Here is a 144,179-nt window from a genome sequence, read left to right as displayed (position 1 = left end):
TCCTCCAACCAGAGGGCGGAGACTTACGGCCAACATCTTTGGTTTGACTTCCGACCACCGTATTATGAATACAGCAGTGGGAAGTTAAATTGCCCGGTCATTCCGGCTGGCTTCCGACGGGCTCAAGAAGCCCGTCGGCCAGCCGGAAACCGCAACATAATCCCTTATGGACGCCGTTTCTGCCATGGGGGATTATGATGTTGTTTTCCGTCAGGCTTTTGATGTCGGGCTTTCCGACATGAAAAGCCTGTCTGAAAGTGACTTTGGGGTCCCCATGCCTCTGTAGTCTCTGGTTGGGGGCCTAGAGGGGCACATATGGAGCCTCCTGTAAATCCCTGCACCCTGTGGCAGGCACCATGAGGTGCCTGCCACAGGGTGCAGGGATTTACAGGATCTCCTTTTCTCTATAGGAGCTTGTGCTGCGGACGGTTTCTGACTGCTCCATAAGCTCCCGTAGGGAAATGGGAGTTTGCAACCCCAACATGTGCTGTCTCCTTTTAATAGTGTGTTCGAAACCTTTGACCTATGGTTGGTTGGTTCCTACACTGAAACACTTTCAGGCATACTCAAGTCCACCTGACATCGTAATTAGATCCAATGTGTCCTCTAGCAACTCCATTTTCCAATACAAGTGTTTATCTGCCATGTAGGTGTACCATTCAGGCACTGTCCCTTTAAAACAGGCTGCAGAACAGTGCACGGGCACTGGTCCTAATGTCAATTTTAATGAATGGATGCCCAGCTCAATTTCAATGTCAGGGCTGTAGTCAAGCATGTCATTATAGAATCTCCCTGTAACGGAGTCCATTGTTATTTTGTTGGAGAGAGAGAGCAAAGACAGGGTGTGAACATAACACAGAATCCTCAAGTAATTAGCAAGCCATTAGCAATCTTTTAGCCAAATCTAACTTGCACTCAGGTACTTGTAACTAAATCCCATTTTGTGAAAATGATAACGTTTCATGCAATGTGCAGAAGAGGTCTCTCCCCAGCCAATTGATGTACGCATCTGGTGACACGAGAAACTGATAGGTCATTTTATAATAATCAACAGATACGGGTAGGGGTTCTGTTATCTCATTTTCCGGCCACTGTTGGGACCTAATTTATAACAATACCGCCCATCACCTTCAGTGAGCCTTCACCACACCTATGTGTCTTTAAGTTTAATCCCAGGTGTCTAGTGGGTTTTATGCCACCCCTCAGGTGGCATAAAGACTGTAATTCCATGGGTTCATAAGAGAACTTGCTCATGCCCAGCTGGGCGGCTCCACCCTTGAATGGTATCCTTGATGACTAGTGGGTAGAACCCTGCTTGCGGACTGTGGTCCCAATGTGATTACTAAACAAGGATCCACTTGGGGAAACTATACTTTTCAGCGAGAAGCCTCTCACTCAGCTCGGTGTCAGGGGGGCAGAGTAATGCCCATTCAGCAATAAAAATGAAAGCAGATGGCGCATAATGGTATCATATGCTTTTTGCATGCAAATGTAGGTTTTGGTGGGGAAATATATCTTCCTCAGAGTTATGACTTTTGGAAAGTGCCTGTTCTCAGAATTTCTGAAAAACATCCTAAAAGCTACAATTGTCCTTGTTACTCCGTCATTATGGTCACTTTGTGTGACAAAGATCAACCTAAATTAGAGTTCCCATGCCTAGTTTAGTTATTTAATAAAAAATTCTAAAATCCTTTGTGTCCCATGGGTGTCAGGATGTTAGACAATACAGATACAATGGGGTCCCAATACACAAAACTATCAAGCAAACATACAAAGAAATAAACACAAAGATACTCAGAAATCTCATCCCACTCATTTTTACTCACAGTGTGAGAATGAAGCAAAATATGCAAAACGACAGAGGCATTTTTTCATCATCATAGAAAGGTGTGCCCCAGGTGATGAAAGGAAAGGAAGGATCGTGCAATGTGAGGATAAGTAGTAGCAAATCTTTGTACAATCTTTAGTGCAGTAAAAAAGTACATAATTCGCCCTGGCTTCAACTGTGAGCCAGCTACACAGGAAGACACGAAATGTGCATAGCATTATTGTGCAACAACATGCTCAAGGCGCTTATACAAATATCTGGTTCATTAGCGCAAGCCGTTGATTAGGTAGAAACAAAGTCGACGTTTCGACCCCAATAAGATGGTAGGCGACAGTTTCAGCCTTAAAGCGGGGTCTTCATCAGGACGTGGGGGGTGTGCGGAGGGGCAAATAAGTCTAAAGGAAATAAACAATAATAAATAAACTACTCAAACAAAGTTCCTTAATCACACAAAAAATAATAAACGGATGGCCCGAAGGCATTTACCATGGGAAGGACATCAGGAAGTTTGGGCCGGGAGGCTCCAAATCCGACGAAGCGCGGAAAAATCTAAAAAAAAAAACAGGACACTGCTGGCATCTCAAGGTATCCCTATTGTGCACAAATGCCAAAAAATAATAACAGGGTCAATCAAGCGTCTACTCACTGTAGTATATCAAATTAGATCACCAAAGAACATTAATTACTGAGGTGATGTCACCATATCGATGAGCATTGAATTCTATAGGAAAAGGAGAAATAAAATGAACCCAGATACACTGTAAGTGATCAAAATACAAGGGTTTAGACTCGTGTGTTGGTAGTCAAAAAGCCTCTTGTTAATCACATAGCTGTATGCAACATTTTTCAGGTTGGTAAACACGGGCCGCTCCCAAAGTCGGCATGAACTGAAAAATAAAATTGAAATAGCTCCAGCCACCACTCGGCCAAAAAAAAGGGTCTGAAACATAATATTTACACACGGGGACAGCGCCCCTAACAAGTACAGTCGAGAATGCTCTCTCATACCTTACAAGTCGGCCGCGATGCGGCCTGTCCGTAGCCGCGTGCACCTTCAAAATGCGGTTTGACCGGCAAGGCGGTTTGGACCGGTATTAAAATCCACCGCCGGAAAAGCGTGCACGTAATCACGCGAGATGCGTGTGAGGCACCAGTGAGGAAAGACTACATGCTGGGATAATGGCACAATTCCAACAACGACTAAATCGCCTGATAACATAGGACCACAGGTGTGTTGATACATGTGGCAGAAAAGGAATATCTTCCTCAAATACTGTCTGCGCATTGGAAAAAATATTATCAAATACGCCCTGATCATGTGATATGAACAAATAACAACAGAGTCTGTTGAACGTGCACCTCTTCAATTGTAAGAGTGAGGCGTTGGTTGAAGGGTGAAGCCCATTGATAGCAGCACCATGGTGTACATATACATAAAAATACATAACAGAGCGCGGCCAAAAAAAACGTCTTGCCCTTAACTTGAGACAACGGACTACTTTGCATTGCCGTTTTAGTGATCGAGTCGAGTATTCAAAACAGTCCGACATGACATTACATGATGTATAATCCACATTGCTCAAGTTGAGAAACTCATCCCACAATACCCATTGTTTACCATATTATAAACATGCACAGAAATAAAGACGCTTACCTCCACAGCACGGGGGTACAGGTGCCAACGTTTATTTAGGTCACAATGTTATCTATATTCCCACATCTACAAGAAACAACGCGTACCTCTCCAGCATGAGGGTAAAGGCGTTTGTGAAAAAAGTGGATAGCTTCTGTGTGTGGTGATGTGGAAAGGACTGTTAATGGTGGCCTGTGAGTGTGTATTTAAAAATTATCGTGGCCATCTCAATTGCACATTTGTATGAAGATTAGTTGGAACCAAGACAAGGACTTAGTCAATCTAGACAACTGGATACCCAGACCAGTTCAAGATTCATCGCATCAAAGTAGCTAACTGGGCATGGCTCCTTTCCACTTCATTGAGACCAATATTAATGGAGTCAAAAAAGGCCATCCATTTGGACTCACTGACATTTAGAATCATGGTTATTTCACCGCCCCTTGGGCCAAGTGTTACTCTCTCAAGTGCGATCCATTTTATGCTCTCAGGTGTATGTCCACACCTCTTGAAATGTTCTACTAGAGGCTCCCCTGCTACCTCACAGCGAATCCTGCTACAGTGCTGGAGAATCCTGGACTTTACTTTTTGTTGTGTCTGGCCCACATATATCAGTCCACATGGGCATCTTATCACATAAATCACATTTGAAGTATTGCAGTTCGTATATGATTTAAGGACAGCTGTCCGTTCGTTATGTATGAATTCCATTGTTTGCATCGTAGTGTTACATGCTTTACAAAATCCACATCGATGGTGCCCCAAAATCGGTGGAAGATTCCATAGAGACAGTACTGTAGGTGGTTGTTCGACATCTAGAAATGAATGGACTACCATATCCCTGATGTTTTTTGCTCTCCTGAATAAATGAAGGGGGGGATTGTTTTGCTGAATGTCATCAGATATCAGTCCCCAGTATCTGTTTATGATTTTTTTGATGGCATTACTCTGTGTGGAAAAGGTTGTCACACATATCATCCGTTTGGTCAGAGGATCAACACGTTCTTTGGGCTGTAGGAGACTCTCACGTGGATTGTACCATGCACGCTTGCGTGCTCTTTTTATCAACCTCCCTGGGTAGCCACGTTCCAGCAGGCGATCTTTAAGCTCTTGTTATTCACGCATGTAATCCATCTTCAGAGAACAATTTCTGCGAATACGCAAAAAATGTTAGACAAGCTTACGATTTAAATGGATTTCTTGTATCATCAGGTAGAAAACTAGCTGCAGAGCGGCAGACCTTTTGTAAGTGTGAGGCTTCTTGCTGAAATAATTGTTTTGGGCTGCATTACTTTATTGGCAGATGAGTCACCTAAATTGTTTATCTATGATATGGATAGGCTCCACAATGACCCCAGGAACTCTCAAGAAATGCACCAACGACAAGCCACATATGCTCTTATTTCAATCATATTAATTTATTTACATGCAAGTTTTGTAGTATGCTGTCTGCAATCTTTAGGTTACTTCAGGTTAACTAGGTGACGTCAGAGAACGAGCACACTCTAAAATAATTGTTCAGTCTGAAGAAAAAAGTGATCTGGGAGAGGGGAACAGATCCAATTATGTAGGGGGGGAGCCTCTAGCTAATATTCTACTGACCATCTCCTGGTTGAAGGTGAGATCAGCTTTCAAGAGTTTCCTGAAATGGCTGTGATTAATTTCAGATCTCAAGGAGATGTTGAAGTGGTTGAAGATATTCTACAGTCTTTGGCTTTGCTCTCCCAAGTAGCTACCTGTTTGCTTTTAAATATCTTTATTAAGATTCTAAAGCAGTTTACAACAGATGAGACAATGTTACAAGGCGAGTACAAAATTTGTCTCCATCACATCATAGACATTATAGGAGCATCTTCTGGTAGCTCTCTGCCATTGCTTATTCTTGTTTCCAACTTGAAAGATAAGGGAAAACACACATATATTCACAACATGAAGCCCCTCATCATCTGGCAAAACCAGTCAACAATATTCAGTATATTCGAAGAACATCAGCGTCCATTCTCCCAAGTAGCTACCTCTGTATTTTATCTGCTTGAATGAGCATTATTGGATGTTGTTAACAAATAGAGGAGGTTTCATGCTAGCGCATAGGACGAGGTAGCATGGAACGCATTTCTCCAGGAATGTTAGGCCTTTTCTCTAGAAAGTCTTGTGAATGGCATAAAGAACCTTGAATTTGATATTTGCTTTAAAGCAGCAGCCATTGGAGAGCTTTTAGAACCAGATTGATATGGTCCCATTTTTCAATTTGAGGTACATTTAGGCTGTCTCATTTATTTTGTAGTCTTCGCAGCCTGGCACTTAGAATTTTAGAGAGACAGCTGCAAGTGGTCTTAGAATAGTTAAGAAAGGGCTAGAGTAACAGGAATACGTTACAGAGTTGTGAGTGCTGGAGATTGATTCTTTTGACAACTGCAATGAGTTGTGGAATGATATTTTCTAGTTAATTAAATAAATTTGCCAGGTGCATAGCTAGCTTGTTGGGCACACAATTGAAGCGTTTACAAGTGCAAAAACTGCTCTTTAAGATCTTCTCGTTCACTAAGAAAAGGGGACATAGGAAATTGGCATCCCAATTCCTTGTTGTTCAGACGGACATGTATTAAAGGTTGGTCAAAACTGAAGTGGCCGATGGTTTACAACTGTTGAAGGTTGCAAATCATTGATAGAATACTACCTCAGTGGTAGAGTCTATCGTGTGAGAGGAAGTAAGTGTGTATAATCATGGCTGAGCATGCATGTTGTATTCTTGCATGTGCTTGTGTTAGTTAACATTTCCATAATCCATCACAAGAAAGATGGGCTGTTGTGTCCTAAAACTATTATAATTGCATTAAATCAATTTAAATGCTCCAATCTACACTGGTATGCAGTTTTCGTGGTGCATCCTTGGTGCCGACGGACGTTCAGCTGTTTGCACTGCACCACGTAATTAAACAATATGGCAAATGTAGGTGCCATAACAGCACAGGGGGTGTAAGGAGAAAAGAAGTCCTGAGGGCACCCCTTTATAGAAAAAAACAGAAGGATGGGGAAAGAGGTAAGGGATAGTAAAATTACTGTGACAAGCAATCCTATAACAATGCTATAAGAAATGCAAAAAAGACTTACTTTGCCCAACAAATTAATGAGAACTGCAATTCAGCTAAGGAACTCTACAAAATAGTTAAAGAACTTAGCAAACCAGCAAGCATGTCCCAAACTATACCTCCCTAAATTGAGGCTTGCGAAAAAATCTGCAGCTTTTTTTCGGAGAAAATAAGTAAAATTTACGCCACCTTCAGTTCAATCACAAAACTGGACACAACAAATCGGAATGCTTGGACCCCCCACCCAGAAGCTCTATCAGAAATGAGTAATTTCTCTCCCCTCACAGAGAACGAGGTTCTGAAAGCTATGAATGAAGAAAAATCTGGCTCCCCCTCAGTTCCCTACTCTCATTTTATTTTCACTCAGATCGCCCCAATTCTCTGTTCCTATGTCACGCAGCTCTTCAATAACTCACTTCAGGCAGCCGTCTTTCCAGACAGCTGGAAACAAGCGGTAGTAATCCCTTCATTGAAAAAAGCAGGAACAGATGTGCTCAACCCTGAAAATTATCGACCAATCTCTCAACTACCCTGCCTTTCCAAAGTGATGGAAAGGCTGGTTAACCGTCAACTATCTATTTATCTTGAAAGCAACGATTTATTCGACCCTTCTTTTAATTTTTTCTCTTCTTTGTATGGCTTTTAATAAGTCGAATAAAGATATTCTGGCTGACTGACTGACTGACTGACCCTTCTCAGACAGGTTTCAGGGCCACAAACAGCACAGAGGCCACGCTGCTGGCAGTTTTGGACAATATCAGGGTATGCACCGACCAGGGGGGAGCGGTAGCCCTGATACTGTTAGACCTGTCGGCGGCGTTCGACACGGTCTCACACTCCAAACTGCTGCATACCCTCTATGAAAAGGGAATACACTCTAAAGCTTTGGAATGGCTCAGTTTGTTTCTGAGTAATCACACTCAAACAGTTCAACTGGGTAACTACCAATCTAAACCTAGCACCATCAGCTGTGGTGTCCCACAGGGGGCATCACTCAGCCCCACCCTATTCAATGCCTATGTATCATCCTTGGCGATAATTAGCAGAAAGTGGAGATTTAGCATCTTCTCTTATACAGATGACACACAGCTGATTGTAGCCCTCGAGGAAAGACCTGAAGTCACTAAATTAAAACTGCATAAATGCCTCTCAGAGATGGCACAATGGATGTCCGAACACTGCTGACCAGACTCTTCCCTTGGATCCCGCTGGACTGTAGACGAACAGTCACGCAGGCTCTGCTCATTAGCCAGCTCGATTACGGAAACGCCCTACTTGTTGGCATGAACGAGCTTCTCTTCACACGGCTTCAAGTACTGCAAAACGCTGCAGCCAGGCTGGTGTGTAACAAAAGCAGATTTAGCTCAGCATCAATGTGCATGAAAAACCTGCACTGGCTACCTATTCGACAGAGAGCAGCATTTAAACTGTTGAGTCATTCACACAAAGTACTTCATCAAAATGGCCCCAGAATATTGCAGGGAAAAATTTTGTTCTATGTTCCCTCAAGGAGCCTTAGGTCACTCAACCAAGCATTGGCCAGAACAAAACGAATCAAGAAAGTGAGGTCAGGAGGGCGCTCTTTCTCATATCTGGCAGCTAGGAAATGGAACGAACTCCCGCTGGACCTACGCCTCACAGCCAATTACCTACTATTTCGGAAAACATTTTTAAATCCATCTGTTCCCCAAAGTATAACATCCAGTCATTTGTCTACCTCATCTGCAGCCTGGCCTTTTTGTTTCGCTTTAGCGCCTTGATATCCTTCGGGATGAATGCTGCGCTCTACAAATAAATAAATAAATAAAAAATAAAGCACCCATGCCCAAAGTGCCTCCATGCATCCCCACAGTGAAATATCTGCAAATCACTACACCCATTTACTGTAGCAATTGTGTCACTTTACAGTGTAATTTCAAAAAAGGGGGTGGTGATGGACAGAGTATCTGAGTTAATCAGAACACTCCTACCCAGTCAACATATCAGGGCTTGATCCATCACCGTTTTTTCGCTCACTGCACCATCCCAGTTCAGAACCTGGCTATATGCAAATTAGTCTGTCCCTGGCCCAGTGCATCATGGGAGCAGGGCAGACCAAACTACCAAGCCAATTCTTCACTGGAAAGGAAACAAGCTTCCGGGGACCGTTTCTGGCATCACAGCCGTCTTCGGCCCGGCTTGATTGAATCCTGATGGTGCAGTGAGCAAGGGACTCATGTCTGAGCATACCCTTCCACACTTGTGGTGGCCAAAATAATTTCAAAAAAGGGGGTGGTGATGGACAGAGTATCTGAGTTAATCAGAACACTCCTACCCAGTCAACATATCAGGGCTTGATCCATCACCGTTTTTTAGCTCACTGCACCATCCCAGTTCAGAACCTGGCTATATGCAAATTAGTCTGTCCCTGGCCCAGTGCATAATGGGAGCAGGGCAGACCAAACTACCAAGCCAATTCTTCACTGGAAAGGAAACAAGCTTCCGGGGACCGGTTTCTGGCATCACAGCCGTCTTCGGCCCGGCTTGCTTGAATCCTGATGGTGCAGTGAGCAAGGGACTCATGTCTGAGCATACCCTTCCACACTTGTGGTGGCCAAAATAATTTCAAAAAAGGGGGTGGTGATGGACAGAGTATCTGAGTTAATCAGAACACTCCTACCCAGTCAACAGATCAGGGCTTGATCCATCACCGTTTTTTAGCTCACTGCACCATCCCAGTTCAGAACCTGGCTATATGCAAATTAGTCTGTCCCTGGCCCAGTGCATCATGGGAGCAGGGCAGACCAAACTACCAAGCCAATTCTTCACTGGAAAGGAAACAAGCTTCCGGGGACCGGTTTCTGGCATCACAGCCGTCTTCGGCCCGGCTTGCTTGAATCCTGATGGTGCAGTGAGCAAGGGACTCATGTCTGAGCATACCCTTCCACACTTGTGGTGGCCAAAATAATTTCAAAAAAGGGGGTGGTGATGGACAGAGTATCTGAGTTAATCAGAACACTCCTACCCAGTCAACAGATCAGGGCTTGATCCATCACCGTTTTTTAGCTCACTGCACCATCCCAGTTCAGAACCTGGCTATATGCAAATTAGTCTGTCCCTGGCCCAGTGCATCATGGGAGCAGGGCAGACCAAACTACCAAGCCAATTCTTCACTGGAAAGGAAACAAGCTTCCGGGGACCGGTTTCTGGCATCACAGCCGTCTTCGGCCCGGCTTGCTTGAATCCTGATGGTGCAGTGAGCAAGGGACTCATGTCTGAGCATACCCTTCCACACTTGTGGTGGCCAAAATAATTTCAAAAAAGGGGGTGGTGATGGACAGAGTATCTGAGTTAATCAGAACACTCCTACCCAGTCAACAGATCAGGGCTTGATCCATCACTGTTTTTTAGCTCACTGCACCATCCCAGTTCAGAACCTGGCTATATGCAAATTAGTCTGTCCCTGGCCCAGTGCATCATGGGAGCAGGGCAGACCAAACTACCAAGCCAATTCTTCACTGGAAAGGAAACAAGCTTCCGGGGACCGGTTTCTGGCATCACAGCCGTCTTCGGCCCGGCTTGCTTGAATCCTGATGGTGCAGTGAGCAAGGGACTCATGTCTGAGCATACCCTTCCACAATTGTGGTGGCCAAAATAATTTCAAAAAAGGGGGTGGTGATGGACAGAGTATCTGAGTTAATCAGAACACTCCTACCCAGTCAACAGATCAGGGCTTGATCCATCACCGTTTTTTAGCTCACTGCACCATCCCAGTTCAGAACCTGGCTATATGCAAATTAGTCTGTCCCTGGCCCAGTGCATCATGGGAGCAGGGCAGACCAAACTACCAAGCCAATTCTTCACTGGAAAGGAAACAAGCTTCCGGGGACCGGTTTCTGGCATCACAGCCGTCTTCGGCCCGGCTTGCTTGAATCCTGATGGTGCAGTGAGCAAGGGACTCATGTCTGAGCATACCCTTCCACACTTGTGGTGGCCAAAATAATTTCAAAAAAGGGGGTGGTGATGGACAGAGTATCTGAGTTAATCAGAACACTCCTACCCAGTCAACAGATCAGGGCTTGATCCATCACCGTTTTTTAGCTCACTGCACCATCCCAGTTCAGAACCTGGCTATATGCAAATTAGTCTGTCCCTGGCCCAGTGCATCATGGGAGCAGGGCAGACCAAACTACCAAGCCAATTCTTCACTGGAAAAGAAACAAGCTTCCGGGGACCGGTTTCTGGCATCACAGCCGTCTTCGGCCCGGCTTGCTTGAATCCTGATGGTGCAGTGAGCAAGGGACTCATGTCTGAGCATACCCTTCCACACTTGTGGTGGCCAAAATAATTTCAAAAAAGGGGGTGGTGATGGACAAAGTATCTGAGTTAATCAGAACACTCCTACCCAGTCAACAGATCAGGGCTTGATCCATCACCGTTTTTTAGCTCACTGCACCATCCCAGTTCAGAACCTGGCTATATGCAAATTAGTCTGTCCCTGGCCCAGTGCATCATGGGAGCAGGGCAGACCAAACTACCAAGCCAATTCTTCACTGGAAAGGAAACAAGCTTCCGGGGACCGGTTTCTGGCATCACAGCCGTCTTCGGCCCGGCTTGCTTGAATCCTGATGGTGCAGTGAGCAAGGGACTCATGTCTGAGCATACCCTTCCACACTTGTGGTGGCCAAAAGAATTTCAAATCCATCACCACCCCTTGTTGTAAATAATTTTGTCCACCCTAAGCGTGGAAGGGTATACTCAGATGTGAGTCCCTTGCTCATTGCACCATCAGGATTCAAGCAAGCCGGGCCGAAGACGGCTGGAATGCCAGAAACCGGTCCCCGGAAGCTGGTTTCCTTCCCAGTGTAAGAATTGGCTTTTGTAGTCTGGTCTGCCCTGTTCCCATGATGCACTGGGCCAGGGACAGACTAATTTGCATACAGCCAGGTTCTGAAACTGGGATGGTGCAATGAGCTAAAAAACGGTGTTGGATCTAGCCCTGATCTCTTGACTGGGTGAGAGTACTCTGCTTAATTCAGAGACTCTGTCCATCACCACCCCTTGTTGTAAATAATTTTGTCCACCCTAAGCGTGGAAGGGTATACTCAGATGTGAGTCCCTTGCTCATTGCACCATCAGGATTCAAGCAAGCCGGGCCGAAGACGGCTGGAATGCCAGAAACCGGTCCCCGGAAGCTTGTTTCCTTCCCAGTGTAAGAATTGGCTTTTGTAGTCTGGTCTGCCCTGTTCCCATGATGCACTGGGCCAGGGACAGACTAATTTGCATACAGCCAGGTTCTGAAACTGGGATGGTGCAATGAGCTAAAAAACTGTGTTGGATCTAGCCCTGATCTCTTGACTGGGTGAGAGTACTCTGCTTAATTCAGAGACTCTGTCCATCACCACCCCTTGATGTAAATAACTTTACAGTGTAAACACTCCTAAATGAATCTTCTGATTAAGGGGGCTACATCAAACCTTGTGGATTTCCATTATGAAAAGTTCTAATAGGAAGACAAACACATCTGTGGGAAGATTAGTATTATCTTCAGAACTCAGTGGGGTTAAAAATAAATGATCATAAGTCACTAATCATTTTAAAGTAAAATACTAATTTGGAAAATCTTTTAAACACAGTCTAAAAAGCTCAGCAGTACCCCCCTCCACTCCCGCACCACTGGATATGTAGACTGGTGAACTCACAATGGATGACATTTTTCCAAAACACTTTAACACAAAGGAAATTAGTGCTGCTTCAGTTATTTCAGCAAATAAAAAAATAATGTTGCATTGTACCATTGTTTGACTTAGTCCAGTTGCGATGATGTTAATGTTGTCATCCTTTACCATAATGGAAGTATTTTTCCTTTTGTAAATTGGCTGAGGTACTCTTTTGCTTGCCAGTATTTTTCCTTTTGTAAATTGGCTGAGGTACTCTTTTGCTTGCCAAAAGCCAGTAGAAATTGAAATTGGAGAAAGAATTAACATTACTAATGTTGTGCTAGCTCAGCTCTTTCCATCAGCCATCATACTCAAGTCTCGCCATGGCAGTATATATTTACCTATATTGTGAACAAACCTTTCTTTTAACCAATGATGTCCTCATAAAACAATCTTATAAATGTAGACCTGTTATTGGGATGTAAAAAATTATGTTTTTATACCTGATACGTGAAAGGGTTAACCATCCTGTGTCTATGGAGAAATGTGTTGATATAGAAGGGCCTTGGCATATTATTGCTTAGAAACTATGACATTTGTTTTAATGGGTCATTATTAGATTAAATCAATGGAGATAGCCAGGAGAAGAGCGTTGCATTTGAGAGGGTACAATTGTGAACTTAATGCACCCTTCAATGGCTTTGTGTACCACAGCTCTGAACTTTTTCGGCTTTACCCTATATTGCTCTTGTGCATTCGCCTGGAAAGAATGTGTCAAAGGACGAGGCAGAGAATTCCTGTATGGTTGTTTGCAAAGAACGCTTAAAACATCTAGTGTTGGTGTATTCCAAACAAGTAATAAGTCTGACCTTGGAAAGCCAGTCTTTAATTTTTTATTCTTTTTTCCTACAAACATATGCTATGATGGCCATATTTCGACATTAAAAATTTGAAGCAAAAAAAATAATCATCATGTATAATTTTAATAGAACAATAGGTGCTTCCTAACACACAAGTGTACTTAAAACTGGTAGAGGAACCTGTTACAGGGAAGTCATATTACTGCACATCTCAGATTTGAAAAATAAAAGTTTATTTACAACCAGGTCATCAATATTACAGGCAGCTGCTCACCAACCCAAGTAGCTTCTTGCTACTTCCAAATGTCTCTCACTCAACAACCTTTAAGCCTAACTGTCATCCACGAGCAATGCGAGTTTCGAAGGAAAACACTCTCTGGAAAAACATCTGTGAGGAAAGTTGCTACACTTCTGGTGTTTGGCTCTCAAGTGAATTTCACCTCAAGCCCCTTCGACAAGTGGTCAATTAGGACAATGGCAAAACGCTGAGCCTGAGGTAAAAAATGGAAAGTCTCAAAAGAATCTTTGCTCACCCTCTCCCATATCTTCTGAGGGGTTTCAGGGATAATCATTGGTGGAGTCACACATTTTAGATCCTTATCATTCAACAAACAACTCACAAACTTACCAGTCCAATCCTCCACATCCCTGTTCATCCTTGGCCACCAGAAGATTTCCCTCAATATCTTCTTAGTCATTGTCATGCCTAGATGATCCTCATTACTTATCCTCTAGAGCGTGTTTGTGATATATTGTGGAAGAATAGATTTTTCCATTGCAAATAGCAACCCATTCTCCCATGAGAGTTCTGACTGTACTTTGCTATATGTCTGGCATTCCACAGAAAAATTACCTTCCCTTGGCCAACCTTTTCTTGTGGCCAAGATCTAGCGTTGAACAAAGGTAAAACGCAAGATCTTGGCCACTTCTTTTCACTAACACATTTGGCATTTAACCAAAATACAATGGCAACCAAATGCTCCAAATCCTGATAATCATCATTTTCATCTTCTCCTAGAATTGGTAATCTGGAAATAATTCTTATTTCTCCCTCCTGGTATAAATTCATCATAACAATAATAAAGTAACTTCACACTCAGTCTCACCAATCCAGCAGTTGTTTTGGCGTAATGTACATTATTCCCACTCAACATAGGTATTAGCTGCTTATGATCTGACCTAGTTCCCCACACAAAAGCTCTAAAGCACTCCACCGTCCAGACACATGCAAGTATCTCATGCTCACTGACCAAGTACTGTCACTCAAGTGGTCTGAGCATACGTTAAGCAGCCGCAACTGTGCGTTCATCATTACCTCTCATCTGAGAAAGCACAGCCCCTAGTCCAACTCCACTCACATTCACTGTTACCAATAGCGTCTCACCAGGTGTGTATGGACTGAGTAAAGGCGCATTGGCCAAACCATGCTTGATTTCTTTGAGGGCGAGCATTTGCGATTCACCCCACCAAACCTTGCGTTCTTTTTCAAAAACAAAAGGGGGCGGTTCAACTATAGTGGAAACATTTCACAAAAAACGTGCCATAATATTCGCGCATTCCCAGGAAAGTCTTTAGTTGCTTCTTGTGCAAAGGAATTGGTACCTCTTCATTAGCCTTCAATAGGCCTGGGCATGGGTCAATCCCCTTGCCCGAGACCATATGGCCTAGATGCCACATGTGGTGTACCCCAAAGTTACATTTGTCTGTCCTCAGTTTCAAACCCCTTTCACTGATCCTTTCCAAAAACGAGAATGTCATCTTGGAAAACAAGCACGATCTTCAACCCTCTCAGTACTTCGCTCATGACTCTTTTAAAAACCCCAGCCGCAAAAGCAAGCCCAAAGGGCATCCCACAAAATTGATTCATGCCATTAGGTGTAACAAAAGTGGTAAGATGTCTAGATTATTTTACTAATACTACTTGATGGTACACAAACCATAGATCAAGCTTGGAAAATACATTTCCAACAGCTAGGGTTTACATAGTTTCCTCGATTTTAGGCAGTGGATGCCCTTCCACCCAGATGGCTTGGTTCAAGCTCCTCAGATCAATACACATTCTGAGTTTGCTGTTTTCTTCCCTAGCCACCACTAAAGGTGATAGACAAAGAGATGACTCAATGGATTCAATCAGACTCTATTTGTATAAGTTATCTAACAACTCAATTAGACTTTCTCTCACACTTAGTGCCACCCCTCTTAACTTGTTTGTCACTGGAAAACTCCAGTCTTTTAATTTGATGACAAATTCACACCCATTAAACATTCACAATTGTTCATTGAAAATATCTTCATGTAGCTCTAGATCGACTTATCATTTATCAGCATGCATATCAGGTTAGCTTTCTACAATAGTTAAGATCTGACACAAATAACCAGGCTTGAGAATAATACCTAAGCAGGCCTGATGATGCCAACCAAGAATGTCTGGCCCACAGTGTGAGACATACATTTTCCCTTCCACCTCATGACCTCTGAAACTAATTACAGTTTCAAAGGAACTCACCGGGTCGATCTTGGTGCCATTATATCCATGTGGGGTGACATCTAGTGGTAACATTTTCTCATTGGTATTCTTATTCAGAACAGTATCCTTGGAAATAAGATTAATTTTGGACCTAGAGTCCGTTAACAAAGGTATCATTGGGGGGAGGAGCTTGGCGGGCATCCGAGATGGCCGCTTGAGCACAGCGCTCTCCGGACCCTCGCCGCTCCCGGCATTTTATCCTGACTGAATCCTGATTTCCTGCAAGAATTCATGTGGAGGACGTTTGGCTGATGACCCTGGCACTTTTCAGAAATCGATTTGGACATTGGATTCCTGAGATATGGTGATCTGAACTTTTGGGCTCCGCCCTTGAGGTGCGCCCGGGACGGGGTGCGGTTCTGTGGCCGTCCTGGAATTGAACAACAGCGGCAGGAGAACGAGCCTTGTGGGTCCCCCTCCTAAGTTTCGGTTTCGATTCTGTTTCGACTTGGGCCGACAGTGTGCGTGTCGTGCAGGGACTGATACTTGGAGGCAGATCGGCTGTTGGGCCTTCCTGTGGACTATTTGCTGGTTTGGCGACCTCTACCCGTGTGGTGCCCTTTTTTGAACCTTTGGTCCTGCGATTCGGTGTCGGGCCCGTTGACCCTGGTGGCTCGCCTTGTGACGCGTCTTCAAGATGGCGGGCAGAGGGGACAGGGAGACGCGCAAGACGAAAACACCTCTGCGCGGAGCTCCGGTTCAATCAAATGTTATGGAGCGCTATACCCATTCTAAGGGGTCCCCCGGAGCTGCCCTGCCTGGTCCTATTACAGCGTCCGATCGAGTTTTGGAGGAGTCGGCGGAGCCCTCCCTGCAGGACATTATGGGCGCCATTTCGGGCGTGAGGGAATCCATCGGCCTACAGTACGAGGCCTTGGCCCATAAACTTGACACTGTGGCTATTGAAGTGAATCTGATTCGTGCTGATCTCGGCAAGACGAATGAAAGGGTACAATCATTGGCCATTAAATCATCCAGCCTCACGAAGGACGTATCGGAGCTCCAGACGGAGGTTGGGAATCTCCGTCGGGTGAACGACTTCATGACCCGACGCCTGGAGGATTTTGAAAATAGGGCACGTCGCTGCAATGTCCGTCTGGTTGGTGTACCGGAGAACCCAGAACCCCACTCGGTGGATCTCCTGGTTGAAGATCTGGTCTTGAACCATCTTGCCCCTTCTGGTCTTACTAAGTTTTTCACAGTGGAACGTGCACATCGTGTTCCGGGGGGCAAAGGTAAGCCGGGAGCCCCGCCGAGACCTATTGTGGCGAAGCTTTTCCACTATAGAGACCGGGACGCTATCCTGCAGGCTTCGCGGGTGAAGGGCCCGGTGGCCTTTGAAAAGGCCACGGTGAACTTTTACCCGGACTTTTCCCAACAAGTTCAGAGACAACGGATGGAATTTCGTGGTGCCAAGAAACGTCTTCGGGACCGGGGCCTACGCTATGCTATGCTCTTTCCCACCAGGCTTCGGGTCGAGTATAACGAGCGTACCCTTTTCTTTGATCGACCAGATGTTGTTAATGACTGGCTGGACTCCTTGCCTGACCGTCCTCCTGAGACCGAGCCCGCCGCTCACCCTGGTGGTGCCGAAGGTGGTGCGGAGATCTGACTGTTCGGCTCTCATGTCTTACTTTGCACACGTTTTCAGGAGTGTTGGCCGGCGTTCCTCTACAGCATAATTATTTTGTCTTTAGTTTGTTCCTTTTAGTTCTTGGTGTGGTCGGGGGGCGGGTGGAACGGGGGCCTTTCCTCCTCCGGGGTCTTTGTGTAGAATAGGGGTCCTAGGGCGACAGGCACACTGCAGGTTGGGGTGGCTCTTTAGCTTTTTGCAGGGGTGCAGGGTGGGGGGTGTTCCTTTTCAGTTTGGGGGAGGGGGGTTGGGAAGTTCTTTCTTTTCTGTGTGTTGTTTTCAAGGCGGATTGCTCCTGTGTTTGCTGCTGTTTCTGATGTCGTGCTCATGGACGTGGGGTCTTGGATCGGGTGGATGGGATGGGGGATAGAGGGTTAAAATTCGTTTCCTGGAACGTTAACGGTCTGGGAGATCGTATTAAGCGCAGTGTGGTTTTGAAATGTATACGACGTTTATCACCGGACATTGTTTTCCTGCAAGAAACTCATTTGATTGGAAATGTTTGTTATGCAATGAATAGGTGGGGCTACCGCCTTGTGGCACACTCGGGGTTTACCTCTGGTTCCAGGGGTGTGGGTATCCTTGTTCGAACCTCCCTCCCCCTGGCAATTGATGAGGTGATTCAAGATGACCGAGGGAGGTATGCGGTCTTGGTGGGTAGATATGAGGGCCGCACCTTATCTCTCTTCAATGTATATGTCCCCCCGGGTTTGCAGACTTCTACTTTCACTGATTTGTGCCGCGTCTTGTTAGATCTCCCTAATAGTACTCTCTTCCTGGCCGGTGATTTTAATTCGGTGCTTTCCGGCCTTCACGATCGCCATCCCCCTAGGGATACTCCGGCTGCTCAGCAGTGGTTGGGTGGGTTTCTAGATACCTTTGGCCTTGTGGACTGCTGGCGACTGTTGCATCCCACTCAGCTTCAATACACATTCCACTCTGGGGCACATGGCAGTTTGTCTCGGCTGGATTATTTCCTGATGCCCGCGGCCCAGTCGTCGGCGGTCAGTGAGATTTTGCATTTGCCGAGGGGTATCTCTGACCACTCGCCGCTCTGGCTTCGTTTTGAGGTTGGGGTGGAGGCAGCGGGCCGAGTAGCTCCCATTAACCCATGGTACCTTTCCTCCCCTGAGACCCGTAGCCTCTTGCTCAAGTCCATGGATGCGTATTTCCTGGACAACGAGGGGTCGGTCTCTTCGGCTGTGTCCCTGTGGGAAGCTTTTAAAACGGTGATTCGTGGACAGGCCCTTTCCTTGATTGTTGAAGCTAAGAAAGCCGGGAAGAGGGAGGTGGTAGACCTTGAGGGGGAGATTTCGGCTTTGGAGAACGAACTGGACTCTGGTGTCACACCTGAGAAACTTCACGCCCTGGGTTTGAAACAATTTGCCTATAAATCCCTGGTCACGGACGCTGCAAAGGTGATGTTTCGAGAACAACAAGGCAGGTTATATGATGTGGGTGATAAAGCGGGTAAACTCCTAGCGTGGTTGGACAAGAAAGAAAGAGTTAATCGTGTGGTGCCCGTGATTCAGTCTGCGAGTGGTGAGAATGTGACTGACCCGATTGCTATTGTTGACCGTTTTGCCGAATACTTCCGTGTTGTGTATGCTCCCGTGTCTGTGAGGGATGTGGCTGATTCTCGCCTTCTGTTGCGTGATATAACTCTGCCCTGTGTCTCCGACTTGGACCGTATTGCTTTGGACTCCCCTTTTACGGCTGATGAGATAGCTACTGCTATCCGTTCGCTCCGCTCGGGCAAAGCATTGGGCCCGAACGGGTTGCCTATTGAGTTGTACAAGTTACGTCCCGATAAGATGGCGCCGTATCTCCGCGATATGTTTTTAGAATCCCGAGAGCGGAACATCCTTCCCTACGATCAGCGTCTGGCGACGATAGTCGTCATCCCCAAAGATGGTAAACCGCGGGACCTTTGTTCCTCATATAGGCCTATATCCCTGTTAAATGTTGAACCCAAGGTTTTGGCGAAACTTTTGGCGTCCCGTCTTCTGTCGGTTCTTGGTGACCTGGTCCATCCGGATCAATCTGGCTTTATCCCGCATCGCAACACTGCTTTGAATCTACGTCGCCTTCACGGCGTGATAGCGAGGGCGGGGCTGTTGGCGGAACCGGCCATTTTGGCGTCTTTGGATGCCTCTATGGCCTTCGATACTGTGGAGTGGCCCTATTTATGGGCGACTCTTGAGAAATTCGGATTCGGGTGCGAGTTTATTAGCTGGATTAAATTGTTGTACGCGGAACCTCTGGCGCAAGTTGTGGTGAATGGTAGGGTGTCGGCTCCCTTCTCCTTGGGCAGGGGCACCCGCCAGGGTTGCCCCTTGTCTCCGCTGCTGTTTGCACTCGCTCTTGAACCATTGGCGGCCTGGCTTCGGTGGGAACCGTCCCTTAAAGGGATTCGTTGGGCCCCGGACTTTGAAGACCGTGTCTCGCTTTATGCGGACGATATCCTCTTGTACCTTACCTCCCCTCGTAAGTCTTTATCCGTTTTATTTGACGTTCTCGCGTCCTTTGGTGCTAACTCGGGCCTTGTAATTAACTGGACCAAGTCCTGTGTATATGTTTTATCTGGTGTCTTGCCTCCGTTGCCGAGTAGACTTCCCATTCAGGTGGCCCAGGATGGCTTCAAATACTTGGGGATTTTTGTTACATTGGACTCGTCCCTTCGCTTTGATCGTAATCTCCTTCCCCCGTTGCTTAGACTACGTTTGGACGTTGCCCGCTGGCGTACACTTCCCTTATCTCCTCTGGGTCGGGCGGCCCTGTTTAAAATGATGTCATTGCCGCGATTTCTCTACGCTCTCCAGAACTTTTATGATCCTATCCCTAAGACCTATTTTCGGGAGATTGAGAGTCTTCAGAGACAGCTTATTTGGGATGGGCGTCCGCGCATTGCTCTCGCGAAACTTTCCATCCCGTGGTATGACGGGGGCATGGCGCTCCCCGACATTAAGAGATATTATTGGGCCTCCCACCTGTCTGCTATCAATCACGTTATGTTTTCGCCGGGTCGTAATCCGGCGTTCGAGATGGATAAACTTCTGCTCCCGGGAGGTGATTTTAACAGAGTGCTTTACTCTCGCTCCGCTGGGCGCCATCTTGTGGGACCTACATTGACTGCTTTGACTGTGTGGCGCGCTGCGAATGTGAGCTTGGGCTGGGAAGATCGCTTGACGTTGGCGACACCGCTTTATGCTTCGGAACGTCTGGGCGGTCTCTGGTCTACCAAGGGTTTCGACCGTTGGGATGTGATTGGGATTAGTAAGGTGGGGGATGTGTACTCTAAGGGTTCTGTGCGGTCGTTTCAGGCCCTCCAGGCTGACTATGGCCTGAATGGTCGGGAGTTCTTTCGTTATCTACAGGTCAGACACGCCCTTGCTTCGGTATTTGCTCCTGGTGAGATTCCGCCTGATTCTTCCCCCCTTGAAGACCGTATCCTTGACGGGCATCTTCCTGATAGCACTATCTCCCTGATCTATAAAAAGTTGATTAATAATCGGGCCGACCTACTGGTCCGACTTCGGGAAGCGTGGGTGGGCGATGGGTTGGAACTTGATGATGAGGACTGGCAATCGGCCCTCTCCTCCCCGAAGGAGGTGGCTATTCCGGCTCGTCTCCGTCTGGTTCAACTTAAGATCCTTCATCGGGTGTACGTTACGGGACCGCGTCTGGTGGTGATGGGCTTTTCCTCCGACGGGTTATGCAAGCGTGGCTGTGGTTTGAGTGCAACTTTTTTGCATATTCTTTGGGAGTGCCCGATGGTGGCTGCTTATTGGACGGCTGTGCTTGAAGTGATGGCTGTGGTGACAGGTGTGTCCTTGCGTCCGGAACCTCGTCGCTGTCTTTTGAATGTTTGGGAACCCACCGACTATTCGGTGGCCCAGACCAGATGGGCCACCCTGGGTTATATGGTTGCGAAGCGGGATATCGCGCAACTCTGGGGGGCCTCTAGGCCCCCTGACGTCTCGAAATGGGAGGATAATATGGACTGGTCCATGTTCCGTGAGAAGACTGTCTATGTGGCCAGGGGCAGACCCGGGGCGTGGACGAAGGTTTGGGGTCAATGGAATGACTACCGTGGCGACATTTGTACTCCTCCCCTTGTAGGCACTGCTGAGATTACCCTGTCTCCCTAGGCGAGCGTTCCTGGAACCCTTTATACAGGGGTTGTGCTGGTGTTTCCGGTTCTCCCCTCTGATCTCCTCGCCCCTCCCCACCCCCCCCCCCGATCTCCTTGGAGCTTGGAGCTCCGTTTATGTTCTCCTGCTGCTATACCCCCTTTACGTCCTTTGGGCTGACTGACAGTACTATACTTTCGCCTTGTTGTGTGCTTGTTCTTTCATATAAAATAAAATCTGTATTGTCCTGTATTTCGTGGGGAGTATTGCATTGTTGGTCGATTGTTGCCTCTGCGGGCAGGTATCTTGTATTTTGACTCCTCTTTAGCGGCCAGCCCGTGTGGTTGTAGGCCCATCCTTGTATTTTCTTGCTTACTCCAATAAAGGTTTTTAAAAAAAAACAAAAAAAAAAAAAAAACAAAGGTATCATTACTAACCCTGGGCGCAGTACTATGCTACGCTAACGGAGCATACGTAGTTTGTACTAATTCACACTCCGCAAATTGCACGTAGTATAGTACAAAAACTGTGCTTAATCACATAGCGTAGCAGTTAAATCAACAACATCCTCAGATGCTTTGATAAAGCAATTTTACATGCTAAAAAGCATATAACCAATCCACAAAAGTGAACTTTTTGAATGAAAATATTAGGCAATGAGAGACGTGATGATTTTGGTGTCCAAGCTTCATGAAAGGGTTTCAATGCTTAAGCATTTGACTTGTGAGCAGTAGCGGTCGGCAGTAGGTTTTTCTGTAGGGCGGTGACGTGGGCAGGGGGAGGGGCAGGGTGGGGGTAGTAATGTATGGATTACGGAGTTTTACCGGTAAGTAAACATTTAAATAAATAAAACGAATTTTGTTGCGCGCACTGCATCATCAAATGTAATGCAGTGCGTGCAACGAAATTCGTTTTATTTATTTAAATGTTTACTTACCTGTAAAACTCCGTAATCCATACATTACTACCCCCCACCCTGCCCCTCCCCCTGCCCACATCACCACCCTACAGAAACACCTACTGCCGACCGCTACTGCTTGTGAGGGACATCTAGTAATGACTAGTGGAACCACAGCTTGATGTAAGAATAATTTCAATGACTTTGCATTTGACTCATGAGGGACATCTAGTAACATCTAGTTGAACTGCAGCTCTTTGTAGACTTATTTTGATATTGGATACTATAATATTTCCTGCCCACTGCTAATCTCGTCCCATAATGCTTTGCAGGGCCTTTGGTTGGGATTTTTTTTTGCCAATAACTGTGCTTGGGGTGGTCCTAAGAGGATGGGACCACCACGGAATCGTTCAACAAGATGTGCTTTTTGTTTTCAAGGTTTCTGCTTGGTTCTCCCCCAAGGTTAGGGAGGATCCCAAAATAATCAGCTTTCTCACTGCTAACTAATTTTTCAGTTTCACTTTTTGTGAAAGTTGTGTATGCTCGTTAGCATATAAAGATAAAGATATAGATACTTATTTTATCATAACTTGCACTGTGCAAGATGCCTTTTGCAGTTATTGCACAGTGCAGACACGTACACAGTGCCATCAGCTATGCACTACGCAACTTTGTGTACTATGTGTAGTTCAAAGTATACTATGTGCAGCTACGTGGAGTGCTACTACGCAAACTACACCCAGGGTTAAATTACCTCACTCACTTTGAACATTTCAACTGGATCATCAGATTTAGGTATGTAATTTCCATGAACTCTAACACAATACAATATATTGCCCATATCATTGGTCACATCCTCTTGCTCCAGCACTGTAGCCCTAGAACTAGAAACCTCCTGCCTTTGCACTCTTACACACAACAATAAATTATTCAAATCATCAGTTAGACACTATCTTAAGTCACCAAATTCAGCCTTCCCTTTTTAGCAATCAAGCGACACACTCTGACAAAATGACCAATGACCCCACACTTGTTACATTCCTTAGTGAAAGTAGAACACTGCTTGGAAGAAGCAATATGAAATTTGGATAAACACTGATAATAAATATTGCCAAAACTCAAAGGTTTTCACATCTATTGTCTTGTTCCTATCCATAGGCATGTTTATATTAAACTTGTTGCCTTTAATTAGTATCATCTGTCTTGTTAAGTTCCTTAACTGAATCTTTAGAATCCTGGGTTGCATTGGGTATCTCTACAGCTTCATCTAATGGCTGATTTGTCCAGGTGAGTAGTCTCACTTGTTTCTTTTTTGGTATGACATCTGGTTGTTAATTGATCCCTGATCAATTGATCAGGGAATTTTCCAAACTCGCACTTAGCTGCGAGTACACCCAATGAGGCTACATACATGTCTATATATTCAGTAGCAGATTGCTCCCTAGAAAAAAGCTTGTGTGGCTTTACATTTCCTCTCTTTACCACCTCCACATACTCATCCAGCTCATCATCATTCTCAAGTGTATAAACAGGGAGACCCTGTCCCTGACCCTCCAAGCCCAAAGAGTGCTCAAGTAACCATCTTTTTCTATCAATCTTAAATTTAAATCCATCAATGGCTCCAAGAAAAGTATTAAATGCTCTAAACCATTTCTTCCAAGCAATTGTAGGCTCCTGCGGACACTGTAAAAATGGTGGAGGAGGATTAATAGCTCACATAGTCACAGTGATAACAAGTTAACATTCAGCCCTGAAAAAGAAAAGAAAACAATTACACAGTCACTTGTGCCAGAGTCAGTAGATGACACACAGTTGCATTACCAACTTAGCCATGCATTATGAACTGCTTGTACTTCACCACGGCTTGTGCAAGAAACAAGCATAAAACATATACTGAAGGTGTGCCTGTCACCGCAACAGGTGTCTATGACAAGCTTCCCAATTTATGGCGCAGGCCCATGTTAACACCACATTAACTAACTTCTGGCATTCCAATGACTTTCTGGATGCGTCGCAAAATTGCTTCCGTTCCGGACATAGTACCGAGACTGCTCTCGTACCATGACTGAACACCTGCGGACCATTCTTGATTCTGGTCAGACGGCGGCACTGATCCTGTTGGATATTAGTGCCGTCTCGACACAGTCTCGCATGGTGTTCTGCTACAACGTATGGAGGAGGCAGGTGGCTGGATGGATGGCCACTAATTAATTGCAGTTTAATGCAAGTAAAACTGAGGTTCTGTTAGTCGGTAAGAATGCAAGCCTGTGGGGTGAGCATTGGTGGCCGAAGGCGCTAGGCAAGACTCCTGAACCTAAGGAGGAGGTTAAGAATTTAGGGGTGTGGATGGATCCTTCTCTCAGCTTTTGAATCCGTACCAAAAAAGTTGCCGGTACGTGCTTCGGCCTCTTGTGAGGTCTTAAACCTCTTTTGAAGTTTTTTTAACCCTCAAAACGTCAACTGATTATCCAGTTGACTATTCTATCTCGACTGGACAATGCTAGTTCCTTGTTATTTGGGGATAATCAAGGTGAGATTATCCGGTTGCAACGTATTCAAAACGCGGCGGCCAGAGCCTTGTTGGGGCTCCCCCGGTTCTGTCCCATTACTAAAACCATCCGGAAACTTCATTGGCTTCCCATGGCGGAGCGAATCCAATTTAAGACTCTATGTCTTTCTTTTAAGATGCTGAAGCTCGCTACGCCTAATCTGCTTTGTAATTTGCTGACCCCGTATGTTCCACCTCGCGCGTTGCATTCTTTAGGGCAGCATTTGGTCATTGTTCCCCGTGTGAAGCACTGTCGAGCGGGAGGACGTTCCTTCTGTTGCTTGGCGGCCAAACTAAGGAACTCCTTGCCGGTTCAGATACATGGATTGGAGAGTCTGTCAGATTTTCGGAAAGCTATCAAAATCTGCAGAATCCTGGAGGGTCTGCAGGACCCAGTTAATTCCTCCCCTGGTTTGGGAGCTCCGGAAGCGATGGCCAGTCGACCCCTGCAAAGGGTTTCTCACCTTTGTTTGGAAGCTCCGGCCACGTCTTCCAGTCGACCCCGACCAGAGGACCGGGCCCTCAGCTTGGGAGCTCCGGTGATTGAGGCCAGTCGACCCCAGCTGAGTAGCTCTCCCCCTCCCGCTATGGACCAGGCCCTCAGTCTGGGAGCTCCGGCGAGTGAGGCCAGTCGACCCCAGCTGAGTAGCTCTTCCCTCCCCTCCTCGGACCAGGCCTTCAGGCTGGGAGCTCCGGCGAATGAGGCCAGTCGACCCCAGCTGAGTAGCTTTCCCCTCCCCTCCTTGGAGGAGTTTGGCAGCCTAGCCCTCACGATCTCATCTGGCTCGCCTCTTGATCCTCTTCCTCCAAAATTTTGGAGGTTGTTTCAGGAGGAACTTTTTCAGCCTCTGCACTCCATCTGCTGCCAGTCGTTCGAAACAGGGACTGTACCGGGTTGTTGGAAGAAGGCAGTGGTATCCCCGCTCTTAAAAAAATCTACGCTTGACCCTGCTTGCCTCTCTAACTACCGGCCAATCTCCCTGCTCCCTTTTCCAGTTAAAATCATGGAAAAATTGGTCACCCGCACTCTGTCCGGCTTCTTAGAAGGGAACACCTGGTTGGATGAGACGCAATTCGGCTTCCGCCCAGCTCATGGGACGGAATCCGCGTTAGTGACCGTGTTAGACAATCTGCGGGCGCGAGTCGATAGTGGTCGAGCAGCCTTCTTGGTGCTACTCGACATGTCGGCCGCGTTCGACACGGTCAGCCATCCTACCTCAATATCGAGGCTGGAAGAGTGCGGGGTCAAATACAAGGCCAGGGACTGGCTAATTTCCTATTTGGACAATCGTCAGCAACGGGTTTCGCTCCCTCCCTTTAGTTCAGAGGAGCGGAGGGTAGGACAAGGAGTACCTCAGGGCTCAGCCATCAGCCCTATACTCTTTAATATCTACCTCCGCCCTCTAGTCCAGCTCATTAAATCTTTTGGGATCTCCGCATTTAATTATGCGGACGATACCCAGCTGGTCTTTTCACTGGAGGGACAGGATGCAGTCCCATTGGAGACCTTCCACCGGTGCATGCAGGCTACAGCGGAATGGCTCCGCCTGAACTCGTTACAGTTCAATGGAACTAAGACAGAGGTCCTGCACTGCTCCAACGACCGAGTTCCTAGAGATCTCCCAAACGATTTCTGACCCCTGTCATTTTCAGACACAGTGTCAGCCGCACAATCGGCGCGTAATTTGGGTGTCATTTTTGGGCCCAACTTGCAGCTGGATCTGCACGTCAATAAGACCACTTCAACGTGCATGATGCTTATCCGCATGCTGCGCAAGGTTTTAGCCCTCCTCCCTGAGCAAGCCAGACCTGAAGTAGTGCGGAGCACCATCTTAAGTCGACTCGACTACTGCAACGCACTACTTCTGGAAGCCCCGGTAACACTTCTGGGCAAGCTCCAAAGGGTACAAAATCTGGCTGCCAAACTCGCCTTATCCCGCCCCTACCACAGCTCTTCTACGGCAGCGTTACAGGAACTCCATTGGCTGCCGGTCCATCTACGCGTTCGTTATAAAGCAGCGTGTATTGTGTTTAGAGCTATTCATGGCCTGGGCCCGATCCCTTTGCAAAGAATGTTTGCCTGGTATCTTCCATCTCGAGCTCTCCGTTCCTCGTCATCCAGGCTACTAGTAGTCCCGCGGTTCCAGAGAGTGAGGATGGGTGGCCGCTCGTTCAGAGTAGCGGCGGCCAAACTCTGGAACTCCTTGCCAATATCCTTGAGAAGTCTTGAAGATCTCCTAGCCTTCAGAAAGGCGTTGAAAACCTACCTCTTCCCTAGGACAGGCTAGCTGCTGAATCCGCTGGATCAATGTTCAAAGCGCCAGGATGCCCTTGGTGGTGACAGGCTCGCGCTATATAAGTATACCACAATACAATACAATACAATCAAAACCTATCTCTTTCTATTACAATTGCTTTTTGATCTCTGTTTTATATTGGAGATTTCCCGCTGTAGTAACCAGGTTCGTTCTCTGTTGTTGGAAGCGCCGGGACGCCCCTTTGCTGGGACAGCCGTGCGCTATATAAGCTCGGATAACATAACATAACATAACATTTGGAAACCGGCTCCTTTAATGCATGCATTACTTATGCCTGTCACTGTAAAACTTGCTGATAAAAGGCTGCACGATAGTTGAAACCAGCTCCTTGGCATACAATCTATAAACTCTTTCAACTCCTTTCCAATCGCTTAAGATGGGCGCCATGCATAGCACAACATGCAATTTGCACATCTGTGCGGCTTGTTTTGAACTGCATGGCAAATTAAGATGTCCCCTGAGGATGCAAGTTACCACTGGCATGTGCATTTAACAATGGCTGTTGTTGGCAAACTTGCGCATATAACCATGCATGTGGGTCTTTACAAAGATGTCCAGGACAACTGCAGTCCTAACTGTGGCAGTGCCAGTGAAACACTGAAGCAGCTAACAGTAATAATTATACATGTAAACTGATTTCAAAACCTGTCCCTCGTAACGTAAGCAAGCACCATATTATTATTTTTTTTAGAGATTTTTAATTATCATTTTGAAGCGTAACACAAAGGTAACATGCAAGTCACATTACGGTCACAGCAGAATCAAATATTGAGGCAAGGTAAGTACATTTGAGCATCGAGATGGTAGTGACAGATTACAACTATAGTGGTCAATCAGGGCAAGTGTTTCATTACAGCCACAAGGTACTTTCATGCAGTGGAGATATAAGTTCGGTCACATAAGGCAGAAGAACAACTGTATTCCCTTCTTACGTGTACGGCAATATGAAGGGCAAGTGCACAGACATGCAAGTCGTGGCGCGTTGGGATAGTGACCCGGTGCCTAAATAAATAGAGATGGCGGCAAGAAGGGTAGTACTAACTATTTGTTTGGGTGAGGTTATGGATGTATATGGTTTGGCAGAGTATGAGGTGTTGTTTCAGTATGTGCAGCAACCCATGCTAAGAACAGGATGTCCTTGGGTCATGATGCAGTGGGCATCAGATCCTAGTACACAGAGAGAATCTCCTGGCAGTAGGTAAATCTCTTATTCGCCTGGTAACGCTGAGCGCGCTTGGTGATCCCCAATGTATTGTAATACGACGTTTGGCGAGTAGGAGCATCATGGCTGACAGGCTGCCAGCGCCTGGAGGGGCGTCACCCACTGACCCAGGAAGGCTGTTAGGGGAGTGCGGGCATTTTGGAAACCAGTCACTTCGTTAATAATATCGAACACCTTTCCCCAAAACAATGAAATGGGGCCGCAGAGCCATGCCAAGTGTAGTAATCAGGATTGTGTGTATGTACAGCACAAGCATGTGGCATCTGGTCGCAAGCTCATTTTGTGTAGTTGCAATGGTGTGCGGTATAACCTATGCAGGTATTTGAAATGTATTAACCACAACTTGTAGTTGGGAGAGAGGCGTTTGAGTTGAGGACAACAGAAGGCCCATTGTTTGTCAGTGGGTGGTGGGTTGAGGTCTGAGGACCACTGCACCAGCGCATTAGGTGTCGTGATCAGGGTATTATTTTGTGTGGTATTAGAAATGCGGGTTATCAGCTTCTTGAGCGATGGATTCGTTAGTTTGTTTTCCAACGAGAGTAAGGGTGAAGGTGCAGCAGGAAATGAGCTATGTATTTGTCGACAGTTAGCTTTGAGTTGGTGATAAGGTAGCAGTTCCAGGAGGGGGGTGCGGGTTCTGTCTGAATTTTGTGGCTGAGGTAGGAATTCATTAGCTGGATACAGGTCAGCAAAAATGGATAGCCCCATCCGGTGGGCTCTTTGTGTGTATGTACAGCACAAGCATGTGGCATCTGGTCGCAAGCTCATTTTGTGTAGTTGCAATGGTGTGCGGTATAACCTATGCAGGTATTTGAAATGTATTAACCACAACTTGTAGTTGGCAGAGAGGCGTTTGAGTTGAGGACAACAGAAGGCACATTGTTTGTCAGTGGGTGCTGGGTTGAGGTCTGAGGACCACTGCACCAGCGCATTAGGGCCCCGATGTAGGTAAAAGGCATTTACCGATTTTAAAATACCGATCCGTACCGATTCGGTATTTCAAAATCGGAAAATGATATGTAGGAAAAATAAGTCGGAAAAATACCGAATCGGTAGCAATCGGTATCGAGAGTCGATACGTACCGATTCGCCAAGTACCGATTCGGTATAGGCCGGGTCGGACACGTCCGAATCGGTAATTAAAAATGCGGATCCAACCGATTCGGTAAACGCCGAATCGGAAATAGAAATACGCCCCATGGGCCGAAAGGCCAATAGGAACGCATTATACATACCGATTTGGTATTTACCGAACATATTCGGAAAATACCGAATCGGAAAATACCGATTCGGAGAATGCCGATTTGTCGAGCATGTTGAGTGACACTGAACACATCAGCCAATGAGCTGGAAGCACCCTCCCCCACAGGGAGTGGCAACCCAGGCAGGTGCAACTCATCAGAACTTTCTGGAAAGCTGCCTGAGCTGAGCAAACACAGTGAGCAGCAGTGTTAGCAGGATCCCTGTGAGACATGGCAAACAGCACTGAGAGCCAGAAGGCAGCGCGTAAGAGGAATCCAAAATTCAGCACCATGGAGCTGCAAACTTTGGTGGAGGAGGTGGTGAGGGTGCACACGCAGCTTTATGGAAGGCTGTCCCTCACTGTACCGGAGAGCACCAAGAGGAGGCTGTGGATCGACATCGGGGAGAAAGTCAATGCCGTTGGTGTCACTCACAGGAGCCTAGACGACCTCAAGAAGAGGTTTTACGACATCCGTGGCGTGACCAAGCGCAAACTGGCTGACCTGCACAAGCAGGCTGGACTTACTGGAGGAGGAACAAACCGTGCGCCACCCCTCACTCAGCTGGAGGAACTAGTGGCGACCACCATCGAGAGGGCCAGTGTCGTGGGAATTGGGGACCTGGATAGCTCATTCCGAGCTACAGCTACAGGTAAGAAGCATGCGCAACTTGACACACCATACCAGACACCTCCCCAATAGACCCAATGCACAGCCAAACCCCAGGCCAGTACTGCTAGCAACAGACATGAGCAATGCATCTTGCTAAATGTAGTCAGCAAAAGTACCCAAAAATGCCACAGCAGAAGCATAAGAAAAATAACAGTAATACAGCATCAACGTGTTTGTAATGAGATGTGCAATGCTTTAATAGTAGTGACTGGAACACATTAGCACCCAGTTGACAAATGCTTCTTTATACCTAGGGGCACCATCAGGCGGGGGAGCAGCATCAGCTCCAGCACCAGCTCCAGCACCAACAGCCAGTGCGGTGGCGGTGGCAAGCACCAGTGCAGCAGCACAGGAGGAGGACAACAGCTGTGCCCTGGGCAATGAGGAAGACACTGGACATTCCCTCACTAATCCACACTCACCCCGACTGTCTCTGTCTCAGTCGCCCACATTGCTATTCTCCCCGGAGAACACACCACCACAGAGCCACCCTGCACCTGCCACATCCCCGGCCCGGAGGAGAATTGTTGCTCCATTAGTCATCATGGAGGGGGCAGCGGGTCAGGCTCCTGCACAAGACCCTGTGACACCAGCGTCACCCCAGCACACACAGCAGGGCAGCAGAAATCCACGGAGGCCACGTGCAACCAGCAGCCCAATACAAGCTCCGGGAGGCAGCGTCTTCGCAGGGCTGGAGACCAGTATGGTTACGATACAGAGGATGCAGGCAAAATCCATCCTGGCCTGCCATCGCCAGTTGCGCCTGCACAACCTGCAGATGGGTGAAATGACACAGGGCTTCAAGACCTTTGTTGACAGCAACAAGGAGATAGCTACATCTATTGGCCGAATGACCACTGCCATCACCCAGCTCTGCAACAGATTGGATGACCATGAGCTATGTCGTCGCAGGGATGCACGAATACAGAACAGGTCACTCAACCGCCTTGCAGCTGCGACTGCCCAGCTATGCCAACGTGGGGCAAACATGGAGGCCAGCCTCACACAGAACATGTCCGAGGTCTCTAGGGGCATGGGCCGTATTACCACCGCCATGGAGACACTACTGATCTCCAACACCGTAGTGAATCCCGTCCTGGGCGAGGCTGGGGACAGCAGCAGCCGCAGCAGCCCGGCCAGCGCAGTGTCAGAGCCACGCCGGAGCAGCAGGCGCTCAGCTGAGGCTGCAGGGCATTCAGAAAGGGGTGAGGCTCATCCTAGTGGGCCTGCTAAGCGCAGCAAAAAATAAGACTGCCAGTGCGGGTGAGGCAACCTGGACAATGGACATTTCTAACCCTTCTTGTTTAACTTTTCTTTTGTTGCACATCAGTGCAGTAACGTTGATGCAACATTATTAAATTTAATTTCTGAAAACATACATTGACCTGTTTGTGCATCTGTACTCACTCAGAAATAGTTGTCTGTTATCTCCTGACGCCTGTATCTGCCGTCAGTTGGTGCAGGGAGTCCAGCAGGTTGTGGTAGTGGCACAGCATTGTCATCATCAGGGTCCTCGTAGTCGGATGACTCAACCTCAGTGCCTTTCCTGACTGCAAGGTTGTGCAACATTGCACAGACAGCAATAATCTTGCAGCAGGTGATGGGGGTATATTGCCTTGCACCTCCGCTCTTGTGCAGACATCTGAACCTGCTCTTCCAGATGCCAAAGGTCCTTTCCACTACATTCCTCGTGCTTTTGTGGGCACGGTTGTACCTCCTTTGGCTGGGTGTTGAGGGGTTGAGGTAGGGGGTGAGAATGAACGAGCGTAGGGCATATGCACTGTCGCCTAGAAGGAGAAGGGGTAACATTACTCACATGCATACATGTACTTCACACTGCAATTTTGGTTATGGGGGTCTGACACTGTGTCTTACCTAGGAGTTATCCTTCACCAAATTCCCCTGCCATCAGCCGTGCATAAATGCCGCTACTCTGGAAGATATAGGAGTCGTGGGTACTCCCCGGAAAATTTGCAACCAGGTCAGTGATGACACACTTAGCATTGCATATCACCTGCACATTTATGGTGTGCCGTGACTTCCGATTGCGGTATACGTATTCCGTGTCAGCAGGGGGGCAAATCGGAATGTGTGTGCCATCTATGCAGCCAATGATGTGGGGGAATCTTGCCATCTGATAGAATTCAGCTTTTGTCTGTGCCAGTTCTGCATGGGTGGAAGGGAAGGAAATGTAGTGGTCCATCCTCTGGATCATGGCATCAAGGAACTTGTGGAAGAACCTTGACAGGCTGCTCTGGGTCACCCCTCCTGCCACAGCAACTACACTTTGATAGCTGCCAGACGCCAGCAGGTGTAGGCAGCATAGCACCTGCACAGGGATTGCGTGTGCCCTTGGGGTGGGGTGCTGCAACAGGGGTTGGAGGTCCCTAATGAGGTCTCTGATGGTCTCTGCCTCCAGCCTGTACCTCTGTAGGATCTCTGGATCTGTCAGCATGCACAGGGTGATCCGCTGTCTATACACCTGCTCCTGTCTCAGCCATTCCCTCTCTCCTTCCTGCTGTAGCCGTAGCCGTCTTGCTATGACATAGAAAGCTGCCATGTTGCAAGTAGAACTGCATTTTGGGTCCTTTTTTATAGGTTGCACCTGGTTACCACCTGATTCCAATCCATGGTAATTTCCGACTCTGAAATACCGAATTTGAAGCAAATTCGGTATTTCAGTGCTTACCTACATCTCAATCTTCAGCTTTTCGCATCGATTCGGATTTTCACCGATTCGGAATTTATACCAAATCGGCGATTTTACCGATTCGGAAAGTCACCGAGTCGGTAGAATTCCGAATCGGAAAAAAGTAGGAATCGGAAAAATCTCCGATTAGGTATTCTACCAAATCGGAGATTTTTCCGATTCCTACTTTTTTCCGATTCGGAATTCTACCGACTCGGTGACTTTCCGAATCGGTAAAATCGCCGATTTCGCCGGATTTCGGCCTCCTACATCCCGTTGTCTCTATTCCGATCGGTAACGGCCGAAAATACCGATTTTCGGCCGTTACCGACTGACCTACATCGGGCCCCCAGTGTTGTGATCAGGGTATTATTTTGTGTGGTATTAGAAATGCGGGTTATCAGCTTCTTGAGCGATGGATTCGTTAGTTTGTTTTCCAACAAGAGTAAGGGTGAAGGTGCAGCAGGAAATGAGCTATGTATTTGTCGACAGTTAGCTCTGAGTTGGTGATAAGGTAGCAGTTCCAGGAGGGGGGTGCGGGTTCTGTCTGAATTTTGTGGCTGAGGTAGGAATTCATTAGCTGGATACAGGTCAGCGAAAATGGATAGCACCATCCGGTGGGCTCTTTGGATAGAGACAGCGTCTTGCATTGGGGTGAAGCTAGGGTGGTGAGCTAGTGGCGTGGATGGGGTGTATAGTAATAAAAGTTTTGCGCTGCATCTAAGTCCCTTCCATGCCCAGCTTAGAATTTCTATTGTATTGATTTCTACTTTGGCTCTTTTTGTAGGTGTAGTAAATAGTGGCAGGTAGGGGTGCTGGGAAAGTGACATCTGTTTCCACTGCCACATGGGGTTGGAATGGGATGGGGTGGACCTTATAGTGGAGGTATTGAGCCTGAGCTTTCAGATCATAGAGTTCAATTTCTGGTGCCCCAAGACCTCCCCTTGTCAATGGCAGTGTCAGGACTTCCCAAGAGATACATGGTTGTTTACCCACCCAGCAAGAGAAATTAAAAGGGAGCATAGTTGTTTGAAGAAGGCCTGCGTGAGAGGAAGGGGAATGTTGGAAAGAGGTCCAGGAATTTAGACAGAATTATCATTTTAACAATTGCTATCCTACCAGCAAGCGATAGCGGCAATTTAGCCCAAATGGAGATTTTGCTTTCCAGCCAGGTGATAAGCCAACCATTATTCAAATGCCAGATCTCTGTAGCTCCATAGAGAGCCATATACCAAGGTATTTGACCACTGTTTCCACCCAGGTGAGCGGAATTTCGAGGTCCAGTGTAATTGGGGCTGGTGTTAAGGTGAGGAGGGTCGATTTGGACCAATTAACCTGTATGCCTGACATGCCTCCGATGAGGAGAATTTCGCGCAGCACCGGGTATGCAAACATATAGTGGGTTGTCGTCTGCATACATTGATATAATCAAACCTCTATCTGTGAGGCCTAGTCACCTGGTTGTGTGGTGTTGGCGCATCCTGGCCGCCAGAGGTTCCATAGCTATCGCAAATAATAAAAGGGACAAGGGGCACCCCGTCTAATGCCTCAGGCTACGGGTAACAGTTCTGATAGCAAGTCGTTAACTTTGACCCTGGCAGTCGGGTTAGTATTAGGCAAATTAATAGTTTTCAGGAAGTTTGGGCTTATGCCAATCCTGGGGAGTATATTGAAAAGGAACAGCTACTCAAGGGAATCAAATGCCTTTGTGTCATCTAAGAACGCAGAGAGCGCAGGGAGGTTGGGTTCTAGTTGATGAAGTATGGAGAAAAAGGTGTGTAGGTTATGTGAGGTGGATCTCCTGGGAATGAAGCCAGATTGGTCCGGTCTAGCGATGAGGGGTAGGAGCGGCTGTAATCTATTGGCTATCAGTTTGGTCAGTATTTTCACATCTATGTTAATAAGGGGAAGCGGGCAATAAGAATCGCATTTATTTGCTTATTTATCTGGCTTCAAGATTGTCACAATCACAGCCTCGTGCATCATCGGGGGGAGGTGGCCTGTTTTGAGGGATTCTTGGTACACCTCTAGCAGGTGGGGAGCAAGTTTGATGGCGTACATTTTATAGAATGATGATGATAGGCCATCTAGGCCAGGCGCTTGGTCTCCAGGTAAACTGTTAATAACCTGGGTAGTGTCCTCTTTGGTAAATGGCATGTCTAAATATTTCCTAAGGCTGTTGCTTAACCAGACCAGTCTGATAGATTCTAGATAAGTCTGCTGCTCCGAGTGAGGGCCGTCCTGGGTTGCGGTATAGAGGGATTCATAGAATCTCCTCATTCTGTCTGGGGTGGCAGACTGCCCACTTGCAGGGCTGGAATTACCTTCCAAGAGCTTGGTGATATAAGCGGAAGTACATTATTGGTTGAGTATGCAGGCTAATGCTTTGCCTGGGCGATCTCCCTCCCCATATCTGTGGGCTCTGGCACATTTCCCCAGGAATTTGTTCACGAATAGTGGTGAGGTGCATCAGACCCATTTGAAAGTACAGTGTCTCCGATTGTTGTATTTCCTTCTCTATCCATTCCAGGGTGGAGCGGATGGATTTTAACACCCTCGGTTGTTTGGATATGCAGACACCACGTACGACAGTTTTGAAGGCTTCCCATAGTGTTGAAGGGGAATCTACGGATTTTATGTTTATAGCGAAGTATTGCAGGAGTTCCTCGCGGACCTCCTCCCTAAATACAGTGTCTCACAGTGCATGCGGTGGCAATCGCCAACTGAAGGCAAGACCATAGCATATGGATAAAGTCTGCATCATCTCCTTCACAACGGGGGCAACAATGGGGGGAGTTCGGAAACATGCGCTGTATCCTTTTTGGGTTAAGGTATAATCTATGAAGGATCATCGTCTGGATAAATTTCAGTTTTGCATTACGCTATACTTTTCTGGGGTGTTCCAGCATACATTTCAGTGCTTTGTCCATAATCTCAACGCTGGAGTCCTCCGCCCAGTGTGCTCTAAGTAAGGTAAGTGTGATTGCTGCATGTGCCCGAACTCTAGTGTATTACCATCGCACTAAATGCCCTCCATGTCCCATGTAGTATAAGAGGTGTACCAAGTTATATTGTGGAAAGTTCATTCCTCTGTGGGGCCCATGTGGTTCTGATATAATGTGTCACAGTAGCGTGTTATAGTTATAGGCGCTGTGGTGCACCTGTGGCCTGTAAAAAGGAGTCGTGATCTAGCATGGTGCCATCACCAAAGAATGCACCTAAGTCTTCAACCCCATTGTCTGTCTAGTCCTGGGTTCTGGCCCTCGTGAGTCTTTCCTGTGTTGTGGGGATACCATGGTGGGAATGTTAGTGGCGTACGGGATCGCTGTAGCTGTGTAAAATAGAGCCTTCCTCCAACAGTGTAGGGCAATATCCAGTAGGGGAGGGCAATCTGGGGGGATCCTAGCCTTCGGCAGCAGCAAGGAATGTAGCTCGCCCCGATCTAACCTCTGGAGCGTAAACCCAATCTCCTGCAAATTCCTTCCTGCAGTCCAGTATGATAGCCACTGGAGCTGACTTGCGTAGTAGTAACTTCTAAAGTCAGGGACTCCCAGGCCGCAATTTTGTGTCCCCGGCTGAAGCTTCCGAAGACTTATTCGTCTGCGGCCAGCACCCCAAATGAGATTCACCAGGATAGTGTTCAATGTGTTAAAAATGGACTGTGGGAGGACCACGGGCAAATTCACGAAATAGTATAATAGGCGAGGCAGAATCACCATTTTTGAGATGGTGATTCGTCCCATCACTGATAATGGTAGAGAGGACCAGAAACCTGCTCTAGCACGGAGACCAGTTATCGTCCGCAGTACGTTGCCCTCAATTTGATCTGCCTGCGTTTTGTAGACTTGAATGCCTAAGTACTTGAAAGTGGTGGGGAGTTACCGGTAAGGTGTAAGTGCCAAACTGCAGGTGGGTTAGGTGTGGTGTCTCCTGAAAGAAATAGCTTGTCGATTTCTCAGGGTTTATGGTCAGGCCTGACAGGCATTCAAAGGTGCAAATATATTAGGGAGAGGGGCATTGTCAGTTGTCAGGTCCCGTTAGTATAGGAGTATGTCATCTGCATAGATGGATATTAGATGATGTACTCCATCAATAGGAATGCCAAGCCGGCCTACTGAGTCCGTAAGAGCTATAGCTAAGGGTTCCAATGCAAGTACAAACAACATGGGGACAATGGGCACCCCTTCCTGCCCCTGTGACTATTATATTGGTCTGAGATGTAGTGACCTGTGCGAGCTCTCATCGTAGGGGACGTATATAATAAGCAAACCCATTTAAGGTAAGGGTCCGGGAATCCAAACCTTCTCAATGTCGCAAACATGAAGTCCCAAGAGAGGGAATCGAATGCCTGTCTAAGGTCCAGTGCTATGAACCCTGCGTATTAATAAGCTTGTGGGGTGGCCTTCATTACATAGTGTAGCCGTCTGGTGTTTAGGGAGGTGCTGCGGTTTGGTATAAGCGTGAATAAGCGTATTAAGGTATGGTTGTATGCGATTAGCAAGGGCCTTACTTGGGATTTTATATTCAGGGGATAACAAAGAGAGAGGTCTGTAATTAGACATCTCTAAACCGTCTCGCCCTGGTTTGGGTATGGACGTGACCAACGCTTGCATGGTGGAATCTGGCAGGTGGCCAGTCTCAAAGGCAGCCCTGTACACGGCCTCTAGCGTGGGTACCAAGGACTCTGAGTAGGTATGGTAAAATTCTACAGGGAGTCCATCAATCCCAGGCATCTTGTTACGATTTAACCCCATAACTGCAGCACGGATTTCTTGTTGAGTTATGGGGCCATCTATGTCTTTTTGCACGTCGTCGGGAAGCACCATGAAGGGGAGATCCTGTAGGAACTCTTTGATGGAGGAGCCTGCTACAGGAGCAGGGAGTGCGTAGAGTGCTTCAAGGTGATCGTGAAAGGCCACATTTATTTATTTTTCTGTGTGGACTATGTGTCCTGCCAGGGTACAGATTCTAGATATGATTGGCGGGTCTGGTCTGTCTCTGACTATGCGGGCAATCAGTGCACCGGATCTAGCTGCTTCGGTGTGTTTACGTTGGAGAAATGCCCGGTAGTCTATTGTCTGCAGTGTCTCTAGCGATTCCGCATGATCTATGTGGGCAGATTGCAATGCTTCTCGTGTTCAATGCCTTTTAACCTTTGGTGTGTCTCCTGTCTAGCCCCCACTAACTGTCCAATCGCTGCCCCCCCTTATCACCAATTTTAGAGCATCCCATTCAATCAAATTAGAGAAGGCTGTGTTCCAGTTTTCAGCCAAGTAATTAGTAATAGTGTCGGACAGGGTCGTGCGGAAGGGGGAATCTTCAAGTAGGTGTGGGTACAATTTCCAGGTGGGTACTGGGGTGGGCACCGTGCCCCAGCTGAGTGTGAGCTCTAGGGGGTTGTGATCGGAGAAGGTTTTTGCTAGATATGTGGAGTGGTGGGCCTTCGTGATGATGGATCTCGAGCAGAGGAACCTGTCAATTCTGGTATGGAGATTGTGTACTGGAGAATAAAAAGAATATTCCTTGTGGGTTGGATAAAGGCATCGCCATGCGTCATAAAGTGTCCACTCATCCACCCATGTTGTGAATTGATCAGTTAGTTTGCTAGAGTTTGTACCAAGTAGGGGTGGGTGTGACCTGTCTAGAGCAGTGCCCAGTACAGCATTCCAATCCCCTCCCAATATCCAGGGGATACTATCCCAGTCCGCTAATACTGTACCCAGCCTACTCAGGAATTGGTCCTGGTCAAAATTAGGGGCATAAACGCTGCCGAGGACCACCAGGGAGCCATAAAGGTGCCTTTCACCAGGATGTATCAGCCCTGGTCATCCACCGGCACTCCAGTTCAAGAAATGGGACCCCATCCAAATGGTCGGCCCCCTAGCGAAAGCAGAATAGTTGGTAGAATAAATATGTCCATGCCATTTTTTCCGCATTTTTTGTGTTTCAGGATCGGTTAAATGGGATTCTTGGAGGAACGCCACCTGTGTCTTATGCCTGAGGAGATATGCATGAATACAGTGCCTTTTCTGGATTGCTCCTAATTCCCATACATTCCATGTAATTAGGTTGTACGACCCTATGGTGTTAGCATTCCTTGGCATGTTCCTATGTATAGTATGGAGCTCCTGCCTACGGGAAACCGGTAGAGCAGACCTGAGCAGGAGCCCCTTTTACCCCTAACCTTAACAAAACTTGGCACAGCGCCTGAACTGCTCCGGGCCCAACAGTGATGAACAAGTAGTACAGAACAGATAACGGCGCATACGCTAGCAGGGAGGCAGCCAACCTCATACCTGGTCATGGTCATAGAAAGATCTGCAACTCAGTGGCACCACGGTGCCCTACCCCTCGGGGGTGTGTGTGCAGGTGTGTTGGGGACAGTGTTATCAACGTAATCAATCATATAGAAGAGTACTGCGGAGCCCCCCCTAAAATAGAACAAACCCCAGATGTACCGGGGTGCAACGTTTATACCAACAGAGCATACAGCTTGAGCCCTACATACCACAAAACTGAACATAGGAGGTGATCAGCATACATATAAATCTTTCCATGCAAAAAGATACGATTGTCTCTCAGGCACACAGCCGGTGCCAGCTGCAAGGACTGCAGCATCAGTCTCAGGTATCGTTAACTCGTCATCTGTGTTCAGTTATTAATCATGTCATCGACTGCCCTAGGTGTGATTGTGGGGAAGAGAGTTATGCTGTGCTCGGAGTCCGAATGAATAGTACTGTCGTCTGAATCAGTAGAAATTTTGTTCGAGTTGTCACGGAATGCACCAGCAACCGCAATCGCTCCTTCCTCGTCCTGTCGTTGTTGTTCTTGCGATGGGCCAGCACCTCCTTTACTCCTGTTAGGATTCTGGGAACGATGAGAGGTCTTTTTCAGGAGTTTGTCTGAGTCCTGTGAGAGAGAGGTCTGGGTGGCTGATGTGGCTAGAACCAATGCACATAACTTCCATCCATTCCTCAACATCTGCTGGACTTTAAAAAAAAGTGGGTCTTTTTGTCATGTATAACCTTCAGCCGGGCTGGATATAAGAGTGTGTATTTGAGTTGTGCTTTCTGAAGTTTTTTCTTTACTGCCTGGTAGGATGATCTCTGTCTCTGTACCAACATGGTGTAGTTAGGGTACAAGGATATACGTTTTTTTTTTAACTGGATTAGTGCCTGTTCTCTTGCTTTCTGTAGTAAGAATCTCTATAATTGAGGATTTTCACAATCAGAGGGCGGAGCGGCGCGCCAGGTCTGGGTTGTCCTGTCGGGATTCTATGGGCCCGTTCCACGCAGAAGAACGGAGAAAGCCCCTCAGACGCCACATGGTCTCTGAACCATGTCTCCATGAAGTCTGCCGCCTTACTCCCTTCACAGGGTTCCGGCAGTCCAATGACGCGTATATTTTTGCATCTATTTCTGCCCTCCGCATCCTCCACCCGGTCCATGAGTGTTGTCATTTGCTGCTGTAGTTGTTGCAAGGTGGACGAGTGGTCCGCCACTTTGGGGGTGAGGTCTGTGATAGATTGGCCGTGGTCCTTGACCGTGTCAGCCACCCTATTGTGTTCTGCCCTTAGTAGCATTAGTCCCGTGATGAGCGTACCCATCTGTAGTTCCAGCGCCGTTCTAGAGTCTTGGATCTCCTTGAGAATGAGGTCCAGTTTATCAGGGGGTCCCAGCTGTGTGTCCAGTAGATGCTGCCCCAGGCGAGGCTGGCAGACTAGTGTGGTCTGTCATGGTAGGAGAGGGGTCAGGTGCTTGTTGTCCTTCCAGCGTCTTCGCCTGGACCCTGCCCATGATGTAACGTTGCTACCAGGCTCACTACTAGTCCGCCTCTGTGATATAGCCGGATGGGGTGTCGGTAATGTCTCAGGTAGTGATATGACACAGCCTTGTTGTCTCTCAGCGTATGCTGAATGAGTATTGACGGTGGGGTAAGGGATAGGTAAGCCGGTGTCTCCCTGTGTAATTCCAGGCACGGCTAATGGGTCTAGCTCTAGTGGACAGTGGTGCCCTTAAGTTCGTAGGTGAGACCTCTGGTCAGTGCATACCTGTGTGGTCTCACCTGTATGACGGTTACTGTGCACAACACTGTGGGATCCCACCGTACATTCTTCGCTAAATGTGGTGTCTCACCAAGTGCAGAGTAGGCCCAGTCTGCCTCAGGGGAACGTGTCCTGCGTTGCTGTATCCCAGTAAAAGCTGGTGTTATAAGTGCCAAGGGTCCCGTGTGAGGGAGCTCTGTACTACGAGTGAAGTTGGGAGGAGAGGTCTCAGCAACTACCCTGCAATTTACTTCAGGGACTCAGGCCAATCCATGGGGGTGGTTGATGTCTATCTGTATCCCTCCAGGCCCAGTCAGCTTGCGGTCAGCAAAGGGTACACCCCGGTGCACCTCTCAGCCCACAAGGCTCAGGGGCAGATTGCAGGAATCAATATGGGATCGTGTCGCTCTACCTGGCACTGTTACAGTCCTCTGTTGATCCTCCTGGCATGTCACTACCCCTTTCAAGTGCGCGCCCCCTGGGTGGCCCGGTCTGTGGACTGAATGTCCCTCTGCCACAGGCTTCCAGCAGTCATCTGCAGCGCGCTTGACTTTCTGCTGTGTGGGAGACACATAATAGGTGGCGTGGGGTCAGAGCCAAGGGATTCCGCCACCGTTATACCCAGTTCAGGCCCTGTATCCCTGCATTCCTGGATGTCCGCACCACGCACGGGCCCGTGTCCTGTCGCGGGTCACAGCCTCTCCCCATGCACGGACCCGAGTAGTCCTGCATCATCTCCAATGGCGTAATAGCAGTTCCCGGGTCCCCAGCAGGCCGCAGACCCAGGGGCAGAGTGTGTGGGTCGGTGCAGGATCTTGCGGTTCCCATACTCACCGCACTGGTATTCGTCAAGCCCTTTCCACACAATGATGTTCCTCACTCGCTGCCTAGCCGAGGGCAGTCCCTCTGCCAGGCCGCCCGCTCCACTGCAGCAGCCCGGCAGGGGAATCCATCAGCATGCTCGTCCTTAGAGGGCGGGTGGCAGGTGGAGCACTGTCGAGTGGGTGACAAAAGGGATCCTAAACCCTCATGCTAAGGGCAGGTCCCGGGCGGTATCATGCCCAAGGGTCTGTATCGGGCACTTGCTCCCGCTTCATGCCAGGCCCCAGCCTCCGCAGGAGTCTAGCGGTCGATAGGCCCCAGACAGTATCTGCAGTGTAGGGCTGTTGTCAGAGCAGAATGCCACACTCCTCCGTGCTTGGCGCTCCTGTATATGTGTCCCAGTGGGACGGCGTAGGATAAGTCAATTCCCTCCCAGAGGGTCCAGAGCTCTACAGAGTTGCGACCACCATTTTAGACGGCTAGCCACACCCCATGGTACAGTCCAGTTAAGCTGGACCGGAGTGTGATCAGACAGCGTGTCTGGTGTGTGTTTGATGCTAGTGGTCCAGGAGGATACATCCTGTGTGACCAACCAGTAGTGTAGTCTGGACTAGGCCTTATGGCAAGATGAGATGCACATGCCCTCTTGGGTGTCTGGGTGCCATGAGCGCCAGATATCTATTATTCCAGCGCAATGGAACTGAGTACTTCAGTAGTTTTGGGGTGTAGCTGCCTGGAGGTCCTCACACGATCCAAGGAGTCCTGCATGACAGCATTGAAATCACACCCCCAAACAATTGTATCTTGGACCATATGGTTTCAAATAGGGTCTGGTCATCAATGTTAGGACCTTAAACGGCTGCTAAGGTCATCGGTGTGGTATGCAGAGTACCTTTTAGCAGTACATATCGACCTTTAGGGTCGACACACGAGTCAGTTGTAATCCAGCCAATATTGGCTGGATATCCAGCCAATTGGGTGTATGCAGGTCTGTCGGTGGCAGAGTCAGACGCATCCATTTGCGTAAGCTAGCTGCTGCTAAAGAGCATTTTAGTGTGTGCTAACTGCTGCTAACTACTTATGCTGCTATACAGAATATGTTGGAACTATTTGGATGAATTTTAAATTTAATCCCTTGATTTTTAAAATACCGTTTTATTGGGCTATTTAGTTGATTTAAAAACTGTTGACAATTACTGTGTGAGATTCTCACTGCTTCTTACCTCTGTGGCCCGCCCTGTTCCGCCGCGTCCTTGTGGGTGTTTGCACGCGGAGGGTGAGGCAGCCCAACACTTCCGGGCTCGGCAGGAAGCAGGTCAGCGCTCTTGTCGCGCTGTCCTGCCACTGCGCCCCTCCTTGCACTATAAAGATAGGGGATGCAGCGGACGCGCAGCAGACGCGCGCAGCGGGCACGCCGATGGCGCGCCGAAGGCAAGCCAAAGGCGAGCCCATCTGCGCCCGTCCGCCACCTGACGCGGCCCAGGGCCAGAACCCCTGTAAGTGGCAATCAAAACATCTCAGGTAGAGTTCTGTATTCGAGAGAACAACTTTTGTATTTATGCCCCAAAATCCCTAAATGTTGTGAGCATTTATTACGGGCTGAGATGCTACCTCTTCAATGCCCTGAGTGCTCCTTCAAACCTCGCTCTCCTAACACAACGCGGAAAAAGGCAAGCGTCAAAATGATGTTGCTAAATTGCCGCTCGTTGAGAAAACACACAATCGAAATCCACGACTTAATTGTGGACTGTCAGCCCGATATGTTTTTTCTCACGGAAACGTGGTTAGACGACGCCTCATCCCCGGATACCCTTGATGCCACTTCAGAGGGATATTGTCTGCTCAGATTGGATCGAGTAGAACAGAGAGGGGGCGGAATCGCGATCATTCATAGGAAAGACCTAACATGCACTCTAAAATCTGTTAAAATCATGAATTGTGAAGCCGGTGTTTTCACCCTAGTTATCTCCCCGAAACACACCATAAATGGTTACCTGATCTATCGCCCCCCGGGCCCGGCAGCCACCTTTAGTGAAAGCCTGATAGACGTGGTCACCCAATCGGCAGTACGATACAAATATCTTCTCCTTTTGGGTGATTTAAACCTACACTTTGAGAATGCCGAATGTACAGAGGCGCAAGCTCTTATGGGTGCATTGAATTCCTTGATGCTGGAATTGCAATCCAGATTACCCACACATCATCAGGGCCACCTGCTCGATCCTATATTCGCCAACTGGGAGGCTTTAACAGTGGCCCCCCCTATAAGAATCTCATGGTCTGACCACAAACTTATCTCCTTTGAAATAGCTAGCGACCCTAACACAGCGAAAATGACCAAATCCCTGTCCTATAAACGCAGGAACTGGAAGAAATTTTCACAAGAAGCATACAGACTGGCCCTATTAGATAAACCACCCCTTCGGAGCGATAGTCTGATAGAAGACTGGGCTGCTTATGAGGAGTGGATGGCTAAGGCACTCGATAAGGTGGCACCTTGGACCACTAAAGCGCCAGTGAGACGTATCAAAACAGCTCCCTGGTTTACTGAGGAACTTAAAATAGCCAAAGCTACTTGTAAAAAGTTGGAGCGCTGCTGGCATAAAAATTATGACACAAGGCGTAAACAACTTTATAAAGTGGAGTTAAGAAAATATTCTAAAATGATTAGAGTAGCGAAGGGAAAGTTCTTTAGGGACAGAATCGGAAATGCGGAAAATCCAGCTAAAGAATTATTTGCTATTTATAAAGAAATCACTGTCCCGAATAGATTAACTGCCCAAGACACTTTCTCTGATGAACTGTGTAACTCCATCGCTGACCACTTCATAAATAAAGTGGAATTAATACACGCCTCATTTACAAAAAAGATAGATGGGCCCTTGAGACAGAATGAGAGAGATAGGAGCCTGGCTACATCTCTTTGCCTGAATTGTTATAAAATTCCGGATAGGCATTTAACGCTTAGTATTGCTAAAAGTGTTCAGTCAGGTTCTCCTAATGATGCCGCCCCCCAAAATGCTTCAGTGACATTCTTGACGAGGTGATAGATTACATCAGTCACCTGATTACTTTATCTTTCCGAGAATGTCTGGTACCAGAACCATGGAAAAGAGCACAGGTCGTCCCCCTGAAAAAGAAAACAAACTCACTCGTACCACGTGTTTGTTGTGATGACGCTAATTCGCGTGACCATTTAAAGAGGGATTGCACATACCTTTATATGGCTGTGTTACACCAAAAGGTCTATCAAAATGACATAATAGGAGGAAAGACCCATCAATATGAAATCATGTGTAACAAACTACAGCAAGGAGAAAACAGAGTCACAACAATCCAATAATAATAGGAGGCTCACCGCTCAGCTGGTGATAATTCTGACCCAGCCGGGCCCTTGACCATGGACGAACGAGTATCAGTGACCTGTAAGGGGGCCATACGTAAATAATTTGATTTAAAATCTAGGTTGAAGAAAGCATCCACAGGGAATTCAATCCCAAAATGTATGTTTTAAGACAAAAGGGGGCTCTACTTAGAGCTTAAAAAGACAACTTCAATATTGGACATCTCCTATTTCTGAGAGCCAATCCAAACATATGAATCAGAAATCAGAAAGGATAAGTTTCCGAGGACCTTATGTACAACCCCAGAAACTCAGCATATATCAATGGAACACATCGTCTACCTGAATGAAATTGTAACCATATTGTACTATGTGAAAACACAGGTAGTCGAGCTTACATTGTAATATTCAGAAGAAATATGGCATCACTGTGAAAGAGACCAACGCTCACCCCTGTATGTGATGAAGGTCCCTTGTCTCCGGATTGCGTGTGAAAATCAATCGGCACTGCTATTAAAGATGTTTGCGTGTCGTGAATAGATATCGAATCTGTAGAGTCAAGGGTTGATACGGTAAGAATACCATGTGAGGACCCCAGGTTAAGCCATTCACAGTATTCATAATATGACCATTGTGTTCTCTTACCTTCCGGGGCTTCAAACTGCTCATATGCAGCTTAGAGTCGGGTGCGACCCACTATTGTGAAACAAAGCCCAACACTGTAAAAGAGATAGAAAAGAGGGTACGTAATTCTATGTCAGGACGGAGGCTCCGATTATGATTAAGCTATCTCATTTCTTTACTACCAAAAAATACAGCAGCCAATCAAGTAAAGAAAAAGCAATAAACTACATATCCCATGAACCCCTAGGATACCATAGAGTAGGTGTAGTATAAAAGGTATCCTAGAGGACAGTCCTTCTCTTTCTTTGCTGCTCCCGCAGCCAGTTAAGTGCCTTTTGTCTTTGTTCTTTGCGCTTTGTGATTTTCTCTTGGCGTTTTGATAACATTTAACAACAGTTAATTGTTGTTTGCTCCGCTTACCTTATTCTGCTGTTTTAGCCAATTACTGTGGTTGCTTTTATTGTAGCGCTTGCCTTCGCGCTGGTTTTCCCTTGGGGGCGTGTGGTCACCCCCCGCATGCGGGCTTGCTCTTCTGCGCTCGTTTCGGAATTGTGGAGCGGGAGTGGGAGCTGAGAGACGCGCCTTGCTCGCGCGTCTCTCATTTTCAGCCGGCTTTTTGTTCTTCTGTGTAGCGCATGCGCAGTGCCTTTGTCTCGCGCTTCAGGCGCCCGGCGGTACTGCGCATTTATTGCATTCCTGGCTTCTGTGGAAAGGGAATTGCGGCGCGACTTCACTAATCTGTCGGAAGACGCTGAATTCGGCTTTCTAAGCCTCTGCCCACCTGCCGGCTGTTAGGCTCCAGACGCCCTTTTGTCAGTGAGGACTGGGGGTTGTAAAATTTAACGTAGGCTTCGCCTAGAGTGCTACAAGCCCTCCCTCCACACTCAAATTGTTAATTCAGGTCAGTTTTTTCTTGCCTGAGGCTTGTTATTGGGGTCGCACTCCCCCTGAATACCCTAAGGGTGTGAATTTTCGGTCCTTTCCTCTGTGGGCTACTTGACTATTCTTTGTATACAAAGATGGGAGATTATTATGAAGAGGAGGACTTTTACCATGATGAAGAGGACCCTTCTGGTTCCATGGGTATGGAGTATGAAGGGCAAGCGTTCCAGTCCAATCTTGTTCCTTTCCAGTTGCACCTCGCAGAATATGCCTCTCGGCAGGGGTGGAAGACGTCTTCTGGGCGTTCCTCTAGATCTCCCAAGAATCCGCATGTGGCGGACTTTGTTAAATTGGCGCATTCTCTGGCCACACCTAAATCCTCTAGGAAGGGGAAACGCTCTAAAAAATCTTGCAATCCTTCCCCTTCCACTTCGAACTCCTCTGACTCTCCATCTTCTGACTCCGAGGCCCCCCCTCCTAAGAAGAAGGCTCGTAAAGAGCACTTTGTTGATGCCCCGTCTAAACCACCGGTGCTGGATTTTGAGCCCACTGAAATTGTGCATCCTAATTCTTCAGCTTGGTTGCCTTCCCCTGAGGTGGCTGCTTATGTTCAATCTAATATCAGGAGATCTTTTGACAATACCGTAAGGGCGCGTTTAAGGTCTGAGTGTCCTCGTCCTGATCTTTCCGACAAGTTAGCAGACACTCCTGATGTGGACCCTACAATGGTCACATATCTACGGAAGTATTCCAAGGATCCCAAAAAGGGTCTCGACAGGTCCTGGAGATCCTGTCAGGATAAGATGCTAGATCTTCTTGGCCCACTCACGAAAATTTTGGATCTGGCTTTTCGAGCGAAAGACTCTGACGCCCTGATTGATCCAGAGGAGATGGTAGGATGGGCTCAGCGTGCTATTTGCATGCTTGGTAATGCTAACTGCGCCCTGAATAGTGAACGCCGTCGATCAATACTCATGAAGCTTGATCCTAAACTCACTGATCTGGCTCCTTCGGAGTCTGGGCCTCTGGCTCAAGGTTTACTCTTTGGTCAGCCGTTTCTAAAGGAACTCTCCAGTTTTGTAGCCACCTTCAGCGGCTTGGACAGGGCGCAGGCCAACCTGCGTAGGGCTTTCCGTCCGGTTTTCGGTCGGGCTGGACGAAGGGGGCGTTCGTCCGGCCGTGGAAATTCCCAACCTACTCAGAGAGGAGGTCAGTCTCACAGAGGAGGCGGTCAGGAGTCCTACAATGCTGGAAAACCAAAGTTCTACCCTTCAAGAAAAGGTCGGGGTCAGTACTCCAAAGGTGGATACGGAGGTGCCCAAGGTGGTCGACCGGATTCCTCAGGTGAGATTAATTCTTTCTTCAGAAGTAATTTTGGGGGGCAGGTTGAGATATTTCCTTCCGAATTGGCAGTTAATCTCCAGCGATGCTTGGGTGTTGGAGACGGTCCAGGGCTACAAACTCGAGTTTTACGCTCACCCTCTCCAACACCATCCTCCTTCTCCCCATGTTTTTTCCCTACGAGATCAGGAATTCATCTCCACAGAGATAAAGTCTCTTCTGGCGAAAGGGGCCATAGTCCTTTCTTCCCCTCATCCAGACGGCTTCGTCAGCAATGTCTTTCTAGTGGAAAAGAAAGGAGGGGGTTCTCGTCTGGTCCTCAACCTCAAGGACTTCAACGGCGGAGTGGTGTACCGTCACTTCAAAATGGAGGGTATTCACCTTCTAAGGGACCTTTTGCGGGAAGGAGACTGGATGGTTCGTCTGGACTTGAAAGATGCTTATCTTTCGGTTCCGATCTATGCTCCTCATCGTCGCTTTCTCCAGTTTCAGTGGCTGGGAAAGTGGTACGAGTACAAGGTCCTTCCGTTCGGTCTGTCTTCAGCTCCGTGGTGCTTCACGAAGCTATTGCGTCCAGTTGTAGAGTCCTTGCGGGCCCGTGGGGTCAGATTGATTGTTTACCTGGACGATTTTCTTTTGATGGCCCAGTGTCCTCTCCTTTTACAACGACATCTGCATTGGTCCATCGATCTGTTGCAATCTCTGGGATTTCTTGTGAATCCACAGAAGTCGGACTTTCGTCCTTCTCAAACCATGGATTTTCTGGGGTTCAAAATCGACTCAGTTGCTTGTCAACTTCTACTCCCGGGACAGAAGATCAGAGCGATCAAACGGGAATTGCGTTTGGTTTTGTCCAAACAGATGGTTTCCTTGCGATCGGTAGCTCGGATTGTGGGTCTTTTGTCCTCATCAATTCAAGCAATCTTTCCAGGTCCTCTACACTATCGGGCCCTTCAACGTCTCAAAATCCGTCACCTTCAGAAGGGCTTGCGGTATTCCGATATGGTTCCTCTTTCGGAGGACGCCAAGTGGGAAATGATGTGGTGGTTAGACCACATGGAATCCTGGAACGGACGTGCTCTTTTCGGTCAGACTCCAGAGGTGGTGATCGAGTCAGATGCGAGTCTTTGGGGATGGGGGGCTCGGTGCGGCTCTCTGACGACAGGGGGGCGTTGGTCTCCAGCGGAGTTGTCCCTCCATATCAATTGCTTAGAGCTTCTGGCGGGCTCTTTTGCGATTCGTTGTCTGACTCCCCATGCGACGAACTGTTGCATTCTTCTACGCATGGACAACATTTCGGCTGTGAGGTATGTCAACAAGCTCGGTGGTACGAAGTCCATGCTCCTGGCAGAAATTGCCAAGGACTTCTGGCATCTGTGTCTGCAACGTCAGATCACGGTTATTGCCGAATACCTTCCAGGTCGCCAGAATCAAGTGGCGGATTGGAATTCTCGCCATCTGAGGGATGCCAGCGATTGGAGGCTTCACCCTCGGGTGTTTCGGCTCCTGTCCCGAACTTGGGGTCCATGTCATCTGGATCTCTTTGCTTCTCGGCTGAACACGCAGGTTCCTCAATTTTACAGTTGGAGACCGGATCCCGAGGCTCTCACCACGGATGCGTTCCTTCAGACCTGGCCTCCTCTTCTATGCTATGCCTTCCCTCCCTTCATCATGATTCCGAGGGTTCTGGCTCGCGCGAGGCTCTTTCTGTCGGAATTGATTCTGGTCACTCCTTTGTGGAGGGCCCAACCGTGGTTTCCGATTCTTCTGGAGATGAGTTGCTCTCCTCCCATTCTGCTTCCCAACCTGCAGAATCTGTTGCTGGACCCTCTGCAAAATCCCCACCCTCTCATTCTGTCGGGTCAGCTTCGGTTAGTGGCGTGGCGGATTTCGGGGGACGTTGGCAAGTCCCTGGACTTTCTTCGGAGGCTGCCCGATTTATCGGGGAAGCTTGGGCTCCCAACACACACAAGCGTTATGCTTCATCTTGGAAACGATGGTGTGATTGGTGTGCACAGCGGTCAGTGGATCCCTCTTCTGCAGATGTCACCTTAGTTTCCAATTTCCTGGCTTCTTTGGGTTTGGCTTACAGGACGATTAACAACTTTCGATCTGCGATTTCAGCTGGTCATGTCCCTGTTGATAGTAAACCTATTGGTGAGCATCCTCTTATTTGCAAATTGCTCAGAGGCATTCGGATGGTAAAACCTCCTTGCCCTAAGTATGTCGCATTATGGGATGTTTCAGTGGTTTTGCGTTTCTTGGATTCATGGCCTTCTAATTCTTTGCTCTCTCGCAAACAGTTATCGGCCAAACTGACCATGTTGTTGTGTTTGCTTTCTTGCAAACGTGTATCTGATGTTCGTGCCTTAGATCTGGCTGGACGTCTTTTCACCCCGGAAGGGGTTTCCTTTACTATTTCTCGCCGTACTAAGTCTAACACTTCTTGTGTCTCCTATCCTTCTTTTCCTCACAATCCCAAACTCTGTGTGGTTCAATGCATCAGAGATTATGAGGTGAGTACTGCTCCTTTTCGTAGCAATCTCCAGGGTCAACTGCTTATAGCTTTACAGAAACCGTTTAAGCCTGTTTCTCCTGCCACTTTAGCAAGATGGGTTTGTTGGCTCATGAAGGAGGCGGGCATTGATGTCTCTGTTTTTGGTGCCCACTCGGCTAGAGGAGCTATGGCATCTAAAGCTTTTTCCTTGGGTGCCGGCCTCCAAGACATCTTGAAGGCTGCTGATTGGTCTTCAGAGTCAGTGTTTAAAACCTTTTATTTTAAACCTATTATGCATGTTGCTTCTGTTGTGGTGGAACAGCTTTAAAAAAGCATAATCGGAGCCTCCGTCCTGACATAGAATTTAAAATTTGCTAACATTCGTGCCAAGAATTTTCAATTCTATTAAGGACAGGAGGCGAGGATTATCCCACCCTTATTTATATATATGCATTGTATTGCTCATTGCTTTTACATTTGTATTATATGCATATGTTGTATTTTTTCCCTCCCTTATACTTTATCCATGCCTCCTTCATCTGGTTGTTTTGGATATTACGGATTTGTTTTTTCCTTTCAGGTTCTGATCCTAAATGATTGGATTGGTCGTGTCCCACGGGCCAGCGATGACTGTTCTTCGGTCGGTTTCTCCGGTTGCAGCATTCTGTTTAGGACGTCCTGGATCCTTGGCCATCCGTCTTTCTTCTGGTCCACTGTTCTGCTTCCAGAAGACTGGGTTTTGTGTTTATCTTCATTTTATCTTGTTGGATCCCTGGAACTTTTACGACTTTACTTATGACTGAACTGTTCTACACAAAGAAAGAGGAAGGACTGTCCTCTAGGATACCTTTTATACTACACCTACTCTATGGTATCCTAGGGGTTCATGGGATATGTAGTTTATTGCTTTTTCTTTACTTGATTGGCTGCTGTATTTTTTGGTAGTAAAGAAATGAGATAGCTTAATCATAATCCCCGCCTCCTGTCCTTAATAGAATTGAAAATTCTTGGCACGAATGTTAGCAAATTTTACATTATCATACTCCTCCTGGGCAGACTATACATATATGAGTGTGAGAGCGAGTCACCGAGTGCTGAGGGATAAAGCACTTACTCGGTGTGTGTTCGAGCGTCGCTGCGTATTCCTCAGGGTTGTGTTCCTGCAAAACACGTGACCCGGAAGTTCGGTCTTTAATGGACACGTACTAACACGTCATTCTTGAAAAACACTAGAGCGCCGACCAGAATGAATCTGTCATACTGCGACTGCACAGTACGACATGAAATTGGAAAAATAAGAATTAAACTCTCTGGCAATCCGGTGCAATATGCCTACCAAAATCTCAATCGTAACGGAGCACTCTTCGGATCAAAGGATTGTGAGAACGGTGGTAGGAAAACCCACTTCTCATAATATGTAGAGATAAATTCTTTACTAACGCCGCGAGTGTCCTCGAGCCGTGATAGGGGAAAGTTCACCAGTTTCAGGACAATTGCATACAGAAGTCGGTCCATTGAACAAGTCATAAAAATTGAAAAGGTAATAAAATAATAAGCTCTGTGGATGCTGGTGGCTTTGTGAGACCCAAGTGGTTTCAAGAAACCTAGACGAGTGGTGATCACGCAGTGTAAATCCCACTCATTCGTGACTTGAATACATAATTGTTGACTGCAATCTCAAAATTTACAATTCATATTACATGTCAATAAGGAATGAAAACTGATTACATATTACATGCAAATAAAAAGCAACTGTATATAAGAGGGTACTAACTTATATACATAAAAACGTTAAACATTGTTATTATTAACCCTATTTCAAGTACTGAGCAACAACATGCTGCTCTAATATCATTGTCCATGGATATTATCACCTAACTTCAAACTTTCGCATTCAAATGTCAGTGAAGCTTAGAATAACATCACTGTGTAAGAATCTTGTCACCACTTCAATGATTATTCTAGTAACCTAAGTATCTGGATATCTGTTTGATGTAACATACAGTGAGGACTGTGAATCAAGAACTTGTCCATCCAAGCAGAAAGGGTGATCACAGTTGAAGGCCAATAAAAACAGATACATTTAGAATGTTTGAAAACTGAAAATAACATATTAATCCCAATGTGACGTGTTGTAAATCTCTAGTCTGCATCTCTTGATCATAATTAAGTCCATGTTGGACCGAACGTTAGCGCATGATCCACATGGCCTCCGTTCGTCGCAGCCTGAGTTCTCGGTTCCCCCCTCTGGCACCTTGTGAAACCATGTCTATGCCAAAAAACCGTACACAGATATCACTATTATTGTTCTGACAGGCAGCAACGTGTAAGGCTACTGGATATTTGGGATCACGTTTATGTATAGCCCTGATGTGTTCCGTAATCCTGTCCTTCAAAGGTCGAATGGTGCTGCCCACATAGAACTTGCCACATTGGCATTCAATCACATAAACAAAAAATCTGGTCGTGCAGTTTATATTCGTTTTGATAGTGTGGGTTACGCCATCTGGACCCACAAAATTAGTGGTGCCATGTTTCGCCCATCTGCACATTGTACAGAAACCACATTTGTAGAATCCCACACTATGTTGTGTCATCCATGTAGTGCTGGTGGTACTACGAGGAACAGTGGGACTCAATTTGGTCCTGAGTGTGCTGCCTCTTTTGAATGTGATCTGTGGACTGTCTGCAATGCAGTTTTTGAGTGCTTTTTCTGACTTTAAGAGACCCCAATATTTGGTGAGGCTCTTACGTAATGTGCCATGGAGAGAATTAAATTCAGTTATTAGTCTTACAGTTTCAATATTTCTTGCTGAGAGCTTTTTGGTTAGCAATGTATTGGCTCTTCTAACTTTCTCAACTCTTTTTTCTGCTTTGTGTACAACATTGGGAGGGTAACCTCTCGCTGCAAATCTATCCTTCATACTGTCTAGACACCTCTTAAATTCCAAATCCTCACTGCAATTCCTCCTTGCTCTAAGAAATTCACCATAGGGTATTGAATTGATTTGGTGTGGTGGGTGTGAGCTGGAAGCATGTAGGATGGCATTACATGCAGTGGACTTTCTGAAAAGCCTGCTCTGTAGACAGTTGAAAGACACATAGAATTCTACATCTAGAAACTCTATGTTCGTCCTAATCCAGTTCATCGTGAATTTTATTTCCCAGGTGTTGTCATTCAAGTGTTTAAATCTATTTTCCAAGAGATCCTATGTACCTGACCATATCAAGATGCAGTCGTCAATATATCGACCCCAAAAGATTATTGAGTCGATATATTGAGCGCCTTTGCTACCCCAAATCAAATCTTATTCGAGTGTACCCATGAAGAGGTTGGCAAAATAAGGTGAAAATTTGGAACCCATAGCCACTCCCCTCTTTTGTTGGTACCAAGTCTGATCAAACATGAAAAAATTATTTTTAAGAACTATTTCCATCATGGTGGATAGCATGTCTGTGTGTTGCCACAATGCTGCAGGTCTGTTGTGCAAGAATTTGTTAACTGCCAGTAAGCATAGGTCCATGTTTATACTGGTGTAAAGTGACACCACATCCAATGTCACCAGTATGGAATCTAGTTGCCATTGGATGTCCGCCAGGGTACTCAAGATGTGCTTCGTGTCCTGTATGTAAGAGGGAAGGTTTCTTACCAAAGGGCCAAGAAAGAGATCCACATATTCCGCTAATCTTTCAGTTGGACCTCCCATGCCTGATACAATAGGTCTCCCTGGTGGGAAAGGGAGATTCTTATGTATTTTAGGTAGGGTGTAAAGCCAGGGATAGGATGGTCTGAAAACCTTCAAATAAAGATATTCTTTATCATTCACTAAACCTGCTTGTTTCCAACTGCTTAGTTTAGAATTAATCTCAAGTGTGAGCGGACCCATGGGGTTGTAGGTAAGGCGTTCGTAACACGTATCATCTGTCAGTTGATCCGTGATCTCTTTTTTGGTAGTCAACGCGGTCCATCACCACCACGTTGCCCCCTTTGTCAGCTTCCCTGATTATGATTGTGCCATTCTTCATCAGTGTAGATAAGGCTAGTCCCTCTCCATGGGAAAGATTGTCTTTGTATTTAAACTTCCTGTCTTTTTGCAGGTGATTCAGTTTGTTCAGATCTTCAGTTACACGTTTATGGAAATTGTCTATAGCATTGCCTCCTGGTAATGTAGGGATCCAACGGGATTTAGATTTTAGACCACTGGCAATGCTATAACCTGGGGCCCAAGTACCTCAACGACCGCCTGACCTTCTACACGCCCACCCGCCAGCTGCGATCGACCAGCCACGCCCTCGCCACCGTACCACGCATCCGCAGAGCCACCGCCGGAGGGAGATCCTTCTCCTACCTGGCGGCCAAGACTTGGAACTCCCTCCCCACCCACCTACGGCGAACCCAAGACCATCTCTCCTTCAGGAAGCAACTCAAGACCTGGCTGTACGAGCAGTAACTTACCCCTCTCCCCCAGCACCTTGAGACCCTCCCGGGTGAGTAGCGCGCTCTACAAATGACGTGATTGATTGATTGATAGATTCTATGTCAAGTTCTAATAACAACCTGTCCATATCAAAAGGAGTATCCTCCAAATCAGTTAAAGACAAGAGAAGATGTGTGTTTTGTATATCCTTTATTGACAACGAGTCAGTAGTAGTAGGTGCAGGAATATTCTTAACCCCTCTATTAGTCTTCTCCATCCCAAAAAAGTGTTTATTTAGTTTAAGGTTTCTCACAAACCTAAAAAGATCAATTTTCAATTTGCACACATCCACTGTTGTATAGGGGTTGAAATTGAGACCCTTGCTCAGGAGTGAGATCATATCAGGAGTGAGTTGCATTGAAGAGAGGTTTAAGACTTGCACTTCCCTTGTATCAGCCTCCATTAGTTTTTGTTGGTCCCTGATCTTAGTTTTCTCCTGTATTCTTCTGAGCTTGCTGCCCCTGCCCCTCCGGGTTTTGGATCTGATTGGTTTCTTGAAGTAATAAACCTGCTGCCTTTCCTGATCCGCAAAACCTCCCGTAAAAAAGCAGAGCTACCTTGATCTGTTCTGTCATTGTTGTCACTTTCACCTCCATTAGTGCTAACAGAATTCAATGAGGTGTTGCTGGAGGAGATAGAGGTAGTTTCAGCGCTCACCTTATTCCTATTGTCTGATCTCGGAGCATTAGGAATTAGGGGATCATACTTTTTGTCATAGGTAAAGATCCTGCCCTGTGCATAATCTAGCTCGTCCCTTCTCTATTGTCTTGCCTTTCTATTCTTGATTTCAGATTGATGTTTCAATAAAATTTCATCTAAGATAGTATAGTTCTTTACTGTTGCCTCGGGTAAATTTAAGTCTTTAATTTCTTGTTCAATGCCAGAAATTTCTGCCTGTAATTTGGCAACTTTGCGATCTGCACTCTCTATCAAAAGAGTCATAAGAGTCATTGAGTTGTTGGTAAGTGATTCCTCCCATTTCATCATCAGGTCTGGGTCCAGGTCATCGTAAGTGGGGAAAATTTGACCTCTCAGACCTCTAGGAATGCGTTTCAGTCGTAGGTACTGTTTAAGTGTTGTTCCGTCCCACCACTTCACATTCTCCTGTATTTTTAGTCTTTCAAGTTTGAGAAACTTCTCTTTCAAACCCTCTTTTCGAGGAGGGTTGGTGCTAGTGGAAGCTGATTGGGTAGACATACCCTTAGCTAAATTCTCAAAAAGTTCCTCTGCCACCTTGTCACGGTCCATGACAGTATATTATATTGGGTCTAGTATCTAGGAGTAATCTAGACAAACAAGTGCTGAGTGTGTGGCGGCTCACGCGTTCACTGGATCACCAGCACTCCTTTAAAGATGACGCTATAGGAGCACTATCGACACGAATGTGTTGGGCTGCACATGACCACAACATTGTGAATACACTTATGTCTGACACAGTGGAAGCTGAGAGAATCTGTTTCAGTATATGTTGAGTAAGTTTTGTAGCATCTCTGTGTTCATTAATCACTTAGTAGATGCTCCATGGTTACTTGTTTGTTTTTTCAGCCCTGAGGATTCGCAATAGCGATGAAACACGTGTCGGCTGGCTGTTGTACTAAATAAAGAACTCCATCGGACTACTTTTCCTCTGGAGATTCCCACATCTCTCTGTCACTTTGTACACGGTGTATTTGTCTGAATGCTACCATACATATGTTTTACTTTTGAGCGCATTGGGAATATTTGTTAAGCTGGATAAATAATAACTGTCTGCGTCTTAATGGGGACAAGACTGAGGTGTTACTGATTGGAAGAACTCCCTCGGCGTGGTCATCAGCTTGGTGGCCGGTAGAACTAGGTCAAACTCCTGTCCCCACAGAATCAGCTAAGAACTTTGGAATCCTATTGGATGCAGAACTCTCGCTTGGAAAGCACATTGCAAAAGTAACCGGTAAATGTTACGCAATTCTTAAAACCATGCGTAAGGTACTTGACCTCTTACCCATTAGCTCTAGTTACTCACCTGGACTACGGCAATGCTCTTTTCATTGGCCTCACTCAGAAAGGCCTAAAGCAACTTCAAAGAGTTCAAAGGTCCTAAATCTCCCTCGGAGAGCATCTGGGAAGCACGCTCTTGCAAAGTTACACTGGCTGCCCTAAAAGAGCGCATCCTTTTCAAAGCTATGTGCTTCGCCCATCGAATTGCCCAAGGGAAAGGACCACCTTACCTAAGAAAGCTTCTTGCTATCCATCGCCCCAAACGTAATCTGAGGTCCTTGGGGAGCATGCTGTTCTCAGTGCCCCGCATCTTTAAAGCAAGAATGGGAGGCCGTTCATTTTGCTATCTGGCGGCCACTCACTGGAACAAACTCCCCTTAGAATTGCGTATGGAACCCTCCGAAAGGAGGTTTCGCCTGAGGCTAAAAACACATCTCTTCCCCAGTAGTTAGGAGACGGCGCTTAGCTGTCCAGTTTAATTGTTCTTGTGGTGGGCTTGTTTTTAGAATGGAATGTATCCACAGCGCGGGAACACACTGTCTTGAGTGTAACCATGCGCTTTATAAATGGTTTTATTATTAGTATTATTATTATTGCTTTGGATAAGGATGGCAATGGCAGTACCTCGGGTGTAGTTAGTATACGTGGCTGAATGGATCTACCCCAATACCTATTGTGTAACTTAGGATCCATAGCATGCATAAGATGCATTTCTTGCAAGAAACATATATCAATTTTGTGTCTGAACAAATAGGCGTGTGTGAGTCTCGCCTTTCTGTGGTTGTTCAGACGCGTATGTTCCAGGTTAGAAACGATACTTCAGTCATTTGGAGTGATGTGTGACGCAGCATGGGGGAGGCCAATTTGTGATAAGTGGTCTGTTGGTTAAGTGAAATATGGCATCGCTCTTTGATCCTATTTGTCGCAAAAAGTGGTAGAAGCTGTGTCTCTTTATACTCGGTGGAACGGAAAGAGTAAGTGAGCTTGAAGTGACTTCAAACATTCAACTATGCATGCACAAAGCCATACACCGCCCTCCCACCCCAACCCCACCCCACAATTAGGTTGAGAACCCCCTACCTCCCTCCTCCCAAACATACCCAAACCAAGAACAGACAATATAAACCATGGGAGATCTCCCTGTGGGGACATGGGTTACCGGCGTACTGCCCTGCACGAGAGGCAGGGTGGCCTGGTGACCATAACAACACAGGAGGGCAAATATGGGTCGCAAACAAAGAGCAATAATTGTTCAAATAGCAGGGACACAAGGCTCAGTGGCATGTGTCTATCTAGCAAGGTCCTATGGTCAATCACTGTCGCTGACTCTATCCGCTGCTTCCACTTGCGTGGGTGTTCGGGGTGATGTCCGCCCTGGGCAGATATGTTTGCCGAATTTAAGCGCTGATTTGGCGTCAGTGGGAGATCTTCAGCTTTGCCGGATAAAGCATTACATAGGGGATTTCAGCGCGATGGATGAGGCGCTATGCGGGCAGAAATTCTTTACGTGCGGCTTGTACCATGCGAATAAAGTCCAGAAATATGGATATACTAGCAGCCCGTCCCGACGTTGTCCAGGAGCAATTAGGCTTTAGGGCCCCCGCCCGCCCCAACGTTGTCCGTGGGTCCCCCAGAGCCTTCCTCCATATATTGCAGTATTATACCTCTATGTTTACTTTGTACGCTTTTGTAACCTGTACACGTCACTTTTTCCTCCTGTAATGCAGTATTATACCTCTATGTTTACTTTGTACGCTTTTGTAACCTGCACACTTAACTTTTTCCTCCTGTAATGCACCGTTTGGCTCACTTTTGTAATGCTCCGTTTGCTTCCTCTTACTCACGATGTACGCTTTTGTAACCTGCACACGTAACTTTTTCCTCCTGTAACGCACGGTTTGGCTAACTTTTGTAATGCTCTGTTTGCTTCCTCTTGCTCACGATTAACATTTTTGCTTCATTTTTCCGCTGCTCACCGCTCCTAACTAAATAAATAAATAACCTACCTCTTCCTCCGCTCACTGCTCCTCCCCGCCGGTCTGCCGCTCCTCACCGCCTGTCCGCCGCTCCTCACCGCCTGTCCGCCGCTCCTCACCGCCTGTCCGCCGCTCCTCCCCGTGCCATGTCCGCCGGTCCTCCTCGCGCTCCTGGACGCCACTCCTCCCCGCGGTCCTCACGTCAGCACGCACGTCGCGGCCGGTGCTTCTTCCAAGGGACTACTTTTTTTCGGTAAATTTTTTAAATAACGTATATTCATTAAGTTTATATAGCCTATGTCCATCTGCACATCGGGTGTGTGGATTGGCGCTGTGGTTCCCGAGTTTACCCACCTCAAAGGTTCAAAGTTCTTCCTTTATAATAGTAGTATAGATTATTGCCCTGGTGGGTAATAGGGCCATGTTCTCTGGCTGCTTTTAAGACTGAGTCTCTGTCGTGGTAGTATAGTAAGCACACTATGATGGGCCTAGGTGTTCCACCAAAGGGCAATTTGGGGCCAAGTGAATGATGCACGCCTTCCACCAAAAAGATTGCAGAGATTGCTGTTGGGAACAGATCGCTGAACAAAGTATCGACAAAGGGCTCCATTTTTGGAATAGTCATGGTTTCCGGGATGCCCGTTATGCGCAAGTTGTTGCGCCAAGACCGCGCTTCTGAGTCTTAGTTTTTACCTTTTATTACTGTGCGAACTCTTTTCATGTTGAGGAGGTGCTCTTTAGAGCCAACTTGATACTCATGGTCTTCTTCCGCACGATTCTCAAGGGTGTCCAATCTGGATTTGTGAGTGGCGGCCTACCATGTCAAGCCCTGCTGTCAGAGCATCAACTTTAGTGCCCATAGACTTGAGATTAGAGCGGTTCTCCAGGATGATGGCGCGCAGGTCTTAATCTTGTTTGTTTCTTGCCTGAGAAGGTTCAATTTCAGGTTCAAAGTTTGTTCTCCCCAGCGCGGGTTAGACTCTTATTCTCAAATGGCAGTTTTGACTGCTTGGTATAATTTTTCCCCATGACGTAAAGTGTGTGAAGCGGACAGGTCACTTGGAGTGGTGCGCACAAAATTGCTGTGCGGACACTGATGCTGCAAGATATTGGGACCCTCTACGCGCTCCCCAGGGCTGCGCAGGCATGCTGATCCACTCAACACCTCTTCCTCACAGCTGTAGATGGAATGTGGTGGGTCCCAGTCAGGGGGCAGCCGCAGCGGCCCACACCGCGGCCAGCCGGAGGGATGCAGGAATGGGGGGCCACACTATGGGAGCCGCAGCCCGTGTTCATCTTGGCCACAAGATCACTCTGCTACGCGATATTTGTAGCCCCCATTCAGTTCTGCCATTCAGCCAAGAGAAGCATGGGCATGCTCCACGTCTTACGCCGGATCAATCCGAGTAAGGTAGAGCCCCTTTAGAAGGTGGCCATCTTTCTGCAGTCAAGCCACACCTCTCCCAAGCACCATATTATTGGATCCAAATATAATGTGGTCATTGTAGTTAGTGCTGCGGTAAAAAAATACAGTTCCACACTTTTTTGTTTAAATTCCATTCCTAATGTGCATCTCATTACATTTGGAGTTCATTAAAAATGTTTAGCAGTACCAGTTTCAAAGCAAATATTCCACAATGAAACAGAAATCTAAAGAGAACAAGGACTATTAAAAGCAAGGTACATAGCCAGGGCTGAATATGTTAAGGGATAAGTACTGGGGCCCAACGTTTTGTTCAGAAGCCTGTGGATGGCACTATCAGAAGTCAAGGTGTCGAATATCAAGGCTGTTTAGCCTTGAGTTCAGCTCTTGCCCTTTTCAACCATCACCAGACGCTCCTTACCTCTTTACCCTACTCTTTTCAGTTCTTTTTCATCCCTTCTTTCTTATGTCCTCACTGTTTTTCATTCTTTTCCATTTTCTGCTTTTCCCCTACTGCGGTTTTCTCTTTTGCTCTGGGTCAACTTCTGATGAGAAAATAAGTGCGGCTCCCAAACAATGAGTGCTGCTGTGCCAAATCTGCAACCATTGGCTTAAATTAATCCCTGTGCTTTGCTGTGAAATATTGATGTGGGTGAGAGTGTGTTGATAACACAGGTTGTTTGGAACTCACAAACATTTGAAAATGCACCTCCAACACACTTAAAAGATGCAGGTGTAAGTGCTGCAGGAAGTTTGGCAACATTTTACATGGGGGTGTGAAAACAGTTCATACTGACAGACATACAAAACCCTAGGCCTCATTTACTTAATTGGCACAGGGAACTGCTGCAAGCCTTCCTGCTGTAATGCCCCACACCAAAAGAAAAGGGTAGGAATGCACTGTTTCTGAGATACAGCATATTCCTGTCTTCTTTTATTGTGCTGGCGCACAAATGGCAGCCTAGTGCCAATGCAGGCACCTATGTGCCATGGTGCAAAAGGGCCTGCATTGAAATCAGATTGTTGAATGTGTCAAATGCCAAGGTTATTTCATGGTAACACCCACCGTAATGCCCATGGCAAGCATCCCTATTGCAAGGTGAGGCAATACAGCAACTTAAAAAACCTTTGAAATTCACTGAAAAAAACATACGTTTCAGGTACGTTATAGTTAGTTATAGTTATAGTTAGAAATGAACATTTAAAAAACTTTGAAATTCACTGAAAAAACCATAGGTTTTAGGGAAAGTTATAGTTAGTTGGACATTTCACTCGTACAAAACCTGTGAAATTCCCCCGTTATAGTTAGTTCAGCTAACTATTACTTGCACCCCGCAATGCACTGCTGATGACGTCACATATTACATCACTCATGACATGGTCAGTGACATCACTGATGACATCACTGATGACATCATCCATGTGACAATTTGATGCATCTTCGCACACCCTAATATAACCTTTGATACACCCACTCTAAATTACAGACTGCCATTCTCAATACCATAGACGCTCCAACACCAATAACTACATACCCACGCACTGGATTCTTAGGTTTACACACACATTAACTCACTCACCCTTACAGTCACTGATACTTATGGTCATTCAGTACAAGACTATCATATGCACTCATACACCTATATAGACACTCACACATTGCCACTCATCCATAGAGGTACTCACACACCTAGTCAGTCATGCAAATAAGTAATCACACTGCCATTTACTCACCTATACAGTTATACACACACCAGCTCAATTACTCGTACAAATACTAGCACATTCTTACCCTCTTATACAATCACTGATACAAGCACACACTCATCCACTCATCCATGCAGCCACTCTCACAATCACACAGTCTCACTTATAGCCATTTATATACTCCAACACACATATATACTGCCTTTCAAATATGCAGTTACTCACACAGGTGAGATATACATTCACTCACTAACACACCCATACACACACTCACCCACCCATAGAGTCCAACACAGATACACTCTTGAAACCATGCACCCAGTAAATCACCTACTCACACATCTTTGCACAGAGTCACACACACCCCGCCCACACAAACACTCAGCCAACCCCTCAATACACATATAGACACTCATGTAGCTATTCGCAAACACATGCAGCCGCATACCCACCAACAGACAGATGGATAGACATTCACACAGTTTAGTCACTAATCACTCACTTATAGAGTCAGTCACGCACCTACTAAATCATCAATTCACACACTTGTACACCCACTCATTCTTCAATACACATTTCCCTATATAAATTAAAAATATTGAAACTTTACAGAAACACACAGTCAATGGATGATGTCATCAGTGATGTAATCAGTGATATCATTTGAGATGTTATTAGTGATGTCATCAGTGATATCACTGACCATGTCATGAGTGATATAATATGTGACGTCATCAGCAGTGCATTGCGGGGGTGCGAGTTATAGTTAGCTGAACTAACTATACCGGGGGAATTTCACAGGTTTTGTACAAGTGAAATGTCTATCTATAACTTTCCCTAAAACCTAAGTTTTTTTCAGTAAATTAACTACTGTGGTTGCCAGTAGGTAGTTATAGTTAGGACCTAGTTACCATAGGAAAATGGCAACATTGTATTCCCAATATCTTTGGTGCCGATTGACGAATCTTCGCGAAATTTTCAAAACAAATTTTTTTGTTGATATCAGCTCCTATGTTATAAGTTTGGGGGTGATTCGTCAAGGGGGGCGCAAATGAAGGGGGGTCCCAAAACATGTTTTCTCTATGTTAATTTCCATATGAAAATTTAGGCAAGGCTACAGGTCGAACGGGTGAACGGAATTACCCTAAATTTGGCAGGGAGAAGGGTCTTGGTCTAGAAAGCACGCTTTTGTCTATTTGGTGTAAATTCGTTTAGTGGTTTTTGAGAAATATCAAAATTTACAGATATCGATATTTGGAAATTCTGCCATCTGATTGGCTGAGGTGTTACGAGATCAAGCTTGCTGCTGATTGGCTGCGAGTGGTGTGAGCGATTGCAACTAGGAAGTGTTGGCCACCATTTTGTGATTCCGTTGAAGCGAGTAAGGAGAAAAAAGGGTGAAAAAAGTGGGAAAGAGAAAGGTAGAAGCACTGTAACCTCTGTGGTGTGTTTAGGGTGTGCTATAGAGGGGGTACGAAGCGAAGTTATCACCCCTACCGGTGTGAAAGTGGTGGGCTACGGAAATTAAGTGAGGTATTGCCTAGAGTCTGATGCTTCTAAAGTGAGCTCGTGGATTAAAGCGTGAGCCCAAATTGTGTGTCTTGCGCTGTGAAGTCATGTGCCATGGCCGCTGCGCTACACTTGTGGAAGTAGTGTCAGCATGTGTTTATAACTACTAGGACGAACTACTAACCCATACTGGTCTGAAAGTCCTGGGGTACGGAAAATATGTGAGGTACTGTCTAGAACCTTATGCTGCTAAGCTGAGCTGCTGCCAAACTTGGGGATGAAAGCGTGAGTCCAAACTGTGTCATATGCTGTGAAGTCGTGTACTCTGGCCGCTGTGCCACATCTGTCCAAGTAGTGTCAGCATGTAGTTATAGCTACTTAGATGAACTTTCATTTCGAACATTGTAGCTTGTGCATGGTGCTTAGGAGGCATTATAAAGGGAGTGCGAAGGTACATTTACGCGTATCAAATCAATTCGGTATTTGTGAAGGGCTAACTACTCACTCCTACGGGTGTGATGGTGCTGGGGCATAAGCTGAGATGCTGACGGACTTGGGGTAAAGCCGTTGAACTACTGACCCCTACTGGAAATTAAGTGAGGTATTGCCTAGAGTGTCGTGCTGTTAAATTGAGCTGCTGCTGGACTCGGGGATGAAACCGTGAGTCTAAACTGTGTGTGCTATGCTGTGAAGTCATGTGCTCTGGGAGCTGTGCCACTCATGTTCAACTTGTATATGGTGCTTAGGTGGTGTTGTATAGGGAGTGCAAAGGTAATGCAATACGATATTTGTCAAGTGCCAACTACTTACCCTTATGGGTGAGTAGAGCCGGGGATCAAAGCGAGAGGTCTGTGTGGCAAATTGAGATGGTCTGGCCGCTGCACCATAGCTGTGTGGAGAATACATTTTCCAGTAGGGTCCAGTAGTTGCTGTTATCTGGCCCTAAAATAGCGGGCTTAAGTTGTAAGTTATAGGGTGGCTCTAAAAAGAGCCCTTGTGTTCATTAGTTGGAGCTACATATAAGTGCGGATGCACAGCTTCAAGTTATTCAGGAAAACTCAGTTTCCCTGATCTGTGAAGTGTACTCCATCACTTCTGTATATATCCGCCATATCAAAATGTATGCTGTTGTTGTAGATGGAGCCCATTTTGTGGTCCCTGAGGTATGCAGAGACAGCTTTGTTGACTTTCTTCTGAGATTTTTCAATCTGAGGACAAAATTGTTTGGACCATTTCCACTTCTGTCTTTGGCATATATTGGAATATACAAAGACAGTTTGAGGCAAAAATAACATCAATTGTCCAAAGGTGTCCTTCATAAGCATTTCCAAACCTACCCCAGACAATGTGCCCTGGTGGTTTCCACCACAGTGCACAATCATGAGGTTAGGGTGTTGGAGATGCAAACAGGTTTCAACCAAAGGCAACAATTGGTGCCACTTCAATCCTCTCTGTCCAAACCATTTAATTCCACATTTTGTAAACCTAGGTCTAAGTCAATACGTCTATGTTCTGCATACCTCTTGCACCAGAAAACATAGCTATGACCTACGATCCACACTAGCATTTTGAAGGTATGGCTGGAAGGTATGGAAAGATGTCTGTAGCTCATGCAGTTCCTCAGGAGAGTAACAGATATGTTTAAAGATGGGGAACCAATTTCTTTTCGCATACAAAACGGTACCTGATTGGGAGTTGAAAAGCATTGTTTTTTAAAAGTAGGGTGCACATTCGTTTTGTGGAAAAGCATCTTTGTGATTTGTTAAGACAAAGAAGTTTAAACATGGAGTACATATTATAGGATAACATTTGCTCAACTCAACCACACCTGCTACTTGCATTTGGAAAGCACTGTTCGAACTTAAAACAATTGTGAACTTTTAACCTGCACGTGCCATTAAATGTTCAAGGAAAGTTTGCAAAAAAATATCATTAGGTTAAAAAACAATTGATGAACTTTTAACCTCCAAGTGTTGTAGAATGTGTTAGAAAGTGAGTTGGTAGAATACATTGCATTTCTGACTTCTATGTGTACTTGAATATTAATAAAATTGTTTATATGGAAAATTAGAAAGACAGTTATAGAGAGACATTTTGAAAGCTAAAAGAATCAAGCAATTATTCTAATTTGTTCTTTATTTCCTACTTGTGGTTGCCAGTAGGTAGTTAGAGAGTTAGGACCAAGTTTCCATAGGAAGAACATTTTTTATTTTGCTTATAACTTTGGCGTTGTTTGATGATTCTTCATGAAATTTTGAAAACAAATTCTTTCGTCTATGTTGAAAGTTTGGGGGTGATTTGTCAAGGGGAGCCGAGATAACAGGGGGGTCCCAAAACATGTTTTCTCCATGTTAATTTCCATAGGAAAGTTTAGACAAGGCTACAGGTCGAATGGGTGAACGGAATTACCCCAAATTTGGCATGGAGAAGGGTCTTGGTGTAGAAACACTTTTGTTTATTTGGTGTAAGCCGGTTCGGTAGTTTTTGAGAAATATCGAAATTTATAGATATTGATATTTGGGTATTCTGCCATCTGATTGGCTGAGGCATTATGAGCAGGAGCTTGCTGCTTATTGTCTGTGATGGTGTTGCAACTAGGAAGTATTGGCCGCCATTCCGTTGAAGCGAGTAGGGGGGAAAAAGGGGAAAAAGTAGTAAAGGAGGGTAGGAACACTGTAAGCTTTGTGGGGGAGTGCGAAGCAAAGTAGTTACTGTTACCAGTCTGAGAGTGCGGTGTTGCTCAGAGTGACATGGCGCGGATATGATATGGTGCTACACTCAGCTATGAAACCGAGAGTCTAAACCATGAGGTCATTGCTGTAAAGTGATGTGGTCTGGTGTTTGTAGCATACATGTGCAAGTAGTTTTAGTAGGCGTTAGTAGGCGTTTATACCATACAGGGAGTGGGAAGCGTACTACTGACCGCTACTGTGTGTTGATAGTATGCAGGAAGCAAAGTAGTTACGTCTACTGGTGCGAAGACTTGGGGCTGAAATCGAGGTGATTGCTGTAAAAGGATGGGCTCTGAGCACTGTAGTATACATGTGCAAGTAGTGTTAATAGGCATTTATACCATGCAGGGAGTGGGAAGCGAACTATAGACTGGTATCATGCGTTGATACTATAGCGGAAGTGGGAAGCAAAGAACTCACGCCTACCGGTGTAAAAAATCGGAGATCAAACCGAGCTGATTGCTCTGGGCACTGTAGGATACTAGATGCTGTAGTATAAGTGTGTAAGTAGTGTTAATATGGGTTTATAATATATAGGGAGTGGGAAGCAAACTACTCACCCCTACTGGTGTGAAGACTCAGGAATTAAACATAGAGCCTAAATTGTGAGCTCATTGCTGTAAAGTGATGTGCTCTGGGAGCTGTAGCATACCTGTGGAGAAGTGTTAGTTTACATTTATACATTATAGGCAGTGGGAAGCGAAATACTTACCCCTACCGGTCTCAAGACTCGTGGATGAAACCATGAGCTCATTGCTGTAAAGTCATGTGCTCTGTGTAGTATTCCAATGTAAGTCATAGTAGATTGTTAGATTCTAGAAGAACTACATACTAAGTATGTAATGTTAGAATGTAAGGCTCTCATGAGGGGAACCTTGCGGAGTTTGTCCACAGTGCTGGAGAAGACGGTTGCCTTGCTGTCTGCTCCTGTTGGTGGTTGTTTCAGGTGTCTTGTTTTCTTGTAATAAATCTACTTATTGGATTCACTGCTGTCTGCCGCTTCACTACATACATTTGGCGATGAGAGAGAGAAGGTAAAAAGAAAGCACCACTCACCAATATTTCATAATTGGTTGCTTTGTGCTGAAGACCCATTTTCTTTGTGTAGCTGATTCTACTCATGCCAGGGTCGTCGGCTCATTGAACTGTCACCCGACTTCTGGTAGGATTTATATTTTGCGCCTCCTCTGCTTCTTCACTACATTCTGGTCGCTGTACTACACGTGTGTAAGTGGTGTTAGTATGCGTTTATACTAACAAATGGATCCGTGTCCAAGGAAGGGCATAATGTCAGGAGCAGGTCATACAATGTCTTGGGGTGTGCATTCATGGGACATTTGTGTTTGCTATTAGATGGCTGGTGCATGGCTTCCACCCTGTGATAGCAAATACTTGTTTCACTCCTTGAAGCGAGAGGAGGAATACCTCGTATTGCTTTAATAGAGGGGATGCGGATGGTAAAAATGGAGAGAAAAAAAAAGCGGGGTCTCACCCATTCTTTTAAATGAGGTCCCTGGTGGGTAATGTTCTGTGGCCAATCCAGTTATTATATTCTCTGTAGGACTGGGGATCTTAATGTCACATGCAAATTAGGCGTGGAAGGGCACAGAGACATTTTGCAGCCTAGGGGAACGCCACCTTTTCGGGTATTGTTTACTAATTGTTCGGGGGGTTCGAGGCCAACTGAAGTCCGGGGCTTGCCAAACTCCGGGGCTTTATTTAAATATGCAGGGTGGGCCTCGGCAGTCCCTGAAGCCTCGGTAGTCCTAGGCAGTGCCTTATTTGTGCGATAATCACACAGTCAATACTTATGGTGTTATAAAGTGATACACTCATAGAACTCTTGCAGTTGTACAATTACCCAGGCTTCATTTGTCTAATAGTCAGTTACATTATGTTTGGTAGGTGCTCTCTAATATTAGATAACTTTATCAATAAAATCTCTTATAAGCAGATGATTTTCAAAATAAAAAATAGACAAGTGTTGTCAGAAAAAGAAGACCTTTACACTCAGTTATTTATTTGAAAAAAAAGGAACCTTTATTAAAACACAAATAAATAGAAACGTAACTTTAATAGAAGAAACAGTGGGTTGGACTCCAGTGGAAGCAGCGTAGGAAACCTGCAAGACAAAAATGAAACATAAGTATGTGTGCTATGTGGAAGAGGTAAAGAAATGGAGTCCGAATGAAAAGACGATAGTGAGAATGGAAGGGAGGGGGAGTGGGTGGAAGGGAGAAGGGGAAGGAGACTAAAAACAAGAGAGGGAGGAGGAGACATAGCGTCAGCCTACTGCACCCAGCCCTTAGTGTTTTCCCTCCCGTCACCCGTTTGTCTAGGACGCTGGACTCACAAGAAAGAGTGTGGTTCAGCAAGTCCTTAAAATGAAACGCATGAGGCCAGAGATTATGGGCCATATTATCAAGGAACGGCGATAACATTATCGCCGTTTTAATGGCAGGAAACTGCCGCTAAAGCAGCGATAAGGGGTTGATAATATGCCCTTGTGAATTCCTATAGAAGCCCAGGTTCTTGTGTGAACCTGGGCTTCTATGGGAACTCACGAAGGCATATTATCAGGCCCATTAAAACCGCATTAGCGGCAGTTTTCTGTCGCTAAAGTGGTGATAATGCTATCGCTGTGCTTTGATAATATAGTCCTACATTATTAGCTACGGGAAAATCGCTTGCATGCACCTGTGCACCCAGAGTGCTGCACCCCAGCCCCTTCCCCCGCACTGTGCTCAATTGTAGGTCTTGCACACCGAGGCTTGACTGCTCACCTGCAACCTCCGGTGTGTCCCACAATGTGTTGGTGCAAGCTCCAAGTCCGGGGTAGGTTTGTACGGTAGACCAGGTCTCCGGTCAGGGACTGTGTCTTGATACCACGATGGAAGGTGTCAGAATGCCCAGGGCATCATTGCGGGGGCAACTCCCACTCCACCCTTCTTGAGGCAATCAATAGAATTTAGTGCATCCTTTGTTTTTGAAGTATGATCTACCAATTGTTAGTGGTAATCGTGGTTCAAAGAGGAGATGGAGTGCTCGAGTATTCACAAGGTTAAATAATTACGTTATACAAATGTTTATACAGAAAGGAACAGCGCACATGCTAGAAGCATAATGTGCGCGTGTAATGCAGTGGCGGAAGCCTGTGTGCATGTACACTTAGTAACAAGCTCACTACAGTGTCCTAAAAGCCAACGCCATGTGTTTGTAGGGCAGCGTTGCCTGCTGGCTCAGGCCTTCAGTACGGTCAAGCAGGTCCTTAAAATGAGACAGATGTGACTGAATGAGGTCGTAGATCACATCATTACATACGGCAACCTCGCTTTTCCACACGTGCACAGTCACGGTGATGCACCCCACCCCTCCCACAGCATCGTGCTCAACAGGTGTCTGTAGGGCAGCGATGCCCGTAGGCTCAGGCCTACAGTATGGTACAGCAGGTCTTTAAAATGAGACAAAGATGTAACTGAATGAGGTCAGAGATCACATCATTACCCACGGCAACATCACTCATTCGCACGTGCGCACTCTGGCTGATGCACCCCACCCCTCCCGCAGCACCGTGCTCAAGAGGTGTCTGTAGGGCAGCGCTGTCCCTGGTTCAGGCCTACAGTACGGTCCAGCAGGTCTTTAAAATGAGACAGAGATGAGACTGAATGAGGTGAGAGATCACATCATTATGCATGGCAACATCGTTTGTTCGCACTTGCGCAGCCAGGGTGACGCACCCCACCCGTCCCGCCACACCGCGCTCAATTGGAGCTGCTGAGCAACCAGGCCGCTCTGCGTACCTGCTGTCGTTGTGTGAGCAAACACTATGGGCAGCAGTGCTCACAATTCAGATGGAGTGTTGATTGCAGGATAGTGTACACCTTATGGATCCCTTTCAAAGAAAACGGGCAGTAGGGCTCACAAGTTAGAGCCTGTGTTGATTGCCAAGATGGTGTACACCTCATGGATCCATTTTTATTTATTGCACATTGTGATATGCGAGGTGGATGCGGCCATATCACCTGAGGCAGTGTGGAAGAACTCGGACATGTGGCTTCGTCATTATCCTATTTATACGTACGCAAAGTGGGCTGGGCTTGCGTACGCCAGGCCAGCGTAGCGGTGTGAATAATTATTCCAGGGACCTGGGCATTGGTCAGTTCCTGCCTGGCCACAAAATGTACTTATGTGTGTTTCTTTTGTAGTTTTGACCACACAGAGTGTGCAATTTAGATTAGTGTAGCATGTGTCAGGAGGGCAAAACTATCATTAATGAGATGGTGTTTGAAAAGATTGAATGGTGAACATTAATTGTCCATGTCAAGGTTGTGGATATGCGCAGACACGCATGTCAATGGTGTGCAGTATTATTGAAAGTGTTGCTATCGCGAAGCGTACACATGTGAATGTGCTTGGATGGAGGGAGGATCAGTAGATAGGCTACGTCAAAAACAGTGATACCACTCATTACAGTCAAGCAATGCATGTCAAATGTGAATCTGAAAGTCTCACATAAAACACACTACTATATTGGTAAAGCCTGACAACAGAGCGTACAGTAAAAGAAATCTACACATTGATGTTTACTGTTTGTCACATGTGATCTAGGATGTGCAGTCTGCCCGTGGCTCCTGATACTTCTTAGAGCCATGAACACCCCGGATGAAAGGGAGCACAATAATGTGCACACACACACCAGGGGCAACACATATTTTTTTTGATGGAACATTTGAGATGCACGGCAATCACACGTGGAAGGCTAATGTACAGAGCATGAATATTGATCAAGATGATCATTGCATGTTGTGTGTAGTATAAGATATGTGTATACAGGAAAACTATTTTCAAAAAAGCTTTCTACGCAGAAGAGGTGTCTCTCATCAAACGCTGTAGAGAGAATGAGTGAAATGGGTGGGGTCATCCAACTGTTACAATGGGAAATGTTATGAACCAATCAAATGCATTTTTTTACGGACACTTGGCAACCGCGCACCGCGTGCAAGGAGGCCACACCTGACATGATTTTGACAAAATATATTTATCATAATATAAGTTTATTACAGTTAGAAATATATAAATGTTTTAAATATTTTAGATTATCGTTTGCTCTCATATAGTGTTTAAAGGTATTTAGATATACATTTGAGACAAAAAAAAGGGAATGGCGTACCCGGTGCGATACTATACGTCTGTGACGTAACAAAGGGCCTGGCAGCGTGTACTCGACACATATGCAAAGCACAGCAGGTGCGACCCCATACGTACATGACGTAACACATGGCTTGGTACTGCGTACCCGTCAGATTCCAAAGGAGCACCTGGGGTGACTTCATGCGTATATGATGTTACGCGGGACACGTGACACGAAGTTGTCGGATATGAAATGCACATCATTTACGAGTTTAGGAATATGGAGGATAGGATTCGTGTGGTGATGGAGCTTGGTATGTACCGGTATGGGAGTGCAGTTTTTCCCACCCAAAAAAATATATATACATATTTTTGGGGGAAGATATAATACAATACATAATTTTTAAAGTTAATAAAAAAAGAAGAAGTATAATAGAGTTCCAAAATATAAAAAAAAATATTTGAAAAAATATAGGTTTTAGAAACATTAAAATATGAAATTAACGAGCAGCCGATCATGATGGCTGTGTAGCTAAGGAGCTCCGTGGGTGAAGCGGCCTTAGAATAAATTAATTAACATTAATCCGGCATGGTACAAGGCTCCGAGGGCTGACACCGAGGTCTGGGACCGAGCAGCACAGATCGGTGAACTCAGGAAGCGCTCCGAGGCAGAGAGCCGGAGGTGGCGAGCGACGTGCACCAAAGGCCTACACAACAGCCGCCAGCTGCGGCCAGACATAATAGCAGAGCCGGGCGGAAGTGAAGGTGACCTGGGCATTGCAAGACCGGAAGGGCGCCCTACCTCGACCAAGACGGACGACTTTGACTCTTGGAGGCAACCTGCGGACCCCTCAACTGCGGAGCACACACAGTCACGGTGCTTCCGGTGCTTCCAGGTGCTGCAGTGGGGCTTCCTGACCATGGTTACAGGTGGGGTGAAACGGCCAGAAACGAACTTGGCCTAACGTGAACACTGATTCCCCCGGTCGCCACAGCGCTTCAACTCCGCGCTATAATTTTGCAGGGACCCCTCACCCCTCCCCTGACGGGACAACGCGAGAGGCGTGTACAGTGGTGGTCCTAGTGGCAGGCTGCCCCCCGCACAGAAACCGAAACTGCTGCAGCATCCAGATCGGAGAAGAAACGGGGAAATAGTGAATCGCAGCAGCGCCCAAACTGGTCTCGCCTACAGTACTGAACAGCAGAGAAGGGGGGAAGCGTACTGATCAGCGTGGGGGTCGAAGCGCAGGAAAAAGGCTAGTGATAGCAGCACCACCCACAACAGGGTCCAGTGGTTCGCTCAGGGCCGTGTAGGCCTATAGACGGTGGATGCAATGGAAACGTCGACTTGAGCATCCCCTCTATTGCTTCTTGGCGCACCTGTACCAGAGACTGTGGTGAACGAACTGACACCACCTGGATAGCGGAACACTGCCCATCATAGATCGGAGCGCAACCATAACCGCGACACTGTGAGCTCGGGCCTGCACTATAATATGGCTCACTGGGACACGCTTCACCCCCAATTGATTGTGACCACCCGTCAGGTGAAACAGAAGGGCCAGAATTGTGTTATAAGCTCAACACCATATCGAATATAGATCTGAAACTAACGACTGTCTCCTTCCGAACCCGGCTTGTTACAGTGGGACTCTAGAAGGAGGCAATATGACAGGCAGAGGACCAAAGAAACACTCAACACAGGCGAAATTGGATAAATATGCTTACGACAAGAATAGCACGCAACCGACGGTTGGACGCCCATCTATGGGAAAAACGCCAGAAGGTGACGGGGCAATAAAGGTCACGCTAGAAGACATTATGACAGCGTTAGCAAATGTACAAACAACAGTGGGGACAATCTCATTGGACGTTTCTCTGCTACGGGCGGACTTCCACAAGATGGCCGAATGACTCAAGGAAGTGGAGGTAGTCACGAAGTCCCTAGTAGAGAACATGTCGGAATTGCAAACAGCGATGGCTCGGATCGAGGCGGAAAACAAACAATTAAAAGAGAAGTTGGACGACCAAGAAGGACGCTCGAGAAGGAATAATGTACAAATTCTTGGAATTCCTGAAACAGAAGGCACCCAAGCAATGGACCTCTACGTGTAGGAACTGATCAAGACCGGTCTGCAACCCAAGGGTTTGTCCAATTTCTTCTCAGTGGAGAGAGCTCATAGGGTCCCTGGTGGCAAACCAAAGCCGGGAGCGACCCCGAGACCGGTACTGGCCAGGTTATTCAATTTTAGAGACAGAGATACAATCCTCCAGGCGGCAAGAATTTCTCCACCAATCCGTATACATAACTCAACGATTGCCTTTTTTCCAGACTACACGGCTGAGGTTGCCCGACGCAGGAGAAGTTTCAGGGAGATCAAAAATGCTATGAGAGATCGTGGACTACCCTACTCCATGTTATTTCCGGTGCGGCTCAGAGTAGTAGCTGACGGTAAAACATGGTTCTTTGACACGCCGGAAGCGGCATACGATTGGCTGGAGCGATGGCGACAAGTAGGAGCACTTCGGCGCACCAACAGGAATCACCGGCACCAACGAGAAGATGACCACGCCGGATCTCAAGCGTCAAAACGAGAAGAACCTAGTCGATCGCCAAGACTGGGAACAGAAGAAAATGGACAGGGACCGGACTCTTGAATTCCCGGCTCCTGCAGGAGTCAATCTTGTAGTATAAGATGGAGGTCGTGCTGACTTTGGATTCTGGACTGAGGCTGGCCTGAGGGAGCAGGGAGGGCCGCAACCTCCAAGGAACTTTTTACCCCGGCAAGCAAGTACTATGAGTTGGGGTGGGGTGAAGCACTCTGCTAAGTTGGGGTGGCGGGCGGTTCTATGTCCGTTAAGCAGGGAGGTAGGGAGGTGGGGTGAGAAGGGAGGGGCAGTTTTTGTTTTTCTGTTTCTATCTATGTTGGCAGGATATGGCGATATAAGCACACCAAGAGCGAGACTAGTAGACAGCGACATCTGGGTTGGGATGGGGAGAAAGCTCCCCAGGTCTAAGCAAGTAACAAATGGCACACAACTCACAACCTAACACTCACGGTGAGGCAGCACAGGAGACCCCAGTAGCACCCCTACGGATCCTAACGTGGAATGTAAGAGGACTGGGTGATAAAATCAAAAGAGGACTGGTATTGCTGGCACTAAAACGACATGGGCCGACGAGAGTTCTATTGCAGGAGACACATCTCACGGGGAGGGCTTGCCAGGCACTAGATAGGCAAGGGTACAAAATGGCGGTACACTCTGAATTCTCATCGGGTTCGAGAGGGACGGGTATCCTGTTAAAGAAATCCTCGCCGCTTATAATACTACAAAGCAAGGTAGATGACCAGGGACGTTTCGCTGCAGTGCAGGGACAGTGGGAAGGCCGACTCCTGAATATAGTATCGGTATATATCCCTCCAGCTCTCCAATCAATAGCAATGCCTGCACTAGGGGAATTTATCTTAGCCTTACCGGAAGGGGATCTTGTAATAGGGGGCAACTTCAACACAACGATTGATGCAACAATCGACAGATTCCCTGTTCGACAGCAGCTGTCCGGACCCTTCCGGTTCCAGGGCTTCCTAGAAGCAATGGGACTGATGGATGTTTGGAGACACATGCACCCCGCCACAAATCAGTACACCTATCACTCCGCGGTGCACAATAGTTTATCACGGACAGACTACTTTCTGATGTTGGGGAATCACCTACAAAATGTTGAGAATATAGACATAAAGCCGAGGGGCATTTCAGATCACTCTCCGGTGATGTTGACTCTATCCTGCCGGGAGAAATCTCGTAAACGGATATATCCCATTTATCCTAATTATCTTAAGATTCCCAGCATTAAATAAGACCTTAAAACAACTATCAAACACTACTTTGAAGGAAACACAGCATCAGTGGAGTCGCCCTCGATACTTTGGGAGGCATACAAAACAGTCCTCCGGGGTCGGGCTATTGCCTCCATCACCGGGTAAAAACGCTCACGACAGCGAGAACTATCGGAATTAGAGCTGAACTTACAGGCCGCGAACATAACACACATGGCAGATCCCACACCGGACACAACACATGCCCTGCAGATACATCAGCAACAATATAGGGACCATCTACGAACCCAGACGGTAGACAATATTACGGCAGCAGCACATAAAATATATGACGTGGGAGACAAGGCAGGGAAAATGTTGGCTTGGTTAGATAAAAAAGGGGGTAATACTAAAGGAATACAACAGCTATACACGAAGGAAGGGACACTCCAGTCGCATCCCCAAGAAATAGTTCACACGCTGGCGGACTACTTTCAAGAAGTTTACACTTCAGACCAAGGGCTGTCGGAGTTAGCAGCAGTAGACGCGCTCAGCCATATAGAATCTCGGACACTTACACCTGAAGCGGTCGCGGAACTGGAGGCAGACCTCAAGTCTGATGAGATACAGATGACTATAGGAGCGGTGCAATCCGGAAAAGCCTTGGGCCCCAATGGGATCCCCATAGAATGGTACAAACTCATGTCTGATACACTAAGCGCACCACTGTTGGCAATGTATAATGAAAGTCTGGTGAATACAGAACTCCCACTAGATCAGCGTACCGCGACAATTGTGGCAATTCCAAAACCTGGTAAACCCCCGACGGAATGCACATCATATCGCCCAATATCACTATTAAATGCAGAAGCCAAAATCTTGGCGAAATTGTTAGCTAGCAGATTAGTGTCCCACCTCCCGCAGTTGAACCACCCGGATCAATCGGGCTTCATGCCAAACAGAAACACTGCTCTCAATCTCAGACGCGTCCATGGGGTGTTGGCAAGAGCGTCTTCATTGCTGGAACCGGCAGGGCTATTATCACTAGATGCGAAAATGGCATTCGACATGGTGGAATGGCAATATCTCTTTGCAGTCCTGTCCCATATGGGGTTTGGCCCTAAATTTAGGTCCTGGATACGACTCCTATACGCTAACCCAGTGGCTCAGGTGACAGCTAACGGCCGCATATCACACACGATATGACTGGCAAGAGGGACGCGGCAGGGATGTCCCCTGTCGCCCTTACTGTTTGCACTGGTACTGGAACCGCTGGCGACTTTAATTAAGACAACACCGTTGCTGAAGGGAATTGGCTGGAAGGAGGGCTGGGAAGATCGCCTCTCACTTTATGCCGACGACATGTTGGTATATCTGATGGACCCAGAATGCAGCATCCCGGAGCTTCTTGCACTCTGTAATACCCATGGGAAAGCTTCGGGGTACACAATAAACTGGTCCAAATCAGTACTGTACATTCTGAAGGGACCGGCACCCTTAATCCCTGCTGACTGCCCACTTGTACTAGTAGTAGACTCCTTTAAATATTTAGGTATCTATGTCACCAGGGACGCAACATATTTCTTTGTGAAAAATCTATTACCACCATTGGAACGCCTGAGACGCGATGTTACCCACTGGGCGTCCTTGCCCCTGACGCTGTTAGGGAGGGCAGCGCTATATAAAATGATGGCCCTGCCGAGATTTCTTTACGCACTTGACAACACTCCGTACCCGGTTCCACCATGATATTTTAAGCAGGTAGCAGCACTGGTTTCGACCCTGTTGTGGGGTAACCGCCCGGCACGCATAGCACAGATCAAACTGAACAGAAGCTGGTATGATGAAGGGATTGCGCTGCCGAACCTACAAATTAATTACTGGGCGGCACAGCTTAAAACCCTCAATCAGTGTATTCACGCACCCCAGGATGACCCGGCATGTAGGGCAGACAGGGCTCAATTGGGCGCGAACAAGATACTAGCGGTGCTCTACGACAGAGGTCTTGCCACAAAATTGATAGGACCCACTAAACACACGGTCATGTTATGGTACACGGCACAAGCGAGACTGGGTTGGAAAGGGATTATAACTAAGCTCACCCCACTGTGGGACACCAAGGCGTTAGGTCAACTGAGAAGTAGTAAGGGCTTCACACAATGGGACAATATTGGAATATCCACGGTGGGAGACCTGTGGGATAAGGGAACAGTGATTCCTTTTGCTCAACTTCAACAACAATACGAACTGGGTCCGACCGAAACATACAGATACGTGCAAATTAGACATGCTTTATTGGCGGCACTCCCGGCAGAGACAGACGTCCCGGAAGCCTCCCCGTTAGAGGACAGAGATACTAACTGACTATCTGCAGCGCAGTGCCACTTCACTAACATACCGTAAATTGCTTAACAACCTGCCAGATCCCACACTGAAACTACGAGAGAAGTGGGTGGGGGAAGTGGGAGACATGGATGATGCAGAATGGCTAGAGGCCTTGGCATCCCCTAAGGAAGTGGGTATCTCTGCCAAATTTAGACTAGTGCAACTTAAAATCTTGCATCGTATATATTACAACAGGGTCAGATTGTATAAATTACAACGAGCACAGCACCCCTTCTGACTCCGTGGCTGCGGGGAAGAAGGTACCCTTTTTCACACCTTATGGGACTGTCCAGCAATAGCGGAATATTGGCGACAGTTGCTGCGCACCATATCACAAACACTAGAAGCATCCCTTATACCTGAACCATGAAAATGTATTCTTAATGTATGGGACCCCAATGACCTCACTCGCCATGGACAGACCTGGGGAATTTTAGGCATAATGATTGCAAAGAGAGACATAGCGCAGAAGTGAGGCGCGGCAGATTTGCCCACATTGGCAACGTGGTGTAAAAATATGGACCTGGTAATGAATACAGAACGTACAGTATATGCGAATAGTGGGGGGGTCTGCGTAAGTGGAATAAAATCTGGACTCCCTGGAATATTTTCCGAGAGGAAATATGCGAACCACTGCTGTAGGAGGACATTGACAGTTCAGATGATGAGGAGGAAAGGGATTTAGAGAAGATACACAAGTACTATTGTAATATGACGAGGACCAAGATGTATCCTGCCATTATAAGAATTATTTATTTGATTATGCCGGTTTAAGTAAATATAACATCAATGTATGAGTAATGACATAACTGCCAATTTGATGGTTTGGTTTAATGAAACTAATAAAAAATAAAAATTATAAAAAAAAATATATGAAATTAACATTTTAAAAAACCTTAGAAATTCATTGAAAAAACAATAGTTAGTTGAGCTAACTATAACTCGCACGCCCGTAATGCACTGCTGATGATGTCACATATTACATCACTGATGACATGGTCAGTGTCAGTCAAAGATCTTTATTCGGCTAATTTAGCCACAAAAGAGCAATAAAAACATTTGAATTACATCATTATATGTAATAAAATTAATCTTTGACAATATCAAAACACTGGAATCAGTTTTTAACAATTCTACAAAGCCGAACTGTAGAGGAAATATATCTATAAATCATAAAAGTACATAAAAACAGATCATAATAATACAATATCAGTACATAGTACAAAAAATTCAGGTAAAACATGGATTAAATTTACATAAGCATGGGGACCTCTTCCCAACTAATGGGTATAGTCCGCCTTTGAACTTATTGACGGGGTATATGGGGTACTTTTGGGTAAAAATCATGTAAGTCCCACACAGATATTATGCTGTCTCCTTTTTGGGGCGGGTTGGATCGTAGATAGGGGACAATGTTCTAAATTTCACTAGGACCAGATCCCCACTGATATCTTTGGTTAAAGACCCTAGCCAACCCACCCTTCTAACACACAGGATTCCACCGTCAAGGTTGGGTGCGAGTGGTCTGTTTTTAGATAGCCAAAATATGACCTTATTTAAAAGTTCCTGGCGTGTTTCGGGTTTCCCGTGGGAGGGTGCCGGTATTCCCGAGAGAACAAGAACAAATGGTGCGGCCTCTGGGGGTAAGTGTATAGATACTGCTCTTTTTGGATCCACTCTGGCAGTAGTATACTTAGTAAACCCAGATTTAGGGGCGACTTTAGGGACAGTTGTAGCAGATTTATTAGGAAGCAGTGGAGAAGTTTGGGCATATTTATTTATGTTAGTAGGCAAAGGAGCATTGGGGACAATAGATAGGTCAGAACCATTGGGTATTACCTTCTCAGAAGTGGGAGGGGATTTGGTTATAGTGTTTTTCTCTTTTGTTGTGGTAGTAGCAAGAGGAGCCCTTCCCCCATTAAATGGATCTTTAATAAGTGGTAGAGAGTTGGCTTGAATGATTTTCTCAATACCTGTTAGTCTATCACCCAGGGCATTAATTTTTTCTACCAGTGGTGATACAATAGAGTTTAACAATAGCTCTATCTGAGACAGTAGAAGGAAATAGGGAAAGAGTACTTGGTCTTCACCTTTTCCAGTCTCCACCATAATTAAGGTGGGGTCAGTGACTGGCGGTGTAGGACCAACGCACAATTTTCGTGTTTTTGGATGATTCCCGCTGTCATTTATCCCGTCATGCTTCCTTTTAGCATTTGGGCCCTGAAACAAAGCAGTACCTTGGGTATTGTCTAATAGAGATGGTAGAGATGTGTCACAGAGTTTTCTAATTGGGGTAATAGTGCAGATGTTTTTTACGGGGGATGGGGATGCCACTGGAACATACTTAGTACCACATAGAGCGTTCATGTCCTCCCAAAAAGGCAAGTTCTGTGGACAATCAGAGGTCAATGGGGGAGATTGCCTAGTTGCTATCGATTGGCACAGCTCATTAACATCTTTGCTAGAAGTGGGCAGTGGTCTGCTGGTCATGGTAAAGTTTAAGATCCCCGGACCTGGGTCGCCCTGAAAAGGAGATTTCTTGTTGGTCCCATTGCGTGTCATAGTACAGTATGGTAATATATGAACGATGAAGATGGCTTTCAAGGGGAAATACACTGTCCAAAGAGTACCAATATATGAGTCAAAACAATGTACCTCCTCCTGTCGCGGAACTAAGGGGGGTGGCCCGTCCCGTCCTCCTTAGGCCTCTGAGGGCCACAGAGGGCCTGCCCTTTGCCCGGGCTTAGCCCGGCGCTTGCCCGCGCGCGTCCCGCGACGCGGAGGGAGCATCCTGCTGAAGTAGCGCCTCCGGGCGCGCTGTTGCCAGATGCAGGAAGTGGCCCCAAGGCTCCCTGGGAGCTGTAGTCTCAAGCCGCGGGATGGAGTGCAGTGGCGGCGAGACTTACAGCGTTTGGGCCCCAGGAGCGAGTTGGCGTGTGACTGCCCTTCAGGTGGGTTCTCCCTTCAATGTCCCGTTGATTTAGCCCCCGCTCCACCGAGGGAGCGTCCTGCTGAAGTAGCGCCTCCGGGCGCGCTGTGGCCGGATGCAGGAAGTGGCCCCAAGGCTCCCTGGGAGCTGTAGTCTCAATCCGCGAGATGGAGTGCAGGGGCGGCAAGACTTACAGCGTTTGGGCCCCAGGAGCGAGTTGGCGTGCGACTGCCCTTCAGGTGGGTTCTCCCTTCAATGTCCCGTTGATTTAGCCCCCGCTCCACCGAGGGAGCGTCCTGCTGAAGTAGCGCCTCCGGGCGCGCTGTGGCCGGATGCAGGAAGTGGCCCCAAGGCTCCCTGGGAGCTGTAGTCTCAAGCCGCGGGATGGAGTGCAGTGGCGGCGAGACTTACAGCGTTTGGGCCCCAGGAGCGAGTTGGCGTGCGACTGCCCTTCAGGTGGGTTCTCCCTTCAATGTCCCGTTGATTTAGCCCCCGCTCCACCGAGGGAGCGTCCTGCTGAAGTAGCGCCTCCGGGCGCGCTGTGGCCGGATGCAGGAAGTGGCCCCAAGGCTCCCTGGGAGCTGTAGTCTCAAGCCGCGGGATGGAGTGCAGTGGCGGCGAGACTTACAGCGTTTGGGCCCCAGGAGCGAGTTGGCGTGCGACAGCCCTTCAGGTGGGTTCTCCCTTCAATGTCCCGTTGATTTAGCCCCCGCTCCACCGAGGGAGCGTCCTATTGAAGTAGCGCCTCCGGGCGCGCTGTGGCCGGATGCAGGAAGTGGCCCCAAGGCTCCCTGGGAGCTGTAGTCTCAAGCCGCGGGATGGAGTGCAGTGGCGGCGAGACTTACAGCGTTTGGGCCCCAGGAGCGAGTTGGCGTGTGACTGCCCTTCAGGTGGGTTCTCCCTTCAATGTCCCGTTGATTTAGCCCCCGCTCCACCGAGGGAGCGTCCTGCTGAAGTAGCGCCTCTGGGCGCGCTGTGGCCAGATCCAGGAAGTGGCCCCAAGGCTCCCTGGGAGCTGTAGTCTCAAGCCGCGGGATGGAGTGCAGTGGCGTCGAGACTTACAGCGTTTGGGCCCCAGGAGCGAGTTGGCGTGCGACTGCCCTTCAGGTGGGTTCTCCCTTCAATGTCCCGTTGATTTAGCCCCAACTAGGTCAGTGACATCACTGATGACATCTCAAATGACATCACTGATGACATCGGTGATGGAATCATCCACGTGATAATCTGATGCACATAGTGATACAAAGTTTGATACACCCACTCTATAATACTGACTATTATTTTTGAAACCATACACACAACAATGCCAGATACTACATACCACCGACTATTCCCTAGGTCTATACACACATCCAGTTACTTATACATAGTTACTCATCAATACAGTACTATAATATGTACTCATACAGATATACATACAGCCACACTATACCACTCATCCATAGAGTTACTCACACACCTAGTCAGTCATGCAAAGAATGAATTACATACTCATTTACTCATGTATACAGGTATATACACTAACTGAGTTATTTATACACACACCACATCACTTATTTATGTAGATACTGACACATAATGACTGTCTTATACAGTCACTGATACAAGCAGACACTCATTTTTACATATGTAGTTACTCAAACATATACCACTGAGACAATCATTCACTCACCAACACACCCACACACAATCAAACACCCATACAGCCCTTCACAGACGCACTCTTGAACCCATACACCCAGTTAATCACTCGCTCACCTATGCACAAAGCCACACCCCCCACCTACCCACACAGACACTCAGGCACCCATACACATACTCAGACAACAAATCCATAACCCATACAGAAAACTCATGTAGCTACTCACCAACCCATGCAGCCACTTACACACCAACTGAGAGACTAATACAGCCTTTTACACTGTTTAGTCACTAAACAATGCATACAGTAAGACACGTTCAATCACTCACTTATACAGTCAGTCACGCACCTACTAAATAATCCCTTCAGGCACTTGTAAATCCACTCATTCTTTAATACACCTTGACATAGACATATATGCAAAATATTTAAACTTTACAGAAACACATATTCACTGGATGATGTCATCAGTGATGTCATTTGAGATGTCATCAGTGATGTCACTGACCATGTCATGAGTGATGTAATATGTGACGTCATCAGCAGTACATTGCTGGCGGGTGAGTTATAGTTAGCTCAACTAACTATAACTAGCGAATTTCTCTGGTTTTATATGAGTCAAATGTCCAAGTAACTATAACGTCCCTGAAACGTTGTTTTTTTTAGTGAACTGCGAACGTTTTTTAAATGCTAATTCCTAACTCCTTCGCACCAGAACCTGGGCTTCTATGGGAATTCTCAAGGGCATATTATCAAGCCACTTATCACCACTTTAGCGGCTAAAGCGGTGATAATGTTATCGCCTTTCTTGATATTATGGTCCCCAGTCTGCTTTTGCCCATACACTTGCACTGCCCAGAGGTGTATAACAGGTGCTGCGCACCCAGGCTGCTTCACCCCATGCACTTCCACTATCCGGAGCTGACTGCCTGCCGCTGCGCATCCAGACTGCTGCACTCCATCCACTCCCACTGGCCGGAAGTGAGTGCTCGCTGCTGTGCAAACAAGCCTCTCTGCTCACCTTCCACCACCGGCGTGTGTCGAAGAGAGTCGACCACGTGCCAAAGCAACCTCCTCAACCGTTGCGTACACGCGGTCAACGGAGCTCACAATTCAAACTGGGTGTTGATTGCCAGGATGGCCACGCATCATCACAGGTTCAGCTCTGGTGGTGTTGGGAGGGACTTCTATTTGTAAATCAGAGTCTGTTAGATAAAAAGCAAGATAAGATTGTGCGTCATGCGTCCATCAAAGGAGAGAGGAAGAGAGAAAGAGAGAGAGAGAGAGAAAGAGTGAGGAGTGAGAGAGTGACACTGAAGAAAATCTTCGCAGCTCACCTTTGTGTCACCCGTGTGTCTCCAACCATGTGCCGGGCCATAGTGCACCCTCAAGTTCCCACATCTGAAAGATAGTACAGAATTAGTAAATGTAGGAAAGGTCAGTATGCAGGAATGAAAAGACAGAGACGGTAATACTCTTGATGTGGTTTAATCCTCAGATCATGTTTTGTAAGCAGCAAGTATAAAGAAAGAATGAATGAACCCTTATTAACCTCTACCTTCCAACATTCTCACATTCAAAACATAACATTCCCAAAGCGTCGCGAGGCAGCCACAAGCTGTGAGAGGAATGTTACGCTTGTGTCTGCAAGCTTCGATGCTCCCAAAACACCTTACCTCTTTAAAAAAAACAGAGAAAGGAAAGTTCGTCAAAATGGGATGGTAATTTTGAGTGTACAAAGTATGAAAAAAGAAATACTCAACTACTTTGCTACAGATGTGGGAGTGATGGACATTTGGCCGACTCTAAAAACTGTCCTGCTTTTGGAAAACTTGTTCAAAAGGCAGTAAGAAAGGGTAATGGCAGGGCATATATGACAGCGTACACCTAAATCGCTGTGCAGCCTTTCTGCATCCAGGCTGCTGCATCCCATCCACTACCGCCGCCCAGAGGTATCTGCCCGCTGCTGTGCACCCAGGCCTCACTGCTCACCTTTTTGTGGACAGGGCACCCTCAACATCATGCAGCCCTGCTCTGCAAGCCAAGAAGTCTCACATTTGGTGCTGAGTCTTGATATCGCCACGGCAGAGGACATACTAGTGCACCTATCATCATCGCAGGTTGCTCACCCGCACAGTCCTTGTGGTGCCACTAACACAGTGACCAGTGAGGCCACGGACATGACGATGGGCCCCCCTGTTTGATGGCTCAGGCCTACATGAGGTGTCCGGACCACCGGGATCGGCCATTACAGTGCATGCGGTGGGAGCAACTCTAAAATGGCATAGAGCATGTGCGCCTGGTCTTTTTTATTGGCAGGGTCATATGTCTTTTGACGCTTGTGCTAGATGGGTGTGATGTTGGTGTATACCAGCCGTGAGGGAGTGGTTGTGGTGTACTGAAACTAGACATGTGACCAGCAGATCACTACAATGAAATTCTGGGCCATGTAGCGTTGTTGTCCTTCCCTGTAAGCGTAAGCGGAGCGGGCTAGACTGGTGTATGCCACTGCTGCTTGAGGCTGTGAAGAATGACTCCGGCGCTATGGGTGTGGCTCCGTCATGAGCTAAATGAGGAATCAACTGATGCGGGCGTCCGTGTTGTAGTGCTGCCATCACCCGGGTCGCAATTGCAAATGTGTCATTCTGTGAGTGAAGTCCCACAACATGGCCAACATGGAAGGTACGGGGAATCACTGACCCTACATTCATCCATAGTTCAACACATGAAAGATGGTGGACATGACGCATTTCTGTGAATATGAATGTTTATTTCAAATTCACTGGAGTGTTGCAGCTGTAGCAATAGAGGGCCATGGAAAGTTCAGGTTGCAGTTTATGGTACATGGAGGGCAGTCAATTACAGCGAAGCTCGTGTTCGGAGTTAGGCTGCGCCAACATATGTACTTATGTGGTTCGTCGGCTAGACTGCCGTCCTTAGTGAAGGAAACCAGGGTTCGAGCCTCGGGGTCGCTTCCACATCTTGTGATTGTGGGCAAATCACTTAATCTGCACGTGCCTGAATGTGTAATGTAAATACAGTGCTCATGTAAAGTGCTCCAATACCTTCAGGTCGAGTTCGCTCTATATAAATATGCAACAAGAAAACTCAGGCAATCCCCACGCACTTATAAATTCACTATACACTCTCCATGCAGTACTCTAATGGTGCAGTCTCTACGTTCGTACTTGTAGAACGAGCGAGAGAAAGTTACATAATCAAAGTTTTCCCCACTGCTAGAGGTAACATAGTTGCATACGCTGTCTACATCACGTGGTGAAACTGGGGACGGGCACGTGCGCTCAACTCCTTTTTATTACCAGGGTCATATGTCCAGTGACGCATGTGGTGGATACGTGTGGAGTGAGTGTAAGCCAGCCCTGCGGGAATGGTTGGTGCTGGTAACAAGTACAACAGCAATCATTGGATCATACACAGAGATTCATTCATAAAGGGTCTATGACTTATGCTGCAGTAAGGTAGGGGCACCAGATGTGAAATAATACAGAGATGATTCTATCGTAAATGGTCCATGAATTGTGGTGCACTGAGGTAGGGGCAGCAGATCTGAAATCAAATAGAAAAGATTCTATCATAAAGGGTGCGTGAGTTGTGGTGCACTAAGGTAGGGGCATCATAAGCATTCAGCGTGTGCAGAGCCAGCGATGATACGTGGTCTTTGCAGGCCGCACTGGGAGCAATGTCTCTTGCCTAGTGGACTGCGTCATCTGTAATCGCAACTCGAACAAAGGATGAAACATGTCTGAAATACATTGTCAAAACATGTAGGCTTAAGGCATGATATAGTTAGAAATTAGCATTTAAAAAACCTTTCAAATTCACTGAAAAAAACCATAGGATTCAGGCACGTTATAGTTAGAAATTAGCATTTAACAACCTTAGAAACTATAACTAGCGAATTTCTCTGGTTTTATATGAGTCAAATGTCCAAGTAACTATAACGTCCCTGAAACTTTGTTTTTTTTAGTGAATTGCGAACGTTTTTTAAATGCTAATTCCTAACTCCTTCGCACCAGAACCTGGGCTTCTATGGGAATTCTCAAGGGCATATTATCAAGCCACTTATCACCACTTTAGCGGCTAAAGCGGTGATAATGTTATCGCCTTTCTTGATATTATGGTCCCCAGTCTGCTTTTGCCCATACACTTGCACTGCCCAGAGGTGTATAACAGGTGCTGCGCACCCAGGCTGCTTCACCCCATGCACTTCCACTATCCGGAGCTGACTGCCTGCCGCTGCGCATCCAGGCTGCTGCACCCCATCCACTCCCACTGGCCGGAAGTGAGTGCTCGCTGCTGTGCAAACAAGCCTCTCTGCTCACCTTCCACCACCGGCGTGTGCCGAAGAGAGTCGACCACGTGCCAAAGCAGCCTCCTCAACCGTTGCGTACACGCGGTCAACGGAGCTCAGAATTCAAACTGGGTGTTGATTGCCAGGATGGCCACGCATCATCACAGGTTCAGCTCTGGTGGTGTTGGGAGGGACTTCTATTTGTAAATCAGAGTCTGTTAGATAAAAAGCAAGATAAGATTGTGCGTCATGCGTCCATCAAAGGAGAGAGGAAGAGAGAAAGAGAGAGAGAGAGAGAAAGAGTGAGGAGTGAGAGAGTGACACTGAAGAAAATCTTCGCAGCTCACCTTTGTGTCACCCGTGTGTCTCCAACCATGTGCCGGGCCATAGTGCACCCTCAAGTTCCCACATCTGAAAGATAGTACAGAATTAGTAAATGTAGGAAAGGTCAGTATGCAGGAATGAAAAGACAGAGACGGTAATACTCTTGATGTGGTTTAATCCTCAGATCAGGTTTTGTAAGCAGCAAGTATAAAGCAAGAATGAATGAACCCTTATTAACCTCTACCTCCCAACATTCTCACATTCAAAACATAACATTCCCAAAAGCGTCGCGAGGCAGCCACAAGCTGTGAGAGGAATGTTACGCTTGTGTCTGCAAGCTTCGATGCTCCCAAAACACCTTACCTCTTTAAAAAAAACAGAGAAAGGAAAGTTTGTCAAAATGGGATGGTAATTTTGAGTGTACAAAGTATGAAAAAAGAAATACTCAACTACTTTGCTACAGATGTGGGAGTGATGGACATTTGGCCGACTCTAAAAACTGTCCTGCTTTTGGAAAACTTGTTCAAAAGGCAGTAAGAAAGGGTAATGGCAGGGCATATATGACTGCGTACACCTAAATCGCTGTGCAGCCTTTCTGCATCCAGGCTGCTGCATCCCATCCACTACCGCCGCCCAGAGGTATCTGCCCGCTGCTGTGCACCCAGGCCTCACTGCTCACCTTTTTGCGGACAGGGCACCCTCAACATCATGCAGCCCTGCTCTGCAAGCCAAGAAGTCTCACATTTGGTGCTGAGTCTTGATATCGCCACGGCAGAGGACATACTAGTGCACCCATCATCATCGCAGGTTGCTCACCCGCACAGTCCTTGTGGTGCCACTAACTCAGTGACCAGTGAGGCCACGGACATGACGATGGGCCCCCCTGTTTGATGGCTCAGGCCTACATGAGGTGTCCGGACCACCGGGATCGGCCATTACAGTGCATGCGGTGGGAGCAACTCTAAAATGGCATAGAGCATGTGCGCCTGGTCTTTTTTATTGGCAGGGTCATATGTCTTTTGACGCTTGTGCTAGATGGGTGTGATGTTGGTGTATACCAGCCGTGAGGGAGTTGTTGTGGTGTACTGAAACTAGACATGTGACCAGCAGATCACTACAATGAAATTCTGGGCCATGTAGCGTTGTTGTCCTTCCCTGTAAGCGTAAGCGGAGCGGGCTAGACTGGTGTATGCCACTGCTGCTTGAGGCTGTGAAGAATGACTCCGGCGCTATGGGTGTGGCTCCGTCATGAGCTAAATGAGGAATCAACTGATGCGGGCGTCCGTGTTGTAGTGCTGCCATCACCCGGGTCGCAATTGCAAATGTGTAATTCTGTGAGTGAAGTCCCACAACATGGCCAACATGGAAGGTACGGGGAATCACTGACCCTACATTCATCCATAGTTCAACACATGAAAGATGGTGGACATGACGCATTTCTGTGAATATGAATGTTTATTTCAAATTCACTGGAGTGTTGCAGCTGTAGCAATAGAGGGCCATGGAAAGTTCAGGTTGCAGTTTATGGTACATGGAGGGCAGTCAATTACAGCGAAGCTCGTGTTCGGAGTTAGGCTGCGCCAACATATGTACTTATGTGGTTCGTCGGCTAGACTGCCGTCCTTAGTGAAGGAAACCAGGGTTCGAGCCTCGGGGTCGCTTCCACATCTTGTGATTGTGGGCAAATCACTTAATCTGCACGTGCCTGAATGTGTAATGTAAATACAGTGCTCATGTAAAGCGCTCCAATACCTTCAGGTCGAGTTCGCTCTATATAAATATGCAACAAGAAAACTCAGGCAATCCCCACGCACTTATAAATTCACTATACACTCTCCATGCAGTACTCTAATGGTGCAGTCTCTACGTTCGTACTTGTAGAACGAGCGAGAGAAAGTTACATAATCAAAGTTTTCCCCACTGCTAGAGGTAACATAGTTGCATACGCTGTCTACATCACGTGGTGGAACTGGGGACGGGCACGTGCGCTCAACTCCTTTTTATTACCAGGGTCATATGTCCAGTGACGCATGTGGTGGATGCGTGTGGAGTGAGTGTAAGCCAGCCCTGCGGGAATAGTTGGTGCTGGTAACAAGTACAACAGCAATCATTGGATCATACACAGAGATTCATTCATAAAGGGTCTATGACTTATGCTGCAGTAAGGTAGGGGCACCAGATGTGAAATAATACAGAGATGATTCTATCGTAAATGGTCCATGAATTGTGGTGCACTGAGGTAGGGGCAGCAGATCTGAAATCATATAGAAAAGATTCTATCATAAAGGGTGCGTGAGTTGTGGTGCACTAAGGTAGGGGCATCATAAGCATTCAGCGTGTGCAGAGCCAGCGATGATACGTGGTCTTTGCAGGCCGCACTGGGAGCAATGTCTCTTGCCTAGTGGACTGCGTCATCTGTAATCGCAACTCGAACAAAGGATGAAAAATGTCTGAAATACATTGTCAAAACATGTAGGCTTAAGGCATGATATAGTTAGAAATTAGCATTTAAAAAACCTTTCAAATTCACTGAAAAAAACCATAGGATTCAGGCACGTTATAGTTAGAAATTAGCATTTAACAACCTTAGAAACTATAACTAGCGAATTTCTCTGGTTTTATATGAGTCAAATGTCCAAGTAACTATAACGTCCCTGAAACTTTGTTTTTTTTAGTGAATTGCGAACGTTTTTTAAATGCTAATTCCTAACTCCTTCGCACCAGAACCTGGGCTTCTATGGGAATTCTCAAGGGCATATTATCAAGCCACTTATCACCACTTTAGCGGCTAAAGCGGTGATAATGTTATCGCCTTTCTTGATATTATGGTCCCCAGTCTGCTTTTGCCCATACACTTGCACTGCCCAGAGGTGTATAACAGGTGCTGCGCACCCAGGCTGCTTCACCCCATGCACTTCCACTATCCGGAGCTGACTGCCTGCCGCTGCGCATCCAGGCTGCTGCACCCCATCCACTCCCACTGGCCGGAAGTGAGTGCTCGCTGCTGTGCAAACAAGCCTCTCTGCTCACCTTCCACCACCGGCGTGTGTCGAAGAGAGTCGACCACGTGCCAAAGCAGCCTCCTCAACCGTTGCGTACACGCGGTCAACGGAGCTCACAATTCAAACTGGGTGTTGATTGCCAGGATGGCCACGCATCATCACAGGTTCAGCTCTGGTGGTGTTGGGAGGGACTTCTATTTGTAAATCAGAGTCTGTTAGATAAAAAGCAAGATAAGATTGTGCGTCATGCGTCCATCAAAGGAGAGAGGAAGAGAGAAAGAGAGAGAGAGAGAGAGAGAAAGAGTGAGGAGTGAGAGAGTGACACTGAAGAAAATCTTCGCAGCTCACCTTTGTGTCACCCGTGTGTCTCCAACCATGTGCCGGGCCATAGTGCACCCTCAAGTTCCCACATCTGAAAGATAGTACAGAATTAGTAAATGTAGGAAAGGTCAGTATGCAGGAATGAAAAGACAGAGACGGTAATACTCTTGATGTTGTTTAATCCTCAGATCATGTTTTGTAAGCAGCAAGTATAAAGCAAGAATGAATGAACCCTTATTAACCTCTACCTCCCAACATTCTCACATTCAAAACATAACATTCCCAAAAGCGTCGCGAGGCAGCCACAAGCTGTGAGAGGAATGTTACGCTTGTGTCTGCAAGCTTCGATGCTCCCAAAACACCTTACCTCTTTAAAAAAAACAGAGAAAGGAAAGTTCGTCAAAATGGGATGGTAATTTTGAGTGTACAAAGTATGAAAAAAGAAATACTCAACTACTTTGCTACAGATGTGGGAGTGATGGACATTTGGCCGACTCTAAAAACTGTCCTGCTTTTGGAAAACTTGTTCAAAAGGCAGTAAGAAAGGGTAATGGCAGGGCATATATGACTGCGTACACCTAAATCGCTGTGCAGCCTTTCTGCATCCAGGCTGCTGCATCCCATCCACTACCGCCGCCCAGAGGTATCTGCCCGCTGCTGTGCACCCAGGCCTCACTGCTCACCTTTTTGCGGACAGGGCACCCTCAACATCATGCAGCCCTGCTCTGCAAGCCAAGAAGTCTCACATTTGGTGCTGAGTCTTGATATCGCCACGGCAGAGGACATACTAGTGCACCCATCATCATCGCAGGTTGCTCACCCGCACAGTCCTTGTGGTGCCACTAACTCAGTGACCAGTGAGGCCACGGACATGACGATGGGCCCCCCTGTTTGATGGCTCAGGCCTACATGAGGTGTCCGGACCACCGGGATCGGCCATTACAGTGCATGCGGTGGGAGCAACTCTAAAATGGCATAGAGCATGTGCGCCTGGTCTTTTTTATTGGCAGGGTCATATGTCTTTTGACGCTTGTGCTAGATGGGTGTGATGTTGGTGTATACCAGCCGTGAGGGAGTGGTTGTGGTGTACTGAAACTAGACATGTGACCAGCAGATCACTACAATGAAATTCTGGGCCATGTAGCGTTGTTGTCCTTCCCTGTAAGCGTAAGCGGAGCGGGCTAGACTGGTGTATGCCACTGCTGCTTGAGGCTGTGAAGAATGACTCCGGCGCTATGGGCGTGGCTCCGTCATGAGCTAAATGAGGAATCAACTGATGCGGGCGTCCGTGTTGTAGTGCTGCCATCACCCGGGTCGCAATTGCAAATGTGTCATTCTGTGAGTGAAGTCCCACAACATGGCCAACATGGAAGGTACGGGGAATCACTGACCCTACATTCATCCATAGCTCCACACATGAAAGATGGTGGACATGACGCATTTCTGTGAATATGAATGTTTATTTCAAATTCACTGGAGTGTTGCAGCTGTAGCAATAGAGGGCCATGGAAAGTTCAGGTTGCAGTTTATGGTACATGGAGGGCAGTCAATTACAGCGAAGCTCGTGTTCGGAGTTAGGCTGCGCCAACATATGTACTTATGTGGTTCGTCGGCTAGACTGCCGTCCTTAGTGAAGGAAACCAGGGTTCGAGCCTCGGGGTCGCTTCCACATCTTGTGATTGTGGGCAAATCACTTAATCTGCACGTGCCTGAATGTGTAATGTAAATACAGTGCTCATGTAAAGCGCTCCAATACCTTCAGGTCGAGTTCGCTCTATATAAATATGCAACAAGAAAACTCAGGCAATCCCCACGCACTTATAAATTCACTATACACTCTCCATGCAGTACTCTAATGGTGCAGTCTCTACGTTCGTACTTGTAGAATGAGCGAGAGAAAGTTACATAATCAAAGTTTTCCCCACTGCTAGAGGTAACATAGTTGCATACGCTGTCTACATCACGTGGTGGAACTGGGGACGGGCACGTGCGCTCAACTCCTTTTTATTACCAGGGTCATATGTCCAGTGACGCATGTGGTGGATGCGTGTGGAGTGAGTGTAAGCCAGCCCTCCGGGAATGGTTGGTGCTGGTAACAAGTACAACAGCAATCATTGGATCATACACAGAGATTCATTCATAAAGGGTCTAGACTTATGCTGCAGTAAGGTAGGGGCACCAGATGTGAAATAATACAGAGATGATTCTATCGTAAATGGTCCATGAATTGTGGTGCACTGAGGTAGGGGCAGCAGATCTGAAATCATATAGAAAAGATTCTATCATAAAGGGTGCGTGAGTTGTGGTGCACTAAGGTAGGGGCATCATAAGCATTCAGCGTGTGCAGAGCCAGCGATGATACGTGGTCTTTGCAGGCCGCACTGGGAGCAATGTCTCTTGCCTAGTGGACTGCGTCATCTGTAATCACAACTCGAACAAAGGATGAAACATGTCTGAAATACATTGTCAAAACATGTAGGCTTAAGGCATGATATAGTTAGAAATTAGCATTTAAAAAACCTTTCAAATTCACTGAAAAAAACCATAGGATTCAGGCACGTTATAGTTAGAAATTAGCATTTAACAACCTTAGAAATTCACTGAAAAAACTGTAGGTTTCAGGGACATTATAGTTAGGTGGACATTTCACTCATACCAAAAGATACAAATTCCCCTGTTATAGTTAGTTCAGCTAACTATAACTCACACTCCCACATTGCACTGCTGATGACGTCACATATGACATTACATCATTCATGACATGATCAGTGACATCACTGATGACATCAGTGATGACATCACTGATGACATTCCTGATGACATCATCCATGTGAAAATTTGATGCACCTTCTCACACCCTAATATAATCTTTGATACACGTCTCCAAAATACAGAATACCATTTTTGAAGCCATAGACACACCAATACCAGTTACTACATATCTAGTCGCTGATTTTTAGATCTACACATACATCCACTCATTCACCCATACAATCACTCATACATGCAGTCAATCATCAATACAACACTATCATATGCACTCATACACCTACACAGACACTCATACACCAGCACTCCTCCACAGTTACTCACACACCTAGTCAGTCAGGCAAAGAATCAATCACACTTTCATTTACTGACCTATACAGTTATATACACACCACCTCACTTATTGAAACATATAGTAACACAAACTTACTCTATTAGACAACCACTGATACAAGTACACACTCATCCATTTAGCCACTCTTACAATAACTGACTCTCATATATAGTCATTTTTATACGCCAACTCTCACATACACTGACTTTTACATATGTACATAGTTGGACATGTACCATTGAGACATCTATTCACTCACCAACAGACTCAAACACGCACTCACCTACCCAGACAACTGTTTCCTCATGCACTCCTAAATTCATACACCCAGTCAATCAACAACTCACACATCTATGCAAAGAGTCACCCCCTACCCAACCACACACAGACTGAGTCTCCCATACAAATACTCAGGTAACTAATCAATAACCTATATATAAACACTCAGATAGCTACAGACCAACTGATGCAGCAGCTTACACAACGGACAGATTGATACAGACATTTACACAGTTTAGTAACTAACCGATGTATTTAGTGAGACACATTTAATCACTTACTTAAACAGTTAGTCACACACCTACTAAATCCTCCATCCAGACACTCATACATCCACTCATTCTTCAATACATCTTGGTGTATATATATATATATATATATATATATATATAATACATATTTAAATTTTAAACAAATCCACATTCACTGGATGATGTCATTAGTGATGTCATTTGAGATGTCATCAGTGATGTCATCAGTGATGTCACTGACCATGTCATGAATGATGTAATATGTGACATTATCAGCAGTGCATTGCGGGGGCGTGAGTTAGAGTTAGCTAAACTAACTATAACAGGGGAATTTCTATGGTTTTGTATCAGTGAAATGTCCAACTAACTATAACGTCCCTGAAACCTATGGTTTTTACAGTGAATAAATATACATATATATATATTCACTGAAAAAACCATAGGTTATAGACCATATATAGTTAGGAATTAGCATTTAAAAAACCTTATTTTACTCACACAAAACCATTGAAATTCCATATATAGTTAGTTGTACTAACTATATATCGCGCACCCGCAATCCACTGCTGATGATGTCACATATTACATCATTCATGACATGGTCAGTGACATCACTGATGACATCTCAAATGACATCACTGATGACATCACTGATGACATCTCAAATGACATCACTGATGACATCACTGATGACATCTCATTTGACATTACTGATCACATCACTGATGACATCATTCATGTGATAATACGATGAACCTCTTCAGACTCTAATATAACCTTAGATACACTCAGTGTAAACAGACACTCATAGACTGTCACTCATCCATGGAGTTACTCAGACACTTAGTCAGTCATGCAAAGAATCAATCACACCTCCATTTCCTCAACTATACAGTTATACACACCTTACTTATTCAAAGATATACTAAAACATATTTACTCACGTATACAATCCTGGATACAAGTTCACAATGATCCATACAGCCACTCACACATTCACTGGCTCTTATGCACAGTTATTTATATATGTCAACTCTCACATGTACTGTATTTTACATATGTACTTACTTTAACATGTAGCACTGAGATATCCATTCACTCACCAATACACTCATGCACACAGTCAACCGCCCATACAGCTGTTTCCACATGCACTTTTGAACCCATACATTTAGTCAATCAACTGCTCACACATCTATGCACAGAGTCATACACCTCCCAGCCACCCACACACACACTCAGTCTCCCATACAAATGCTTGGGCAACCAATCAATAACCCATACAGTTAATCATATAGCTACTGATCAACACATGCAGCAGTTTACAGAACAACAGACATAATGATGCACAAATTAAGACAGTTTAGTCACTAACCCATGCACTCAGTGAGACACATTTAATCAGTCACTCATACAGTCAGTCATGCCCCTACTAAATCCTTCATCAAGACACTTATACATCCACTCATTCTTCAATATGTAAGACATATTTTAACTTTACACATTTATACAGTCACTGAATGTAGTCATCAGTGATGTCATCAGTGATGTCATTTGAGATGTCATCAGTGATGTCATCAGTGATGTCATTTGAGATGTCATCAGTGATGTCACTGACCATGTCATGAATGATGTAATATGTGACATCATCAGCAGTGGATTGCGGGTGCGCGATATATAGTTAGTACAACTAACTTTATATGGAATTTCAATGGTTTTGTGTGAGTAAAATAAGGTTTTTTAAATGCTAATTCCTAATTATATATGGTCTATAACCTATGGTTTTTTCAGTGAATTTTCAAGGTTTTGTAAATGCTAATTCCTAACTATATATGGTCTATAACCTATGGTTTTTTCAGTGAATTTCATTGGTTTTTTAAAAGCTAATATCTGTAGCTGTAAAATGTATTCTTCTTTAAATCCCAAAATATATTTTATATGTTTATTAATAATTTTTTTTTAATACTTTTTTTTTGTTCGCTCCCGGTTCTCGAACCGGGAAGCTTTCCGTTAGCTAATCTTGATGCCGCGACCCAGTCCGCGAACCGGTAAACGTTCCGTTAGCGCAACTGCCGCGTTAGAAATCAACATCGTGACGCGTCGCGGAAGCGCGACGTATCACGTTGTCGCGTAATGCGTCTTATGACGCGCCGCGTTAGCGCACCCGGAAGTGCTCCGGTACGCGAACTGAGACGCGAAGCGCAGCTCCCCGGAAGCGATCCGCGTCGCGTCGCGAAAGCGCGACGTATCGCGTTGCCGCGTAATGCGTCTTATGACGCGCCGCGTTAGCGCACCCGGAAGCGCTCAGGAGCGCGAACCGAGGCGCGAAGGGCAGCCACCCGGAAGCGATCCGGGGCGCGTTCCGCAGCACGTAACATAAGCGTGAGAGGTCATGTGACTTGTTAATAAAACTTTTCATTGGTTCATTTCACTTTTGGTTTCATAATGATGTAAGGCTAGGTCAGGTGACCTAAAAATAACACTTTTCATTGGTTTAGAACTATTGTTTTTCCCAAATGATGAAAACCCCTCCTTCTTTCCTCACTCTGACTTTCATCTTTGTGAGAGGAAGACCTTTTTTCATAGTTGAGCAATGGCTTCAGTAGTTGCTTCAGCTGGTGCACCCCCACCACCACCTCCACCTCCTCATGGGAAGAGAGGACCACCTCCCCAGTTTATCATCCAGACAGAGGAGGAAGAGGATGAACTAGAGGAAGAGGAGACCGAAGGACCACAGTTCTTACAGGAGGTGCCCCGGGTTTCCCGTCGGAAAGCCAGCTTTATTTGGCATTTATTTTCAATCCCTCGAGGGCAAAAAAAAGTAAATGCTAGGTATGTCACCTGCCTGATTTGCAAAGAACAATTATCGAGAGGCACTGATAAAAAATATAGCTACGGAAACTATACAATGCATCGTCACATGAACAGGTGGCATCCATTGAACTACAGCCGGGCGGAGATACGTGACATGGAAGATAACCCAACAACAACTCCTGTGGCCAGGTCAACATCGCTAATATCGTTGACAGCAGCAGAGGCACAGGAAACCGTGCCAAACATCCAGGAGAATTTTGCGCATATGAAATATACTTGTCTGTACTGCGGTGCATTGATATCATGTGGTAACATGAGCATTAATTCAATCAACCTAGCTTATAACAATCACAATTGCCCTAACCGCCCCAGACAGTAATTTTTTTTGTTGCTCCTGTTGAGCCCTTTTCAATGCCTGTTTTTTGTTGTTTCCCCTCCATCAAAAACAAAAAAAAAACATAAAACTGTTCAAAAAATACAAAAAAAACAAAAAATGTTCAAAAAAATAAATATATATATAAAACAACAAAAACATTAAAAAAAAAGTTCTTTTCAGAACTACCTCCCCTTTCAAAAAAAATTTGCTAGAATGTTTAGCACTCTGGCAAGCTCTATTTCTTTTAGTTCCCTTCCCAGTTCGCTTCCTGGTTCGCGAACCGGGAGCGAACCAAAAAAAAAAAAAAAAAAAAAAAAAAAGAGTAAGTATAAGGGAAGTAAACAGAGAGTAATGTTAAAAGAAAGACAGCTATAGGGAGTAAACCAGAGATACTGTTTAATAGATCTATTTACCGAAGAAAAGATTTAAGAGGGTATAATTGTGAAAAACAAAATAGATAAGGAAGTGAAAGAAAAAAAAGAGAGTAGAACAATAACAAAGAAGAGTTTCTTGGACAATGTGAGTGAATGTTCAAAATCAGAGTAAAACATGTGGAATAACAGAGAGAAAAAACAGAAAACAAAAAACAAAAAATAACAGAAAAAGATTAATTGAAACAGCAAAGAAATGTAAATAACATAGAGCCATATCATCAACATAGGCAATAAAAGTTTTGCAGCTTTTATCGGCAGAAATGTGTCGCTAAAGCCGCTTTTGCGGCGGAAAACTGCCGCTAAAACAACTTTTGCAACACTTTTCTGCCAATAAAAACAGCAATAATTTTATTGGCTGTGTTGATAATATGCCCCTTAGTGTGCTTCAACTACACAGAAGAAGCATAATGAACAAGTAGTGAAAGAGTGATCAGTCAAAGACACTAAGAGTAATAGAGACGGAGTGAGTGAACAAGAGTGAGGAACTATGAGAAGAGAGGGACTGAGAAAAGGAGTGGAAGGAGTAGAGTAAGTAGGTAATAGAGAAAGGAATGAGGGAAGTAGCAAAGGCAGGAAACTGAGGGTTAAAGAAATGAAGCTGTCAAACTACTAGTAGGTGAATGTGATAGAAATGTAACGAAAAGAGTACAAAACATTTACCTTATAATTGTCATTAACTTACTCACTTTTTGTTTTTATACTTTCAATCTGTGAAAGAGAGAACAAACATTTGAAAAATATTAAAACATGTATTTAAAAATTAGAAAAGACAAGGGAAAAGATTGAAGGACAAACAGTTTTTCAACAACTTTGACACTTACAGAAGCTTCTGCTTCTCCAGGCCCCGTACACAGTCCTAAAGATATACATTTTAAACTAACAGTATCTTGATGCAGATGAAGTGAGGCCTATCTTAAAAAATGGTGCATCTTTTGCACTGCTGTTGTTTCACAAAAGTGTCGCAAGACACTAACATTTTAAATGTTTGTTTCAGGATGCCAATAAGATGTGTCCTATCCAGAGGTTTGTTTGAGGTGAGGCCTACTCAGGGTTCCAAATGAAATTTCGAGTTGTTGAAGAATACAGAGGAGATAATACATGTGAAGGCCTACCAATGAAGTAAGTCATGTCCACTTCACTCTTGAACAAAGGCCAGACCTCTTCTGTGTCCGTGGACAGACCTAAACTTCATCTGCACAATGTCATTCGTAAACTTAGGAAACACAGGTGATGTAATTGAAAAATGTGGAGTTTCTTTTCCTCATTTCACAATCACATCACCTGTGTTGCCTAGGCTAAGGTATCTCATAGTGCAGATGTAGTGCAGCATATTAAACAGTACCCAGAAGTGCACCACTGCATGCAACAACTTTGACACTTACAAAAGCTTCAGCTTCTGCATGCCCCCTACACAGTGCTAATTATATACATTTTAAACTGATGGTATCTTGCTGGAGATGAACTGAAACCTATCTTGCAACATGGTGCATCTTTTACACAAAAGTGACCCACAATGCAGCAAAAGAGGCGCACGGCCACCATAAATCTGACCCTAACATTTTAAATGATTGTTTCAAGATGCCAATAAGGTGTAACCTATGCACAGATTTGTTTCAGGTAAGTCCTACTCAGGGTTGCAGATGGAATTTAGGTTTGTTGAAGAATACAGAGGAGATAATACATGTGGAGGCCTACCAACGAAGTGAGTCATGTCCACTGCACTCTTGAACAAATGTCAGACCTCCTCTGTCTCCAGGAACAGGCCTAAACCTCACCTACACAATGTGATGTGTAATGTTAGGAAACACAGGTAATATAATTGAAAAACGTGCAATTTATTTTGCTCATTCCACAATCATATCACCTGTGTTTCCTTTGCTTAGGTATCTCATTGTGGAAATGTAGTCTATCATATGAAAGACTACGTAGAATATGAGCACTGTATGCAACAACTTTGACACTTACAGAAGCCTCACCTTCTCCATGCCTCCTACACAGTTCTACATGTACATCATAAATGCAAACAGTACAGAATTAATTATACATGTTAAATGGTTTATTTTTGCTGTTCTCAGAATGTATCAAATTTCACTAAAAACAGTGACTTGAAGGTATTCATCATATAACAGCGGGGAAAAAAAAACACAATCAAAATGATTGTGTTTAAAAAACCCATACAACATAACAAATCAGAATTCAGAACTCCTTAAAGTTAACTTACTTTCCATGACGTCGAAGGATGTCCTATGAACAGCATACACTCTGTTGTGCTGTTATTACTTTCAGCCCGCCACTTTCTGAAAGAAAACCTCCATCGTTTTGAAAAACATGTTACATACAATAAATGACTTCTCGCTCTCTACCACACGTTTCCACAAGGCCAAATCGTGTCAGAGCCATTTATAACTCTTGGAATTCTTGTAAGCCAATCCCGTCATGTTGTATTTCCGCAACTTTCACAATTAAAATGTTGAAGATCATTTTCACAATCCTGGACTAGTAATATCTTCCCCTTCTTGCTCAGTCATGTTCTACATTTCCTATGACACTGATACTGCTTACTATGAAGCAGACTTACACTACCTCTATGACTACTACAATTATTTAATTCTCTACATCACTTTTAATCACAAAGCAATGTAAAACAGTAGACAGCATTGCAGACTTACATTCCCTCTACTCTATGTTTTGATTGGCTGCTTCAATTAGCTTATAAAAAGAAACAGTTTTTCTGAACTCATTCAAAGTGCACTTATTTCTCCATGACGTCCAGTCTTATAGTTAGAAGTTATGTCTCTGAACTACACTTATCCTCAAGGCCAAATCGTGTAGGAGCCATTAGAACTTCTTGAAATTCCTCAGAGCACATCCCGAGATTCTTTCCCTAAAATTTTGGTTTTAAAAACACCAGGTAAGAGTTTTTAAGGTCATACGGCAATTTTTTTTTGAAAATTAATAAAGAATCATTGCAGAATGACCAGCCATTTCTAGACTTTAAATAAGCTGTGTAATGTCCTGATGTTATTGAAGGACTGTCATGATATATAATTGCTGCAGTTACAAAAGTCCTTCCTGATATTGACAACTGTGAAGCCACAAAATTTTTAATTAAAGTTGTCAATTTTGTTCCATCAGGCCTACATCGTTGGAACATTAAAATGACATACTGGCCATATGTTCGTATAAATAATGTGGACATCATTTCAGATTTACATTGGCTACACTCCATGTTGTGATCAGCTGCTTTTACTAGCTTATTAAAGGAGACTGATTTACTGTCTGGCAAAGTTAAATATATAAATCTTTCTGAGTCTACACTAGTAGTACTTGATACCCTACAGTTCTTGCAGTCATGCTGCCATTGATAAGAAAGCCCAAACAGCTCATCTACATCTACACCTTCAGCATGCAATACATCAAGCATATACATTAAAAACTCCTGACAATCTTGCTGAATATTTTGAGAGAATTGTGTTTGGCCTGAACATCTGTCTAACAGATTTCGAATTTCAGACACACTTTCTATGTTTGTTCTATCAGTGCTACATTTTTCTAAGACAGAATTTAACAAACTGCAAAATCTTTGATCAGAATTGACCACAATCTCTTCTTTTACATTTTCTAGAGAAAACAAAACATTAACCACTACATTAGCATAGCAGTTGACACCAGAACTGTTTTCAAATTGAAAACCAACAACATCTTCAACAGAATCCTTTTTGTTTCTGCTTATAATTTCAGGTTCATCAACTTTTCGTCTTTTTGCTACAACCTCCCCAGTATTGGTCACATTTCTTCGTTTCCGGCCTACCACACGTTTCTCAAACAAAGGATATTGAGGCAAATGTGGCACATACTCTCTTCTTAACCTATTGTATTCCTTAACACAATCTAGATCCGCACAAATGTTTGTGACATCACACTCAATCAAGTACAATCCCGATAAAGTTCTAACTCGTGACAATGCCACATATGCCATACCCTCCTTGAACACCGAACTGCCAATATTCAGCAATGCACTGTCTACACTTAAACCTTGCGATTTATGGATTGTCACCGCATATGCCAAGCAAACAGGAAACTGCTTACGGCGAACATATAAGTCTTTTACAAGCAAAAATCTAGCAGAACAACGACCAATTAGCTGTACTTCCTCAATGCCATCAAATTTAATTTTAAAAAATTCAATTCCATCTCTATTTCTGTATTTTACAAAATCAACAACATTACCCATTGATCCATTTACCAGACCTCTTTCAACATGTAAATTCCTTCTTAAAATTATACGGCAGTTCAAGCACACATTCAGAGTCTTTTCAAAACCTGCAGTTTTAGATATACTCTTCTCTAATGAATCCAATTTTGTTTTCAGATTCTCAGACAAAATAATTGTTGATCCCATATGCTCTACTCTGTCAATAGCTTCCAGTTTCACAATCTCTTGCTTTTCTAAATGCAACATTTTGTTGTTGAATTTGGCACATTCTGCAAGAGTTGGCATCAAACATATTCCAGATTTCTTCTCAGTAATTTTCTGAAAAATATTCTCAGGCACAACATCTTGTTCTGGATATAAATTTGACAGTAATCGTGCATGTAAAGCTTCTTTCCCATGCTCGGTCACTTTTCCAATTCTAACATCTTGTAGAATAGTCTTGTAAACTTCATCCTTCGCCTGACGCATATTTTCATGCAGTTCAGCATAATTGAAGTTTAACCATATATTGACGTTGCCAATGCTGCCTAGGCACTTCCTGGTATCTTCATGCGTGAGCATTTTGAACACAGGTTGCCCTTTCACTGGTGTCAGCTGCAGAAGATCTCCGAAAACAATGATGTGTTTGCCACCAAATAACACATCATACTCTGTTTTGAGAACTTCTTGCATTCTCAAATGCACAAAGGCAAGCATGACATTGGAAACCATGCTTACTTCGTCAATGATAAGAAGTTTCATTTTCCTCAAGATTCTTGAAACTTCACAACAAGCATCTCCAGATAGCTTGTGATATTGTAATTTGTTGTCATGCTCCACTGGCAGCATCAGTAAACGATGTAAAGTAATCCCTTTAATGTTATGTGCTGCCAGTCCAGTTGGAGCGGTGACAACACAAGACAGCGATGACTCTGTCCTTTCCTGCAAATAACATGAAATTGCTTTAATAAGGAAACTTTTTCCAGTTCCCGCTTCTCCACTCACGTACAGTCGGACAGGCTTCAACGACGTACATGAGCACTCTTTCTTGTCATGACTTAATCCATGATCAATTTGCATGGTAACTTCGTCATATATTTTCCTCTGCTCAACGTTGAGTTGTCTTTCCAACTCTTCTAAGTTAACCGCATCCTCCTGAGCATGTGCCATGGCTCTTTCCACTTCATTCATAGCAGTGGCAGCTTCATTTTCGATAACAGGTCCTCCTAGTGGATCCTGACTCAATGAAGCAGAACTCTGACTGTCCTGAGAACTGTCTCTGGCAATCTCGGCTGCAATCGTTGCTTCCTGCTCAATTTCCGCATTCAACATTTCTACATATTTGGGAAAAGCAGGACATTCTATGGTCTCCTTGGCAGCATTGAAAGAGTCTTCGTAACAGAGAAAATCTCCAAGCAGTTCCTCTTCTGCACGCCAAGGCTTGAAAAGTTACAAAAGTGCTAAATAGAAAAACTCCTTTTTTTCAGGAGATTCGCCACTCAATTTTCGATGGTTTACCAAGTGGCATTTTCTTTGCTTGACCAGACATCCCTCACTTCCTATTACAGCATACACTCCTTTCTCAGTATCTTCTTTGATGTTCCTCTTGAATATGTAATTTTGAAGAACCTCATACAGACAAACATTCTCGAGGTGACTGCTTCGATTTGGATAATATGTATCCAACATGTTTGTCTTCAAAATGTCGGTACTGTTTGGCTCCTTTTCCGCCAAATACTCAATTTCCCGCACAGGTTTGAGAACTCAAAAACGCGTTGCAGCAAAACCAAGACTCGCCCAAACGATACTCCTGGACTTGGCATAGAGACTTGCTGAAGACAACCGGTCAGAACATTCGTAAGCTCCGATTTCTCGATGCGACAACATCTTCAGACTGAAACTGTACAACTTCTTGCTGAGGCTCTTTTCATGGGAAATGTCTTCCCACATATCCTTCAATTCTGTCTTCTCTTTTTTGGTGATGTAAGATGTCACATACCGAGCCACAGCCATACAGTTATCAGCCACAAACTGTATATCCATGTTAGCATTCCACATGGACAAAATCACCGGGTTGTAGTCGTTGATGTACTTAGACTCTTCGTTCCTCTTCAAATTGTATGTGTTTTTAGGTGATTTCTTCATCACATTATGTCGCAGCGAAGACATCAAACTGTTCACTCTTCCTTTAGAAATCACCGGTCGTGGAAAGCCGAAACGACATTTGGTGTAGAACTTGTCCTTGTTTCGGAATTTACGACGACAGTACTTTCCACATCGATGGCTTTGAAAACGTAGAACTTTTTCTCTTAGGCTTTTCTTCTCCTTTGCGTTTGGAACAGCACACGTAGAATACTGTTGTATGAAACTCATCACTGAGTCTTCTGGATCCGTTCCAAATTTAGGTGCATCCTTGATCCACAGCAACATATGTATATGAGGAGCACCTCTTGCTTGGTACTCCTTTCTCCAGAAGAAATCCAACACCTCTCCAAGAGGTGGATTCTTCTTATTCATGATGAAAGACATCATAGCTTCAAATCTATGATTGAAGTACCTACATACATTGACTGGATCCAAAGAGCACAGTTCTACGGGTGTCTTGAATTCGATGTTTTCTATGTTAGCATTTGCCTCTCGTAGAAATTCAAGTAAGTCTTCCCAGCCATACTCGGCACAGCTCAGAGTGAGGAACCATGTGGGAGTTCCTAAGTTCCTCAGCATACATTTTAAATCACCATGACGACGGTACCAGTACTCATTAGTACCACGCTGACACGCCATGAGATTAATCAGGTGAGAATCCAAAATACTGTCTTGGACATTGACTTTATGCATAAAGTCACTTGCCGAGATGTTTTGCATGTGTATACCACTTTTCAAGATGTGGTTCACTGCATATGACAGTCCAGACAGATCGCTTTCAAACAGGAGATGAAACAAATAGGGAATGCATTGTCGAAACCTAGCATCTCCTGCATACAATCGCAAAGTCCGGTATTCAGAAGCAGGAATTTGATGAGGTCGCTCATCATATCTTCCTCCCTGACCTGTTGGAAAAAGCTTTGGAAACACTGAGCTTCCAAACTTTCCTCCCAAACACTAATGGGACTCCCTTTGGCTTGTTTCATTTGAAACAACTCAATAGCATTCCCCATGACTTCCTTGGAATGCAAAGGATGAACACTATAATGTTCATATATTTCTTCACTAGTAGAGGGTTCTACTTTCTCAATTTGACCAGCACACAAATCGCTATCCTCTTCCTCACTTACTTCCTCTTCTGGAACATATACATTCTTATAGTATTTATTATTTTTTTTCAAATACAATGTTGCCTTTTTAACTTTCCTAACATCCACTAAATCTTGCCATATTTTCTTATTCTTTGTCGGAACCCCATTAACTAAGATAACCAGAGGTTCCTCTTCCACTTTTTCTACTCCAATTGTGTTAATGTTTTTCTTCAAATCTAGAGGCAAATAAACAACTCTTCCCTTTAATCCTCTCTGTAAATCTGATGGAGGCAATTTCCCTGTCTTTGGCTCCATTCTTACAATAGCCTGAAAGGGATGGATACTTTGAATCAAAATAGATTCATAAGTATTTAAATCCTTCAATTCAGAAGGAATCTCAACTAATTCCAGATTATTATGAACTGCTCTAGCAGGCATCTGGTTTTGATTTAATTTGTTACAACAATAAGTACACACACGTTGATCCAATCCCAAATCAAAACAATTTTCTACCATCAAATATGTTGTGAAATCCTTCCATTCACTATTATTTTCCCTTTCACTTTTTGCATATAAATCCACTAACTTAGTCTGATTCTTATAATAAGTGCGTCGACAACACACACAAGTGAAATTTGGCCTCTCACTTGATTTGACCTGAAACGTCGCAATTTCCCTCTGGAAATTATCTGTACTGGAAACCTGTACACTATCTTCCACATTACCCGCTTCTTCTTGGTCAATTTCAACATTCTCCTCTTTACTTCCAAAGTAACAAAACTCAATTTCTTCACATATATTCTTCACATCTATTTCAGAACCATGCAAAAGAGCAGCGCATAATTGTTTAAGCATACTTGCTGGACTCTTAGCATAATACAACATTCTAACTAATTTCCTCACTTTATTATGATGCACTGCTAGCATCCTGAAATTATGAAAAACACTCTGGCATACTCTCCTGGAAAGACAAGCTAGTGAATGACCATGCAAACCTGTCACTTCTCTCACTCTGCAAGGATCTAATTCTTGCAACAACTTCATTTTCTGCTTCAAACTTTTCTTATTAAATGACCGTACAAAATCACAAAGCAAATTGATGGAATCCTGTCGCACACTGCAAATACTACTACACTTCCAGGTGTACACAGGACCCTTAGGATGTCTTCCTAAAACCTCATTACCTAACACCTCTTCTGCCTCTGTTGTCACAAGTTTTTCTTTTTCAACTGGACAACCATCTTTCACTTCATAAGCTCGACCACTGGTGTCAACTGCATGCACCAAATCATTATCCTGGAAATAACTTTCCTCATTAAAAAATGCCTCACAGCTTGAACTATGCATCCATTCTCCAGAAAAAACTTCACAAAAATTACTACGATTAACTATTCTCTTCCATCTACTATTTCTTTTGAAATCATAAATTGCCTTGTTTAGCTTCCTAATTCTATTGATTATCAAAATAAATAACTTACGTTTAATTTCAAATGCCTGATCAATAACTTTCTCAACTTTTTTTGTTCTCTTATAAAAAACCACTTTCTGTTGACCTTTCTTAATATTTTTTAACAAATTGCCAATTATCCTGTTGCGGAACATTCGTTTACGAATTTCCCTAAACTGTTGTTTCCTTCTACTATCATGCACAGAGTTATCTCTTGCTCTAGCAGTAACATTTTTCATTGGCCTGTCCTTTCCGTTTGAATTGCTTCTCTTTTTCTGGACTGAAACATTTTCTGTAGTAATATTTTTTTTACTACAGATATTTCTTATGAATGTTTTTGTACTCTTACCCGGGGCTTTCTTGGTGACTTGACAAATCTTTTTGTTAGAGGACTGCTGCTTTTTTTCATTGACCTGCTGTCTTTGACGTTTTGCAGCCTTTCTCAGTCTTTCTTTGGTTGGCATGGTGAAATCTTGAAATGATCTGCAGTTGAATCTGTGGTAAAATATATTAAAAAATGTTATTAACCACTATTACCCAACAGTAAATCAATAACAGTAATCAAAAACTTAAAACACTACTTGACATTTTTACATAGAAGATTTTTTAGTGCTTGGCAAATTTAGAATACAGAAATAGCAGAAAAGAAATGGAATTTATATTCATTTTACCTGTGCTATTTTATATGTGAATCTGATCTAATTTTATGAGCATATTTTAATATTTTATTGAAGACACTACACATAACCTGTTTTTGAAGGTGTCTTTATTTTTAAATTAAACGGTTTACATTTTTACTTTTTATTTATTATAAATTTTTAAAATAAATGTTTATAGTTCCATAGGCTCAAGCACGTCAGCTTCCCATCCTATGTCATATAATTCTGACAAATCTGCATCCTCATCACGTTCTTCTTCATCCTCAGGATTTAAATCATCCAAGGGATCAACATCCACTGATGTTTCAATTACGAGTGCAATGATGAGGTCGAAATCAACTGATTGCTGATTGTCGCTCATGTTGATGTTGTCTTTATCTTTAAAGAAAGATAACAACAATGAGATGTTGCAGAGTAAGAGACAAATCTCAGAGATTATAATAGTAAAATTGTTTAACAAGAGTAACATTTTGCAGCTATTATTTAGCCATGTCCAGCGATGCTGAGCAGGTGAAGCCTATGTCTAATTTTTCACTGAACAGGACTCATCTCTTCTTAACCTTGGATAAGCCTCACCGACTCTGTGTCCCCTGCACATACTTAAATGTAAAGGGGCAGATTTATGTTAACTGGCACATCCCCAGGCATGCACCAGTTAACGTGCACCGCTGCTCTGCCACCCATGGTGTGCCGCATTTACAATCAGATAGGAGAAAGCTGCGTCAAAACCCTGCGCCTGCTTGAAGCAGGCATAGGTCTTGACGCAACATTGTGGAGATGGGGCACCCCTGAGCCTTGCTGGAGCTGCATCGCACTTGCGATACAACTCCAGCAATGCGCCACCTTAACGGCACAGATGCGTCACGCATCTGTGCCATTTTTGCCCCATGCTGCGCCGCATTGTAAATGCAGAACACCATGGGTGGCGGAACAGCGGCGCAGGATGACTGGCACATCCCTGGTGATGCGCCAGTCATCATAAATCTATCCCTAAGCTTCTTATCTTGTTAGAGATAAACTGCCATATGTATCATCAAAATATTTTGCATTTCCTAAATAGCGAATTTTAAGGAATAAATAGCGATTCTTTACCATTCCTAATTTGCGATGAGCAAATTGCTAATTGCAAATTACCCATTCATTTCCATGGGCCAGGAGGCCCATAGGAATGAAGGTGCAATTTGCGATTAGCAATTAGCTCATCGCAAATTAGGAATTTTTCCAAAGGTGCAGGGGTGTCTCAAGAACACCCTGCTGCACCCCTGAAAAAGAAATTTGGGGGCATATGGCGCACATACATGCCCTAAGGGCATGTATGGGCATCATATGGCACCTTTTGTTTTTTGGAAAAAAAGCTTTTTGAAAAGAATTCGCAAATTACCACCAACTAGAAGTTGGTGGTAATTTGCAAATCCTTAATGGCATTTTTTGCATATTTTTTGTTTGATACATTGCATTTAAGGAATCGCAAAATTTGCAAATCCTTAAGTGCAATCGCAAAATAAGGAATAGCAAATTTTGCTATTCCTTATTTTGCATCAAACTTGTTTGATACATACCATTTGTCTAATTAGCATTCGCAAAGGCCGAAATTCGCAGAATTTTGGCCTTTGCGAATGCTAATTAGCTTGATACATATGGCCCCAAGTGAGGCCTGTCTTGCAACATGGTGCATCTTTTGCATCACTGCTGCATCGGTTTCATGTGGCACATTTTTTTTACACCATGACACATCTGCCTAAATGCATCAATTTGTAATTTTGTCGCCTCATAGCAAATCTTTTGCACCGCCGCTGCATCAGAAAAGTGACGCACAGTGGCGCAAAAGAGGCATACACCTATCATAAATCTGTCCCTAGCATTTTAAATGATTAATTCAGGATGCGATAAGGTGTGGCCTATCCAGAGGTTTGTTTAAGGTGAGGCCTACTCAGGATTGCAGATGAAAGTTACGCTTGATGAAGAATACAGAGGAGATAATACATGTAAAGGTCTACCAATGAAGTAAGTGATGTCCACTTCATTGCGCCAGTCATCATAAATGTATCCCTAAGCTTCTTATCTTGTTAGAGATGAACCGCCATATGTATCATCAAACTATTTTGCATTTCCTAAATAGCGAATTTTAAGGAATAAATAGCGATTCTTTACCATTCCTAATTTGCGATGAGCAAATTGCTAATTGCAAATTACCCATTCATTTCCATGGGCCAGGAGGCCCATAGGAATGAAGGTGCAATTTGCGATTAGCAATTAGCTCATCGCAAATTAGGAATTTTTCCAAGGGTGCAGGGGTGTCTCAAGAACACCCTGCTGCACCCCTGAAAAAGAAATTTGGGGGCATATGGCGCACATAAATTTTATTATTTTTTTTTTTTTTTCCAAAACCTTTATTGCAACATATAATCACACACAGCACGTGGCCCACAACCCAGCGGGCCGGCCGCTACAACATAAAAGAATGAGCCTCCGTATTGGAAAATTCTGCACATCAGTTACTGTGGCCGCGTTCCGGACAACTCGCTCTGTAGGGAATGTGCCGCACTCACAAGTAAATTCCTGCTCGCCCAAGGCTTAGGTTTTGGTTTTTATGCTTTAAACAATAAACAAACCTAAAAATCAACAAAGAGATCTCGGGTAGGTCAGCTCGCGCCGAAGCGATTCCGCACACGTCGTGCTTTGCAAAGTTCCTGGCAAATTGTCCTGCAAAACATTCTTACCATTACCCACAACAAATAGTGCTGATGACAAGGTTGCATGGAAGACCTACGGTGCACCTGCTATATTGTCCCCTTTCGTGCCATCCCCCCCACCTCCCCAGTGCCACCCGCTGCCCCCACCCCTCCCCCACTCCACCCCCTCCTGTGGACGCTACTCATCCTCATCTTCCTCGTCAGACGATGGCGGTTCGTCCTCTGGTAGGGGCTCACAAATGTCTCCCCGGTAAGTGTTCCACGTGGACCAGATCTTATTCCATTTCCTCGGGCAAGCCCTGTTTTTATACACCTCCCTTTCTGTGAGCATCACCTTGTCCAAATTCTCACACCACTGTGACCTCGTCGGCACTTCCGCGGCCCCCCATTTCTGTGCTATGTCCCTCTTAGCTATGACCAGCCCCAACGTGACCCATTGCAACCCGTACCTGGTCAAATCATTAGGTTCCCACACATTAAGTAAACATTTGCGCGGTTCAGGGATCAGGGAGGTTCCTACAGTTTGTGATATGGTGCGCAGTATGCTTCTCCAGTATTCTTGAATGCGGGGACAGTCCCATATCGTGTGGAAGAAAGTTCCCTCCTCCCCACACCCACGGAGACAAAATGGGTGTTGCGCGCGGTGTATGAGGTGTAGCGTCGTCCTAGTATAATATACCCTGTGCAGTATTTTGAGCTGTATGAGCCGGAATTTAGCTGATATGCCTACTTCTTTGGGCGAAGCCACTGCTTCGTTCCACTCGGTTTCATCCATAGCTGCCACATCCCCCTCCCACTTTTCCTTAAGTTTGAGCATGGGGTCCGGTAGATTGTTGCTTAACTTTCTATACGTGAGTGAAGTGGCTCGTTCTGGCATATATTCCGTAAGGAGACGGTCCTCTAGTGGCGAGGCCTCTGGCACCTCCGTGTCTGGGGGGATGGCTGCTAGTAATGCATGTCGGATCTGTGCATATCGAAATGTTTCTCGAGGTCCTAGCTCGTATTGTTCTCTCAGTCGTGCAAACGGAATCACCGGTCCCCGGTCCCACAGATCCCCCACCATGGATATGCCTAACATGTCCCATTGGGTGAAGCCCGCACTGTTCCGTAGGTTCCCCAGCGCCCGGGAGTCCCACAAGGACGTAAGTTTCGTCATCCTCCCCTTCCACCCTAGAGTCGCCTGGGCCCTGTGCCATAACCCCGCAGTGAGTTTTGTGGGTCCCTGAAGTGTGCGCACCTTGCGTTGGTCGTATAAAGGGGCCAATAGGGTACTAGTTCCCAACTGCGTCCTGTCTGCCCTGAACGCAGGGTCATTTTGGGGGGCATGTATCCACTGGTTTATAATTTTCAGCTGCGCCGCCCAATAATACAGTTTCAGGTCCGGCAATGCAATTCCTCCATCAAACCACCCTCTATGCAGCTTGGCCTGCGCTATGCGGGCCGGGCGGTTACTCCACAGGAGACTCGCCACCACCGCCGACACTCTCCTAAAGTATCCTGGTTCCACCGGGTACGGCGTATTCTCCAGTATGTAAAGGAATCGCGGCAATGACATCATTTTATATAAAGCTGCCTTACCCAGCATCGTGAGGGGCAGCCCGGCCCACACCCCGACGTCTTGTTTGAGTCGTTCTAAAGGAGGCATCAGGTTTTTCCGCGCAAGTCGGGTCCCTGGTGACATGTATGCCCAGGTACTTGAAGGAAGAACCGGCCTCGGTCAGGGGGCCACGAGCATCCAGTGTCGGGCCTGGTCCCTTCAAAACATACAATACCGACTTATTCCAGTTCAACGTGTATCCCGAGACTTTCCCGTGATCATCACACAGAGTCAGAAGCGCCGGAATACTATGGTCCGGGTCCGTGAGGTAAACCAACATGTCGTCTGCGTATAGCGAGACGCGATCCTCCTCCCCCCCAGCCCAGGAAATCCCCCTAATCAGTGGTGTGGACCTTATCAGGTGCGCCAGCGGTTCCAGGGCGATCGCAAAGAGTAGTGGCGACAGGGGGCAACCTTGACGAGTTCCTCTACCCAGTGGAAATGTGCGTGAGATACGACCATTCGCTACCACCTGTGCCATTGGCCCCGCATATAACAGCCTAACCCACGCTATGAATTTGGGACCGAACCCCAAGTGCGCCAGGACTTCGAACAGGTATGTCCACTCAACCATATCGAATGCCATTTTCGCATCGAGAGCCAATACTACCGCCGGCTCGAGAATCGACTCCGCTCCCGCCAGCACTCCGTGCACTCTCCTCAGATTCAATGCCGTGTTTCTATGCGGCATGAACCCGGACTGGTCGGGGTGTATAAGGTCCGGCAGGTGCGTCAGCAACCGGGTAGCTAGGAGTTTGGCTAGTATTTTAGCTTCTGCATTGAGCAGGGAAATGGGGCGATATGAGTCGCAGTCTTCCGGTGGCTTCCCGGGTTTGGGGATCGCGATAATCGTCGCTAGTCTTTGGTCTGGTGGTAGCTCGCCCCTCACTAGGCTATCCTCGTACATGGCCAGCAGGTATTCACTAAGCCGTCCCGATGCGGCCTGGTACCACTCAACCGGGATGCCATTCGGGCCGCTCGCCTTACCGGGCTTCAATGCTCGTATTGCCATCTGGACTTCATCCACCGTCAGATCTGCCTCCAGGGCATCTGAAGCCTCCGGCTGCAACCGCGGTGTGTGGATCGGCTCTAGCGCTGCCCTGGCCATTTCCACCGTCACCTCCCTATCAGACGTGTAAACACCCTCAAAATGGACAGCGAATATCTCTACGATGCGCTCCGGGCTCGTATGTAGCACCCCCCCTCTATCTGCCACCTGTTGGATACCTCTAGAGCTCCCTCCTTTCTTGTCCAACCAGGCCAGCATCTTGCCCGCTTTGTCTCCTACGTCATATATTCTGTTCCTAGTTTCCGTTATCTGCCCTCCGACCTGATGCCGCAGATACTCCGTATATGTGTGCTGCTGGAGGCGCAGTGTGTGGGCAGAGTCCGGTGTGGGGTGTGTCTCGTGTGTCACTGTCGCTTCTCTCAGTGCCAGCTCTATTTCGGCCAATTCGCGCGCCCTTTCTCTCCTATGGCCTGCAAGTGTAGCGATTGCGTGCCCCCTCAGCACTGTCTTGTACGCCTCCCACAGGGTCGCTGCCGAATGCACGGACTCTAGATTCTCTTCGAAGTAAAGCTTCGTCGCCGCCTTGAGCGCCTTCCTGACCTTGGGCACCTGGAGGCACGCTGCCGGGATAGGGTAAATCCGTTTACGGATTTTCCCCTGGGTGGAGAGTGTTAAGAGAACCGGGGAGTGGTCCGAAATGCCCCTAGGGTGAATGTCTATGTTGTCCATGTGTTGCAGACTTTCCCCCAGCGCCAGGAAGTAGTCTATCCTCGTGAGGCTATTGTGGACAGCTGAGTGGTAAGTGTATTGACTCATGTTTGGGTGTGCATGCCTCCACATATCCACCAGACCCATTGCAGTCAGAAATCGTTGGAAGCGTGAGGGAACCCCTGACGGCCCCATGGGTGGGAATCTATCAAGTGTGACGTCCACAGTGGCATTAAAGTCCCCCCCAAGGATAATGTCCCCCTCCGGAAGTGCCAGCAGGAATTCGCCCAGAGCCGGGAGCATGGCGGAATGGAGGGCTGGTGGAATATAGATCGAAACCACATTAAGAAGTCTCCCTTCCCACTGACCCTGTATGGCCGCAAAGCAACCCTGCCCATCTGTCTTCGTGCTTAGTGGTATAAATTGTGAGGATTTCTGAAGTAATATCCCAGTCCCTCGAGACCCAGAGGAGAACTCTGAATGCACCGCCATTCGATAACCCCTCCTATCAAGTGCCTTTACAGTCCCCCCTTGGAGATGAGTTTCCTGTAGAAGCGCCAGAGCCGGCCCCTGTCTTTTCAATGCAGTGAGTACCAGCCCTCGCTTCACCTTATCCCCCAGGCCCCGCACGTTCCATGTTAGAATGCGAAGGGGTGCACCCCGGGGACTAGGTGCACTCACTTCCCCCCTACGTTGTGAGCAATCTGCCATGACCCATCGTGTGGCTATCTATGCGACTAATATGCCCTACGACCATCGTGTCTCTCCCTTCCTGACCCTCGTGACATCGCGGGCACCCGCCAGCACCACCCGACCAACCCATTAGATCTCCTAAAAACTCAACTAGCTCCCCTTCTCCCTTCCCCAACTGAACCTGGAGAAACATGCAGCAGAATACAATTCGCGATACACTTAAAATATTCAAACATCCCCCCCTCTCCCCCCCCTCCCTGCCTCCCTGCCAGACGGGCTTAAAACTGGCCGCCTCCCCAACTCAGCAGAGTGCTTTACCCAACCCATTAACAGTACTTGCTTGCTGGGGTGAAGTGTCCTCCGGAGTAGACATGACCCCTGCCCCCTCCGGTCTCCCCCAGCCAGTGTCTAAGCCGGGACACACCCACGAAGCCATGGCAATGTTCCTTCCATTCATTGTCGGGGACTACTCCTCCACTTCTTCCAGACTAACGGCGTGCTCCTGCGCTTGTGAGTGCGTAGATTCAATTCCACCTGATGCTTGGGACCTCGGCTGGCTGCCTCCTCGGTGGGTCTGGTTCGTTCTCTGAGAGCGGCGGGGTAATCCTACCTGGCGCCATCCATCCAGCCAATCACGCGCTGACTCTGGCGTATCAAAAAACCAAGTCTTGCCGTCCGCGACCACCCGCAGCCGGGCCGGGAACAGCATCGAGTACGGCAATTCCTTAGTCCTCAGTTCCCTTTTGATGTCAAGGAAGGTCCTCCGTCGGCGCGCCACCTCCGCTGTATAGTCCGGGAAAAAGGCTATCGTGGAGTTCTGGATTTGAAGCGGCGCCGCCCTCCTAGCCGTCTGTAGGATCGCATCCCGGTCCCGAAAGTTGAACAGTCTCGCTATGATGGGTCTGGGGGCGGCCCCAGTCTTGGGCTGACCCCCTGGAACTCTGTGCGCCCTTTCGACGGAGAAGAAGTGCGAGAGGCCTTTGGGCTTGAGCTGTGTCTTGACCAGGTCCTCCACGTACAGATCCATGGCTTTAGTTCCTTCCGACTCCGGGACCCCAAGAATTCTTATGTTGTTGCGCCTCGAGCGCCCTTCCTGATCGTCCAGTTTTTCTTTCAGCGTCTTATTCTCGGCCGCCACTCGTTCCATTGCCAATTGTAGGTCGGAGACGTCCTCCACTAGAGACTTAGTGACCACCTCGACCTGTTTCACTCTTTCTCCCATTTTCTGGAAGTCCGCCCTCAGGAGCGAGACTTCTGTGGCCATGGATCCCACTGTAGCCTGTACCTGTGCCAGCGCCTTCATCACGTCCTCAAGCGTCGCTTTTTTGGTCCCATCAGTCTCTGGCGATTTACCCGTTGACGTGCGTGGTTCAGCCTGAGAGTGCGCCTGCCTCTCATAAGCAAATTTGGATAGTGTAGATTGCGACGAGGAGTTCTTCGGGGCCCTGCCTGCCATGTTGCGACCCTGCTCCTTACAGTCTGTGGGGCGTCAGTGAGTAATGGGTGAGGGGTGGACCTCGATGTTCGCGTCCACTTACTTCCCCTACTTGGAGAGCGGGCTGTCCGTGTATGGCAATGTGTCGGGCAAGATCCCTGTCCTGACAAACAGCCAGAGGAGGCTTCAGTCCAAGGGCAGAACCGAGTCAGACCCTGTGCACCGAGCTACCAGCCCTCCACTCTTCGGTCCTCCTTGCCTTGGGGTGCCACCCTCCACCTCAATCCGCTCTACGTGAGGACTCCTCGGCAAACCCCAATCCAATGCCAGCTCTGTGTGGGTGATGTGGGATGGAAGTCACTCCCAGCCCACCGTCAGATTCTGGGGCTGTATGCTGTTAATGGGCTCCTCGCTCGTGCCCTCGTCGCTGCCCGGGCCTTCTCCTCTTCCTAAGTCGCTCCTCAGCTTTCTGCTCCCCCCCTGCCCTACGCACAGCAAAGTCCGCCCCAGTTCCTAGATGCGGCCGTTTTCAGAGTAGCGCCGGCCCTCTTCAGGATGCGGCAGGGTCCGCGAGCCGCACGAGTGCTGGTCCCTTGTATTCGGGGACTGAGAGCCGGCCCGCTGCGTCCCCCGCCAAGCGTGCTCACCGTACTCCCCCTACCGCCTACTTCGTTCTCCGTCCGAGTGCTCCCACACTGACCTTGCTCCTCCTCCGATCGGCGCCCCACCAGCTCCGCGGGCGTCTCAGGAGCGCAGGCACTCGGGGAGTGGTCCGATCCGTGGGTCCGGCTTGTTTTCGGGGGGGAGGGGTGAGCAACGCTCACTTCCGGTCACTCCGTGCCGCTTCCCACGCACTTCCTCTCGGCCTCCAGATCCACGAGATCCCGGTGATGCTGGAGCGATGCAGGCCCTCTGGTGGTGGATGCTGGAAGTTAGCCTCCCGGTGTCCGTTTTCGGCCGTTTCGCCTCCGGGTGGGTCCTGCTCAGTCCCGGATCCGGGTTCCACCGGTCCAAGGTTATTCCAGGTCGAATTAATGGTCGGATTGTTGTGGGGTCGCTGTCTCACTCACGGAGCCCTACAGCTATGCGACCACCATCTTCAGCCGCTAAGCCACGCCCCGCGCACATAAATTTTAACAACATTCCTTTACCTCAAAAACGATTTTCAAGTCATAATTTGAAAACACTGCCCACGGGGAAATGACTTAAAATGTCCTTAAGACACATGAAAGTGTTTTTTTAAAGCCTTTGCAACTTTTTTGGGTCACTTTTAACATGGCTATGTAACTCAAACAGTCAAAATCTAAATTTACCATGCACAGGTGGGACCATATTTACAAGGAATGTGCTCCACGGGGAAAGGTCTTTTAATGTAATATGGGAAAAATGACATCAGAGACACTGAAATGCCTTATAAAGAAGCATACACCATTATGTCCTTGTCATAAATTTAAAAACCATTCCTTTTCCCCAAAAACGATTTTCAAATCATAATTTGAAAACACTGCACATGGGGAAATGACTTAAAATGTCCTTAAGACACATGAAAGCGTTTTTTGATTGCCTTTCCAGCATGGTTGGGTCACTTTTAACATGGCTATGTAACACAAACATTCAAAATCTAAATTTGCCATGCACAGGTGGGAGCATATTTACAAGGAATTTGCTCCACAGGGAAAGGTCTTACATTAAAATGGGAAAAATAACATCAGAGACACTCAATTGCCTTATAAAGAAGCATACACCATTATGTCCTTGTCATAAATATTAAAAAAATTCCTTTTCCCCAAAAACGATTTTCAAATCATAATTTGAAAACACTGCACATGGGGAAATGACTTAAAATGTCCTTAAGACACATAAAAGCGTTTTTTGATTGCCTTTGCAGCATGTTTGTGTCACTTTTAACATGGCTATGTAACGTAAACATTCAAAATCTAAATTTGCCATGCACAGGTGGGAGCATATTTACAAGCAATTTGCTCCACAGGGAAAGGTCTTACATTAAAATGGGAAAAATAACATCAGAGACACTCAATTGCCTTATAAAGAAGCATACACCATTATGTCCTTGTCATAAATATTATAACCATTCCTTTTCCTCAAAAACGATTTTCAAGTCATAATTTGAAAACACTCCACAGCTCCTATGCACAAAAAAACCCTGTCAGTACTAATACTTCACATTTTCTCCAATTACAATTTCTCAAAGAAACAAAATCTATTTGTAAAACACTTGAGACAAAGCAACATTTCAAAAACACAACTTTCTTCATAATTTTCTCCTTAAAGCACACTATTCTCTATCTAAATTAAAGAAATCTTTTCTCACCTTAGCAAATACTTTGAGTTTCAAAACAGTCTCAGAAACACACCAATTTGTCTTCAGCAGAGCAAAAGGTATGCACTCCAGAGTCTGCAGCTATCAAAAGCACAGAAATGCTGTAATTCTTCACACATATCTCTCATGTCACCCAATCAAAACTCTTCCCTCACTTTTTTTCAAATCAAAACCCTTCCCCCCTCTGCCCTTTCTGCCTTTTTTGCATAGCAACCACCTCTTGGAAGACCTCTGGTGTTTGCAAGTTCACACAACAATGTTGCAATTGAACTCTGAACTCTCAGTGCACCTCATATCCAGTGTATTCTTTCATTTAATGATTTTTTCTTGACCACTCAAAATACATCTTTCAAAGAACTCATCCATGCACCCTAACTTTCTGTTTTCAGCAATCAAAATCCACCAATCACTGTTACTGCTTCATTAACACAGAAACTCCACAGTTTTTTTCATTTTAAACTCTTATTTTTTCAACTGCCATTTCATTGCCACACTTCATCTGACTGCAGGAGAACCTTCTCTCACCATGTTTTCTGTCTGGATTGTTGGACATAGTTACATCTATTGGGCTCAGAGGTATGCTGAGAACAGGAATTTACCTAACCTCAATTTACAAGATGTGGAAATTAAGTGGTTTGGCCACAGAGGATTAAAATGTCACCAATTGATACCATTGGTGAAAACCTTTATGCATTTGCCAAAACCTGACCTGTTAATTGTGCACTGTGGAGGTAATGATTTGGGCACTTTGACTGGGGTAGGTCTGGAAATGCTTTTAAAGGACACCTTTGAGCAATTAATGGCACTTTTTCCTCAGACTGCCTTGGTATATTCAAATATATGCCAAAGACAGAAATGGAGGTGGTCAAACCAATTTTGTCCACAAATTGAGAAGTCGAGGAAGCATGTAAACAAATCTGTTTCAGCTTACATGAGAGACCATGGAATGGGCTCCGTGTACAACAATAACTTGCGTTACTACATGCAAGATATCTACAGAGGAGATGGAGTTCACTTCTCAGATGAGGGCAACAGAATTTTCATTCTGAATTTAAGACTGTGCATTGGTACCTACTTATAAGTACCTAAATGTACCATAAACCCAAAAGCTCTTCTCAGAGCTACCCTACATCTGATCACTCCCAATTATTATTTTACTCTAACTTTTTTCACTAATTTTCAACAAAGTACGCTCCCTGGGGCGCTACCCGGTACGCGAACCGGGAGCTAACCTCGCTAAATTAAAAAAAAAAAATAATAAATTCCGCACATATGGGCCTCCTCAGCCACCCTCAGAAAACCTAGGGGGTCAAGATAAGTCTACTGTGCCCCCTTCTACCCATTCTGAACATTATTTGCCCTCCATCTTGTATCTTAATTCGACCGAAACACAAAATGGTGGACTCCCGTAACGCTTAAGGTTCGCGTACCGGGGCGCTCGCCAGTTCGCGTACCGGGTCGCTCCCTGGGAAGCGCACCATCAAAAAAGGTGGGAAAGTAGTTTACAGAAAAGCGACTGGAGACAATTTCACCAAATATAGATTAGCTCATACTACATACCAATCCCTACCATTTTCACAAATTTGATTGAAATTCCATTTAACCATTTAGCCTGTAGACCTCTCTAAATACCCTGAGGTAAATTACTTCACAAAACACATCTGAAGTGTTGGAATTGACAACCAATTAAAATGTTACTTTCATTTTCTACTTTTTTTACCTGACATTTGATTGGTTATGTACCTGAATATATATAAAGGAAGAGAGAGAAACACAGCCATTTTGACTACTACTTCCTGAACTACATTGCAAGATCATTTTCACTCACAACTTAAACTTGTTTTTAGAAGGTGAGATATTATTTTATAAATTTGAAAACATTTTCAGATAGTTATATACTATCCCTCTGTAAGAGTTAGACATTGAGAAAGGCTTCTTTATTATAATTATGGATTGATTTAGGTTTCTGTGGTATAATTATGAATTTACTTAGGCTTCTTCACAGGCACTTTTTAATAGTACTACTTCACGCCTGAAACCATACAGTGCCCATAGATTACTTCTCTGTTATAAACTCACAAGTACCTGTCTGAACTTAAACCCAACAGTGCCCTATCTCTACTGATATATTTATTTTTTATGCAAATTACAGCAATAAAATGGAAGGTGAGCAGAATATTTCCTTCGAAATTGTTCTGGAGAACAACACAGAAAAAGATATTGAGGACAATGATGACTCAGATTTCATGGATGAATCACGGGACCATGAATTAGTTCAATGTGTAGAATCTGTGGATCATTTACTTCATTATGATGACGGTCAAATGTGGGAAGTTATGTTCACTCAACAAGAGGACATATCTGACAGTCAAATGTTAGACATTCTATTAAATTTTGAAAAACAATCCGAAAAATAAAATTATATGTAATATTAAAAAATTATTTGAGTCTTTAATCATTTTTATATGTAATTCATAAACTAGTGAAATGTTAGAAATGTTATTAAATTTTGAAACACAATTACAATAATAAATAATTGCTTAAAAAAAAAAAGAAAAAAAAATAATCAACAAAACCAACAATCAATTAACATACAGTATTTGAAAAGTCTATCATTCTTTTTTCCTTATAGTACGCTGCCCAGAACGCTTCCTGGTTCGCGAACCGGGCGCTACCCACGCAAAAAAACAAAAAAAAATTATTTATTTTTTTGCCCCGCGGGGCCCTTTTAACCCCTTTGACGCTCATGACGAGCTGGGCTCGTCATGAGGTAGCCTCCTGGCACGCTCATGACGAGCCCAGCTCGTCATGAAACATGGGAATGAGTAAATCCCAGCGTACGGGCGGAATTCCGCCCGCACGCATGCGGTTAAAGCCTCCACATTAAACCTAGGGGGTCAGGGAGGATCTACTATGCCCCCTTATGGTCATTTCCCCCTTTGTTTTGGCCTCCTCTTGTCTCTCAATCCTACCGAGAGACAAGATGGCGGCCGCTCCGGACTGTTTAGAATGTTGACAGACCCCGGAGAGCCAATCAGCTTCGCTACGCGAAGTTCCGTTACGCGTCAAGTCCGCGAACCGGAGCGCTGCCCGGTCCGCTGTTACAGATATATATCTTTTTTTGAACGTTAATTTCTCAAAATCCACTGAAGCACATATATTGAGACCTAGCAAAGGCACATCGGGCTACCAGTCCCTACAATTTTGCCAAGTTTCGTGGAAATCCATTCAGCCGTTCGGGCTAAAAGTGAGGCCAACCGCCCTATAGAAAACTCAATGTTAAAAACACGTTTTGGGACCCCCCTTTTTTCTCGGCCCCCCCTTGACGAACCCCCCCAAATTTCCAGGGGCTGCTCAGAAACAAAATGTTCCATTTTCCTGAAAATTTCAGCCAATTCCGTCCACAAACGCCAAAGTTATTAGACATAGAATTTTCAAAAATCCCATAGGGAAAAAATCCTAACTATATATACCTACTGGCGACCGCCAGTAGGTAATATATTTACTTTAAAACAATTAATAAACTATTAATTTTAATTTATTTAAAAATTTACAAATATATATATAGCAATAAAATAAAATCTAATAAAAACATTACATTAAAAATTAAAACATTAAACTATTTAAAAATCTGTAAACTTTAATTTCCCACTCCAGTCAGTGCAACAGTAAGGAAAGTGTTGGATAGCGGAGGGGTAAAAATTACTATTCCCACTCCATTGAATGCAACAGTAGGGAAAGTGGTGGACAGCAGAGGGAGAAAATGTACCATTCCCACTCCAGTCAGTGCAACCGTAAGGAAAGTGTTAGATAGCGGAGGGATACAATTTACTATTCAGACTCCAGTCAGTGCAACAGTAAGGAAAGTGTTAGATAGCGGAGGAGTAAAAATTACTATTCCCACTCCAGTGAGTGCAACAATAGAGAAATTGTTGGATTGCAGAAGGGTAAACATTACTATTTCCCACTCCAAAATTGTAACAGTAGGGAAAGTGTTGGATAGCGCAGGGGTAAAAATTAGTATTCCCACTCCATTGAGTGCAACAGTAGGGAAAGTGTTGGATAGCAGAGGGATAAAATGTACTATTCCCACTCCAGTCAGTGCAACCGTAAGGAAATTGTTAGATAGCGGATGGGTAAAATTACTATTCCCACTCCAGTGAGTGTAACAGTAGGGAAAGTTTTGGATAGTGGAGGGGTAAAAATTACTATTCCCACTCCATTGAGTGAAACAGTAGGGAAAGTTTTGGATAGCGAAGGGATACAATTTACTATTCCCACTCCAGTCAGTGCAACAGTAAGGAAAGTGTTAGATAGCTTAGGGGTAAAAATTACTATTCCCACTCCAGTGAGTGCATCAATAGAGAAATTGTTGGATTGCAGAAGGGTAAACATTACTATTTCCCACTCCAAAATTGTAACAGTAGGGAAAGTGTTGGATAGCGGAGGGGCAAAAATTACTATTCCCACTCATATAAGTGCAACCGAAGGGAAAGTGTTGGATAGGGGTGGGGTAAAAATTACTATTCCCACTCCAGTGAGTGCAACTGCAGGGAAAGTGTTGGATAGTGGGGAGATAAAATGTACTATTCCCACTCCATTCAGTGCAACAGTAGAGAAAGTGTTGGATTGCGGAGAAGTAACAATTAATATTCTCACTACAGTCAGTTCAAAATGAAAAAACTCTATTACAATGACGGGTGGATCGCCACAGCCAGCATGGCCGCCATAATCCACCGTCCACCACCCAATTCCCCCCGCCATATTACTATGGCGGGGGGACCCCGGGGACGGAAAGACCATCTGCCGGTTTTCCGCCCGGTCGATGTGTCGACTGGGCGGAAAAGGTTTTATTATGGAGGTGGTGACTGGTAGGCACCGCCATCCATATTAGGATACATGCACGGATTTGCCTTTCCATGGCGGCAACGGAAAGGCATGCGGTCCTTGAAATTGGGGGCCAGTAGTGGACCCCCAGGTATTTTGGAGGGTGGGGGGTGCACATGGGGATACCTATTGATGGAGCATGGTTTCATAAGTACAGAAACTTGCTCGTATTCAATCCTCTCGAAATAACATGTAACCTATTAACCAACATGTTTTGTGATTACTAAAAACTACACCACACAACATTTCTAGTATCTTGGGGAAACTTTCCTATGTGCTTTTACTAACAGTAACCCGAGTGTCCCAATATGGCCGCCGAAAACGCGGTAATCTTTCGGCGCATGCGTCTGCTACATCTACGTAGTGTGCTTTTTGGTGGGAACTCTTTGCAGCTGCGCAGTAGTGCCAAGATGCACACTTCATGCTACACATACTAATGCACATCCTCCTGCTCGACCTAAAACTTGTATGTTCTGCTTAACTATTAATGCTATAGTTAAAATAAGGTAATGGGGTTAGAGTAGAAATAAGTGGCATACAGTACATTCATTTAGTGTGTATTCTAATGTGTTTCTCTTTGACTTCATTAATAGCTTGTATTTGGGCCTGAAGGGTGTCGCAAACTCCATTCTGAAAAGGGTGCGCCTGCACAGTTGAACGGAGAAGGCCTTGAAGCCGCTGACATTGACAAGCAGCCAAAGTCCTGACTTACTCGCAATGTTCCTGGGAACCTGACCGGTGACCCCAGGAGAGGAAGAAACCAAATGATTTTTAATACATTGTATATGAATTGAAACTAATATTGCTGGGTGTAATAAAATCATGGGAAAGTAAATTATGGGCGGGAACATTGATGAACTATATCGAATGGAAATGATCTCATACTAGTATGGTGTGATGACCTAACTTGGTGGCGGATGTTGCCTGCCCTGTCCAGCACCTGTCCTGTCCTGTTGGCACCTGATTAGTCAGGAGCATTTTCTTGTCCCAGCCCGTGGCCAGGGTTGGTCCTCGCACCATTCTAGGTCGGTACAATTTGTGTGGTATGTCCTTGTACTGTTTCCCTCTTTCACCCTTCCCAGGTACCAATGTCTAAAGGCATTTTCTTAAAGTCCTGCAAGATTTATGTTTTAATAATTGTTTTCTTACTTGCAAAGTCCCTAATTTCCCTACCGTGGCAACAGACTCACAAAATAATGCATAGATAAAGTGTTTAAAATTTCCTTGAGTCTGTGGTTATTTATGAAGATAAATGTTATTCTCTACCTATTATTCCAACTCCCAGATCCTTAGATTTAGGACTTAGAGCACAAGTGACAAGGATTTGGTAAGTGAGGGTGTACGGGTATAAGTCCTACGGTGAATAAAATTCTGATAGGCAAGAAGTTAAGGTGGATTACCGGTTCAATGTGTGAATGTTTTTGGGCCCAGGTGAGTATGGTAAACTGAGCTGGTAAGCCCGCGCCATCACTATTGTACCCCACTGCATTTTCATGTACTATGTGGCAGGCACCGCACAGTGGCTGCCACGTTGTGCATTCAAATGCACAACTTGCATTTTTAACCCTGCGGTGGGTGCTGCTGGCAGCACAGCCTGCCGCAATGTTAAAAATGCAGGATGCGGCCACCAGTATGGCGGGCGCATCCAAATTGCAAATGCAGGACCGCCGCATGCATTGCGTGTGGTCCCAATTACCAGGGTTATGACGGGTGTCCGCCCGCCATGCTAATCAGCCCCTTTATGTTAACAACAAAAATATTTTAAGAAACAAAATAAATGAATAAATATATAAATATGTTAAAAATTTAAATACAAATATATATAATATTTTAAAAAACATATCATGTTAAATACATATGACAAATACCTACAAATATTATATTAAATGAAATAAAAAGTTATTTTCAAACAAATAAATATGTTTAATTAGAAATTATTTAGAAACAAAAACATTAATTATTACAGAAATGTGCTTTTTTTCCTACCCTATAACATCACACAATTCACAACCCACATCTAAATTTTAAAACATTTACTTCTATAAGTCACATAATTAATTAACAATCAAATAAATATTATTAATGAAAAAGCAAACGAAAACTCATAAAAATTAATTAACATCCCACACTTTACACATATAATCCCTACAAACCACAGCTAAAATTAAACTGTAAACAAATGATTTACACAATTAAAACCTATTCACAATTAAAAACAAATAGTATTTAACAGCTAATTATAAAGTAAGTAAACTTAATTTACTCTCCACCATTTACAATTATAAAAGTAAAACTCACACACAAAAAACATAAACAAATACCTTAATTAAATATCAATTAATTAATTAATGCTAATGATCAACTAATTATTAATTAAGTCAATATAAATTATTTCCCACCCTTTACGCCTATAAACCCCACAACCCACACCTAAAATGAATTAAACAATTTCAATAAATCATTTTCAATCTATTAATTAATATAAATTACCAACTAATGATTAATTAGTCAAACATAAATTACTTCCAACCCTTTACCCCTATAAACCAGGCTCCAGGGCACCCAGGAGCAAGACGCCATCCCAAGGCTGAAATTGGCCCATGTACTGGGTGGCGCGTGGCCCTCCTCCTCAATAGTTTTTGTGTGTAACCCAGGGATCGGACCCCCGGGGCAGAAATCAGCCCAGGGAGGGGAAGTGCGTGGAACCTCCTCCTCTTCCAAATATTGCCGTGGCCTCGGGAGATGGGGGCCCAAGTGCCAATATAGGCCAAGGGCCAAAATCAGCCCAGGATTGTGCAGTCCCCCTTTCCCGTTTTTTATGGGCCATTCTGGGCCTGATGCTCAATTAACAGACATTAAACCTCAACTGGAAACACTTACAAATATAAACATAGCAGGCGCCCGAATTGAAGCTCCACTTCTGTGAAGGACAAATGCTCTTGACCACCTCGGCTTGACGAAGGTAAAGTAAGTGTGTTTTCTCCACAATTCCACATTGAAAGACACTCCGAAATGCTTTGTGGAGGTGAATGCATCTTTGATCTGTTGGAGCACAATCTGTAGTGACTGTGACATGTGGGTTCTTTCTTACCTGGTGAGAGCAGAATCCATGGTTCACCCTTTAAATTACTATGAATATTTAAATGTGCAAAATCACTTGGAAGCTCTATCTATTTGGCCCCTCCCCCTTAGAAGTATGCAAAGGTCTTACTGCCTTTTGCCAGGATGATGGAGAGCTTAAGAAGAGGCCCTCAGCACAAGAATAAAGCACTTTCTTCACATGGTTATGAAGAAGGGCCCTTTTTGGTGGAGATTTACCTCTTTGTACTATTGTCTTCTTTTCTAAAGGAAGATTCATGTTATCACAAACCTCTGGATAAAAACACACAAAGAACAATTATATTGCCAAAACACACACATGGCTACTGGTGGTATTTCATCATGCTCCATTATGCAGCTGTAGTGTAGAATACATACTAGGCATTTACCCAAGGAGGTACCACTTAATAATCAACCAGAAGAAGGCCTAACTCTAACGTTCCTGTGACCTTTCGTTTTTTCAGTGAATCTATCTATCTATTTATCTATCTATCTATCTTTTTTGTCTATCCATCTAGCTATCTTTTATCTATAAATAGATAGATAGTTAGATCTATCTATCCAGCTATCTATAAATAGAAATAGATAGATAGATAGATAGATAGATAGATAGATAGATAGATAGATAGATAGATAGATAGATAGATAGATAGATAGATAGATAGACAGACAGACAGACAGACAGACAGATAGATAGATAGATAGATAGATAGATAGATAGATAGATAGATAGATAGATAGATAGATAGATAGATAGATAGATAGATAGATAGATAGATAGAGATAGGTAGATAGATAGATAGATAGATAGATAGATAGATAGATAGATAGATAGATAGATAGATAGATAGATAGATAGATAGATAGATAGATAGATAGATAGATAGATTGATAGATATATTCACTATAGTGATATTTATATATGTCCACTGAAAAACACCAACGGTTACAGAGAAGTTATAGTTAGGCTCAGATTCCACTCATACAAAACCATTGAAATTCAGCAGTTATAGATAACTGGGCTAAATATAACTTCCACCCCTGCAATGCACCTCTTATGATCTCACATATTACATTATCAATGACATGGTCAGTGATATCACTGATGACATCATCCAGTTACTTTAAATCAAACAAATGGAGCGGGGTGAGAAGCAGAGGTTCATACAGCTTCCAAGCAATACATTTCATCAATCAAAATCAGGGGGAGAATGAACCACAAAGGTCTCAATACCAGAGACTCAGGAGTATTGTATCGGAGACCCTCAACCACATATTCACAGTCTGTGGTGTATATCATTTCCACTTAGTGTGGTTTGATAGATAGTGTCATCATAAGGTCTGTCACTGGAGTGTCCCGTTCTCCAGGTGACATCATAACCTCCACCAGGATGAAGACTGGATGTTGACAGTGGTAGGTGGATTAAAATGACCTCCCATCCTGAAGGTGAATCTTTATTAAGGCAAAGTAATAGGATAGGGATAAGACTAAAAACATGTCTGTGTAAAGTGGAAGAGTCAATGATCCACGACACCTAGTGGTCAGGTCGACATGTTTCAGTCTGGAACAGCTCTTGCGGGTCAATGGCCTTCATCAGGACAAGAAGTGTGGAGGCCTTACACTTGAGGGCTTTCCGGGATTGTGTAGATGGGTGTACTCACTCGCCCATCTTCGTCAGAGAGGACGTTTTGCTCCAGACGGAACGAAGTTAGAGGCAACGTTTTGGCCTGTAGCTCAAACAGACATTTCAATTACGTCATGGTATGGAGGAGTTTTTGGACATGAGGTTCCAGCCATTGGCTTAGAATTGTCCTTCACAGTGCTGCTGCATGTCTCTCTCCATCCGAATGTTCGGACCTCTGTGGTTCATCTACCAGTGAGTGTAAGTGTTTCCTAAATGTTTCTGAGAATTAACTATATATACTAAGCCAATGCATAAGTTAATTTGCTATTCTTTTTTCCCGACTACCAATGAGTGATGCTGGCTCTGATATTTGTAATCTGATTGGCATTGTGACTGTATCAGTGTGGGAGTGGGTGCCTGAGTAGCTATATGGATGTGTGAGTGTGTGTGTGATTAGCTATATGAGTGAATAAGTGGGTGTGTGAGTAGCTGTATGGGTTAGTGAGTGACTGTGAGTGGCTGTATGGGTGGGTGAGTGTGTGTGAGTGGCTGTTTTGGTGACTGTGGTGGCTGTGTGAGTCGCTCTATGTGTGGGTGAGTATGTGTGTGAGTGGCTGTATGGTTAACTGACTGAGTGGCTGTGTGAAAGGCTCTATGGGTGAGTGATTTGGTGTGTATTTGGATGTATGGATATGTCAGTGGCTGTTTGACTTGGTATATGGGTAAGTGAGTGTGTGTGTGAGTGTCTGTTTTCCAAAGTATTTGTGTGAGTGGCTATACAAATACATGAGTGGGCAAGTGAGTGGTTGTATTAATGTCTGAATGGGTATGTAAGTAGTTTTTGGGATGAGTGAATGTATGTGTGAGGGCCTGTATGGGTGAGTAGCTCTGTTAGCAGCTGTATGGGTTTCTGACTGTCTGTATGAATGGCTGTATGGGTGAGTGAGTGGTTTTGTGAGTGGGTGTGTGAATAGGTGTGTGAGTGGTTGTATGGGTGTCTGCGCGGCTGTATGGATCTGTGAATGGGTGTTTGAGTAGCTTTATGGGTGTGTGAGTGGGGCTGTATGCATCTGTGAGTGACTGTGTGGGTGGCTGTATGGGTGAGTGAGTTGCTGTATGAGTGTCAGAAGTTGTATGGGTCTATGAATGGGTATGTGAGTGGTTGTGAGAGTATGTGAGTGGGTGTATGAGAGGTTGCATGGGAGTATGAGTGGTTCTACGTATGATGTCATCAGTAATGTGTTTTGGGATGACATCAGTGATGTCATCAGTGATGCCACTGACCATGTTATGAGAGATGTAATGTGTGAAGCCATAAGCAGTGCATTGCGGGGGTGTTAGTTATAGTTAGCTCAGGTAGCTATAACTGCTGAACTTCAATGGTTTTGTACAAGCGAAATCTGAGCTTAACTATACAGCCCTTGTAATCTCTGTTTTTGTCTATGAATTTCTAAGTTTTTTTTTAATTCTATTCCCTAACTATAAGATCACTGTAACTTTTGATTTCTTCAGTGAATTTCAAAATGTTTTAACATTTTATTTTCCAATCATAACCTGTAAACTTTGAGAGTGGGTGTGTGAGTGGCTGTATAGGTAGGTGAGTGGGTGTGTTAGTAGCTGTATGAGTCTCTGAGTGGGTGTGTGAGTGACTCTATGGGTTTGTACAGGGCTGTGTGGGTGGGTGTATGAGTGCCTGTGTGTATCTGTGAGTGTCTGTGAGTGTCTGTGAGTGGGTGCATGAGTGTCTGAGTGGGTCTAACTAGATGTGTGAGTGTATGGCTGGGTCTGTGAGTGGGTGCATGAGTGACTGAGTGGGTCTGGGATTCACGGCATTCGTTTCTGAGTGGGTCTGGAATAGGAACATGGGTGTCTGAGTGGGTCTGTGAGTGGGTGGGTGAGTCTCTGAGCAGGTCTGTTAGAGTGTGGGAGAGCCTCTGATTGAGTCTGTGATTGGGTGCATAAGTGTCCGAGTGGATCTGTTAATCAGCGTGTTAGTGTCTGAATAGGTCTATGAGTGGGTGTGTGAGTCTCTGGGTAGATCTGTGAGTGGGTGCATGAGTGTGTGAGTGGGTGTGTGAGTCTCTGAGTCGGTCTGTGAGTGAGTGCATAAGTGCTTGAATGGGTGTATAAGTGTCTGAGTGTGTCTGTCAGTGGGTGCATGGGTCTCTGAATGGGTGTGTGAGTGGGTCTGTGAGTGGGTGCATCAGTATATGCATGTGTCTGTCACAGTCTGGGCCTAACGGCTAGGGTGGTCGACCTCGAACCTAGGGAACTGGGTTCGAGTTTCAGCAATGATGCTGAACATCCTGTGATTCTGGGCAAATCACTAAGGGCTAGATGTAGATAAATCTATTTTACCACTTCTTAAATACCGAATTTTACCGATTTGGTATTTAAGAAGTGGTAAAATAGAGGGGGGGGAATGTAGGTAATTCCAGATGTGGAATTACCGAATCGGTAATATTCGGTATTTACCGATTCGGTAAATACTGAATCGGTATTTCCTATAGATTCCTATGGGCTGTGAAGCCCATAGGAATCAATGGGAAATACTGATTCTGTAATTACAGAATCGGTAAATACCGATTTTAGTAAGGGTGCAGGAGGTGTCACTTTGACACCCTCTGGCACCCCAAAAATTGACATGTGCGCCATGTGGCACACAGACATGCCCTAAGGGCATGTCTGTCTGTCACATGGCATAGGTGTGCATGCACACATGTGCATGCACACCTGAATTCGGTATTTTAACACCCAATTGGATTGGGTGGTAAAATACCGAATTTGTAGGGCCTTTGGGACTCTGAAGAGTCCCACCTACATCTGAGATTTACCGAATCGGTAAAAATACCGATTCGGTATTTTACAGAATCGGTAAATTTACCGAATCGGTAAATTTACCGATTCTGTTAAAAAGTTCCCCTACATACCGAAAACCCATTTACCAGTCGGTAACGGCCGAAATCAGCCGTTACCGGTCGGTAAATGGCTCCTACATCTGGCCCTAAATCTCCCTGTGCCTAACAAAAATGAATGTGTCCTAATGTAACGCAACTGGTGCTATGTAAGGCACTCTGATACCCTATTCGGGTCAAGTTCGCGCTATATAAAACTCTATAAAAAAAAAAAGTGGATGCACAGTGAGCAGGTCCTTGTGCCAGCTCCACCTATGACAATCCTCCTGTCCAGCTTGCCCGCAGTCTGCTATCCTTTTCTTTCTTCGTTTTCTTGCCTCCGTTGCTCATTTTCTGCTCAGTTTTTCTGCCTCTTTATTTTGCAGCTTTCTGCTAGTTTCTGACCTTTATTCTGCTGCTTAAAGTTAATTTGGTTGCCCTGGAGCCTTGAGATGTGGCAGTCCCCAAGACCATAGATGGCTCCATGAGGGACATTGCACCCCTCCTTTGTTCTCCACGGGCCGGTCCCGGTGAGATGGTGGTCCCCAGGCAGTATATGGTCCAAGTTAGGGGTCACACAGCCCTTATCTTTACTGTTTATTTTAGCCTTGGGATGTGATGGACCCTGGTGCATACGGGGTCAGTGCAGCCTCCCTACATAATTTTTAATATGTAGCCCCAAGGCGGTGATAGCCCCGGGGTCTGCGTCCCCCCATATCAGTTTTTAATTTGCAGTTCTTGGGAAATGTGGCCCCTGGGCCTGGGGAGGCCACACAACCCGCCTTTTATTAAATATTAGCCCTGGAGAGATGGTGGTCCCCAGGGCATTTTTAAACTCTTGGGGGTGGCCCCCATGCACCCAAGATGGCTGCCAAACGCTTCCTGGTTGAAGTGTTGGTAGCCAATCAGAGCTCTGCAGATTTCTGCATGAGCTCATCATTATGCTTGAAGGCCTCGCGATCATAGACATACAAATTGTCCTTAATTTCTCTCAAACTGCTGAACAGATTTACACCGGATAACTGAAAGCATGATCTGTGAACCAAAATCTATCCTTCTGCCAAATTCGATGTAATTCCGTCCAGCGGTTCGGGCTGCAGTCATGCTTGCAATTCCTATGGAAAATGCCCTTTTTCTGATACACCCCTTTTCTTGGTCCCGGCTAGACGGATTGCCCCAAAACTTTCAATGCACAGCAAAATATAACATGACACACTTTTTGGAAAATTTCATGAAGATTCGTCATACTGCGCTAAAGTTATAGACACGTAAAAAAAACACTTTTCCTATGGAAACATGGTCCTAACTATAACTACCTACCGGGGACCGCCAGTATGCAATATATACATATATATATAGACAAATAAGGAAGCAGGGAACTCTGGGTAGTTCCCAGGTTTTAGTAGGAGAGCAGAAACGTTATATGGAGTAATCTACAACACGAACAACTCTTTAAAACTGCACACCTCAAATGTCTGTTTTTCTAGCAGAGGTTATAGGCATAGGATTACCAACACTTTTCCTATGGAAACATGGTCCTAACTATAACTACCTACCGGGGACCGCCAGTATGCAATATATACATATATATATAGACAAATAAGGAAGCAGGGAACTCTGGGTAGTTCCCAGGTTTTAGTAGGAGAGCAGAAACTTTATATGGAGTAATCTATAACACGAACAACTCTTTAAAACTGCACACCTCAAATGTCTGTTTTTCTAGCAGAGGTTTTAGGCATAGGATTACCATAGTGCCATCCATGCTGATCTGAAAAATTAGAAAAGCTTTTTACCACTGTAGGCACAGTATTGCAACTTTGAATTGGGAAAATACTATAAAAGCCAACTTGGAATGAATAAAACACTCTCTGACACATGTGTTCCACCCTTATTAGAGCTCGTCTGAGAAAGATAGTTTTGTCTAGACACAAGAGAGCACACAGTATAAGTGAAAACAATAACCTTTCAGGGTTGGAGTGCTGCATAAACTATGCAAAAAAGGAAGTAGGGAACTCTGGGTAGTTTCTAAGTTTTAGGTGGATATGTGGGGCACTCTACAAAACCAACACTCTAAACTACTCATGTGAGATGTCTGTTTTTCTACCAGAGATTAGCAAAGTGCCATCCATGCAGAGCTAGAAAAGTGAAAAAGTACTTTACCACTTTTGCAGCAAAGTTTAAATGACAACTTTTTACAACTTCATACACAGCAAATACATATTTGGATTGGTAAAACACTATTCAAACCAACCTGGAATAATTAAAGGTAGTCCCTGGCACATGTGCTTCGTTCTTATCAGAGCTCTTCAGCGAGACAGAGTTTTGTCTAGACACAAGGTGGAGAGCAACTCATTTATACGGAACACTCTACAACACCACCAACAATCTAAAACTTCTCACCTCAAATGTTTGTTTCTCTAGCAGAAGTTTTAAGCATAGGATTAGCATAGTGCATCTACACTGAGCTAGAAAAGTTGCAAACCCCTTTTGCCATTTATTCAGCAGAGTTTTAAGCCAATGCCGTCCATGTCGATCTGAAAAATCACAAAAGAGTTTTTCCATTGCAGGCAAATTATTACAGCTTTCAATTGGTAAAATACCATCCAAGCCAACCTACAATGAGTTAATGCAACCACAGACACGTTTCACTCTTATCAGTGCTCATCAGAAAGGTACAGCTTTCTCCAAACACAAGTGAGTACCCAATATACTTGAAGAAATACAATTTCAGGCTTATAGTGTTGCCTAAACTCTGCAACAAAACCAAAACCAGACGTTTGCAGTGGCGGCTGGTGACATGTGAAATTGGTGAGGTGAAAAAGTGTGGGATAGGTGTTGTGCGGCAGCGAGCATAGCGAGCGAGCACGACCTTTCTAAGCAGGGTTCAAGGGGTTCTTCCCCTGGGAAATCTTTGAAAAAAGAGTGGGAAAATGGTGCATTTTCAAGCAAATCTGAGTAAGCAAGGCTAATAAAGCAATTGGGAAAGTGTAGTTATGACATCAATAAAGAGCCTCTGGGTAGCATTACTTGAAATGCAGACACTTTGGCAAGCTGGGGTGTTCTGGACGTTCATTGCAAAGGCCCCAGGTTCTTGTAGGTACCTGTACATTGAGAAAGGTAGGGCTGTGGTACAGAGGTAAGTGCTAAGCAAGAACATCTGAAAGCTAGTAGGGCTGGAGAAAATGGTATCTTAATGGTAACTGTTGATGATATCGTGATGATTTTAGATTATATATAAAAATTTCATGTTTTTATGTTGTTTAAAGACCAGTGATTTAATTAAACGTTACTTTGACTGACTGACTGGAGAAAAGTCAAAAACATGTCAGGGCGGAGTCTCTGAAAGGCCAGCATGGGTGTGGCAGTCGCAGTCAATTGCCAGGTTGATTGACTGAAAGGCTGGACGGGGCGCAACAGTGTGTGTCAGTCACATGTCTGACTGGCGCCTCCAGCAGACCAGCTGTACTGATCTGGTGTTAGTCGTTTAGCGGCTTGTCAGGCTGGTGCCCTTGAAAGGTCAGTAGGCTAGGTCAGTGTCCATCACTTGTCAGGTTGTGCAAGGTTAACAGGGTGTGACAGTGTCAATCACATGCACAGGCAACGGCAGCAGGCCAAAATAGTAGATATGGCATTGATCTGTAGTTTCTCACTTGTGCAGTGTAGGACAGCAAATCTGGTAGCTGCACTACACTGCTCGAAATATTTGTACATTTGCCCCCATATTTCTTTACATTATTTACCTGGACATTCATTCAAAAGTGTGGTTTCAAGCAGAATACTCAGATGCTGTATGTTCTCTTTAACTGCTACGTCCTGAGTGAATAGAAGCAGAACTGTCAACGAAGCAGGCAGGTTGGCCATCCTTTCATTGGTTCTATATATAAGGGAAGACGTTTCAATGCATCTTTTGTGCTTCTAAGCAGACAAAGAATACAACAAATAGTTTTCAAATGCAAATGGGAATTTTTATTGGGCCACTGAACCTAATTGATAAACTAGACCTGTAGTAAGTGGGAGGGCCAGGCAGTAATGCAGTTGCTGTGATCGTATTTTCAACCTGAATCTTTATGCATATCAAAGAAAGGAACACAATGGTTCTTATTGACTTATCAACATCAAGAGACTAAGCAAGTCTTCTGAGGGATGAAAATCCATACAAATGCCAGACTCACAGTCCATCACACAGCACATCATCAAAGTCTGTATAGAGTCATACAGTAACATATAAGGTTGTCCTTGTAAGAAAAAAGTGTGATAGCGCAGTGCACGTAAGTTGTGATAAATGTGACAAGCAAATAATGAACGACTCAAAGTGACAACAGTGATAGCAGCAATTGGCAAATACATTTTGAGATGTCATCAGTGATGTCACTAACCATGTCATGAATGATGTAATATGTGACATCATCAGCAGTGGATTGCGGGTGCGCGAAATATAGTTAGTACAACTAACTATATAGAAGCAATTTCAATGGTTTTGTATGAGTGAAATGTCCAGCTAACTATAACACCCCTAAAACTTATAGTTTTTTGAGTGAATTTTAAAGGCTAATTCCTAACTATATAAGGTCTGAAACCTATGTTTTTTCAGTGAATTTCAAAGGTTTTTTTAATGCTAATTCCTAACTATATAAGACCTGAAAGCCTACCAGGAATCTCCAGTATGCGCCAGGGGACTGCATTGCAGAGAGCTGTAATGAAGCCACGCCCCTTTTTACACCTCTCTGCAACGCAGCCCCTGTGCATGTTTGAAGAGGGGGAACTAATTCCCCTTGCATACTGGGGGCCCGTAGGGGCCAACTAGCCCACCTTGAACCTCCAGTATGCGCCAGGGGGCTGCATTGCAGAGGTGTAATGAGGCTATGTCCCTTGTTACACCTCTCTGCAACGCAGTCCCCTGGCACGTTTGCAGAGGGGAAACTAATTCCCCTTGCATACTGGGGGTCCCTGGGGGCCAACTAGCCCACCAGGAGCCTCCAGTATGCGCCAGGGGGCTGCATTGTAGAGAGGTGTAATGAGGCCACACCCTTTTTTTTACACCTCTCTGCAATGCAGCCCCCGTGCATGTTTGAAGCGGGGGAACTAATTCCCCTTGCATACTGGGTGTCCCTGGGGGCCAACTAGCCCACCTGGAACCTCCAGTATGCGCCAGGGGGCTGCATTGCACAGAGATGTAATGAGGCTATGCCTCTTTTTACACCTCTCTGCAATGCAGGCCAGTGGCGCGTTTGCAGAGGGGGGACTAGTTCCCCTTGCATACTGGGGGTCCCTGGGTCATATCTGCCCAAACGCCGAAATTCCGAACGATTGAAAATGACTTTTCTTGAGAAACATTTGGATTTGGATTATCATGTCCTATACTTTGGAATTTTTGAAAGACTGACTTTGATGATGCTATAAATTACTCAAGTCTGCCCGAATTGTGTGGGTAAAATCGATACCTAGTCACTTTGAATAAGAATGTACTTACGTCTCATCTAACATTTGGAAGAAATATCTAGTTATATAACAACAGAATACCGACATAAGTTGAAGGAAATAAGAAAGCCCTGAAGAAGTTCTGTTGTACAGAACAAAACGCGTCTACTGGCTGTGGTACATAAACTTAAGGAAAATAAAAGCATTTGAATATACACCAAGATTCAGCGCTTCAATAAGGACTCTAAGTGATATAATTTGATTGGACTTATTGTGCAAGTGGTGCTGTGTCAAACTTTGGATTATTCTCCACTACTCTCTACTACTTACTCTCTACTACTCCACTACTCTCTAATACTCACTCTCTACTACTCATTCTCTACTACTCTACTACTCTCTACTACTCTCTCTCTACTACTCACTCCCTACTACTCACTATCTACTACTCTCTACTACTCTCTACTCTCTACTACTCACTCTCTACTACTCTCTCTACTACTCACTCTTTACTACTCTCTACTTCTCACTCTCTACTGCTCTCTACTACTCACTCTACTAACTCTCTACTACTCTCTACTATTCTCTCTCTCTGCTACTCACTCTCTACTACTCTACTACTCACTCTTTACTACTCTCTACTACTCACTCTCTACTGCTCTCTACTACTCACTCTACTACTTACTCTCTACTACTCTCTACTACTCACTCTCTACTACTCACTCTCTACTACTCGCTCTCTACTACTCTCTACTACTCACTCTACTATTCACTCTACTACTCTCTACTACTCACTCTCTGCTACTCTCTCTACTGCTCTCTACTACTCTCTACTACTCACTCTCTACTCTATTACTCACTCTCTTCTCTCTACCTCTCTCTACTTCTCTCTCTACTAGTCTCTCCCTCTCTACCTCTACCCCTACCTCTCTACCTCTACACCTCTACCTCTCTACCTCTCTCTACACGCACACATATACACATATATATATGCATATATATGCATTTATGTATGTGTATATATACATATATATATATACATACATATATAAACATATATAATCTGCATATCTATATAAATGCAAATATAAATGCATGCATACATATACATATATGCATACATATGCATGTTATTTACATGAAAGTTTTAAAAACACTAATAAAAGCAAAGCTAAAAAGCCACCTCATTACAAACAGAATGGCTTTAACTTAAACAAGGGCGAGATCTATTGCATTTTCAATGCTTGTTTACTTTGGTTCCATCAAGAAGGCATTCAGATGTGTCACACATTTGCCATAAATTCTGAATGTTAGCACTCTAGTTGCTCATTAGATCACTGTAGTAAAGCTACTGCTCACCAGGGAAGTCTTCTGCTAATCATACTTTCTATGGCAAAATGAACCCCCTCATTTTGTTCCTTTTTAAATTAAATGTTTTAAGACTTACCACTTCATTCCAATCAAGATGGCTTCTGGTGTGCCATACGTTTGTCATAAGTAAGACTGTTAGCGCTCTAGTTGTTCTTTAGAACACTCTGGGACATTCTGTCATTGGGCTATACTTGGGCTACATCTGGGTGATATTTGGGCTTCATTTGGGCTCTTTTGTCTCTGGTGGCCATCTTGGGAGACTGCATGTCAGAATTTTTTAATGAAATAGAAGAGGATTTGGGAAGTCACTGAAAATGTGCCCTAATTTTTCTTTCTGCAGCACTAATCATATTTCTATGGCAAAATATACCCCCTCATTTTGTTCCTTTTTAAATTAAATGTTTTAAGAGGTACCACTTTATTCCAATCAAGATGGCTTCAGGTGTGCCATACCTTTGTAATAAGTAGGACTGTTAGCTCTCTAGTTGTTCTTTAGAACACTCTAGGAGGCTGCAGTAGAACACAAAGGAATCAACTGACAGTCTCTGCCCTTGTTGGATGTACATGTTTTACTGAGAATATCTGACTTCATGCTCACATGACTGAGAAAGATGATGTGAATTTACAGAAAATATGCTTTCAGTTTTGCTTATAGATCCCCTTCCAAACCACTGTGGGAAAAGCATGAGATAATAGTTTTCTTTCAAACATGATTCATGATATCCCAGCAGACGGCTTTTTCACATGGTAAAATCACCTTAGAATACACCACAATTCCTAAAATGAGTATGGTACCATCAACAAATGATTTATAATGTAACTAAAGTCCTAAAACCCTCTATTAACTACAATGCTTTTTAATGAGGTGCTATCATGTATATTGGTCCCAAGATGGCTGCCAACACTTCTTGGATGAAGTGCTGACAGCCAATCAGATCTCACGATGAGATGTGTGGTTAGGCTCCGCCCAGATATATATGTGTTTTTGAAGTTAATTTTCATAAAAACCACTGGAGCAATTTTCACCAAATATAGCAAAGGCACTTCTGCGTACCAGTCCCTACAATTTTGCCAAGTTTGGTGTAATTCCGTTCAGCGGTTCGGGCTGTAGCCTTGTCAGAACATCTTATGCAAATTAACATGGGGATAACACGTTTTGGGACCCCCCTTTTTTCTCAGCCCCCACTTCACGAATCCCCCCGAAACTTCCAGGAAAGGAGCGCAGCGGAGCTGGCCAAAAGTTTGGAAAATTACACGCAAATTCCTCTACAGGCGCCAAAGTTATTCCCAATAGAATGTTGCGGATTTCCTATGGTAGCTAGGTCCTAACTATATATACCTACTACTGGCTATCGCCAGTAGGTGATATATATCACTTAACAATGCCATTTCGCTGATATCTACCTTTAACATCGAAACAACATCATCCGCAAACGATACGCAGCTGTTCCTGTCCTTAGATAGAGACGACAATAAAGCAGAGTTTAACTTTAAACTATGTCTAACAGAGGTAATCCGTTGGATGAAGAACAATTATCTTAAATGGAATATGGATAAAACAGAAATCCTGCTAATAGGGAAGGACAATCCATTTGTCCCAATCCAATGGTGGCCAGAAGATGCGCAGGCCCTACCCTAAACAGTGAAAGTAGCTGGGAATCTGGGGGTAAAATTCAATTATTTTCTCTCATTTCGACCTCAAGCACTTGCTGTACCTGAAACTTGCTTCAACCTCATTAAAATTAATAATTTTTTTCATTACATTCCCTTTTCTGCAAGAAAGACAGTGGCGGTAGCACTCATTCTGTCCAGAGGAGATTACTGCAACAACCTGCTTGCATGCGCTAATAAACAAGTTTTAAAAAACAACAGGTCATACAACATTCTGGGGCACGTCTAGTGCTAAAACTACCCTGTAAATCATCTGCCTCAGCAGCATCAAAAACCTTACATTGGCTGCCTATACATAAAAGAATCTTGTTTAAGGTACTATTAATCACTTTCAGAGCCTTTAGAAACTCCGGACCCAAATACTTAGCGACCAGATTCACACCGTACACCAGTGCTAGGACCCTCAGATCCTCTTCAGCTAACCTCCTCAAACCACCCGAATTCAGGTCCAAAAGAAAAGGAAGCAAATCTCTGGCAGTACTAGGACCAAGGCATGGAACCTCATGCCAACACATCTAAGACTAATAGAATCGGAAACACAATATAGAAAAGCCCTTAAAACCTGGATCTTTGGAGCCATAGATGCATGTGTTCTTTCCTAATATAACACGTATGCAGCACATGTCTATCCGTCTCTCCTTTACTCCCTCCACATAGCACCAGGATGCTCCCTTTGGAGTGATAGCCGCGCTTTACATATAACCAAATCAAATCAAATACAAATGCATGGTAATGACCCACACTGTGATACAATGTATTCTAAAGGTCAACGTATTACATGTGTGGTAAAGGCATGCTTGTTAAAGGCATACGTGGTAACATCATGCTTACCTTAGAAACTGTGTCACATTGACAACTTATGTGCATTTTGTCCGTAGCTGCATACCTTGCATTGCTTTTCCTGGCAAGTGACTCAACATAAATGATACTCATAAAAAAAAAATTGAGAGTGTTCTGATTTTCACTAAGAAATACTCCTTGTGCCAAACCATATGTATTTTATTAGGTTTACAAGCTGAGAATTATAGGTTCATCATGCGGAAAAATATGCAATACTTTGCACACCTTTAGAAAAAATTAAGTTTTTTCAGTGGTGTAGCAAGAGGGAGTGGCAGGGGGCGGTCTGCCCCGGGTGGCATGAGTTTTGGGGGCAGCAGCATTTTTGCCGTCCTCGTTGTCTGTCTCCCTCCCACACTGCTCTTACCTGCGGCAGTCACGGGGCAGTAAACGTAAGGGACCACCACGAGTGGAAAACATTTCTAGCTACGCCCCTGGGTTTTGCGTAGAGAAAACAAATGTGTATGCTCAAAAATGTAGGTATTTGCATACCAAAGTTCATCTTAGTTAACAAAATAGCGTTTTAGATTGGACTCTTCATGCTTTTAATTTAAATTGAGTGTCTTAATATTCAGGAACATTATTTTAAGATGTTTAATCACCAGAGCTGCAGCAAATCAAAAGTGTTCTATAATTCACTGTTGTACACATTGTGGCTCTCCATCTGCTCAATGATCCTTCTGAAGTATGCAAATTAATAATGAGCACCGGCCCATATTTTGAATTCATAGCAACATGTGTTCTTGCATTGCTAAATGGGTTTGAACAAAAACCCAATCAAAGTTATATTTAGGTTAGTATTTGCATAAAGAGCATCACCCAGATGCTTCATATTGCACAGATTTTTCATTGCAAATATTATACACTGTGTTAGCTATCATGAATTTCTCTTTCACGTAATGCAAAAAAAGTATACTCCTGCAGCAAATGTATATGCCAGTTGCCTCCACACCAGCAGATATTTTATTTCTGCAATGTTTTATTACACCTTGAATCCACCTTATACAAATATCCTGCTTACATCTAAAGTAAGACAAAAAGTAAACGTAATTACATTTTTAAAAAACAGATTTACAGGATACATGCCACAATGCCAGAATCTTCAAATACAAACCTCACTGGAGGTTGGGAAGAAGGCAGTATAGGACTATGAAAAGCAAGTATAGGGCTCAGTGTAATGAACATAACCAGTAAGCATTTGTAGCATTTCTATTTTTTCGCAGCCTATCTACACTATTAGGATACAGCAGGCAGTGGCAAGTCCTTCAGTAACAGCCCTCAACAGTCACTTACAAATCATAAAAAGCTGAAGAGCCCTGTGGTGGTACTGTTTCTAAAAAGAAAGGAAAGAAACCAACTGCCTTATAAACTAATCTCGGAGAACAAATTGTGATATTTGACCATGTAACATGGTCAAGCAATTCATACATTGAGATCATGAAACCATCTACTTCCAGAATTGCTGGATTACTAATATGCCAACAGATACCGATGGAAAAAGGTTTTGCAATATTTTATAATGAGGTAGTGTTTTATGTTTATTTAAATATTTTTAAGCTTAAATTAAATTTAGATATAGTTTAAAAAGTCAAAATAGATTCATTTATTTTAACATTGTTTACTATTTTAAGCCCCTACCTTCATTATTTTCTATGTGAGTGTGTTGCATTACCAGTGGCTGACTATGTGTGGTGCTGGAGAGACTCCAGGTTCAAGCTGGAGTACATGTTCTACTGTTTTTGGCTGTAGTAACTTTAGAAGCACAGTTTGTGAATAGCAATGGGTTTACACTTTTGTGAGTGGGTGTCTGTTCCTTCCTAAACCCCTGCTTAGCACTCCCTAAACCCCTCCTTATTCTTCCGTAAATCACTCCTATTTAGTAGTAAGTAAGCCCCTTTTTCCAGCCAATCCCCCTGGCACTTCCAACATTTACTGCTAAGGGCCAGATTATGATGTCAGACGGACCAAAGTCCATCTGACATCATTCTGGAAGTGGGACTGACTGACCTCCTGTCGGCAAACCCAAACGAGCAATTAGGATGCAAATCCTATTCTTTACAATGGGAGCATGCATTCCTAAAGGAATGCATGCTATTACTGCAAAGAGCAGAGGTGCAGTTCATCCCTGCACCTCGTGGCAGGCACCTCAAGGTTGCTTGGTCCTTGCTTGGACTATAGGTGCCCTATAGGCCGCCATCCGGAGGCCTTGCACCCAATAGGGCCCTCCTGGGGGCCCCCAACGTGGGATTCCCACAGCTTTTCTGTGTCGGAAAGGCTAGCACAGAAAGGCTGTGGGAATCAGCCATCGTAATCCCTCAGGCGGAAAGAGCCACCTGAGAGATTACTGGAGGCTTTCCAAATGGCAGGCCGGCTCTCTGAGCCCGTTGGAAGCCATTCGGAAAGCCTGTTTGAATTCCTTTCCGACCAACCACATCATATTCGGTCGGTTGGAAAGGAATCCAAATGGTACATTTCGATGCGGTCCGACCGCATCGAAATCGGCCCCTAATTAGTCAATTTACATGTGTGAGGATCGTCCCATAAAAAAAGATAGGACAGGGGGAGGTGGCGATATACACTGGTAGTTTAGTGAATTTCATTTTGTTGCAAACAAGAAGTACTACCATAGTACTACTTTACACACTTTAAAACGAAGTTTGTGAATTGGGAACACTGTGTTTAATACTGCAGTTAACAATGGCGCCAAAAGTGAATGGTCATATTTTTGCAAATCAAGTAGGACCCCATCAAGCTCCAGGCTTTGTTGAAAACTCTGTGCTTGCTTTGAGGACTTCCTCAAATTAAAATAAATATTACAATCCTGTTGCACAACGCCTGGAGGCACAGTACTCTCCGATGTGTGTCTGAATGGATTCTCAAAATGTTCTACTGAAATTTCTTTAGGTATCTTGACTGACTAGGGCTGTGCGTAAGCCTAGTAATTCGCTGCAGTGTAATTATGTGATATTACAACAAAATTATACAGAATTACATGAGGAGCATAACCCAGTATTTAGCACTATTTTCCTATTGAAAAATGCACCCTTGCAACCAAAAAGGACCCGAATATGCACTTTGCGCTAAGAAACTAGTGCTAAATGCAACTGAACATGACCAGCAGCAGCCAGCAGTCATTTACAGTCGCCACGCTCACTGTTCCTGTGCGCTTGAATGTAGGATGTTTGTGCCAAAATTACTCATAAATTAGCGAACGGGCATAATTCTGTAATTTCTGGTCATTTTTCGTGAAAAAAGTACACATAATTACCAAAATAACTCCAATTACTTTAGCATAATACACTTTTTCCCTGGCCTAATCATGGCATCCAAGGCCTGGTTCTGCTCAACTATCATGTTAAATTTTAAAACAGCCTACATTCGGAGTCAGTACAGGCTGCCTTCATATTTTAAACAAACAAATGGAGGAGTATCCCCAGGAGGCCTTCATATTTTCCCAGACTTGTTTCCTGTGCTCTGCCGTTGTAGTTCTTCCAATGTGCCTCTAGCATCTTTCAAGGGGATACACTTCATGTCCTAGGTATTGTCTTATTGGCCATCAAACAACATACACACTTGACAGTATATCATTATGTATACCACTAGCTCTTCGCATCCTAAAACACTGTATGAATTCTCAGTTAATTTGGCTCGAGCGAACAGACCTCATTTACAACTCTAAGCAATTGTGAATATCAGAGAGAACTTAGGTGGTCAAGACCTTATTTTTAGCTGTCCTCATAGACACCTTGCACGAATGTGGCTCGCATGGTCACATAGTACACCTGTGATCAATGCATTATGTTGGATGTAGTTGAGCGTACTCACAGTTCAATTATTCTTTCATTTCTGTTTACTCACATGTTAATTATTTTAGCAGTCAAATAGTTGGTCACTCAGACTTTGGTATTAGGTGCTCAACGAACTGAGCTAACCCACCATTTCCATCAGGGATGAATGTCACAGAGAATAGAGAAAGCAGTAAACTGTCAGAACACACTCGTGGACGTCCCAGTTATCTCACACCCATCTGGAGTGATGTGTATCCCACCTCTTCCCTTCTGGCTAATGGTATATCTGCTACTGTTTTCCCGTCAATTGCCTCACTCAACTAGGCTACTGTAGGCTGACACCACAAATTACCCAATGGCCCTGATTAAATTAACCGTCACTTTATATAAATTGTTCATCCACACTATTACAACTCTTACCTTTCATGTTTATTTGGCCTCAGTTTTTTATTTGATTTGTCTCCTATACACTCATATGTGTCACTATTAAAAACTCTTCCCCAATGCATATGGAGTTATGAAGAACTCTTTGTCTGGTGACGATCAAATCAATGCAAAATCTATACAACAAAGCAAGCAGTCAAAGATAAAACATGAGTACCATAATATACAAAACTAGCGAATTTCCATCAAATTTTAATCAATTACTTTCAAGAATAATATTACTTCCAACTTTTCATTCTCCTCTTCAAGGGGCTAATGACGAGTCTGGCTGTCCATGGACCGCCAGACTCGAGGGGGTGATGTGGGGGCAGTCTTCAGACTGCCTAATTACAACTAGAGCAGTCAGGCCGACTTTGTAACGGCGCAAACACCAGGGATCAAAGATCCCAAGCAGTGGCGTGAAGATCTTGAGGCTGCAATGTGCCTGGCAGGATCGCCGTGGTCCAGTAGCATTGTGTTGCGGAGAGTGGGATTGGGTGGCATGGAGTAGCATTGTGTGGCGAGGTGTGAAATGGAATGACATAGTGTGGTATTAAAAATTGCCTGAGGTGCCACTGAATTACCCTATAGCGCTTCAAAGCCTCATTCCATATTACTACAATTTTGATACAATATGTTACCAACTACGATATATGTAAACATCTTCTGCTTTTGATGCACCATTTTGCAAGAACTAGTTTGTTTACAAATAAATGCATTTTAGACAGGAAGGGGCTTGTGGGCAAGGGAG

This window comes from Lissotriton helveticus, chromosome 1_1 (genome assembly GCF_964261635.1).
Source record: "Lissotriton helveticus chromosome 1_1, aLisHel1.1, whole genome shotgun sequence".
NCBI classification, from domain to species: Eukaryota; Metazoa; Chordata; class Amphibia; order Caudata; family Salamandridae; genus Lissotriton; species Lissotriton helveticus.
This window is presented reverse-complemented; position numbering follows the sequence as displayed.